The sequence below is a fragment of the Nannobrachium achirus genome (genome assembly GCF_963921795.1).
Source record: "Nannobrachium achirus genome assembly, chromosome: 16".
NCBI lineage: Eukaryota > Metazoa > Chordata > Actinopteri > Myctophiformes > Myctophidae > Nannobrachium > Nannobrachium achirus.
Genome location: NC_137823.1, coordinates 40,456,525 through 40,600,703, shown reverse-complemented (window position 1 = coordinate 40,600,703; position 144,179 = coordinate 40,456,525). Strand labels below are relative to the sequence as shown.

The 144,179-nt window shown below is 42.6% G+C and overlaps 5 protein-coding genes across 5 annotated transcripts; 1 reads left to right on the top strand and 4 right to left on the bottom strand.

Moving 5' to 3' along the window:
* Positions 1–56,608: 56,608 nt before the first annotated feature.
* Positions 56,609–77,130, bottom strand: stxbp6l (syntaxin binding protein 6 (amisyn), like; the record flags this gene model as incomplete). Its single annotated transcript, XM_080744922.1, has 6 exons — positions 56,609–56,731; positions 70,476–70,633; positions 72,424–72,522; positions 73,159–73,480; positions 74,339–74,469; positions 76,974–77,130. 6 exons carry the CDS (start codon positions 77,128–77,130, stop codon positions 56,609–56,611), a joined length of 990 nt encoding a protein of 329 aa, XP_080601048.1.
* Positions 77,131–86,491: 9,361 nt separating this feature from the next.
* ddhd1b (DDHD domain containing 1b) lies at positions 86,492–106,655 on the bottom strand (the record flags this gene model as incomplete). The annotated part of the gene is made up of 15 exons (XM_080744921.1): positions 86,492–86,676; positions 88,547–88,816; positions 91,665–91,855; positions 93,273–93,337; positions 93,781–93,930; positions 94,426–94,501; positions 94,860–95,116; positions 96,013–96,119; positions 97,038–97,147; positions 99,037–99,184; positions 100,241–100,369; positions 102,372–102,548; positions 103,738–103,933; positions 105,274–105,460; positions 106,210–106,655. The coding sequence occupies 15 exons, from the start codon at positions 106,653–106,655 to the stop codon at positions 86,492–86,494; spliced, it is 2,694 nt and encodes an 897-aa protein (XP_080601047.1).
* A 981-nt stretch (positions 106,656–107,636) lies between these two features.
* cgrrf1 (cell growth regulator with ring finger domain 1) lies at positions 107,637–113,468 on the top strand. The gene is made up of 6 exons (XM_080744190.1): positions 107,637–107,841; positions 109,254–109,390; positions 110,498–110,669; positions 111,404–111,551; positions 111,836–111,943; positions 112,609–113,468. Exons 1-6 carry the CDS (start codon positions 107,738–107,740, stop codon positions 112,945–112,947), a joined length of 1,008 nt encoding a protein of 335 aa, XP_080600316.1. The 5' UTR covers positions 107,637–107,737; the 3' UTR covers positions 112,948–113,468.
* A 624-nt stretch (positions 113,469–114,092) lies between these two features.
* On the bottom strand, positions 114,093–121,740 carry psmc6 (proteasome 26S subunit, ATPase 6; the record flags this gene model as incomplete). Its single annotated transcript, XM_080744363.1, has 14 exons — positions 114,093–114,269; positions 115,030–115,101; positions 115,724–115,804; positions 116,068–116,188; positions 116,589–116,650; positions 117,185–117,308; positions 117,992–118,053; positions 118,358–118,445; positions 118,998–119,112; positions 119,963–120,030; positions 120,175–120,227; positions 120,485–120,524; positions 120,606–120,685; positions 121,656–121,740. The coding sequence occupies 14 exons, from the start codon at positions 121,738–121,740 to the stop codon at positions 114,151–114,153; spliced, it is 1,170 nt and encodes a 389-aa protein (XP_080600489.1). The 3' UTR covers positions 114,093–114,150.
* An 8,786-nt stretch (positions 121,741–130,526) lies between these two features.
* On the bottom strand, positions 130,527–132,236 carry ptger2b (prostaglandin E receptor 2b (subtype EP2); the record flags this gene model as incomplete). The annotated part of the gene is made up of 2 exons (XM_080744920.1): positions 131,428–132,236; positions 130,527–130,790 (listed from the first exon to the last, which is right to left on the bottom strand). Exons 1-2 carry the CDS (start codon positions 132,229–132,231, stop codon positions 130,527–130,529), a joined length of 1,068 nt encoding a protein of 355 aa, XP_080601046.1. The 5' UTR covers positions 132,232–132,236.
* Positions 132,237–144,179: the final 11,943 nt, after the last annotated feature.

The window sequence follows — 144,179 nt, the reverse complement described above, 5'->3', positions numbered from 1 at the left end:
TTTAGATGTTCCCATCCCTCTCTCTCCCCGTCTCTCTCTCTGTCTGTCTGTCTGTCTGTCTCTCTCTCTCTGCCTGTCTCTCTCTCTGTCTCTGTCTCTCTCCCTCCCTCCCTCCCTCCCCCCTCTCTCTATCTCTCCGTGTGTGTCTGCTGTTCACATGTACACTGCGTTTGTTCTTGCACTACTAAGCCAAAACGATAGGCCTATTTATACTTGCAACGGTGATGTAATGACATTCCACTCAGACACTTACAGTATGCCATAGTGAAAACACACCGTCAGGTGAATTTAAATATAGAACACATTCATGCAGTAAATAACTATCATTTAGCATATATTACATTAGTGTTGTCATTGTATTGGGTTGCCTGTACTTACACCATTGTCCTTAACCCATGTGATCACTCATTCACTTTAGCTAACAAGCATGAGCAGCAAATGCTGCAAACACCTCAGTTCTTTAATGTATCTTTCTTTTCTTGATATATTCTTTTGGTTTATTTGTTTGTTTGTTCTACACAACCGAGCGCCCATTTCTTTCATTTGTGTTTTTTCTATTGTTTTTGTGTCATCAAGTGCCATATATGTACATATTCTACATAATGTATTATATTATACAATATATCTGTAAAATATTACAACCTTTATCCAGAAATGTGACTTCTAAGAAATCCCACTTTGGACTATAAAACTATCATCCTCTTTCATTTGAATAGCTGTGGCAAATGGAATGCGATCATCATGGTTTCTTTGTTAAATTGCAACACAAAAGCCCAAACCATTGTGGCAACCAGAGTTATTGATGGACTCCGATCTTAATCGCATAAATAAGGCATACATTTGAATTTCATTGGCAAAGGGGAAAAATCTTTCTGCCATTGGTGCTATTATTTCCAAGAGGAACTACTCTTTTATCTTTCAACCTGGCCTCCATATTTTAGGCATGTCATTATAGGCAAAAAATGTCCAAAAACTGTTAAAAATAGAAGACATAGCAATACAAGCTCACAATGCATCGTTGTGAGCTTGTAGATCAGCTATTTTTTGCTATTTGCCATATGACCAAGTATATACTGTAGGGCGTACATGGTGTGACTGTAAAACAACACTGACATGGGTCTGTAATAAAAATGGAAATCATATAAATGAGACACTATAAGTTGTGCGGTTAATTCTTCAAAACCCCAGCAAGTATTCTGATTGTTTCTGAGAGCACAGAACTGGGAGCAGAATGACAGTTATGCACTTTGGACCAGAACCAGAATTCTACTTCCGGATAGATTCTACACTCCTGTGGTTGAAATTATGACTGTTTCATAAACCCTGTACCGTACTTCACGTCACAAAGCAAAAACAAGCCATTCTTATTTTGATACTATATGTTTTTTTTTATTGATTGTTTGAGTATTTTATTTGACAAAAATGGAGAACAGTACAATTATAGTCAATACAATAACAAATGTAGTACAATACAAGTACAGTTAAACACCCTGCCTAAAAGGAGCATCCCAAATAAGTCCTTTTACAGTCTTTTTTACGTCGGAAGTCCTTGGTATTCAATTCCCTACTCCATAGGCCAATTTATCATATTCGTTATGGATCTTTCTCTTTTTCCACTTTTTTCAGCCCCATTTGGGCACCAGTCAGACACTGTAAACCACAGCATCATTGAGCCCCTGTCCAGCCTGCACACTGTAGTCTTCACACTAAAAGTGACCTGCTCCCAGTCAATGGTTTATTGTAAAGAATATAATAATGACTAGGAGCAAGTTACTGTACTTCTACAGTGTGGGGACTTGATCAGTTTGTCCTGCTTTATAGTGGATGTGCCTTTTCTTCACATCATCCTAAACCTTTCACACCTCTTCAGCACTGGTGGCTAGTGGTCACGTGCGTGTGTGTGTGTGTGTGTGTGTGTGTGTGTGTGTGTGTGTGTGTGTGTGTGTGTGTGTGTGTGTGTGTGTGTGTGTGTGTGTGTGTGTGTGTGTGTGTGTGTGTGCTGTGTGTGCCTGTGTGCGTGTGTGCCTGTGTATTGTATCCTATCAGGGCAGGGTTAGGTCTGTTGTAAACAGAGGTCGCCTGCAAGGGCACAGAGATTTATGTGTGTGTATACCTGCTGAGAGGATACAGTATGTCCATATGTGTGTGGTCTCTATCTATGCAAGTTTGGTCGTTTATGCTTTTATGCGTTGTTCATGGATTCCTTGAATACCGTCACTGTCGGGCGGAAACCTTGTATTTCCAAGCTTGTACGTTTTTTCGTAAAGTATAGAGCCCTGTTTCATTATAAAAGGCTACTAGTGAAAATAGCAGATCTACAAGCACACAACTTGTGTGCTTGTAGATCAGCTTGTAGATCAGTTTCACTAGTTTAAATAATTTTTTGAATGATGAAAACAAAACAAACTGTTTTGGACATACAAGGTTTCCACCCAACAATGATGTTACACATGTACACGTGCATTTCTCTCTGTGTGTGTGTGTGTGTGTGTGGGTGTGTGTGGGACATGTGACACACGGGGGACAGTGGTACGTTGGTGTGGGGTGGCCAGGAAGTGCTGCCAAGAGCATGACTCTGCAACTCCAGGTGAAAAAAAAAAAAAAAAAATCGAAGACCTAAGGCGCTGGAATATCAATCTCAAATTCAGCTGGGAGTTTACTTTCTCCCCTCAGACACATAAAGAGGCTGTGCTGGCTGCCTCTCTCTGTCTCTCTGTAACTATAAATATCATTTGTGATGCTTTTATCCAAATGGTCTACGGGTAGTGAATTCTATATACCTGTCGGTTTTTGCCACACTCTCCCCACAAGGAACACAACCCTCTATAAAGTCTGATTTATACGTGGGTTCGCTGAAAATAGGCAAGCTCACAACATGTCACAACATGAAAGATGCTACTTTCCACGCCTCTAGAGTGTGTTGCTGATACATAAATATAATTTCTTCCTGATATATATATACAGTACAGTATATTACATTTTGGTGTCAGAATGTTCAGAAGGAACAAACATTCTATGTGGCTTTGTCCAATATTCATTTCAGTGACTATGGGGCAAAAGAATCAGTCATAATCTTTGCTCATGGTACCTTCTCTATTGGATTTAGGAGACTAATGCCCTGCTTCTCGTCTCCCAAAGCCATGTGACACAGATACAGGAAGTAAATCAAACATGGTGTGTCTTGGTCATCCTCTGCATCTTTGGCTTGTAAATCTGCCATTTCCGGTGCACGACACCAACGAGAAACTAAGTATAAATCACCCTTTAATTAGCCGGCGTTGGTCCCATGTTCTCACCATTTGAACCCCATAGTTATGTGCACTAATCACACTGTACAGCCATGCCCTGCGCTGCCTTCACAAGTACGGCACGCTACCTGTCTCCTCTTGACACCAAGCTTTAATGCAATTCATCCAGCTCTCAAAACAGGAATACTAATTCCCACGCCTCGCTGAAGTGGGACCGGGGAGGGGAGCTGTTAGCGATTTAAAAAGCCACAGATGAATATGACAGGGTGAGAGAATTAACTGAGTAGAGAAACAGCTAGTAGTCTTTGCAGCTTAGGCATCGCACGGGAAGATTGGATTATAGGTTTCTAATATTTCCCTTTGTAACCTTCAGGAGAGGTTCTCTGATAACAAACCGCCGGGTCAGAGAGTGGTAACAGTAGTTTCTTCTATAAATAGCCCCCAGCCAGCGAGTCAGCCACTGACTGAACTCGTTTACACTTTAAATCTTTATCTTCCTGCAGCTTAATCGTCTGTATATGTAAAATACCAACAATGTGCAGTTCACAATGCTGTAGATTAATTCTGCCAATCTGTCAAGTACTGTTTTGTAATAAAAAAAAAAACTAATTGATGTGATGTATCTACACATGTATGTATAAGATTATCTTTGCTGTTTTTGAAAGAATATTGATTATGTTTAGATGTACAGTATAATATTATATGTTGTGTGCTGTTATCTGTTTAATCCCAAGCCTACGGCGTAGGATAATAAAAGTCTGTTATTTAGATTTATTCTGTTGTATTGTGCTCTGTCCATTCCAGACATGTCATGTCACATCACGTCTGATCACATACAGCATACATGCGCACGTGTGTGTGTGTGTGTGTGTGTGTGTGTGTGTGTGTGTGTGTGTGTGTGTGTGTGTGCGTGTGTGTGTGTGTGTGTGCTGTCAGCTACTGTTTTTACTGTTTTTGCTGCTGCTGTGAACCAAATTCACCACTTGGAAATAATAACGCTTTACCTTGCCGTACCTTACCTTATCCAGAGTATTAATTTGAAAAATAAAAATAGTCCTGTAATGGTCTGGTCTGTGTGTATTGTGTACACATACAGTCAGAGCAGACAGTGCCACTCAGAGCTCCTTCAGTTACATACATAGCCGCTCCTCATAAATATTCATTTTCCACTGGCTTATGCAGTCATCTCTTATGATCAATGGGCTGTGTTTCAAACAAGCCTTGGAGGAAAATGTCTGGATTGACTGCTTTAACTACACTATTGACCCTGTGCACTTTTCCTTAACCATGGAGTTATTTGTCAACACAAGCAATCTTTACTCACCTTTATGCCTCATGTATTATTCATTCATTAAAGGTTAGGAGGACCCACTTTAGCAAACACCATGGCATTAGCTAAGCCAGGGATCTTATTTATCATGAGTATATTGTATAAAATGAGACACCGGTAACATACATAGTGATTTCACATAGTCCAAACAGCATTTAAGTTGTCAGCTCATATAAAGGGGGAGCGGTTCTCTGTCTGGTCAACTTCTGGGGACTCAGTCCTCTTTCTGTTCACACTATAGTTCATATTCATAGTTCATTGTTAGGGTTGGCACAGGTGATCTGTCTACAGCAACCCTGACTAATATACAATGACAAAGTATGAATCAGGAGTGCTTTGCATTCTCAATGTACAGGTTAAGTTCAACACAATGCAGACCATTGACTGAATCCTATTTTTTTAAAGATATTTTTGGGCCTTTTTCCTTTTCATCTTTTTCCTTTATTGATAGATAGTAGGCTGACAAGAAACGGGGAGGGAGATGGGTGGTGACACGCAGCAACGGTTGTCAGGATCGGGACTCGAACCTGCAACGCTGCAAGTCCTGGATTACCAGCCTAGGTGCCTGGACCACCACCCTGTGGCCCAGGCCATCGACTGTCCACTTGAGAGACTAAAGGGTCAAGTGCAAAAACACCAACATTCCATAATCCATTCATTAAACCATTTGACATTTCAGTTGAGTACATGCATTTATAGATTTTCAAAGGTTGGAATCAACAGCAATGTGAAGTGAACTTTTTTCACATGAAGCTCTTGATCTTTGCTGGCATTGGTAGTCTAGAAGAGGATAGGCGAGGAGGCCTGTCAAAAGATCACAGAGTGTATGTATTAATATTTGCAGTGAAAGTGACACCCATCCTCAGTGACTACAGACCGATGTGTCTTTGAGCAAGGCACTCAACCCTGGCACCGCCGGTGGATGAATCTGCCTGCTGTGAATAGATGTAACCGAGAACATTAAGAGCATTTCTTGCAGCGGAACGGCGTCCTCAATCAACCCGAAGAAAGATTAAGAAAAGCATGTCAACGACTCTCCCTCATCCATTTCTCCTGTCACTGCACCTCTAACACCATCTAACAACAGCAGAATTGCCACATGGAAGAAAATCTGAACCGGGTTCTTCATCAAAGGATGCTTTCACTGGCCTCTTATCCGGCATCATTATGAGCCACACAGGGAAATAGAATGGCAGCATTATATGCTTCCAAACGATCAGCATCTAATTTCCTCAGGTAGACGTACATCAAAGAGAGCAGCGTTATCCCTCCTTCCAGAGTGACGGGTGTATCCTCCTGCACTGTACCTGTCCTTCCCCTTCCAGGAGGGATGAGAGAGGCTCATCCTCTGGTCTGGAGTAGATTAAGGCTTCAAAGGCCCCGTCCGGCCACGGGGAACAGGAGCAGGGCCCCTCTGATGTTGAGTGCTTCTGAGATGTGGTCACATGTAAGATATAAACAGAAGACAGGTGGGAAGAAGACACTCAACACTCAACAGCATTACAAATTCATATTTATGAGAAGGCTTTCATTTTGTGACTAAGAATAGAATCCCAGGTCAGAATAGAATAATAGGGGTTGTGCTCGGCCACGGGGTCAGGACCTGAAACTAGTACAGTACTGTACGTAGACAGGAAACAGGGAGAGAGATGGGGAGTGACATTCAGCAAACCTGCAACATGCCGTCGTTTTATATATTTTTTAATATTTAACTTTAATTGTATAATGGAAGTCAATGGGGCTCGAATCAGTCTGAAACCTTGCCAAAATGTGGAGTCATATGTCACAGATGCCATGTTTTACCCAACTGATCATGGAAACCTGGAAATATTAATTGTGCCATGCTATTTAGCTTAAAGACCTTATGTCATCCATGTTGTTTTGTTACCATGATACCTGTACCTTTTTAGCCTGTAGCATACATCACTTTCATGACCAGAGCCTGCAATGGGGGCAGTGCCCCTGTGATATTAAACATTTATGGAGTCATACTGCTGGCAGGGAACAGGAATTAAAAAGCCCCTCACCCTGCATCTATTCTGCTACACCCTCCCACTGCAGCCCATATCTCGCTGCAGACTATATACTGAACTGAAAGACATATCGTAACACAAAGCTGCACTCAAACATCTAGCCTTCTATCCACCCTTCTGATGAAAAGGGAAAATATGTTTATCTTTCTGAAGCGATGTAATAATACAGCATGGATTTATGCAATGAAAAGGGAATTATTGCAATGGCTATTATCTTTATGCCTTATAGTTCTACACCAGTGTCACACAGGGAAATCGCTTACCCACAAGCTCACGACACATTGCAGGCAGCACTATGCATTGTCAGCTTGTAGATCTGCTATTTTCAGTGCAAGACACCAGTGGGGAACCAAGTATTTTAGGCATAGACAGTGATGATAAATATCATCTGTCAAAGAAGTCAAACATCATCACCTCAGCCTGTCTGACATAACAAATACTGTCATCTGCACTCTCACAAGCCTCTGCGTCTGATGTGAACATGTCTCCACTTTTAACAACCACTTAACTCTCAGAATAAACAGCCGGCTCATCAGAATCAGACTTTTTACATGACATAAAAAGTTTTGCCAAAGCAAGAGGCAGCATTTCAGTGTTGTTAAAACTTAAAACTTCTTTTTTTAAACCCTTTTACTTTGGAATTACTGTCAGCGGGCTTCAACTTAAAGACATGATGTGTCTTAAATGGATTGCAGAACCCTCACACTGGATGAAGTGCTGTGATGGGGAATTTGAGGAATTATTGTCTCCCCTGTCCGTCTGTCCGTCCGCCTGTCCGTCCGTCCGTGCGTGCATCCGTGTGTCTGTCTGTCCGTCTGTTACTCGGCCAAACTGTGCCACATTTTTCACATGGGCCTTTTATAGTGCCACCATGAGGCTAATTTTTGTCAAACAGTACTCCTACAGATTTTGTCCAAAAATCATGCACACCGGTAGACAGTATCTCTACAGTCATATGATTGACATGGATCTGTCCGATTTTCCATATTCCATCCTGATTGTCCAAGATTGGCTTCCAAAGTTTGTAGGATTGGTCATTTTGAACAAAATGCCTCAAATCATGAACGCAGCATGCAATTTTCGTGAAATTGTGTACACACATTCCCACTAGGCACGAGGAAGAAATGACACTTCATATTTTTCAAATCAGCCTCATGGTGGCGCTACAACAGGCCGATTTGTGTATTTACCTATACCTCCACCGATCAGTGTCAAACTTTGTACAAGCACTCCCAAGGAAAAACCTTTTCCCTGCATTTTTCACACTAGCCTTTTATAGCGCCACCAGGAGGCTGACTTATGTAAAAATATTTTTGGATATTACTCCTTCAGATTTTATCCAAAATTCACACAAATCAGTACACAGTAGCTCTACAGTCATGTGATCAAGACGGATCTGTCCGATATTTCATATTCCATCCTGATTGGCTAAGATTGGCCTCCAAACATTGAACATGAACGTAGCGCACGTTTCCCGTGAAACTTTGCACGCACATTCCCACTAGGTCAAGGAACAAATGCCACCCCTTTAACATTGGCCTGTTATAGCCCCACCATCAGGTTGAATTTTGCAAAACAACAAATCATGCATTCAGTGTCTGTGAAGCGGCCGTGAAAGGCCGAAGAAGACCTGGCACCATTTTCACATTGGCCTATTATAACGCCACCAGGAGGCCAGAATAACCTTCCAGACCTGGTGGAGACCTGTGCTCGGAAGAGTCCTTTGAGACGGTCATATCTGCTGCGTCCTTTGAGACGGTCATGTCTGCTGCCTCAATTTACTTCTGCCTAAATGTCTGTGCTGCTTCAAAAGCTGTGGAAATTAGTAGCAGCAAGTAAAGTGATATCCCACCAGTGTGCAGAGTAGACTCTATTTTTCTGTGATTGGTCAAACGTGCCCGCACGCACACACCAGAGAATCGATAAATCTAAAATACAATATGATCCATAATTGGATTCAAGTCTGCCGAAATGTGTTTGTAATACATAGTGACAGAGCCATCCGTTCCCATGGGGAGTGATACAGACAATTGCTGACATTATTTGATGCATATTATGCGTGGGGCTCTCTGCCCAATGCCGCCCCCTCCAATGGTCCATCTAATCTTCTAATCTATGACATGGCAGGCATTGATGTACAGTGGAGTGGAGTGGAGATTTATCATGAAACAATGGTCATCTCTATGACAGGCAAAAGGCAGTAAGTTAGCCACTTATGCCGTATATGCTTTGTATGCCGAATAGCGAAAACTAAGGAGCCCCTAAAGTGACATGGTACAGAGATTTTTTTCATTAGAGGCCAACAAGAAAGAACACATTTTTGGCGAGCGACGCGTCGTATAACAAATAATTAATTGGGCTTGTGGCACATTGCAAGAGTCTGCAATGCCCATGTGTTACATCCAGGGTTCCCACACATTTTTACCAATTAATTTCCAAAACTTTTCCAAAACCTTTTCAGAATATTTAACCCGATTTCCAGGACTATATAACAATAATTCAGCTCAAACAAGTCGCTTACTCCTACGCGCAATGCCTAAAGACAGGTAGTGTTTGCCAGTGGTTCTCAACCTTTTCAGGCTGTGACACCCGAAATAATCATATTTTAACTGGGGACCCGGCACCCTGACGAGCACTAGTTGAGGAATTTTGTATAACACGGTTTTATTATGAAAATAACAGATCTAGATGATCGGCTATTTTCACAATTTCTGCCTCTAATATTTGACAATTTGGCCAATGTTTAATTTGTCATTTCAGAGGTATTAACAAAATCAATAACCAAAGACAATGCATAGCTATTTTTTCCAGGATGTTCCAAGATCAATTCCAGTGCTGGAAAAATATTTTTTCTAATTTCAAAATATTTCCAGGAATTTCATGACCGTAGGAGCCCTGTACATCATGTTACTGTATGTTACCTCACAGCTGAGCTCATCATAAAAACTTGTGAGTTCAGTTCTCCTCCTCTGTCCTCTCAAGGTGTTTGGGAGTTCTCAGAGGTGCCACCGCAGTTGACAGGGAGAACAGGTGTGATCTTAGCTGGCAGGGAGATGCTAATGAGTAGCAGGTCTCTGTCTGACACGTTAAATAATGTACAGAACAACAGAGAGCACTGCCTCTGTACCACCTCAAGATTAGAACAATAAGATAAAAAAAAAAGATTAAATAAATAAATATAAAATCACACCCAAGTGAACTGAGCGGTGGAGGTTGCGTGTGTGTGTGTGTGTGTGTGTGTGTGTGTGTGTGTGTGTGTGTGTGTGTGTGTGTGTGTGTGTGCGTGCGTGCGTGCGTGCGTGCGTGCGTGCGTGCGTGCGTGCGTGCGTGTGAGTGTGTGAGTGTGTGTGAGTGGCTACATAAAGATACACTTACACGCAAAAAAAGAACAAATTATTGTAATTATGTGTCACAGAGCAGCCACTTGTAGCCTAATTTCCCCCATTATATTTGTGTTCAGCAATACAAATTCATATTGAAATGTATGCCTGTAACTTCCCAGTCACAAAGAAGGTGTACATTTTTGTTTATCTGTACATGAAGATACTGTTATGGTTTAGAGGCCTGTTGAAGTCTATTAGTTGTGTGATGATTGGTGCCTGTTAGCTCATTGATTAGAGCATGGGGTGCATCTTGGGTGGATTGCTACTATACTGTGGTTGGTTGATTTAGAAATGGGAGGTTGAGTCTGCAGAGTATAAGGGAAACAACTTAGTATGATTGCCACCATTGTGGACAGTGTGACTACTATATGCCTCTCCATTTTAAGTTTTTTGTTTGTATTTTCTTTTAGAATTTTTCGTTCTTGCCTGGATAAAATTAAAAATGTTCTGCTAGCTCATCTCCTGTTACATTGTTGAATATTGTCATGGTTTTTAGTGACTTTTCCCTTCCAAACAATTCACTTTGTGACATCAGACAATACATGCATTTCCTTTCGGAAAATGTAGACTGAATGATATGACAGATTTATTATCTCACTATTTAACTATTTAATTTAAAATGTATGTTAACCACATCCCTGGCCTGGCAATCCCTATTTTGGACAGTTTTGTCAAGATTTGTCAGAATGCGTCAATGTTTAAAGTAAAATATAGCTCTAAAAACTCACGAAGTATCGCAATGTGACGAATTGTAAGCCTGTAGATTGGCTATTTTCTCTATAATATACTGATGACATCAGGAATATCCATATATGGGCATAAAAGGGACAAGGACTTACAGTTAAGAGATCTCCATATATGGGCATAAAGGGACAAGGACTGTTACAGTAGATATAGAGATGTCCATATATGGGCATAAATGAACAAGGACTGACAAACACTGAGATCTCCATATAACCTATGGGAATATAAGGGATGAGGACAATGCGTAGCATTGTGAGCTTGTAGACCTATTTTCTAAATATTGTTGTACATTAAAAACTTGAAATGGGTCGTTCTGCATAGTACTTGGGATTTGTTGATGTAAATGTTCACATAGAGTGTAATAATTGGTAAAACAAACTTTTGGCCTATTTGTGGAGATAAGCGACCAACGGTCGCTTATCTCCCGATTAGGGAGTCTTACTGGTTAATCTTAGGCTTAAGTTGAGAAAATGTTATAGGCCTAGATTAGTTTAAACAGCTTTCAAATGACAAATGTGGTATGTGAGTAAACGACAGTTGTAAGACATTTCTCATGACCACCAGTTGATCGATGCATGACAATGGTTTTGTATTTTAATCTGTTGTATTGTGTTACACTTTCTTTTTTAAAGGAAGTGAGCATTACGCTTTTTGTTTCATGTCTACAGAAAGATGTTAGGAAAGCTGAGAAGGAAGCACAGGAGGATGGCATGCGAGGAAGGTGCATGGGGTTCATTCCTCCTGGCCAACTCGGTATATGGATCCGGAGGTGGAAATATTAACCATCTTTTCCTCCTGATGATCCTGCAGAGGAATAAATCCTCCAAAGATGGATTGATCACACGCTTCACCAGCCTGCATCTAACATCAGTACATCACAACATATGCCATCATTTTAAAATCCACACGGAAAAAGGAAAAGAGAGCAGAGCAAGAAACACTTGGATGCAGGAGGTCTGACCAAACAAAATGCAAGATTGTTACATGTTGTGTACAAGTACATGAGAGTGCAATTCTTTTGTTCTGGTTCCTCAGACATTGTAGCCGCAATAATCATAATCATCATCATATAAATGATAACAAAGACATATAAAAGGTTGTGCGCAGCCTGTGTACAGTATTAACACTCAGGGTGCCTCTGAACACAGACAGGCAGACTTGGGTACAGCTGGAGAAAATGGCCTGTTGGCCTGGCCCTTGTCGCCAAGAACAAGGGCCCCGAGTCGGACCCTTCTGAGTAAGTAAGGTTTCCTCTTGATTGAGTAGTTCATCCAAGGATATCGTCACTGTCGGGCAGAAACCACGTATCGCCAAGTTTCAAATGTGTACGTTTTTTCACAAGGTAAAGCCCTGCTTCATCATACAAGGCCGTCGCACAAAGGTAGTGAAAACAGCAGATCTACAAGCACACAACGCCTCGCACCGCCGAGGCGTTGTGTGCTTGTAGATCGGCTGTTTTCACTAGTTTAGTTTTTTTTTAAATGATAAATACAAAACGAACGCTTTTGGACATACAAGGTTTCCACCCGACAATGACGATATTCAAGTCCACCCAATTCAGTGCTGCAGGAGACTGCACTGCTTTGTGGGTAGAATGGCTGTAATGCAAATTCATTTCTATCCTATTGTCCCCAGATTTCATGGAGAAGTGAACATGATTCAAGGACTCTAGTTGAATGCATCAATCTCCATTCCCAAGGTGAACAGGCGGTACATATTGACCCCCCCCCCCCCCCCCCCCCCACACACACACACACACACACTCTCAATCCAAATCCTTTTTACTTTGCGTCTGACTAATGAGTTTTATAATGACCATTGTTGAATTATGGAATCAAAGGCCATGGCTTAAAAATGTGATAAACACGGAAAGTCTTGGTTCCTTAAAGAGGTGGTGCCATAGTTTGGTTCTTTTTCTGGTTTTCATGTGTCTAGGAGGTTGACAGTGTTTCTTTATACCCCCTGATATGGTTGTTATGAGCAATTATGTATTCCTTTTGCATTTTGGATTTCTTCCTCGAGGCTGCCACCTCATGTGGGTCAAAAGTGCCGATCCAAAAACACAGATAGAGTGACATCACTCTATCTGGGGATTTTACCATCCACCCAACACTGTGGGTGTGGCTAAATTCAGCTGGGTTACCACCCACCATGACAACCAGGCATACTTAACTCTTATTGTGCCGATCCCGAACAAGTTCGGTTTTATTTCAATCCAATACAATTTTTTTTTTATTATTTTACTTACCCTGAGCTGCTTGTAGAGCCGTGGGTGGTCCTGGCTCGTCCTACGCTTTCCAGCGAGCCATTTTACATGGTCCGACGATATATTCCATTAAAAATTGTTTAAAATACATTTTTGAGCCCCCCAATGTTCACCGAATGTTCAGCGCCACCGGCGGTACGACGTCCAGTGTGCCGATCCCGAATTAATGCGGCTTTTTTAATGAAATGAATAAAATGATCCGAGGCCTACTGAAGCCCCGGCCTAAATTTTCCATCCAGTGACCGAGATCCGGCCGCCCCCGGGCCGGCCGTAAACGAGTAACGCCGCCGCGAATCGCCGCCGAATCCAATGCAAACCCACATCTTTGAAGGTCATTTTCTCTGGATTGTGTTTTTAGGGAGGCGGCGCGAGGTTTATTTACGGCGAAATCGCCGAAAAATGATCTTTTAAATGAGAAAAAGCTAATTTTGTAGCTGTATTTTGTAGCCATTTTCATCCGGGACCTTTTCATGACGTGCACGAACGTGAGCACGCGCGTCACTGCAATGTGAGTCCCCGGATGCTAATGCGCTCGCCTATGGGAGATACCCTGGCATTCTTTGGCGCCCTCTAGGGGCTGGCACTGGAAGGGTTAATGAACTGGTAGGTGCGGCCACATAAAAAACACATTTTAACTCTTTCTGTTCACTTTTTTGGAAAAAACCTTCCTCATAATATAATCATAATACCTGATAATCATGTTTTGTTTTTTGTTTTTTGTTTTTTTTGGGGGGGGGGGGGGGGTGTCATGGCAATTCATCTTTAAAAAAGTGTTCATCCTACTCATCAAATGATTTATTACTTTTAGACAAATGCATTGTTGGTGCTGTATTATGTAATGAATCATTCTTCAGGAAATGTTCATGTTTCCCCCCAAAAAGCAGCCTATTTGAGGATGCATTCATGGTTTGATGGTTTGTATTTACAACTCCACCGAACACTTAGCCTGACACTCAGCCTGAATTGACATTTCGTTTCACTTCATCATTCAGTCTGAAAGTTCTTCCCCCCAGGGCGATTGCAGGGATGGGCGTTGCCAAAAAGAGGCAGTCTTCAGCGATTGGTTCACCGACCAACACATGTTGTTATCATGGTTGTTATGTGTGGCTGACTAGTGGCTAGCCTGTTGCTTGCTAGTGCTACTTGCTAACCAAAGAAACAGTCAGAATAGGAGCACTACGAACTAGTAATCAAACACAACATAACATGCCTGCTACTGGTGTTTCATAGCGAGATCGATACGATCGCATTTTACCGCAATTTACCGCATTTTAGCGTGACGCGATGCGCGGTACGGTACGGCGGCGGCGCTGGTGTACTTGGAAACACACATGAGTTCTGGGAAACCCCCACCCACGCTGATCACAAGACGCTGATTCACGACGCTGATTCGCCGTACGGATTTTAACCGAGGCAGGCCTCTTCAATGAGAGCACTTCTAGACCCCTGAATCGCCAAAACAAAAAATTTAAAGGGGTGTGGCTAGCGATTCAGGGTCTGGAACTAGGCTACCGATCACTGTCAAACCTTGTACAAGCACTCCCAAGGAAAAACCTTTTCCCTGCATTTTTCACTCTAGCCTTTTATAGCGTCACCAGGAGGTCGACTTATGTAAAACACATTTTTGGAAATTACTCCTTCAGATTTTATCCAAAGATCACACAAATCAGTACACACTTGTAACACACTTGTTTCTAACAGAGTATATAGATATACATTGCAGTATTGATACTTTTAAGTAAAACATGTGAGTACTTTCCCACCACTGGTAAATCCCTCTGCATTTTTTGGTTCTTTAATCCATGATGCTACTGGGAGCTCTCACGGGTGTCCTGTTACTGCAGTTCTCTGTGACCTTGCAGTGCCACGGTAGCTTATCACGGTGACCTCTTCTGCACATAAACAACAGCAAGATGACTGACATTTTAATTTGAAATGCTTTATTCTAGTTTTGACTTGTCTATTAACCACTTGAACCCAAGCATGCCTATTACCCGGCCATGTAACACCATTTGGCAACCGCACTTGCTAATTAATTCTGTCCATGTTCCTTTTATGCCCATATATGGAGATCCCCGATGTCATCAATATTAAGCGCATATCTGGGAATGCCCATATATGGACATCTTGTGTCTGTCTCATGATAACCAGTGTGCTTGCCGCGACGCAAATTAACTCAGTGGACTTTTGGGGTTACAGAACAGGTTACAGAAAAGGTCCATTGAACTCAATGGACTTTGGGGTTTTGGGGTTACTCTAGATGAAATAATAAAGCTGGACAAGAACCATAGTCTGGTTTCCCTGTAGGCAACCACATTAATAATAACTGCTAGCTTGCATAACTTCTTCAGACTATGACTTAGGTCTAAGATGTACATATCATCATACTGTAGCTGGTGTGCATCGTCCAAAGAGGATCCTCTGCCATGCAGCAGAACATCCTATACATCAGTGATAACGGAGCTTTCCCCTTGAGGCACAACCTTCTTCATCACACAATGTCATCTATATATCTATAAATCTCAGAATGTGTGTGGCCGTGTGTGTGTGTGTGTGTGTGTGTGTGTGTGTGTGTGTGTGTGTGTGTGTGTGTGTGTGTGTGTGTGTGTGTGTGTGTGTGTGTGTGTGTGTCTGTGTGTGTGTGTGCGCTTTCAGTCAGTCACCTCTGCTTCTGGATTGGAACGTGATGTTTAAGCTACGAGTGACGTTTGTGTTGTAGTCGCAGTACTACGATCACAGATGACAGGCCTAGGTCTTCTGACGGTTGCTGACGTCATACACTGTTCTCAAAGTGGGGTCCAAAGGGACCCTTACACAGACTGCTCTGTAACTCTGAGAGTGCAATGAAAGTAAGAGTCCATTTGGACCCCTGTTGGGCCCCGGACCAGACTTTGAACAACAGTGTCATTCAGTAGTACACAGTAGCCTCCAGGGCAGGACTCTTAAAAGCCTGCCGCGGCCCTGGCTGTCAGTTTGGCCGTATGTGTCCCTCCAAAAATGATATGCCCTGCAGAACTAGGCCATGCAGTTTCTTCTATATTGATTCATTCCACATTTACGATGGTTAGTTTAAAGCAGGGGTCTTCAACAGGGGGTCTGGGATGCCTAGGGGGTGCTCAGAGTTACTACAAGGGGTCCTCCAAATCTTTGTGTGATTTTCTCCTTTTTTAAATTAACGATTTGAACCCTACTGTCCATGTTCTGAGAACTTTAGCCAAAAATAGCAGATCTACAAGCTCACAACGCCTCGCTCTGCGAGTAGATCGGCTATTTACTGAAACACAAATTGAAAAAATACACTGATCATTGTGCCGGCAAACGATGAAACTATAAAGGAATCTATGGATTGTGGGGGTCCCTGATTCATCTCTCTATCAACTAAGGGGTCCTTGGCCTGAAAAGACCCCTGGGTTAGTTTAAAGGTTGGACGCTCCTCATGAGCATCCATGTTACTGTATACAGTAAGTAGCCTTGAAATTTCAGCTGTCTTGTACATTGGAAATTGTATATGAATGTATTATTGGTAGTATATTTTCAGTTATGTCTCTGCTACCCCCCCCCCCCCCCCCCCCCCCCACACACACACACACACACACACACACACACCACAACACCCAACAACAAAGCACCGCAAATGATGACAGTACCGTATAAGCTCGCAAGCCTTTTTGTTTCATCGTTTTGACAGATATGTACTTAAATCATTGCTGTCGGGCAAAAACCTCTCCATGTTGTCTTTTGAAAACTAATGCCCTACTTCATAACACTGCAGTGTCACACAAAAGTAGCAAACATAGCTTATGTATAAGTTCACGACGGTAGTGATCACCTATTTTAGTAGTTCTTTTACGTTTTTGAAATATAGTGTGTGTTTTTTATGTTGAGCCAATGTATAAACAAGACATGACTAAATAACAACTACATTGGCTCCATTGCAACATAGGTTCTTTTTTTCTTTTTTAGGTTTGGATATAATGTTTGTTTGTTTTTCATCAGTAAAAAAAGCCAATATAGAGGAGTACATTATTCAGTATATCTGAAGGTAAACGTTGCATAGCAACCACCTTGGTTGTACAGAGAGCTTCACGGCATGCATGCATGCTGCCATAAGAACCGCGATAAAGCACTCCCTCTCGTGTAGTATTGCTCAAGTGTAGGCCTAAAGTGCCAATTTTCCTGTTTTGGCCATCACTCAAAGACACTTTTGGCAGCTATGTGGGGTGAAGTGAAGAGCACGGTGTCTTTTTAATTGTCCAGTGATAAAAGTTGTGTTTTGTTAGAAATAATGTGTGTCCTTGGTGAACAAATTACATGCTGCGAAATACCCACAGCTCCTCAGAAACATAATGGGTAGACAGACAGACAGACAAACAGACAGACAGACAGATACTGTACATCTGAGTATACAGGAGAGCCTATTTTTAAGGAAACTGAGAGCTTTGTTTCCGAGAGCCAGAGAACAGTGATAGAGCTTTAATCCCTATATTGGAGAGATACAGTAAGTGGATTAGTAATGACTACATCACTACACATACAGTAGTGTGTTGCTAAAATACATTATTAAACTATAATCCTTCCGTTGCATGACATATACTGTAGTACATAGTACACAGGCAGCACATGCCTCACCAACCCATAGACAGACTTATTATTGGGCAACAAAAATTGTAAATGTTATTTTGTTATACTGGGACCAATTGTTTTCCTTCCGTAATGGTAATTTGTATACCAACCTTTTCTGGATCAGTGTTCACGGGTGAGCCGTGTGCAAGGACCGCACCGCTGTAAATACATGTTATTGTCTATTCACAGCTCTTTTTTTTTTGTTTCTATATCTCACCCAGTTGACAGCCACAAGCGGGGGGATTATAGTTTTTGATTATCCGTCCATACATCCATCCATAAGACCGTCTCCCGACCTTGTGAAGGCGAACGGAACGCCTTGAGCCAATTTCATGACACTCGTCACAAACGACCACTTGGACTCAAGGATGAACTGATTAGAAGTACAGTAGATGGTAAAAAGTCAAAGGTCAAGGTCCCTCACTGTGAATTCACAAAACACTTTCAGTAAATATCTTCAAAGTTCATTCACTACATACAGTATACTATAGACACACATGTAAATGGCAAGTGGTCGGTGGAGGCAATGTGGAATTTGTAGTTGACTTCACTTTCATTCTCTCCAAAGTCATTCAAACCTTACCAAAGTTACATGAATAATTGGTTAAATTTTGGCTAAACCCACTTGTCATTGGTGTTTGAAATCCTGGCTGCTTGAATTCAATCCCTATAATCTTTTATAGACTATTTTCAACCAGACATTTTCTTTTCAAATCAAATCCACGCTTTTAAAATTGATTAAACGCAAAAACAATGTAACACAGTAGTGACATTTTCTGTGTCGGATATAGAGTGGCAATAGCCTTCTCTTCACAGCAGACATGAAATGGAAGGGTAAACACGATTAATAACAATTAAGGTTGTGTTCCACTCAGGGCAAACTGAGTCAGGGTGCTGCCATTGTGAAGGTTGGCTGACGTTATGCTAAAACCAGCTCAGTGGCCTTGTGGTTAGAGCCCTGAGATTGGGAGGTCTGGCGTCTGGGTTTCATTGCCCAGCTTGGTCATGACAAAAACTATAGAAAATGGGAACCAATAAATCATGCTCACGACATACTGTACTAGGGTCATGTCAAGGGGATGTAGGCCTACTTACTGTACATATTGTGGCTGGGGATCTTGTATATCAAGCTGCCTCAAGCTACAGAAACAGGAGGCAGGCTCCTGACCTACAGGTCACGTAGCTTCAGAATGGTTAGTTTCCAAGGCTACTTACTTACAGTATTCTAAATGGAATGGTACCTACATTAGTATGATTGATAACACAGTTTTTAGCCTGCTAACTCATGTCAATATGGCTTCCATAAAAAAGGTTTCTTTGCCCGTCACAGACCACCTTGGTGACTTTGCTGGGGCTCTTCTGACACACAGGCATAGAGGTACTTTGTGCAAACAACATCGAGAGCGAGATGGTAGCAGAGCAGGTGGAAACAAACATGCTGTCATGACAGAGGATTTCCAAACTGGGGGTTGGGGGACCCCCAAATTATGTTGGGGGTCCCAAATGATTAGCTTAAAGTAAAACATTGTTTTCTCACTCAACAGTAAACAAACCAACATACAGTATAAGAGTCGAAAGGGTATGTGCACATTTCTAAAGTTAAAATGTAATGACTCGGAGGACCTTTTTTGTCAAATATTATGTAAGAAAGAGGCAAACATTGTGAAAATATCCGAACTACAACCTCATAGATCGCCAAGATCACAATACTTATCTGTGGAACCGAGTCACACTAAATGTAACGCCTACAATTCCAAGTGCTTGTCAGGGAGGGGGGACTCCCCAGTTCAAATATGTTGGGAACCATTGCCCTTGAGTGTGGATGGCTGATTTATCCTGTGTCCATTGATTACTGTAGTCACACCCTGCTCAGACTCTAATTAGTTTGACTCAGGCCAGGTGTGAGTGTCACCCTCACCACAAACTCAAATAACATGAAAACACTTTCAAATGAATGTGACTAACAGATATTCCAGGTGTAAAAGACCTCAAAGAAAGGCTGGTGAGTTTTTGTTTCTTGAATGTCACTTATCATCACATCTCTTCATCTCTTCTTAACCTTCTTTATCCCTTTTAAAAGAAAATAATAATTAAAAAGACATAAATGTCAAATCTAGATATTGCATTAATTAGCATTTTTTGTCAGGCATTAGTTGAAAAGGTCAACTATCAAAAGACCATTCCCAGGGTTCCAATTTGCAAAAACAAAACATACTGTATGTCGTTGCACCACAAATACAAGGTCACAACGTGTCGCATCACAATGCGATCACAATGTGAACTTGAGATGGGGTATTTTTTTTGTTTTTAAGCCGTTTCACAATAGGGGGGCCACACCCAGTGGCTACGGCTATGCGGGGGTCCTTGGTATGGAAAGGTAACTCCTTGATCAAACCACTCGGGTTGGGTGTAGTTAGTTAGTTAGTGTGACTTTTAGACTTGCAGTGTAAGTGCCAGTCTTGCAGTATATGCTGAAGCCGTGGAGCTTGGTTATGGGTGGACAAGACAAATGTCCCCGGAGCAGTGACGAATATGAATGATGACAATAAGAGGACAGTTCCTTGCTTTGCAGGCTGAGCACATCTAACATAGCTCTGCCCACTGTGCACTCTGTCACTCTGGTGTCTGCTCTCCGCTCCCCTGACGCTAAATCTGTCTTTTTGGTAAATATACTGTGTGTGTGTGTGTGTGTGTGTGTGTGTGTGTGTGTGTGTGTGTGTGTGTGTGTGTGTGTGTGTGTGTGTGTGTGTGTGTGTGTGTGTGATCTGTACACACAAACGTGCACATTCTGTACACACACACACGCACGCACGCACGCACGCACACACACACACACACACACACACACACACACACACACACACACACACACACACACACACACACACACACACACACACACACACACACACACACACACACACACACACACACACACATGCCGGAGCACATGGCACTTTGTGATCAACCTGTTTTGTTAAGAAATAAAAAAATACGTTTGATTGGACTCGGCTGTTGGGAGGTCCCTGGCAAGGCGGCCCTGTGTCCTAGAGGTGTCGGGAGAGGGCTCAGGCACCTGATATTGACTTATCACCCAGGGGCCACTTGTGCTGAGATTTATAGCTGATTTCCAGGGCCCTCCCGACTATCAGGGGCCAGATGAGAATGTGCAATCAATAAGAAGATAGCGACCAAGCCTGCAGCCATGGTTGAATTTACTGTCACCTTCATAACTCCTGTCAGGCTGAGTGGGGGTTGGTGTGATATGACATCGGGCTTGTTGCTTCTCGGCTTCTTCGGGATTCCACAGAACAGCCATGATCTTAGCACCTTGAGACCTATGCTAAGTTAACCGTGCTATAATACCGTAAAGTAGGGCATTCACCAAATATTCGAATATTCAAATATCAAAGTCGCTATTCAACGTTGTTCACCGAAGTCGAATATTGGATTTTTATGGTTTTATCTTTAAAAAATATACAGTCTATAAAGCTTGGCTAGATAGAAAGTCATAAGAATGAGTTTTCAATGCCCCTAGTGGATGAATTTGTTAATGCTCTATACCAGGGCTTCTCAAACCTTTTTAGGCCGTGACCCCCAAAATAAACATATTTGAACTGGGGACCCCCACCCTGGCAAGCACTTGGAATTGTAGGTATTAATGTGACTCGGTTCCACAGATAAACATTGTGAAAATAGTCGATCTACATGCTCACAACGCCTCACGTTGCGAGGCGTTGTGAGCATGTAGATCGGCTATTTTCACAATAGCCTCTTGCTTACTTAATATTTGCTAGTTTGGCCAGTTTGGTCGAATACTTTGAGGTCGAATAATTCGAATACTAAGAATCACTATTCGTGAATGCCCTACTGTAAAGCCTGATTTATAATTTGTTTCACACCGGTATTTATATAGAAAGAGCAAGTTCCGACACTCTTTGATCTCACCATGACCATCTGGCTCATCTGGCTCATGTATTGCCCGTTCTTCATTAACACCCATTATGAGTTATATTTGGAACTGTACAGTAGTATTGGTCGCCCGGTGACGTTATTAACTCCACATTCTTCTTGTTCTTGTTGTTATCTCTGAGAACAGAAACAAATTCCAAATGAACTCTAAGTTGGTTTTAGCAGTAAAGATTATTGAATATTATATGAATGTTATTTTTATTTACAACAGAAGTTTGTGGCCATGTTGTAACTCTCTCAATAACTCTAAAAAATTAATGTTTTGCACTCTCACAAGAAACTGCGATGTCAAATCTGGAAAATGTCCCTGTGAATGAACCATTGTTAGCATGTTGTTGAAAAGATCAAATGGTACATTCACAGGGTTTGATTTTCTTAACAGACATTTAACAATTCGATGAAAACATATCAGACATTCTACATTTCCATTTCAAAAAATGTTATCCCACGATTTTTGTAACCCATTTTCCACCCAGTGTCAATTATTATCTAATGTAATCCTGGGCCCTAGCGATACGCTCTCTCTGCCAACCTGGGGAAACATTCTCGAAATCTACATTTCCAACAAGTATTTAATTCAGTTCGCCCCGGAAACAGAATTAAAACATATCTCCATATCCGGGCATAAAACCAGCAGCGTCCAAGGCAGAGGCATTTTGCCCCGCAAGGAATCAAGCCCTGTACATAAAGCAGGTGATGAAGCATTGAGGCAGACCCAATGTGTCACAATGTGACAAACTGGTTTGACCGTCAGGCATCAGTTTACCCACCTCCATATTGTTGCTGTCGGGCAGAAACCTCATATCTCCATTACTGATTACTCCATATTCAAACTTTGTGTTTTTTCCTAAATGAATGCCCTACTCGATCATACAACAGCAAAAGCGTCAAAAGTTGCAGATCCACAAGCTAGAGACGTGGCACAAAGCGACATGTTTTGAGCTTGTAGATCTGCTACTGTTGCGCTTTTGAAATTGAATCCTGAAAAGTAACAGTTTTGGACATATGAGGTTTCCACCCGAAAGAGACGATATATAAACCTGTTAATCATCTTGTTGAGGGACATATAACCCTCAACACCAACACAACACACACAGTCACGCACACACGCAGTCACGCGCACGCGCCCGCACGCACGCACGCACGCACGCACGCACGCACACTTATTAATAGCTTACTGCTTACTTGCTTATGGTTGTCCATCAAGTATGTTCTTAATGGTGGATTCGTATAGATGGCTGAAGAGTCCAGTCCTGGAATCACATTAATCTATTGCAGGTCAGGCATGTGTAGGTAGTGGTGGTACTAGCAAATATCCTTAATGTAATACAAAGATAGCCGACCCCACGCCTCACCACCAGTACAAGATGCATGGTAGACATTTCGTTGGACAGATCTTGTGAAAGGTCCTATGATCAGCTGTCACTGTTGCTCTAGATCTCGCGAGACCTGTCTGTCTGCAAAACCATTTTAGTGTCAAAATGTTTGAACATACTGTAGCCTACTGTATGTGGCTTGTGAAGATTGGGTCCAATATTTACTTCAGTGACCATTGGGCAAAGGAATTGGTCATAATCTGTGTTCATCTGTGTGCTCTCAGTGGAATTAATAGACAGCATACTTCTAGTCTCCTAAAACAGTGGTTCTCAAACTTTTCAGGCTGTGACCCCCCCAAAATAATCTTATTTAAATTGGGGCGCCCCAGCCCCCCATGCACCCTGATAAGCACTTGGAATGGGTTGGGGCATTACATTTTGTGTGACTCCGTTCCACAGATAAATATGGTGAAAATAGCCGATCTACAAGCCGACCTACAAGCTTACAACGCCTCGCAATGCAAGGAGTTGTAAGCTTGTATTATTTGACGCATTTTATAGTTTAGTTTCTTTATTCATTTAAATGCAGGTCTTCTACGTTACACAGATACAGGAAGTCAAGTAGCACTACAACTATGGGTGTGTTCCTCCTGAGTCTTTGCTGTTGTCTTCTGGCAGTCCTCTCCTCCTCCAGCCTATGAGTTCCGTCCAGGCAGCGCTGCCTCAAGGTCCTCAGGCCTGATGTTAATATATTTCTTCAGTCTTCAGCTGGTCCGTATACTTCTGCTTCTGCCGAGCGCCAGTCATGGTGTAACTGGCATTACAGCACCTGGGGCATGCAAGATCACATCATGTCCAAGCCGGAGCAGTTGGTTCTGGGATGATCGTGGCCTCGACACACATGCCCCTGCAGCTGGTCTTTGCAAGTAATCCAGTATGACACACACGCACCCATGCACACACTTCTCCCCAGTAGAAGGATGGGTTATGTTGGGGCCCACTTGATGGAAAGTTGTCACGCAATAATGACAAATGCTTTAACTTTTATGTGAAGGAACAAAGTCCAGTTCAATTTCCTTCAATTCAATTTAATTCAGTACAATTCAACTAGACTCAGCTCCTGCCAACTCAGCCCATTTCCAGCCGCTTCATATTCACCAATCTCATCACAGCAATTTGGTCTCGGCTCGTGTCCTCCTTCCGTTATAAATAACCCTGTTGATGATACTAAAAGCAGACATTGACAGGATGGATGGAGGATGGGGGACCTGTCTGATGAAGTAAGCCCAGCCGGTGGCAGTGTATGGGGGGTTGGCCGTGTGACAGGGCTGGCTGGCCGTGCATCTAGCGGTGGTGGAGAAGATTAATGCCCTGGACAGTCAGTCATCCATCACAGGGGATGGGAGAGTCTCCATGGAGATGGGCGGTGGGGGGTTATGGCTAACCCTGCAACACAGTAAAATCCTGAGTGTTCATTTAGTGTGCCTGACTTTTAATTTAAAGATGGGGTGCCATGATTTCCCCCCCCCTAAAACATGATGACTAGGAGGGGTTTTTTTCTCCAAGAAAGTGTACACAAAGTGTTAAAATTATGTTTTTACGTGGCCACACCCACCAGTTCATTAGGTATGCCTGGTTGTCAGGTGGGTGGTGACCCAGCCGAAGTTAGCCATACCCACGAGGAGGCGACACTTTGCTAGCCGAAATAGAATGGCTTGTTGTAGATTAGCCGTGAAATTTCTATTATTATATTATGATCTGAGACATAATATTATGTTTATAAACATTAGCGCACTCCCTCTCCCCCTCCCCCAGCGCCGCCGGTTTGTTTTGGTTTGAGGTCCCCCGGTCGTGAACGAAAGGTTTCGTACGAAACCATGGTTTTCTTAGTTTAGGAGAAATGCACTCCTCTTGGGTTATCGCGCCTCCTAGCGTGCGATACAGAGCTACACATATGCTCCCGAATGACACAGTCGGAGGGTATGCCAGTCAAAACGCCCCGCCCCAACCGTGGGCATAAGGCGCGAGACTGGCATGTGTACTTCCTCTTAACAACACCGTTCCTCTGCACGCAACATGCGCGCGAAGGGGCGTTTGAGGAGTGCATTTCTCCTAAACTAAGAAAACCATGGTTTCGTACGAAACCTTTCGTTTTCTGTCATTTACTCGAAATGCACTCCTCTTGGGTCACATAAACCCCCGGAAGCGCACACCCTCAAATTCCGCCCGCTCCGCCTGACAGGAGACCACACCCCCGGCGTGGCCCCTCCCCCACGGAGCCCCGAGCCCACCGGACTCGAGAGCGGAAGAAAGTAGAAAGACCCTGACAGACCGAAATCCGCCTCATGAACTAATAGGCCGACCAGGTCCGCCTCATAAAACCCTGACAGGCTGGAGCCCGCCTATTCACTAATAGGCCCACTAGCAGCCGTTTTATAAGGAAACAGGGTCTCCCCCTTTTACCGAGAGCAAAGGGACTTGGTCTCAGCTATAAAAAAGGGGAAAAAATCTTTAACTAGAGGAGGCGGCAACACCCAGGACCGAATGCGCCAATGAAGATGGAGCCACGTCCAAATGGTAAAAAACCACAAAAGTCGACGGAGTCGACCAGTTAGCCGCCGAACAGATCTCTTGGATCGAGACACCCCTGGCTAGAGCCCAGGAGGTCGACATTCCCCTAGTGTCATGAGCCCTTAGGCCCTCAGGAACCGGGACTTTAGCACAAGTGTAGGCCATCTTTATGGCCTGCACAATCCACCTTGAAAGTGAAGCTTTAGCCACCGCTTTCCGTCTAGGACCACTTTTAAAAGTGACAAACAGTTGGTTTGACGCTCTAATAGCCCTCGTCTTCTCACAGTAAATCCTCAAGGATCTTACCGGGCAAAGACAATGTAGACGCCTATCCTCCTCCGAAGAAAACGGAGGAGGATGAAAAGCCACCAACTCGGTTGGCTCATGTATAATCACACGGTTCTTTGGGACAAACGCCAAATGGGGTTTTAGCAGAACCTTCTTGCCATCCTCACAGAATCTCATGCACACCGGGTCCACCGATAACGCATGTAGATCACTGACTCTCTTGGCTGTAGACAAAGCCAACAAAAGACTAGTCTTAAAACTCAAAAGCTTTAAGCTCGCCGCCTCCAGAGGCTCAAACGGTGGACGGCACAGCCCGTCCAACACCACACCCAAATCCCACGATGGGAAAAGGGACCTAGTAACCGGTTTAAGCTGGTGCACACCCGCTAAAAACCGAGCCACCAGACGGTGTCTACCCACCGTCTTACCCTCAAAGCCCACATGGCACGCTGACAGCGCCGCCAAGTAACCTTTAATGGTAGAAAAGGCAAGACCACTTTCTAACTTTTCCTGAAGGAAATTCACAACAAGCTGGACCGGAGCCTCAAACGCCACCACCGGTGACGTACGCTCCGCACACCAGTCTTCAAAGATCCTCCACCTCTTATCATAAGCCGACCGCGTGGACGAAGCCCTAGCACTTTGAATAGTCTGAACCGCCCCTGGTGTCAGACCCAAAGCGCTCAAAGACTCCCCTTCACGGGCCAAACCTGAAGGTCTAGCTTCGCCGGGTCGGGATGGAAGATCTCCTGCCCTGCCTGCCGTAGCAGATCTCTGATTGGCGGCAGAGGCCACGGGTTGCCGTAAAGGAGGGGAGATATCTCCGACCTCCACACGCCCCACCCCGGAGCCACCAACAATAGTTTGAGGCCGAACCGCCTGACCCTCTCCAAAGTCTGGGGGATCAGTTCCAACGGAGGAAACGCGTACAGCAGTTCCCTCGGCCAGTCGTGAGCCAGAGCATCCAGCCCCAGTGGGGCTGGCCCCGTCGCAGAGAAGAAAAGTGTACACTTCGCGTTCTCTGCTGACGCGAACAAGTCGACTTGAGGCTGACCGAACCTGCTCCAAATCTGTCTCACCACTCCCGGGTGGAGGGACCAATTTGCATAAAGGGGCTCCCCCCTGGACAGCAGATCTGCTCCGCTGTTCAGAAGCCCCGGAATGTGCGACGCCTTGATCGACGCCAAACGTGGTTCCCACCACAGCGTCAGATCCCGCGCCAGCTGATTGAGAACCGGGGAGGAGAGGCCCCCCTGCTTGTTGATATAGCACATGGTCGTCGTGTTGTCCGTCCTGATCAACACGTGACACCCTTCCACAAAAGGCAAAAAATGTTTCAACGCCAGAAACACTGCCTTTAATTCCAGGAAATTGATGTGCCGCTTCTGTAGAGCGGAGTCCCAAACTCCCCTCACCGAACGGCCCTCGTGCGTTGCGCCCCAACCACTGAGGCTGGCGTCCGTTGTGATCACTTTCCGTGACACCACCACGCCCATACTGACCCCCTGGGACAGAAGAGTCACGTCCACCCACGGTCTCAGTGTGTACACACACCCTGGGGACACCTTGACCTTGCGGCGACCTTGTGTCGAGTGGATCTTGAGTGCCAACATCCACTTTTGAAAAGGCCTCATATACAGCCTGCCCAGCCTGAGTAGATGGATAGTTGAGGCCATCAGCCCTGACATAATCATGCAGCGCTTGTACGTGACCACTCTGCCCACGCGAAAAGATTTCGCGCAGGCCACGATCTTGACTAATCGCTCCTGTGAGAGTCGAGCCGTCATATTTATTGAGTCCAGCGAGATCCCCAAAAAGGTGGTCTGCTGAGCTGGTGTTAACATACTCTTTTTGAAGTTTATGTTGAACCCCAGAGAGGTTAACTGCGACATCACCACATTGGTGAGACGTGTCACCTCCTCTCTTGAACTTGCGCTTATTAACCAATCGTCCAGGTACGTCGCAAGTCGGATTCCCTGCTGTCGCAGGGGAGCTATAGCCGCTTGTGTCACTTTGACAAACACGCGGGGAGACAGAGAGAGGCCGAACGGGAGAACAGTGTATTCGTACACTTTCCCCTCGAAACCGAACCTCAGGAATTTTCTGTGTGGGGGGTAAATTCCCACATGCTGGTACGCGTCCTTCAAATCGAGGGACGTCCAATAATCGTTGATTCTGATCGAGCGCAATAGCGCTACGTTCGTCAACATTTTGAAACTGTACTTTACCAGAAAATTGTTGAGGGCTTTTAGGTCCAGAATGGGCCTCAGCCCCCCCCCTTTCTTTGGCACAACGAAATAATGAGAATAAAACCCCAGACCGAGCTGATCTGTGGAAACTTCCCTGATCGCTCCTTTCCCCAATAAAGAGTGAATCTCCTCCCTCAGAATCAAAGCGGCCTGCCCCTTTGCATGCGTGAATATCACTCTGTCTGACAAGGGAGGCTGGGTTGAGAATTGTAGCCTGTATCCCTGCCTCACGGTGCGAAGCACCCAGGGACACGGCTTGCATGCTTTCCATTGAGTTAAATGCTTTGACAAAGGATTCTGAATGGGAGCTGACGTCAGACCTAACGGAATGTGATTGATAGGAATGCACGGTATGTGCATCCCCGGACACGACTCTGACGTCACCGGTAACGCGGAAGTCAAAGGGACTCGAGACTGAGACACGTGACTCACTACTGAGCGTGACAACGTCTTGTTGTGAAGCGAGGGCCTTACGTTTAATGCCTTTATCACCGGCGACAACACTTTGTTGCACGGTGGGACAGGAGGCAGAGGAGGAGTGTAAAAAGGAACGCATTCTTGTAAACACGTCCTGTCTAAAACCCTGTTTAATACTGCTGTCGCAGCTGGGGCTGGGACAGCTAAACAAGAAAGACCTCTCTGCCACCTTCTTACCTTGGCTGGCGCTTTGGCGCCCTCTCGTGTCGGAAGGGGGGAACACTTGTTGTTCCGGCCCTTGAGTTGAGGCTGTGGAACAATTAAACCTTTTATATTGGAAATGCCCCTTAAGGGGGTTTCCTTGAAGGCTGTTTGTGTTTGTGATTGTGGTACTGGGCATGCATAATTTATATATGGATGTCCCCACTGGGGATTCTCCATTGTGTGTGCATTGTGAAAGAAGAGACCTTGTTTCGCAGACACACTCTTTACTTGGGAGAAAACATTTGGCACAGAAACAAAATTCACATTTACATTGGATTCCTCCACCCTGGGTGGCAGGATCAAAAGTGTACTGTGCTTGCGCGCTGGAGAGCCGTCCATGACCCTGTCTCCGTGCGCCGAGGGTGAGAAGGCCCTCTTTCTCAAAGTGTCATTTTCTCGACCCTCTCCCACGCCCCCTCACTGCTGCACTGTATGAAGGGCGAGCTGGTGGGCGCATCTCCTGGTGCTGGGAGCCCTGGTTGCCCTGACTTCTGTTCCTGCTCGTGCCCGAGGAGGAAGACGGAGCTCTAGGAGAACGATGGGGTTTCCCGCCCTGTCGGGGGGGTCCCTGATACCTCTCCCTATTACGGGAAGAGCGTCCTGAGTAGCCTGACTGTTCTTTCCCTTTATCAGGTTTACCCAAAACAGCATCCACCACTTCTTTTTGGGCTTTATTGGTGTCGGTGATGACACGGAGGAAGGGTAACGCTCCCTCGAAGAGACTGTTGGGGGCTGTGTCCAGGCCCCTCAGCTCCTCTCGCCTCTCGCTGGCCTTTGATTCGTCGCCTTGGAAGGGGACTTTCTGCAGCCACCTGAACCTCTCCATGCTGACAGCGACGTCCATACCTCTGCCAGCCCATTGGATGGCATGGACGTTGCTCACTATTGCCAGCTGTAGCATGGCATCCCATTCAGCATAGGCTTCAGGAGGGAGGCGGTCCTTGTTTTGGAGCAGCATCTCTGCCATGGCTCCATTCATCAGCCCCACCACGTTTAAACTTTTCACAGAGAGCCCTGCAGCTTTATAAACATTTTTTACCATGTTGGAGACCTTGTTCTCGTCCTTGTTCTTGAACTTGGGCACAGGCTCCTGAGTGAAGGGGCATTCCGTGGGTTTAAACTGGGCACAGAAGAACTGATTAGTGGCGACATCCACAGGGGGAAGGCCGCCCACGCCAAACTTGTCCTCATCCGCCAGTGAGGTTGACAGAGCCATCTTCCCGGGCTCTCTGTGTTCTTTCCATGTGGAATGGAGAGCTTCTTTGAGCCCCGGGGTAGCGGGTAGCTTCTGAGAGCGAGGGACTGGTGTCTGTACCTCTCTCTTGCCCGCAAACTTGATCTCCGTTGAGCTCGCAGGGCGAGGCTCCACTGGCATAGTGAGGCCCATCTTGGCCACCGCCAGCTCAACCACTGCCAGCAGGTCCAGTTCTTGTGGGGTGGATTCTGCTGTGGCGCCCACCTTCTCCTTATCCACCGCTGCCTTCTTGGCAGGGGCGATGGGGGGGGCTTGGGGTGAGGTGCGAGGGGTGCCGCCATGACGGGGGCTTAGCATCACAATGTCCTCACTTGTCACAATGTCCTCACTTGTCTCCTCTTGAACCAAACCGTCCTCCTCCTCCTCCTCTTCATCTTCCTCCTCTTCTCCTTCCATGGCATCTTCCTCCTCCTCGGAGGTGCCAAACTCGTCCGAGCCACGAGGCACTTTACGTGGCACGTTCTGTTGGGACGTTAAGAGAGGGGGGAAAGAGGGGGGGGCGGTGACCGTGGGAGTCATCAGGAACGGGTTGGTGGGGTGAGGAGTCCCACTGGTGGCCGCCTCGGCGGCGACCGGAGACAATGGCCCCGCCTGGAGTGGTCCCTGGAGGCTAGCCTGCAGGGCGGCGGAGGCCTGGAGAGGCCCGGTGCTGGTCAAACCAGGACCGGGCGTGAAGGAGAAGCGCGGGGTGGAGCCGAACATGCCGGGTCCACCACTGTGCGCTGTGGTAGAAATAGTGTACATCGGAGCGAAGCTACTGCGGATAGGTTCGCAAACACTAGGAGCCGCCTGGACAAACCTTGCTGCGGTGCTGGAACCAGGCCCGCTTCTTTGTCCTGGCGTGGCGGGGATCTGAGCGCCGTGTTCCGTCTGAGCTCCCCGAGCGACGTGGCTTTGTTTGGGCCTTGTAGCGTCCATGTTCATGACCACCAGCAGACGCTGGTGAAGAACGGCCGCGTCCATCGTCGCGCAGAACACGCAGCTGTTTGGGAAGTAGAAACCTTGCCAAGCGTGTTGTAGCTCCAGACAGCCCAGGCAGAAGGAATGCGGGTCCTCAGCGGCAATGAAGCGGCTGCACTCCGGATCCCCGCAGCGTCGAGGGAGGGGTGGTGAAAACAGACCCTCGCTAGACATGACGAAGGTAAGCTAAGCTAACCTAGGCTAGCCGCTTGTTATCGTTAGCAGCAAACAGCGAAGAACAAAACAGAGAAGAACAGACCAAGTTGAACGAAACCCGTGGGTGATGGTCCTACTCACCGCTAAGGCTAAAGTTGAATTCGAACTGATCTTAGACTGAGTAACTTGAAGAATTAATTATTTGTCGTAGAGTAACATGTGTAGACGTCCGTATCTCATGCGTGCAGAGGAACGGAAGAGGAAGTACACATGCCAGTCTCGCGCCTTATGCCCACGGTTGGGGCGGGGCGTTTTGACTGGCATACCCTCCGACTGTGTCATTCGGGAGCATATGTGTAGCTCTGTATCGCACGCTAGGAGGCGCGATAACCCAAGAGGAGTGCATTTCGAGTAAATGACAGAAAACTCACCATAACTATCTTGATTTCCATTGGCATAGAGTGGGGATTTTGGCCGAGTCGTCTTCCCCCCGTGGTGCTTCGCATGTGTGATCCGTGCACATCGCGGTAAACAAATGTAATCCCGTCAATATGAAGACCCTGTGACAACTTTGATCTGGTCGAAAACATCCCCGAGATGCGCTATGCTAACGCTTCCTCCTCCAATGAAAGTGAACGGAAAATTTGTTATAGAGAAGGGATAGTCACCAGAAGCACTTCCGGTTCATGTGCAGAGAAGAATGATGCAATTGGTTAGACGGGTGCTGAGACAGAGAAGGGGTAGCGATAGTTTTTTTTTTATCATTATCACTTATTTCATTTTTAATGACCTAGTACTGTAAAAGACGGCGCGGCTGAGACTCCTTGCTTAGATGTCCGGTATATTCCGGTTTTAATATTAAGGGGCTCCCCGTGGCTTGCAAAGTGTTAATAGATCTTCATCAGGACATGTATAGAATCTTCTCCTGATGAAGATTCTGCTTGTCTAGCACCTGGGCCATGGATGTGCGTGCACTGCTTTCTTCATCCATTTTTAAACTCTCATAGTTAAATGAACTCTGGGCAAACTCTCATTCCTACTCTGTCCCCGTCTGTCACCTCTCTGTCACAGCCAACCCACTCTGACGGATGGCACACTAGGGACAACATGTTTAGGCCTCGCTTGATGGAACCCCAGGCATCAATGGGGACTCAATGGCCCCTGAACCGAGGGCCACGGCACGGTATTTTCAGCCACTTCCTGCTCCAAGCAATTCCTCTGTGAAGGAATAAGTTGGATAAGTTAGGACGCCTTTGACCTTGCGATGGATTTGACCCTTACCTTACAGAATGGCTTGGATCCACGGCGCTCCTATACTTCTGCAGTTCTGTTCACTGCTCACATCGTGTACCTCATTTTCTAATCTCTCGTGACACAATTTCAATTTGCAATGAAAATGTCTCAGCAGGATCGCTGTTTAGTTGAATAGGAGGCGGAGCTCTCCGAGGGAGCATGCCCTTGAGTGGGACGCAAGCAAATTAGCATAAAGGGCCGCGGTCAAACCTGAAATCCTGTTATGCAGCAGACGTTGAAACGAGCTTTCCTTCAGATGTTTGAAAAAATATTCATTTTAAGAAATGGTTTCCCCAGCTCATTTCATAATTTACACTTCCATGCCGGAATTTCCTCCATAATGCAAAGTACTGCTGCGATTTTGCATCATAGCTAACAAAGTAACCCTAGAAATTTCTAGCCTCCAAATTTATAATAATAATAACACCCAAATGTCAAATCTGTTCTATATCAAAGCAATATTGCATTCAATATAGCATTTGTTATAAGACATTAGTTGAAGTATAACTATCAAAAGAGCACACTTTTTTTTTTACAGAATGGATTCCCACATTGCATATTTTCATACAATCGGAGGGATGTGATTACACAGGTTTTCGTTTTGATTAGCAGTTTCGCCTGACATAATGACGTGATAGCTGTAGATTGCTGTCCTCCATCTGAGACTAAAGCAACACAGCTTACTGGTCAACATAATGGTGGCAGTGATAGTGATAGAGGCAGTGATTACTGCCATCATGACCGTGACTCTGCCAGTGGGCTGACAGCTGTGGTCTATGGGAGATGGCAGGGCTCCGGGCCATTCGAGACTTAGACCCAGTGGTGGAAAATGTAGTCACATTTTTAATAAAAGTATCAATGCTGCAATGTAGATATACAGCACTCTACTGTTAAGTAAAAGTCTGGAATTCAAATGTAGGCTACTTGAGTAAAAGTACACAAGCAGTGGCATCAAAATGTACTTAGCTAGAAAAGTAAAAGTACTCATTATAAAGAATGTCCCATTTCAAGTCTTCAAATGTATAAAGCTCTTTTGGAAATATCGGATCTATAAGCTCACAATCCATGGCATTGTGAGCTTGTAGATAGGCTATTTTCAAATGGAGAAAATGTACAGTGTGCAGGGCTGAAGTGCTGCATGTATGTTTTGTTATAATAATCAAAATCGACAAAGTAACTAGAGTTTTCAAATAATTGTAGTGGAGTAAAAGTACACTATATGCCATGAAATGTAGCCTAACGGAGTAGAAGTAAAAGTACTGAAAAATGGAAAGTAAAAATGCCTCAAAATGGTACAGTAGGCTACTTGAGTAAGCGTACTTAGTTACTTTACACAACCACTGCTTAGACCCGCACAGCAACATCAATAAAGCCATCAACCACGAAGCAAACAATGACCAAGCATCATGTTATATCCGCTGGCCCCTCCGTCTTTGTCAAGGGACGGCATTGTTCTTCTCCTCTCAAGCACGCTTGGCTGCTCCCGCGTTGACATGTCCCGGGTCGTTGTGCTGACAGAGCACACTGCAGGAGGTCACTTCTTCCTTGACGTGTGGTGTCACGCAGGTGAGATATCTGTTGTGACATTCCATGGCACAATGTGCTGACACACGGAAGTGCACGCTGCCACCACCACATCACGCCGCTGTTAGGCTACCCACCCAGGACAAGTCCAACCGGGACAGGCAGCTGTGCAACCAACTGTCACACCCAGGGGCGTCACAAGGGTGGGGGGGAGTGGGACTGAGTTACTAGGGCCCAATGGTGGAGGGGCCTTAATTATTTTATTATTATTTTAACTATTGAAAAATAGCAAATATACAAGCTCACAGCGCGGCACCGAGTGCTGCGCTGCGAGCTTGTAGATCTGCTATTTTTGAAAAGTTGTGAAATGTGTGCAAATCTTTGAATATATGTTTTTTTTAAGCAAACATTTGTAACTCAAATTTTGCCTAAATATTTTGAGATGGGGGCCAAATATATATAATTTTGGGGGTCGTTGACATGAAAAAGTTTTAGCACCACTGACATTTTTCAAAAAAGTCTTTGAAATATTCAAAGACTTACACACATTTTCAAGATTTTTAAAAAATAGCAAATCTACAGGTTCGCAGCGCTGTGAGCTTGTAGATCTTCTATTTTTCAATAGTTAAAGCACAATACAATGCATAATATGCGTTCCCAGTTCCCCCTATGAAGAACATTCATGGGAGGTCCGCAGTGAATCCTTGTACCCAGGGTCCAGCATTTGGTGACACCCCTGCAGGCAGCTGTGCAACCAACTGTCACACCTGGAGCCGGTCAGACGGAGATGGAGGATCATGTCGGGCAACAGCTGATCTTGAGGCACACGTATACCTACCATACACATGCACGTGACGCAAGAGCACGTGCACACAGGCAGGCCCGCAGAGATCCATGCATGCAGCCCTCCAAGTCCAGAACCACTTGAACACTATAGGGTTTATACACCCATAACATTTTGTTTGTTGCATTGCATGGATTCAACATTTTCTCACTTTACCTGACCACTCACAAATACTTATAATCACACTATAATGAATTATAAGAGTTATTGCGACCGCATGAGTGTGCGTGCATGCGTCCATGCGTCACAGCATAACACAATTTTATTTGACTGTTTAACATTTATATATATATATATACATATTTGTTCCTTTATTGCGATTCATGTCATTATAATCACTAGTAAGACAACGACAAGAGGTCGCGCCATGTCTTGGCCGTCACAACATACAATCCCTTTTATGCCCATACATGGAGATCCCTGTCTGAATCAGCCACACCACTGTGATGTATATGGAGATCCCTGCTCTGAGTATCTGACATCACTGTTACGTCACATGTGATGTCACAGTGATGTCACAGTGATGTGTCAGGGGAACCACAGTGTCAGGCGTTATCCCTGCTCTGAGTATCTGACATCACTGTGATGTCACCTGTGATGTCACAGTGTTGTGTCAGGGGAACCACAGTGTCAGGTGTTACCCGTACAGCACGGACAAGCTGTGCCAGGTGCAATTAGTATCATTGCCTTTTTCACCTTAAGCTTCACCTTAAGTCACACCCGACGTTAAGCTGTGTGTGTGTGCGTGCGTGCGTGCGTGCGTGCGTGCGTGCGTGCGTGCGTGCGTGCTTGCGTGCGTGCTTGCGTGCGTGTGCGTTTGACAACACAGCCACCGTCTGTGGAGGAAAGTTGAGGAAAGTAATGAAATATTACCCCTCCAACTGCTCTAGATATACCTGGAATCAGTGTTGCAAGTGCAACCCCCCCATCCCCCCCACCCCAGCAGCAAGTCTCCAGGGAGATGTAGCTGTTCTATGGACAGTAATTACTCTGTTCTTCCAAACAAACAATGCTTTACACTTTTAACTACTCCTCCCCGAGCTGTAAATAAAAACGATTCCTCAGCTACAGCCTGGGCTCTATGGCGCTCGAACACTTCCAGCTGCCAAGGCGGCACAATAGAAGTGCAGACAGGATCGGTGGTGTCGTATAGCTACATCTGCACTGAGCGCGTGAATAGAGACTCACGCTCAACTGCTTACAGCTCTGCATTGACAAAAAGTGAGACGTTTTAATGATGCACTTAGTGAATCAATGGTGAGGAGATGAGTGTCTTGCCAGCTACATAACACAGAATGCCTTTCAACCATCCTGAATATTCATATTAGGATTAGGATGCATGCCATGTGCTGTCAGTTGAACTTTGGATGATTCTAAAGATGCAGAGTAACTACTGCCATCCTGTGACATCATAGAATTGCAATGTGTGTACTGTAGCCTATACAGGATCTGAAAGAGCATTTTGCAGGGAAGTAAATCATAGGAATGAAAAGGTATCACAAGACTTTACACCTAAGCCTTCTGGAGGTTGAATTAATTCACCAAAGCGTCTGTCATAGAACCGCCGGTGATTAAGCCCACTGACTTAATCAATACTAAAATCTTTACCAGCAGTGTGTGGTGTTTATGTCTGTGCACAGATTTTGTCAATGCGATCGCAAGATGGGCTTCATTTTGCCACATATTACACACTGACGATATAGATTCATCACTCTGTGTGATGGTGACTGTTTCCCACTTTAATTCTATTGCTGCTGCTGAGAAAAGTGTGTCGATACTATTTGTATCCATCTCATGAATATCACAAATCAATAATGTCATTTGCTCCACCAGTCTCTGGTTTAGAACATTATCAAAAAATGTCCAGCGGAATCTCCATTTTACAACGTTTATGATTGGTCCCCTGCCCCTCCTCTTTTCCCTCTCCACCACATCTCTTGTATTATAATAACATGCCCAGAATAGGGACACGAGGGTGCATGTGGTTAACACTATACCATCCACAGTTCATCTCGGCACGTGGATGGAGAGACCCAGAAGGAAAGACACCATTACATTACAGTATTATGTATCATATTCAAAGCAGAGTGCATGATTGTCTCTGGTCTCTTTAATCATGTCAGACCCCCGGCGGCAGCAGCATGTGTGGATATGGATTATAGGATTTGCCGTCCTCTCTCTCTCTCTCTCTCTCTCTCCCTGTCTCTCCCTCTCTCCCTGTCATTGTTTGTCAGGTGAAGTAGGCCAGTGGTTTGGGACACCGTGACCAAAGCTGAGCTTACTAGCTGACTGGATGACACGCTGATTGGCCCACTGCTTGCCTTGCTGACAGGGCGATTGGCTGGCTGACTGACTGGTTGCCTTTCCTGTCTGGCTGTGTTATTCTCTTGTTGGTTTGACTAACTGATCTGCCTGCCTCCCTGCCTGCCTGTCTGTCTGTCTGTCTGTCTGTCACCTAATGTATGCTCCATCATACTATCTATAAGCTCTATAAGCTCACTCTCCGCGGCATTGTGACATTTTATAATGCGACAAAGTATAAATTGGTCTGTCTGTCTGTCTGTCAGTCTGCTTGACTGCCTGGCCACATGGTTGTCAGAGCCCAAGGTGAACCCAGGGTAGGGACCTCAGGGACATTCTGACTCTCTTGGAGGATGGGAGCAGAACAACAACAGCAGCAAGCTTCCATGCCATCTACACCAATTAGATGCTCCCATCCCTGTGTGTGTGTGTGTGTGTGTGTGTGTGTGTGTGTGTGTGTGTGTGTGTGTGTGTGTGTGTGTGTGTGTGTGTGTGTGTGTGTGTGTGTGTGTGTGTGTGTGTGTGTGTGTGTGTGTGTGTGTGTGTGTGTGTGTGTGTGTGTGTGTGTGTGTGTCTCTCTCTCTCTCTCACACACACAAACGCACGCACGCACGCACGCACGCACGCACGCACGCGCGCACACACACACACACACACACACACACACACACATATATATACAGACAGCCTCCTCAGTGGTGTTGCTGTTAGTGAGACAATAGAGTGCTCATGGGTCCTCACATACCCAGCTCTCTGCAATTGTCTCATTGTTCCCCTCTCTCCCCTGCTTTCATCCTCCTCCCCTCCTCCCCCTGTCTATCTGTAAGTCTGTCTGTCTGTCTGTCTGTCTGTCTGTCTGTCTGTCTGTCTGTCTGTCTGTCTGTCTGTCTGTCTGTCTGTCTGTCTGTCCTCCCACTCTCTCTCCATCTATCGCTACGTCCCCCCCGCCAGTGGTGGGTGAGTTTTGATTATAGCGTGTCACCCTGTCTCATCATGTTCTGGCCGTAGACATTAGAGATGATAGGGGTCAGTCTGGCTCCAGCACGTACAGTAGCTCTGTCTTCAGCCCCTGCTGGGGTCTTGGCCGATAGATGGACATATTTACTGATGTGGCCCCGAATCACACAGCTCAGCAGTGCCCCCCGCTGCCCCTATACCGTTTTGGGAAAGGCCACATTTCTGTGTATACCGTGTGTGCGTGTGCGTGTGCGTGTGCGTGTGTGTGTGTGTGTGTGTGTGTGTGTGTGTGTGCGCGCCCGTGCGCTTATGTGTGGTCTGCTTCACTGCATGAGGCCGAGCTATTTAGGGGAGCTGCTGCAGCTTGGCCAAATTGCCGAAGAACACTGGTGTGATTCTTCATCCGAATCAGGGCAGAGGTCCATCCATACAGTATGTGCGCTCATTCACCTTTTGGTTGGCCAGATCTTGCCAGCTGGTCTGGAGGACCTAGGATCAAACATTAGTTTAAACTTCAAGACAGAAGCAAACTGGTTTAAACTCTAAAGTCTCTTGATGACCCAGTATGTAACAAACAAACAAACACACTTGTTTAGTCTGGAAAGTAGATTTAACCATTTATTGCATGAATGGAATACAGTTAATCTTGGCGTTAAAGGGCTCCGCGTTCGGAGATGTTCCCTGAATTTTGTGCATGCTTTTTGAGCATGCAAAGCAAAACCAGGGAACGCTAAGCAATACCCCCCATAGGGATGCAATACCAGAACAATAGCAATACATTGACATGTAACTTTGTCAGTAAAAATCACAGTATTTGAGCTTAATACATTGACATGTAACTTAGTCAGACAATCACAAGTATTTAAGCTTAGCCAGACTGATCTTGAAAGTGGAGGCTCGGGTGGAGGAGGAGGCAGCTAGCAGCGAATGATTCCAAAGCTTCAGAACCAAGCATAGGTAGAGAAAGCAAACTGTATTTAAAGGAGCCTTCCCTGTTTTTATGTAAAGTAAAGCCCTGCTTCATCATACAAGACTGTTGCAGAAACTATTGAAATAGCAGATCTACAAGCACACAACGCCTCGGGGTGCGAGGCGTTGTGTCCTCGTAGATCATCTATCTAACACCCAACTCTTCCATTGGGAGTGATAACTATCATTTTGCAACATCCAGAGGATCAGACTCTTCCTCACCAAGGAGTCTATTCAGCGCCTCACTCCTCAGGATTGGCTACTGCCGACTGCCTCCTGGCCTGGAAGTTGGCATTAGTCCCTCCCTCAATCGAACCTCTGATACAACTTATCCAGAATGCCTGGCGCACTCCCTAAATGCAACCCAGTCTTCCCACTTCTGGATTCCCTTCACTATAGCTTCCGGTTGCTGATCACATCTAATTGAAAACACTGATGATGATCTGCTATTTTCAAAATGTTTGATCTGCTATTTTCACATTTTGAAAATGTAACATACAGTAAGAGGTTAATTCATGAAGTATTTATTTAAAGTGTGGATCCCCGGGGCCCCTTCCAAGTCATAAGTACAATATTTTGTCTTGTGAATGTCATGAGCTTTCAAAAAGACAAATACTCAACAGTAACTCAAAAAATGTATTTACATAGGTACAGTTACTCAAGTAAAGCTACTGCGTTACTGTCCAGCCACTGGCCCTACAAGGTGACCAAGGGCATGGCACCCCCTCTGGCTGGAGGACATGATCCACCCCTACACTCCTAGTACACCCCGCACACTTTAAATCAGCAAACTCAGGACGTCTGTCCCTCCCATCTCCATGACAACCTGGCCAATGCTCCGAGCAACCTCATGTCTTCTCCCTCCTGGCTCCCAAGCTGTGGAATGACCTCCCTCCGTCAGTCAGGACTGCAGACTCACCCTTTTTTTCCGCCACAGTCTGAAAACTCACCTCTTCAGAGAAGTTCAGACTCGACCTCGCCCCAGCTAGCACTCGTTGTGTCTTTGCGTATAAATTATATACCAAAGTACAGGGACGTGCAGAGAATGTTAGAGAGGCAGGGGCTGACATTTCTAAAAGGGCCTTTGATGGAAATATCTAAATTAGCAGACCACTTGAACCCCATGAAGCATTCATATTCTAGGGGGAACAGTAGCCAAAAATAGCCGATCTACTCGCTCACAACAAGGCGTTGTGAGCTTGTAGATCAGCTATTTTTATGTCTAGACTACAGGGTTTAAGTGGTTAGTAGATGCTAGTTGTTTTTTCAGCTGCATGTGGCTTACTTTGATGACAGATGCCATGTAAATTATTTAGATAGCACTGTATGCTGTTTGCATGTTCACAGATGCCATGTGATTTAGATCAGTGGTTTTCAAACCTTTTCATGTCAAGCGCCCCCAAATTAGCTCGGGTGGCACAGTGGGGAAATAGCTGGCCACCACCATGGAGGTTGTGGGTTCAAATCCACCGTGGTGCATTTGGCTTTTGCCACTGCACGTAATCCTATATGGGCAGGTGCGTCACCTGTCAGCAGGGAGTGTTGGGTGGGAGGAATAGGGCAAAGGCTCTAAGCAGTGATAGCTGAGTGGTTAGTGTCCACACCTAGGACTCCAGAGGTCCCAGAGGTTGCAGGTACGATTCCCCACTTCCGCTCCCCTGCCCTCGCGCTCCTTGTGGGCAGCACTGGGTTCAGCTGGAAACTGAATTTCTCTCATGGGATGATGTAGGTAAATTATTCTTCTTCTTAAAGGACCAGGTCACCTCTGGGACAACCAGATCTTATTTTATTGTTGTGTGGGACACGATCAACACAATCCTGAGTTATTTTTTGTGTTCAATCTGTGTTTTTAGATATGTTAGTATTTCAGCATGCTACAACTGGTCATATGATGCATTTTGCATCATATGACCAGTTGCATGCTGAAAATCGGCTGAAATATGCATGCTGAAATCGGCTGAAATACTAAAATATCTAAAAACACAGATTGAACACAAAAAATAACTCAGGATTGTGTTGATCGTGTCCCACACAACAATAAAATAAGATCTGGTTGTCCCAGAGGTGACCTGGTCCTTTAAGAAGAAGAATAATTTACCTACATCATCCCATGAGAGAAATTCAGTTTCCAGCTGAACCCAGTGCTGCCCACAAGGAGCGCGAGGGCAGGGGAGCGGAAGCGGGGTAAAACACAGAATAAACGTGTGTGGGGAGGAATTAATTGGCATAACAACTAAATGTACTTTCTGATGAATGGCAGACCTACTGTACAAGCTTGGCTATTTTTGAATAGTTGAAAAAAAGGAGTTTAAGTTTTAAACTGTGACACATTTTTTCCAGGGACCCCCTGGAACCCCCTCAAGGACCACTGGGGGACACTTTGAGAACCAGATCATGTGTTTAAAGTCCTCTTTACAGGCCCTGCTCGGGTTATTGTTTTGTGGGGTGAGTAGTTGTTTAAGGGTGTAGGGAATTGTCAAACAAGGCCTTTTCCACAAGATCTCTATCTTCTTTGCACCACATATCAAAGGCACCTTGATAGATTGTATTTATTTTCCAAAAGGACATGCCTCTTTCTCTGGTCCCCAGTACTTGCCAAGGTTTGATTCAATTTGATTAAGCGCTGTTGAAAATTCAGCACATACATTGAGGTGAAGCCAATACTCAAGCTCAAGATACAGAAATTATTCCAGAACTGCAATTAAACTCCTGTCTGTGTGTGCATAATGGCAGGATTAAAGAAAAACCCTGTCGTTTTACGAGCCTGTCATAGTATTGCACGGGCAAACGGAACCAACCAGGTATGATCCAATGTTGAAAAGAGGCAAGCCAAGGAAATACAAGCTTGGTTGGACAGCAGAGCTCCTAATATCTCCATTGTCTCCGTCTGGCAACATGACCCACACTACTCCCACATCACCATGTATTTATTTCTCTTTTCAGATGCAATGCCAGTTATTTATTTATTGAAATATTGTTTTAATTTTTCTATTTTTCTCCCAATTTAGTCGTAATGTCAGTTGCCAGTTGCATGGGAGAGTACAGAGTCAGACAACCACGTGTCTCCTCTGATGTACATGAAGTCGCCATCCTTTTCTTTCCACCTGACAGTGAGGAGTTACACAGGGAGGGTGTACTGTACTGTAATGCATGTGGAGAAACAGAAGTGCAGTGACGGAGACCACCCTCCCCTGCCGGCTTTCTACCCACAAACAGAGATGATAGTGATTGTCGGAGGCCCCAGCCAATGGGTCAGTTGCCACCATGGAGGAATCTAACCCATTCTCCACGGTGGTGGGAAGGAACTTTACCCCCACCAAAGGCACTCTAATCTTTACATTTTTTAATGCAAATCACAGATGCAGATGCACAATGTAAATTCCTCCATAGCACTGTTACAGAATGTAAGTCAATGATTCTTAACAGTCGGACCCCTATAGGTCCCCAATCTACCGTTTTCTTGGCTGGCGTTGCCAGCCTCTATCACACACTTCGTTTTGGGAAGAGTTTTCATTTCTGGGGTTTGCCCCAAACCACGTGCCCCAAGGTTACACCCCGCCATTCCGAAACACCGCTATTCCGAACGTTGACTTCTAACCCTAACCCTACCCCTACCCCTAACCCTTACCCTAACCCTAACCCTAACCCTAACTAACCCTAACCCTACCCCTAACCCTAACCCTAAACCTAACCCTAACCCTGCTTCGGAATAGCGGTGTTTCGGAATGGCGGACTGTTGCCGTGCCCCAAGCATACAACCCTGATTGGCCAACCCTTGAAGCTGGTTGAGGAAATAGAATCTCAATGGATCGGTGCCAAACCATACTACACCACCACTACCGCCAGGGGGTGTTGTTGTGTTTGGTCTGGTTTATTAACCAGGCAAACAGTTTTCAACAGTAATTTATCTGTAGGCCTACAAAATGGACCCGTATTTGGTTCCATGTGTACTCTCAGAGTTACTGTCCTGTAAGGGTCCATTTGGTTCCTACCTATGAATAATCTCGCTGAGGATCCCCCTCAAGGACCCCTGCGTTGAGAAGCAATGATGTGATGTCAGGTCACGGCATTGACCACATCCTGCACAAGCCCCATATTTCCTCATGTATTTATCCTGCTCCGCCACAGCTATTGTCATTAGAGATGCATGTCAAGGTCATCTTAAGGGCCATGGTGGCCATGGACCAACAGATGTGACTAAAGCTTCCTCCCTACACGCACACACGCACACGCACGCACGCACACACACACACGCACACATGCACACGCACACGCACACGCACACACACACACACACACACACACACACACACACACACACACACACCAGAACAGTTACAGTAATAGGTCTGGCGTGCTTGCTCGATATGGAGTGTGTGTGTGTGTGTGTGTGTGTGTGTGTGTGTGTGTGTGTGTGCATGCTATACGTTGTCCTTACATCCCAGATACCACAGCAGGCAGGAGATTAAGACTAATGAGCGCTGGATTACAGCAAGAGATATAAATAGACCAGGAGGAAGCACAAGTGAGTGTGATATAGGATACCGTACAAGACAGACAATATCGTATGTGCGTGCATGTGTCTGTGCATGTGTGCATGCGTGCGTGCATGTGTGCATGTGTCCACAAGTGCAATTATATGCCCTACTGTACGTGTAAGGAAAAGAACACAAATAAGAGAAACAGCTAGAGATTATTGCAGATTGTTGGACATGAGACTGATTGAGGGAAAGATAAGAAAACAAAGTACTGATGTAAATATTAACGCTCCATATTCATGGGTTTCAAATGTAGTCTTACACCAGCCATGTTGGACCACGGCTTCAATTTGTCTGATTGGCATAGAACTAATGTTCTACGGCCAATCAGACAAATTGAAACACCTGTGTTGGTCCTCAACATGGCTGGTGTAGTAGGACTACGTTTGAAACCCAAGAATACTCTATGCTCAGGTTAGTCAGGCAGCGTACTTCTCCTCGCTCCCCCACACTGGCTGTAGATGGAAGCATTGTGTGGAGGGAATTCCACCACATGCCCATGGATGCTTTCAATGTTTTCTTCAGGCTATTCTGGAGGTTCTGTGAGAGGAGACAATTTCCTCATCAAAGTGATCATCTTTAGCAGGTTTCCCAAGGGTTCAAGATAATTAAGCCTAGTAACAGCACGCAATGCTGCCACTATGTTTGAACGTGGCAGATTGTTTTGTGTGGTAGTGCTAGTATGAACGCTGGTTTCAGGTTAGCTACTCATTCAACAGTGCAAGTCGTTCAATCAGCTCCCACTTCCTGCTGATGTAATGTACAGTAAGTGACACAAAGATAGCCAACGTTTCTGTAGACATTGGACCGATGACTACAAAAACGTTGGGTATCTTTGACCGTTTGTCCCAAACTTGTTCTGCACATTTTGATAGTCGGCGTGACACTGGTGTTGGATCAGGCAGAAGCTTCAAGGCGTCTAACCTGCCAGCCCCTGGCTCCGATGTCAGCCAAGTCTTGCCTTGCTTACAATGGTGCTTATACCTTTTATCTATGCTTACTATGGCACTTACCTGTTTTCTACGGTGCGTACTATGGTGCTTACCTGTTTTTTATATTGTCTTACCATAGAAAACAGGTAAAAAAAACACTGTAACCACCATAGAAAACAGGTAAGCATAGAAGGGGGAAAAAGTAGATCCTTAGGATCTACTAAGGATTTGGCTGTGTAGTGTGGGAGGTAGTAGAAACATGAGAAACATGATTTCCCTTACAGCAACTGCAAGGATAAGCTGTATGAGCACATTGTGTTTATTTGGCTTCGAAGTGTGATACAGAGATGGCTGCACCTGCCAGCTCCTCACACTTCCAGAGCAGATGCATGGTTTGCAGGCTAATGAAGCCTTGGGAATGACCTCCCGCCCATATGGCCTTGTCTGAATGTCCCATTTCTCAACAGCCTATCTATCTCTATACCGTGTCCTGTCCCTGAACCGCCACTCCGCACGCACACACGCACACACATGCACACGTGCACGCACATTACAGGGGCGTCAATTGGGTATGGCAGGGGTATGCAGCTGCCATACGGGTCCAGGGGGGGAAATCCATGAATGTCTCTTTGTCTATCTGTGCTGGTTATTATGTTGTTAAATTACAGTAAAATAACTACAAATGCAAAATGTAACAACATGGTCACTTTAACAAGGTATTATAATTATATTCTTTACACTTGTATTCTCCCCATCTTGACAAAATTGTATATTCCCAGCCAGGCTCCGCAGGTCAGCTGCACGGGTGCAATGCATTATTGTTAATTGTGTCACGTTTACTAAAATGACAAGTTTAGTTGCACTTGAACAACTGTTCCAGGCTGCCATATCCAGCCCAAGAAACCATAGAAACCCGGGTAAAATAACTAACAAAACAAGATTTTTTTCACGCATGAGGACTCTTTGCCATACTATAGCTTTTGCTGAATTGACACCACTGGCACATTAACAAGAGCTTGTGACTAAATAACTACATTGGATCTACTGGATCCAACACAGGTTCTTTTCGTCTTTTCCTGTATAAGTATTTGGACCTACAATATGATTATACAAGGTTTCCACCCGACAGCTACAATATATATATGGATCTACAAAACACATGTGAAAAACAAACACACATCAATGACACAAACCAGCTACTGTTAGATGAAGGATGTTCTCCGCAAAGCAGCTTAACGCGTTCGCCTCAACTATCACACCTGGAAGTAAACGCTGTGACTAGATTAGAGAGAGGGTCAAAAATGTAATAAAAAAGACATCGGAGGAGATATAAATATAGATCAACAACACAAAGATGTATGTGATGACGGAGAGGGAAATCAGGACATTTCTTACGCACCCGAGGAAAAAGTGTGTGTGTGTGTGTGTGTGTGTGTGCGTGCGTGCGCGTGCGTGCGTGTGTGTGTGCATGCGTGCGTGCGCGCACGTGTGTGTGTGTGTGTGTGTGTGTGTGCGTGCGTGCATGCTTGTGCTTGTATTACTATACTCAACGTAATGCCAAATTCTCCCACAAGCGAGGACAATTTTAATTGACTAATTAGGAAAAAATTCAGGTTGAGGTTAATGTTAAACCCTAACCCCAGGTGAATAGGGTAAAAAAAATAACTAATAGCTATCACAATGAAACTTCTCCAGTTGATTACATTAAGACTAAGACTTTTTGTATTACAAGTTTTCTGAAATTATATGTTTAGATTAGGCATATGTGCTAATAATGCCTAATTTGCATACTTTTCAGGTACATAAATCTGAAGATTGGATAAAGCCAGGTTCAAAACGATTGTTTCATTTTCTTGACATATTAGACCATAAAACAGAAAATAGTGTCAACAGTCATAAAAAAAAGAAAATATTTTCGCCATGTTTTTTGTGCTAAAATGTGATGTAAATCAGGCTATGATGAATGATATATCAAAAATCCCCTTTGTCAAAATCTTCAGGATATAGATACGAATGAAACTGGATGGTTTGTTGTAGGTGGGTGCAACTGAAGTGGAGATTTTGAGAAAACAGCCTTTAAAGATCAGACACATGCACCCCCATCCTATAGAAACCAATTGTAACTTCAAACTCCCTTTTAATCATGTTAGATTCATCAAAAACACCTGTCCTCGGTTCTGGTAACTCATACTGCCCCCCTAATACGTGAGGGGGCCATGTTTCTTTGATTCATCTTTTATTTATTTTTTATTGTCTATATATATCTTTTATTTATAAAAAATGCATGAACAAATGGTGTTAACTCGGGACCTCCACGCATGAAATGAACATCTATAGACTATGTGTATTTTGAATGTTTATTTTGCATTAGCTTGAAAGAAAACATGTTTAGGAAGCAAAATAGCACAAAATCTCAAGATTTAAAAAAATTATTTTTTTCAAGTTTTCACCTGGGGTGTCTCACCTACTCATTCGTAGTTTACGGCCGTAAAGCCCGTTAATTTCTCTATGTCTTTCACTGCCGGCTTCTCCGAGTCCTACCTGTTAACGTGGGGCGCTCGTCCAGTTCCCATCGGACACTGCTCGTGTGTTCGCGTATTCCATCAGCTTCTCAAATCCGTTGAAACTTTTTCAATTGATCAATAAGTTCTCCATCTGTAAGCCGCGGAGTGTAGACAGTAAGCTGGGCCAAAATAGAGGACGGACTTCCGCTTCCGGTTCAGGGACTCCAATGTTAAAGTGGTCCGCTCAATAATGTGTCCGTGTAGAAACCGATCACGGAGCATTAGTTCCGGCCTATTTTAGTTGCGATTCGATAAAAAAATGTTTTTTAATTAATTTTTATTACATTTACGGGCTCTACGGGCATGGCAGAGAAGGGGTACAAAGGGGTATTTTGATGGCAGAGTTTGTGTTAAGCATTTAGAGGTCAGGTTTAGGGGTCGGGGTTCGAGTTATATGCCTGATTTATAGAGGGGCACTGTCACAACACCTCTGATTTTGTAGTGTGTTTTCAACTTCAGGTCAAAAACTACAGCAGCCTGGTAAAAACATGTTAGGCTGCATCACACCGAACGTATAGTACATGGTGATGTAAGCAACACAGCTTCAGCTAATCAAATGAATAACGGGTGTGTTAAATTGAGTCAATTCTGTGTATCGTGCTTGGGCATTCCCTTGGCTCTGGACAGGCCTATGAACGCACACACGCACGCACGCACGCACGCACACACACACACACACACACACACACACACACACACACACACACACACACACACACACACACACACACACACACACACACACAACGTGAATATAAGTGAAAGCCAATCATAGCCGAATGTGACAGACAATCTAATCTACTAAAGTGAAATAATGTACCTCTGGTCTTCTCTAGCCGCCTCAAAGTCTTCGGTGTCACTCTCCATGGATATGTCCCCTGAGCTGCTGCTGGCCTCATCCTGCACAAGAGCTTTGAATGCTGCAACCATGTTGCTTCTGTTGTCAGTTATGACTGTCAGAATTTTGTGTTGTGGTATTCCCTATTCCTCTAAACATTTGTCAACACTCTTCTGTATACACTCTGCAGTGTGTGGGTGGCTGATTTGTTCAAGTTTCAACAAAACGTGCTGTGCATCCTCTCCTGAGTGCAAAAATAGCAAGCACTAATTGCTAAAAAGGATGCCATGAGTCCTTTTTTAGACCAAAATATCAAGCCCGATTGTAATTTTTTGTGCCGTGTCGAGTGTGGCTTTGATTTTTTGTTTTCCATCAATGTACATTTTCTCCATCAAGTTGTTAATTTTTGTCCTTTTGGGTGTGGTCAGCTTTTTATCAAAGGTCTCCAACATATGATCCTCAACTGTTGAGGCAGGTATAGACTGGTCCGTCCTATCCAAGTAGCCAATGCATTTTCTTTTATAAGTTGTTCATTTGAATCCAATTTGTACTTGGATCCTCCTGCGCGGAAGGCTGCTTCGATGGATGACTGTTGTGCCCAACTGGACTTTGAACCGCCAGCCTTTGGTGTTATGGTCTCTGGGATCTGGATAAGAGGGGGAGAAAACTAAAAGGGGTAAATTACTGACTGAGATGGGTATACAGTAGACCTCCTTCCTGTCAGGCGAGTTCCTTATTCCTCTGCTGCGTCCTTATATACTCCTCTGTTGTATTTTTAAAAAGTTTAAAGGTCTACATATTTTTCCAATGCATATCCAGGCCTTTTTGACGGTGATAAGATTAAAATGTTTAATATGGTATAGATATCATTCTCAGTGTTAAAAGTCAATGCACGAGACGAGAATCTGCCCCACTCCAGGGACAGAAAGATTGACCAGCGAAATGTCAAAGTGTCCAGGACACGGGATAATGAAAAGCCAAAACATTCTACATCCTTGGCTTCTGAGTCCACGAGACTCAGTCACAACAACATCCCATCCATGTTATGTTTAATTGTCCAATCAGAATGTGACTAATGTATTCTGTAAACTCCATATATCTGTGAATCATTATGCTTTGTACTGAGAGAGAGCTTACGATGGGTGAAAATGCTCTATACTGTACTTGTACAGTACTTTGAACTCTGACTAAACTTCAACACAAAAACGCATATTCCCTGGTGTGGACATTCATCATTTCTTGTGTGGAGTACTTTATCATTTTGGGGGAAACTGTTTATCCATATGGAATATGATCCAAATTTCCATCAATGGTCCATTCGATTGCCGGATTAGCTCCGAGGAGATATGGGTCTCCTCCGCTGCTAGAACCAGTTAACAACCAGCCGAGGAATATCACTGAAATGACTCTCTCCCACACGCTCGATGCCGGATCAGCTCAGAGGAGATATTGGGGACTCAACTCGGACAGCTGGACAGTTTTTCTTTTTAAACTCATCCTCCTCATGCTGCTGGAACCATGCAGGAGTTTCTGCCCCAGCCGGACACAGACAGTCTCTCTCTGGCCTCATCTCTCCGCACAGAGATTTTGAGAGGGCAACATGCTTCATCCCCTGGTCCAAATTCAACAGAACCCAGGTCATACGTTTATACCTGCTGTCTTAAGAGGCTAGCTAGCTCTTAACACAGCTGCGTTTTTATTGTTTAATGTTTAATGTTTTGTAGTCTATTGTTTTTGTCGCTTTTTGTTACATGTTTTGAGGACATAGCAGCCGTTTGGCCACGGAGATTGCTTGTCTAAGGTTGGGTTTGTATCAGTACGAGACTTCAATATAGATTTCATTTTATGCTCTAGAACGGCTGTTTCAAGAAGTTCTGAGAAGAAATCTTTTTATTTGGGGCCAGAACATATTTTGTTCTGAAGGAATGTCTCTTCGGCCAGTACGATAACCCAATACGGCTGATTAGAGCCACTTAATCACATAAGAAATAGCGTGGTTATTTTAATTGGTAGATTTCCTTTATGTTCCAGAACAGAACGTTCTGACGGAAATCTTCATGCTTTACGCTTACACGTCTTCGTTTTCGTCTCAGTCTTATCTTATTTTATTTATTTATTTTATTTCCGTCTCAGGCGACTCTGAGATGTTGAATACAGGAGCTTTTTATCTCAGCGCTCCCAAGAACATTTTTAAGAAACATGACCATTCAAGCTAAAAAAGCCCCCTGCTCCGAGAAGCAGTGTTTTTATCGTGTAAATCCTGGACACACACGGATGAGATGTTACAATCTAAACCCAGAACTTGGACCTCACATCACTCTGGAAGATCATCGGGAACTCCCATTTACCAGCAATACCTAAAACTTTTCCTGGAACATATGTGCGGAGCTGTGGAGAAATCGGACATTATTTGCCACTGGATGTTCGAACCTCATCAGGAAGGAACAGAGGACGCAAGCCCCCCCCCCCCCCCAGTTGAACCTGGCTGGCACTGCCTTGCACTCACAACGCGATGGGACGCGTTGTGAGCTTGTAGATCTGCTGCGTGACTTTCATGGATTACAATGTCCCGAAAAGAACAAACACTCTTTTGACCCTGGGGACGCCCGAGATAATGGTACTATATATTTTGTTTACTTTTGACTAAGTACGACTTCTGAGAGAAGAAAAAAATAAAAGAAATCAAGTTCTGACTGACAAACCCTTTTATTAGTGTTAAATGTATGATATATATTGTCTGTCTAATCCTCTCTAATCCCATTTTCCTCCCGTGGTTACATTTTGGCCTGTCTATTATGAAAGAAGGAAAAGAAAAAAACCTCACCAAGGTGAAGTGAGCGGAGCAACATGATTCATGTGTTCTGTGCTTATCTCGCTTATGCTGCTGGCTCGCTCGCGCTCACGCTTGCCCGCGCTCGCTTGCCCGATGCTTACATTTTGGCTTATGGTTTATTATTGTTTTATTTTGAAAAAAACTATGAGGGGATCTTATTTTGAGAAGCCACAAGTCGCTTCTCAGCATTTTGACTCTGAGCTGCTTACGCTGCTTATAGGCTGGCACGGCCTATGGGTTATTTTCACTATGAGGGGATTGCTGGAATGGCTCGATAATCTGTTTTTATCTCATTTTCCTGATTTTATTTTGAGAGGCCACAACAAGTAGGTTCTCTGCATTTTTGGAGCTGTGTGAAGCACAGGCTCCCTATACGTGGCCGTGTGGGTCTGTGTGTCTGTCTGTCTGTGTGTGTGTGTGTCTGTATGTAGCCTGAACTTCCTAAACTTCGGCACGCTACTAGTCCCACAGTTTTGCCACCACACACTCGCGCCATATGTCAAATCGACCGGCTTACTCGGGAATCGTGGGCTAGTAACTTGCTAAGAGAAAGGTTCAATAGTTTAATTGATATTAATTTATTAGTGAATTAATTTTCCCCATTGACTTATAATGGGAATCGCAAAAACTCACATTCAATTATTTGTCTCTCGCAAACCATAGGGGCTAGAGTTTCAAGACTTGGAGAGGAGGTTCATAATGATTTCAAGGATTAAATAAAAAATAATTGTGTCATTTGGCCGCATGGTGGCGCCATAACACCCCACTTTACGTTTTGGCCTGTAACTCTTGAACCGTAGGTCGGAAAATTAAAAATATTTTTTCCCTGGATTCCTTGGGTCATGACGCATCTCCCCATATAGGCCACGCCCATTTGCGCCATGATAGATTTTCCGCCATCTTGAATTTTCTCCAAAACACACTTTTTGCTCCTTTTCCTACATATTTTCTTCAAATGTCACAAAAATCGGTACACATGATCCACACACACACACACACACACACACACACACACACACACACACACACACACACACACACACACACACACACACCACACACAGCTCCACTTCACACGGGTGTGATTTTTATTCTGTGTGTGACCTCGCTCTCTCTCGAAAAAGGGGTCTCACTTCCTTTTGTTTTGTTTGTGTTCTAACTCACTTGCCTGGTTTGCAAAACTAGGAATTATTTACACATATGACTGTCTCTCTCTCTCTCTCTAAAAAGGGATCTCATTCACTCTTGGTATGACTACACTCGTACTGATAACAACCAACGCTTGGGTTTATTTGAATGTTTATATATGATGCCCCTAACGTCTTAATAATTTTTTTTCTCCCTAATGTATTAATTCTTTTTCACCAATGTGGTAGGGATTATTTTTACTTTATTTATTTCATTTTAGGGGACAGGACGGACTCGACCTGGATAGACAGGTATCGTGGAAGGAACTCCACTAACTCGCTAACCAACTTGACTGACACTCAACTTGACGGACTGACGGTTTTATTTCAATTTTATTTTAGCCAGTTTAATTTCATGACTGTTTATTTTATTATAACCCATTTTCTCCTGTCCTACTGTTTTGTCGTGAAAACCGTTCCTCTTGCAGAGAACGTGTAAACAACTGACTTGCTTTCATTCCTTTCTAAAACAACTGATAGTCTGCTAGAAGACAGGCCTTCAAGGTCAGAGGGTCTGTGTGTGTGAGATTTATTATTTAGTAATCCTGTTCTTTTAAACCACATCTTATGGACATGAACCAAAAACATTTACTTTTACCATTCTTAACACATAAACTGCAGTATGGGTTAAGGATGGAAGAGGCCTAGCCCTGCTTTACTCAACCTTTAATTTCTCATGTTGGTTTATTTTTGGTAATACTTTATCCTCTTTACTTGAGTAAAAGCAGGCTGAGACGGTTCCAAAAACAATTTAGATGGCTGGGCTCCATTCAAACCTTCCCAGTCAAATTCCACAATTATTACAACCCTACTGGGCTTATACGGGATTACACATTAAAAAAAGAATAATAATAATAATAATGACATTATGATTATGTTATGTGTTTCTATTTAATTTTTCTTATTTTTATTTCTTTAAAGTTTCATTCATTTTCTGGTTAGAGAGGCTTTAAACAGGCCTCGCTAACTATTGTATGGTACACTTCCCCCCTCACAGGCCTGGAAGCTCACTCTAACTCTGACAGTGAGCAGAGTCATTGTCCTTTACTGTACCTCGGTACCCTACTGTACCTCGGTACCATCTGTTTCTCATTTAACCATATTTTAACAAATTATCCTCCAAACAAAACAATTTTTTTCACACCCAATATTTTTGGCTGTGGCAAACGGGAGGGAATGTGTTTGGAGAATTTCATTTTCTGAATTCATATTTTATTTTCTGAATTCATATTTCATTTTCTGATTTCATATTTACATATTTCATTTTGTTTTCATCTCATTTTATTTCAGAATATATATATATTTCACTTTGCTTAACCATGTTTAAATCTGTTTACCCCTAACAGAACAAACTTAATACAATTTGACACAAATGGTGTCCCTTGGTGATGTATATCTAAAACAAATCAAACATGTCTATACCTAAATACACACAATGGTCTTAACTTCCATGTAATTCTGATGTTTATTTTATTTTTCAGACTTATCTATTTGATAGACGGTCCATATCTCTTCCCATGATCTGTGAGGAAGGATCATTTTTCGTGAGTACGAGGATTCAAGTCACCTGAGTTCCTATATCATTTTTGTTAATATTTACAGTTGTCTTGTCCCAAAATGCAACTCTCTTCTTTTGATAAGATCTCATAGCCTCGTCCTGGAAATGTTAAATACTGTCATATTAAGTGTATAAAACCTTACTGAAATGATGAGGACAGAGGTCCTATACCTTACTGTTGTGGAGTAAAAAAAGGTCCACCCTGGCTGGGACATATCGCGAAGGTCATAGGTCAAGCAAGGGAATGGACCATGACGCTCCACCACACTAATCAAATTTTCAAAATTCTACATTCGTCAATCTCAGATGATGACTTCACCAAATAAATAAAAAAAAACAAAAAAATATATATATATATATATATATATATATATATATATATATTCTCTTTCATTAAATGCACTCTCTGTAGTGAACCCCACCATCAACCCAGGTGAGGCTGTGAAGAAACTTTGGAAAGATTCTAAATTTAGTGATAAAGTTTGTCATGGTGCGACAGGACAATGTTTGTTATTGATGGATCAAAGGTTTCCTTTTTCTATCAATATATTTTAAGGAACGTGTGATTGTCTCCTCACTCTCATAAAAATATTCTAACTCATGTTATCTAAAATTAAACAGGCCCCAAATTAAACAGGCCTTATTTGAGAAAATATCCTTGGTTTAATCTCAGACTGCCCTTTGACGCACTCCCCCTAATGATTCCAAATTATACAGTCCTTTATCTTTCATTATCAAAATATTTTTACCTTTGGTTGTATTCTGATTTAAATACCTTTAAAAGACTTAAATACCTTTGGAAATATACAGTTCTTTTGACTCTCCTCTTTAAAAAACTTAAATCTATCGAAATGTTTTGACTTAAATTGTTCAATTATTATGTTCTGTTTCAAATACCTTTAAAAAGTTTAACCCATGTTTTCTTCCCTTGTTGTTTTATTATCCTTTGACCCTTTAACACTTCAAATGCTATCTCACGGGGGATTGATAAGATTAAAATGTTTAATATGGTATAGATATCATTCTCAGTGTTAAAAGTCAATGCCATGATGTTTTGATCTGATAACTAATGCACGAGACGAGAATCTGCCCCACTCCAGGGACAGAAAGATTGACCAGCGAAATGTCAAAGTGTCCAGGACACGGGATAATGAAAAGCCAAAACATTCTACATCCTTGGCTTCTGAGTCCACGAGACTCAGTCACAACAACATCCCATCCATGTTATGTTTAATTGTCCAATCAGAATGTGACTAATGTATTCTGTAAACTCCATATATCTGTGAATCATTATGCTTTGTACTGAGAGAGAGCTTACGATGGGTGAAAATGCTCTATACTGTACTTGTACAGTACTTTGAACTCTGACTAAACTTCAACACAAAAACGCATATTCCCTGGTGTGGACATTCATCATTTCTTGTGTGGAGTACTTTATCATTTTGGGGGAAACTGTTTATCCATATGGAATATGATTTTAAATTCCATCAGACGGATTGGAAGATATTTCGAAGCTCTGGGTCCAAAACGGAATTAACATTTAATGTGTAAAAATCCGCTGTAATTACATTAAAGTTAATGGGCCCATTAGAGGCGGCTGTGATACTAGGCGGAGGTCGAGGTGGAGACAGCGTTTGGAGGGGCGGAGTTGCGATTTGTCTATTAACGTATAGGCCTACATTTAATAGTAAATTGTCAATGACCACACGGCCCAGTTCCCCCAAGGGCCTGTGAGAGCCAAGGACCCCTGGCAACGGCCCCACCGGCCCAATGGTTAATCCAGCCTGAGACCACTTTATTCTAGCCTTGAAACAAAAAGTACATCCCACTGAGCAATAGACGGATATTAGACGTCTAGTTTTTTTCTAGACGCAATTTCAACCGTCTAGTTTATGTCTATATTTAGACCGAAATTAGACTTTGCCTTTTTTCCCCACAATTCAATAACTATTTATCAAAAAAACTACAGTAAGCTGCATAACTGATCTCCTAGTATTGGACTATAATAATATGCGCTGGTCAATTTAAAGTATAGTTTAGACTTAGCTGTGATTTAGACGTCTAAATCAATACCGCGTATCAACGTCTATATCTAGACAAAATTTAGACGATTAAACTTAATCCATATTTCAATAAATATATAATTAAAAAAATAACTGCACGTTGCAGAATGATCTCCAAATATTGCTTTACAATTATTTTAACAGTCATTCGTCAATATAAGGTATCCGTCTAGATGTACACGTCTATTATACCGCTTTTCAACGTCTATGTTTAGACCATTATATAAGTCATTTGTTTTCAATCGGTGGTACGTGGACCACTAGTGGTCCGCAGAGGTATAGCAGGTGGTCCGGCTATGCATTCATTAAACAAAAGGTACTTTAACTTTTTTAACTTTCCTTATATTTTAATTTTGAACTCTACTTTCTTTTTTGTATGTGAATATGAAGAAAGATCTTTGGGGGTAATAATAATAATAATAATAATAATAAAAAAAACAAAAACAAATTATAGAATGATATAGGCTTATGCGCCTATCAATACAATTAGTTTCCTCAACAATGCGTACTACCCTAAAATTAACACAGGTGGTGTGAGTCTCATTGATTAAACAAAATAATTGTAATTGATAGGCTTATGCTGCGCCTATCAATACATTTAGTTTCCTCAACATGAGCACAGGTGGGCAACATCACCTTCTAATAGGGCCAGAAAGACAATACTAACATGTCTGCATTGATGGCTCAGTGGATTGTGCTTGGTACTTGTAAGCCAGAAATCGTTAGTCCGAACCCCGCTGACAACCTTGATTTTCACTATTTTCAACGGCCCGTTATGGATCAATATTGATCCATTTACCGTTTACAGTATATTTTTAGACCTCATTTAGACGTTTAATCCACATCTATAATTATACCACGTTAGAATTATTTTAAATAACCTTTTTATTTGTTCTTTTAAGAAAAATAAATGAAGCTGGAAACAGCTCTTGTCTATAAAGTGCTCCTCGTGTGCCTATTAAATATTTATTGATTAAATAAAATCATTTTAATAGCTATTCATCAATACAGCTAAAGTGGGTACTCGGGACCAGCCTGGTTCCCCCGGGGGGTCCCTGGAATGCCTGGCCGGGCCCCGGCGCTCGGTTGTCGGCTAGGGACCACTGGAAGGCCCCCCTGGAGGAGCGGCGGCCTAGTTGTGCGCCGGCAGCCGGCCAGAGTGCGTGGAGCCCCCGGCCGGGTCCGGGGCGGCGAGCCGGACGCGTGGGCGCCTGGTTCGAATCCGCACGGCAGTGGAGCTGCGGTCGGAGAAAGCCTGGAGCTCGGAGCGTGTTCAACCGCTACACTTAGGCTCATTTTCCCACGTTTAGAATTTTTTACATTTTCTCCTGGGGCCCGCGAACGGCGTGGCGGGGCACCGGCGCTCCATGGGCTGCCAGGGACCCCCAGAGAACCCCCCCTGAGAAGCGGACCCCTACTCGGCCGGGCCACGCCGCGTGGAGTGGAGCATTGGCTTGTAGATCGGCTACTTTTGGCTATTTTTCCATATTTTTTTCCAGGGGGTCCCCGGAACTCCGGGGGTCCCCGGGGGCCCCGGCGGTGGCCCTGCCCCCGGGGACCCCCTGGGTGCCAGCCCCGTTCCTCCCGGTCACACGGGGGCCGAGTTACGGCCTTTTTAGCTGGCTGCAGTGGCGGGGGTCGACCACTAGGTGACGCTCTACGAGCGGCATGCTCTGGGGCGCAGAGGCCAACGCGTGGGTACCACCCCCGGCTCTCCCGGCTGCTCCTAGCCCGAGTTATGCCATTTTATGCGTGCTGCAGTGGCGGGGTTCTACCAATAGGCGGCGCTCTACACGCGGCCGGCTAAGGGGCGCCGAGGCGGACGTGTGGGTACCGGCCCCGGCTCTCCCGGCCGCTCCTAGCCCGAGTTTTGCCATTTTTTTGCTATTTGGCGGTGCCGCCAGGGGGTCCCTGGGGGTCCCCGGGGGTCCGGGGGGTCCGGGGGCCCCCAGCCACTCTGCGGCCCCAGGCCGAGGCCCCAAAGTCGGACAGGAGCGGAGCGGCAGCCCGCCTGGTTCTCCATAGCCATATCCCCAGGTCCACGGTCATATCGCCAGGGGTCCCTGGAGGTGGTCCCCGACCGGGGGTCCCTGGAGGTGGTCCCCAAGCGGGGGTCCCCGGAATCTGCGGTCCGAGGCCGAGGCCCTGGAGTCGGATTCGAGTCGAGCAGCGAAGGCCTCTCAAATCCTACTCATGTTGTCAATGATGTCATATTCAAATAGGACGAAACACCCATTTTAACTAACAGGTTCCAGTGGAGCAGAGGATGAGTACAGGACTAAAGCACCAGGGGTAGTAAGTTCAAATCCCACTCACAATGTCAATGATAATGTCACAATCTGATATGGTCAAATACCCATGGAGCAGAGCATCAGAACAGAACTAAAGTACCCGAGGTTGTGAGACAATCAGTTTTTCACTACTTTTGATGGCCGTTAAGGTCAGTTTTTCACTACTTTTGATGGCCGTTAAGGTCTAAATATAGACGTCTGACCCAGGTATAAACTTAGACGTCTATTAGACGTCTATTAGACGTCTAGTCTAAATATAGTCGTCTAATAAATTTCCATTTGTAGACCATTTTTAAACCATTTCTAGACGCGTCGTCTAGGTGACATAATAACGTCTAATAGACGTCTAATAGACCTAAAAATGCTCGGTGGGATTTTAAATAAGAGACGTGTCAAGAGAGCCTGAGAGGTGGAATAGTGGTCTTATGATTAGTTCTTTGCCTCAGAGGTGCCATGTTCAAACCCCAGTCTTACCATAGTTCAATGATGCACTACTTTAGAATTTTCTATGCAAACATATACGAGAGACAGCCGCTGACGCCCCCGTCCACGTCCATGGACGCGTCCACGGCCACGTCCATGGGTAACTCACAATGTCTTTATCACTGCATTGGGCACTCATGTGTTCTGGGTTATGGTAGCTCTGTTGGAAAAGATCTTGACTCATCACCAGGAGGTCATGGAATCAATTCCCAGCACCAACATCTCTGCATCTGAGCAATGGACACTGATGGTTTGATTAACTCTCCTTTAAAAGTCCATTGTCATTGACAATGCATTAGGCGCTTAAAGTTAAATATTTCAAAAACTAAAAATTATTCCAAAGTAAGAATCTCAAGAATACATGTCCACAGTAAGGTGGAATTTTTGCATTGTGAATCAAGTTGTTCGGTTAAAGTATGTAGGAACCACGAGGTGCCAACGTTTTCAGATTTAAGTTTTAAAAGTTAAATATCTCCCAAACTACAAAACATTTCAAAGTAAAATCACACATTAAAATTGAACCTTACTGTGGACGTGCATGCCTTGAGACTTTTACTTTGAAATAATGTGTAGTTTTTGAAATATTGAACTTTAAGCACCCAATGCATTGTCAATGGAAAAAGTACAAACTTTGGCAAGCTACTAGAGCTACAAACGTACACCTATAAACACCGTTCACACTTTATCGGGTTGAGCTTACTGTGGAAATGTTTGCCTGAAAATGAATATTTGAAATGTTTTATGGTTTTAGAGATATAAGCTTTACAAAATCCGTAAAATTAACATGGGGCTCAATGGCAGAATTGTGCGCCTAAAAAAATCACGTTCACCGAGAAACTCCATTCATACTTTTTATAATTCACCTAACTGTGGACACACATACTTGAACGTTTTACTTTGAAATGTTTTGGAGTTTTGGAGATATTTAATTTTTAAATCTTATATCTGAAAACTTTGGCACCTCGCTGTTTCTACATACTTTAACCGAGAAACTTGATTCACAATTCAACAATTCCACCTTACTGTGGACATGCATGCTTGAGATTTTTACTTTGAAATAATGTGTAGTTTTTGAAATATTTAACTTTAAGCGCCTAATGCATTGTCAATGACAATGGACATTAGGAAAAAATAAAACCATCTGTGTCAGATACGGTGGTGCCACTGTTGGGATTTGATCCCACCTTTTGGTGACAAGTCAAGAGCTCTTCCAACCAAGCCACCCCAATCACACATGGTTAGTGTGCCCAGTTCATTTTCAAAGACATTTTGAGTCACTCATGCATATCTTTACAATGAATGAACATTCCAAAGTAATCCATCATCAAACTACAGGTAGACTGCGGTTTGAATAATGGAACCTCTCTGCTGAAAGTCACATCATATTTGCATGAGTTTTTTTTTCCTCCGGGTGTTTCGCCTTGATGGGACTCACTTTCCTCCGGGTGTTTCGCCTTTATGGGACTCACTTTTCTCCGGGTGTTTCGCCTTGATGGGACTCACTTTTCTCTGGGTGTTTCGTCTTGAATGGACTCACTTTTCTCCAGGTGTTTCGTCTTGATGGGACTCACTTTTCTCCGGGTGTTTCGCCTTGATGGGACTCACTTTTTTCCAGGTGTTCCGCCTTGATTTTGGGACTCACTTTTTGGGGATTTTATTGTATTTTGGGACTCACTTTTTCTCCGGGTGTTTTGCCTTGATGGGACTCACTTTTTTCTGGGTGTTTCGTCTTGATGGGACTCACCTTTTTCCAGGTGTTTCGCCTTGATTTTGGGACTTACTTTTTGGGGGATTTTTTGGTATTTTGGGACTCACTTTTTTCCAGGTGTTCCGCCTTGATTTTGGGACTCACTTTTTGGGGATTTTATTGTATTTTGGGACTCACTTTTTCTCCGGGTGTTTTGCCTTGATGGGACTCACCTTTTTCCAGGTGTTTCGCCTTGATTTTGGGACTTACTTTTTGGGGGATTTTTTGGTATTTTGGGACTCACTTTTCTCCGGGTGTTTCGTCTTGATGGGACTCACTTTTCTCCGGGTGTTTCGTCTTGATGGGACTCACTTTTCTCCGGGTGTTTCGCCTTGATGGGACTCACTTTTTTCCAGGTGTTCCGCCTTGATTTTGGGACTCACTTTTTGGGGATTTTATTGTATTTTGGGACTCACTTTTTCTCCGGGTGTTTTGCCTTGATGGGACTCACCTTTTTCCAGGTGTTTCGCCTTGATTTTGGGACTTACTTTTTGGGGGATTTTTTGGTATTTTGGGACTCACTTTTCTCCGGGTGTTTCGTCTTGATGGGACTCACTTTTCTCCGGGTGTTTCGTCTTGATGGGACTCACTTTTCTCCGGGTGTTTCGCCTTGATGGGACTCACTTTTTTCCAGGTGTTCCGCCTTGATTTTGGGACTCACTTTTTGGGGATTTTATTGTATTTTGGGACTCACTTTTTCTCTGGGTGTTTTGCCTTGATGGGACTCACCTTTTTCCAGGTGTTTCGCCTTGATTTTGGGACTTACTTTTTGGGGGATTTTTTGGTATTTTGGGACTCACTTTTCTCCGGGTGTTTCGTCTTGATGGGACTCACTTTTCTCCGGGTGTTTCGTCTTGATGGGACTCACTTTTCTCCGGGTGTTTCGTCTTGATGAGACTCACTTTTTTCTCCAGGTGTTTCGTCTTGATGGGACTCACTTTTCTCCGGGTGTTTCGTCTTGATGGGACTCACCTTTTTCCAGGTGTTTCGCCTTGATTTTGGGACTCACTTTTTGCGGGATTTTGGGACTCACTTTTCTCCGGGTGTTTAGCTTGATGGGACTCACTTTTTTCCAGGTGTTTCGCCTTGATGGGACTCACTTTTCTCTGGGTGTTTCGTCTTGATTTTGGGACTCACTTTTTGGGGGATTTGGGCCTCACTTTTCTCCGGGTGTTTAGCTTGATGGGACTCACTTTTTTCCAGGTGTTTCGCCTTGATTTTGTGCACGGACTTCCCCCCAAAACTTCTTAACAGAAATATAATATTTCCCTGTGTTCTGTTACATTTTTTGACATGATACTTTTATCAGGCTTGCTTTAGCGTGGGTACAATTTCAGCCTTAAAATGACAAATGGTGTACAGATTTGATGCAAATTAAGACCCCGCCTCGACCATGTCCAGATTTGAACAAACCTATTAAAGGTAAAGGTATTCTACTTCACAGACCTTACTAGTCTGCTGCGCCAGCACAGCGAGGTCATCTCACAATGCTTTCTGAACTGGTTTTGAAGTTATTCTGCTGGAAATCAGTCTTTAAAGTAAGATCTTCAGTGGGGCTTGAACCCACAGCCTCTGTATCATTGGCTCAGTTTCCTAACTCATTAAGCTACTTGCTGCTTGAAATATAATTGTCTTTTTTATTATTAGACGAACAACAAACAAATTGTGGGAATTTCTCCTGGAGGTGTCAAACTCCCAAAATTCTCCAGGACACTGGAAATTACATCTACTATGTTAATTTTCTTTCTGGGGGAGGACCCCCAGACCCCCCCTTAAAGGGCCATTGCATGCTGTCATACACAGATATTCATTTAAGTCATGACTGCATTATTATTAAAGATGGGTCTTACATTGCTTAAGTCATCAAAACAATTTCTGTGCGCCTACTTTTTACAGTCATGACCCCTCCACCCTCCCCAAGAAATCTCCTGTTTTCTGACGGGCTGAAGTTGGCAGGTATGGACTCTTCTTTTCCGACCACCAACACCCCCCACGGTTGGCGCTGGCGCCATGGTCCATCAACTGACCGGTAGTGTGTTCAACTTCTGACTGTGAGTGAGTTGTTTGACTGTGTTTACTGTTTAGTGTTTATCTGATTCTGTGTGAGGGTGTGTGTGGGCGGGTGGCGGTGTGTGCAACACTGCATCGTGCGTGCAAGGAGATGGGCATAACTAACAAGGACAGGAGGATATCTTATTTGACTGACAAATTGCACGCACAGTTGGCAGAAAATGGTCATGCATTTTGAAACTCTGACTTCGTCCACACACTAACATTTCCGTCTAGTTTTGTCTAGTCAACGAAAACAAACATTCGTCTCGTCATATTTTAGTCATCAGAGACTTATTTTTAGCTTGTTAACGTCACGTCTTCGCTGTGAAAAAAAGGGGCGTCGACAAAATGATATTTGTCATCGTTTGGTCAACAAAAACAACACTGGTGCCCATACCCTATGTGGGGTTGGCAAAAGGGCATATTGTGTGGAGTTTGCATGCTCTCCCTGTGTCCCCTCACAAAGATCCTGGTCTCTAGTATACTGTCTCCCCCAGCCAGCCCGATGGAGGGGAAAGGAACTGATTGGAATAATGTGTTCCTTCCTTCCAAGTCCATACAAATTATATAAAAACAAAACAATAGGTTGTTTTAGTCTTTTAAACCATATTCTGGGCATTACATACTAAGTCAAAATAGGTGAACTTTCAGCAAAAACATCCGACAAACAAGCTCACGATGTTGCGCATGCAAGTAACACTTGTAGATTGGCTAAGAGACCAATTGGACCCAATAGACCTCTGGTCAACGATGTATCATAGGCTTTTATGGGTTAATTAGTCACCCAGCCGACTGTATATGAAACTACATTTCCAAACAAGGATGATGTAATGCATAATGCAATGGTTGTCTTGACAGAATGTTTTGTGAATAGAGAAGAATGACATGTGCCATGACCCAGATAAGGAATACATGTTCTCGTACAAACAGGTTTAAATACACACATCACTGATCAACACACACACACACACACACACACACACACACACACACGCACGCGCACGCACACGCACACACACACACACACACACACACACACACACACACACACCCCTGTCCTGTCCCACTTTCCTATCCCCTATGTGTGTGTCTGTACTTGTTATGTGTTTGTTTGTTTGTATACATACGTGTGTGCATTTGTGTGTGTGTGTGTGTGTGTGTGTGTGTCCTTAATCCCACATCACAGTGGCCCTCTGCCATCGGCCCCCCTGTGTTTCGTTGTACAGAACGAATTCCCATTTTCAAAAGTCATTTTTATATGGGCTAGTCACATATTTATGTGTTCAGTGCACCAGTGAATACGGTATATGTTCCTTTGTGTGTGTCAGCCTCGAATGAGCTGTTTTTGATGGGGATGTTATTGTAACAGAACGATTTACAAATATGAGTGGAGAGTTATGTAACTGTAACTCAATCTGTGTGTGTGTGTGTGTGTGTGTGTGTGTGTGTGTGTGTGTGTGTGTGTGTGTGTGTGTGTGTGTGTGTGTGTGTGTGTGTGTGTGTGTGCAGATTTGTGTGTAAAGGAATCTCTAAATGTGTACCAAGATTCATTAAATTTGCATGGGCTTGACATAGTTGATATCATGTTTGAATTCTATTCTTTCTATTCAATATAATATGCATAGACCTACAGAAATGGATCACTATCACGCGATCACAAACTCCTACCTGGCTGGTGTAGATTCCATATTTATTTTTATTTTATTGCTGAGTGAGGTCAGCAGACAAAGTGACGTGAATGAGAGGAAAAAAACATGGGTGAAATCTGCCAATCTCAACAGGAAACAACGGTATACTTCTTATGGTATATGGTTTCCTATGAAAAATATATTGTCGTTGTCGGGTGGAAACCTCGTAACTCCAAGTTTCAAATTTGTATGTTTTCTTTTCGCAAAGTAAAGCCCTGCTTCAACATACAAGGCCGTCGCACAAAAGTAGTGAAAACAGCCGATCTACAAGCACGGGGGTAACAGTTCCAACTGAGACATCCAGATTTCCTTATCCCGAGCAACTTCTTCCACTCCCTCAGGGAGTATATCAAGGCGTTCCCAAGCCAGGTTGAAGATGTAATCCTTCCACCTGGTCTTTGGTCTGCCACGGGGTCTCCTCCCCGTGGGACGTGCATCGAGGACCTTCCTAGGAAGGCGCTCGGGGGGCATCCGTATTAGATGCCCGAACCACCTAAGCTCAGCTGACTCCTTTCCAAGTGTAGGAACAGCGGTTCTACTCCAAGTCTCTCTCGGGTGACTGAACTTATCACCCTATGTCTAAGGGAGATACCAGCCACCCGTCTGAGGAAACCCATTTCGTCCGCTTGCACCCGCGACCTTATACTTTCGGTCATGACCCACACTTCATGACAATAGGTGAGAGTAGGAACGAAGATTGCTCGGTAGACAGAGAGCTTTGCCTTCCGGCTCAACTATTTTTTCTTCACAACAGTGCGATTTAGCGACTGCAAAACTGCTCCTGCTGCTCCGATTCTCCGGCTGATCTCCTTCTCCGTTTTTTCCTTTCCCTCATTCGTGAACAAGACCCATTACTTATATTTGTAACTGAAGCCGAGTATCGGCCATTGGGGACATGTCATTTTTGCTTACTTCTACTCTAAAAGTGATTATTCCACCATTCTATATTTAATTCACACTGAGTACAGTTTTTTTCTATGGTAGGGAAGCGTTAACATTCTTTCACGGTGCTGCATGCATGATTTGAGGCATTTTGTTCCAAAAATGTGTTTTGCAAAAGACTGATGCGGAGAGACAAAACAAATCGCGGAACGGAGCGAACAGGCTGGCACACAGGCTAACCTGCTGGTGGCTAACAGGCCAATGTGAAAAGGGTGGCATTTGTTCCTTGACCAAGTGGGAATGTTTGTGCAAGAATTTCTCTGAAATCACAAACTGCGTTCATGATTTGAGGCATTTTGTTCAAAATGGACCAATCCTGCAAACTTTGGAAGCCAATGTTAACAATGTAATTCAGGGGTGCCGTGGATGAAAAACGTATGCACAGGGGTGACCTGAGACAAAAAAGTTTGAGAAAACAGTGCTCTATTCTATTCTATGTTGTGGCGTGCAGGGGGGCGGCCAAAAGGTTGGGGAGTTGCACAAACTCAACAAGCTGGTGAAAAAGGCCAGCGCTGTTGTTGGTGTGGAGGTGGTGACAGAGAGGAGAGGATGAAGGACACATTCAAGTATATTCTGGTCAACCCCTCCCATCCCCTTTATGATGAGCTGTGGTGGTGCCTGGTGCGGCACCACCTTCAGCCAGAGGCTTAATATCGTCCGCACAGACCGCTATAGGCTGTCCTCCTTTGTGCAATGAACGAGATCCCCCAAATCATAGACTGTTCGACCCCCTGCCCCATGTGTGGAGTGGACTGATTAACAAAAACATACAAACCAATGTATCAGTTAAACTTCATTCATATGGCACCTTTCATACATCAGGTGCACGTCAATGCTTTCTTTCTTTTAACAGGAAAGAAAAAGCTTAGTCAGATCTGGTTTAACATTAAGGCACAGGTCAGGTGTCCAAGGTGAGACACGGTAATGTAAACATTTAAGAATAAATAAAATGTGTGTGTGTGTGTGTGTGTGGGGGGGGGGGGGGGGGTGCACATTGTTGTATGGCAGTGATACTAAAAATCAGTATACTAGAAAATTCCGGCCCGTTGCACTGAAAACAGTGTCAGTTATTAAGCTTGACAATATAAGTCGCCAATGAATGACAGAAGTATTATTAATGTTGACCTTTTATCAACTAACCCTTGCCATTTTTGTAATGTGGCCCACAGGTTCAGAGGTTTGAGTATCCCTGTTTTATGGTATAGTACTGTATTTATATCCCGTTTTATTTTATTTTCTAGTGTACTTCTTACTCTTATTCTGTGCTGCTGTGACACCCTGAATCCCCCTGGGAGTGTAATCCTATCCTATCATATTCTATTTTGGGCAGTAATGCAAAATAACTATTGACTTGGCCTGCTTTGACAAAAGTAAAATTGGATGCAGTGTCTTAGCCTACAGCACGATTGAATCTATGAGAAACTGGACATATAAGACCTTTTGTACATCAATATTACTTACAGAATAACATTGTGCAACAATGTTGTGCCATATGGTTAATCCATAGATTAATACTCTGGAAATAGGCCAGTGTCAAATACAATGCTACCATAAAAATGATAATGTTCAACCCCAAAACAAAAGTGATTATGTGAATATTCAGTGGTCTGCTGTCAGATGGCCTTTATACAACATGCTTATTAATTGAAACCGGGATAGCATCAGTGTCATTTCAGATTTTAGCATTGGCTATTCAAAAATAACAGATATATCAAGCTTGTACATCTGCTATTTTGGAACATTTTTGAACAATTTAGAATTACGAAAATGTTTTAGAAGGCATTTGTAGAATCAGAATCAGCCTTAATGGGTTAATGGATTGGTGCTGGCTAATGATGTCACTTCCATCTCGGAGCATTTAGCATGCATTCATGACGAGCCCTGGCCACCAGTGAGGTGCAGAGAATGTTAGAGAGGCAGGGGCTGACATTTCTAAAAGGGCCTTTTGGTGAAAATATCGAAAATAGCAGACCTCCAAGCTCACAACATGTTGCGCTGCAACGCGTTGTGAGCTTGGAGGTCGGCCATTTTTGGTGCTTTATACCACACTGAATTAAGCATAATCAAGTCAATACTGGAGATATTGCATGGATTTCTACACATAGAGGGCAATTCTTTCAACATAAGATGCTGCATTCAAGTTCAGGAGAGTTTACTTTGGACGAAACAATTCTCTTGAATGCCGCCATTCAGGTATGGCATGGAAAGAGGGCATTTGCATTTCTTTCACCATAGTAAAAACTGCATTCATGGTCTGGAGAGGGCACATTTTACAGACGGATTAAAAAGGCAGGTGCTCAAGCTCCCTTTGATGTCTATGTATGTGTGCACGTGCCTACTGGCCACGATGATGAACGATGACCCCTGGCCAGGCCGGGGTGTGACCTATGGCTTGCCACAGCAGGTAGCATATTGCCATTTTCTCAGAACCTAATTTGGGCACTGCTCAGGAGGAGGTAGCCTACTAACCCTCTGGTTCTGGGTTAACCTTCGTAGTTGAAAAAGATTTATAGACCCAAAGAGTCAACTCAAAACTCAGGTGTCTAGCACCTAGCAGTGACACCATTTTGGAAAAGTAAGGGAAGTTCGCACCCTGTAACTCATAGATTTTCTACTTTGAGTTGCATTACAATGTAAGAACTTCCTTTGCTTCTCCAGTGTATTTACGTATGATTCAGCACCAGAACTTTTTTTTTGTTGGGATGTGCATGCTTCCCTTGGACTCTATTTCTAGTGTCGTGATTTACCCATCCCTTCTGCAGGAGGAAGTATAAGCGGGATCAATACAGGGGATTGACGCAGAGTCACAACGAGTTCCGCGGTCAGAGTCACAATGTCATGACCGAACCTTCCTGCTGATACGTGTATACTTTAGCCGTCAAGAAATACAGCGCCTTTGTCGATAAAGGCGCACTCAGGACATTAGATAGATAGATAGATAGCGTGACCGTGAATGTTAAAAGGTATTGATTGGCCACAATGCGGTGTTGATGAGAGGACATGGTACGCGGATCATCTGAACACAGCGGCTACCTGAGATGGCTAGGATGCCCTTACTATAGGTTTTAATAGATTAAGTTTAACCACTTGACCGGGGTCTCCCAGGGGTCTATTATACTTGGCCCCCTTCTTTCCCTTTACACCAAATCAATCTACAAGCTTTATGAGGAGTTGTGACTCATTGTGAGCTCGACAATCTGCTATTTTCAAGAAATAGTCACCAATATAAGCTAAAGGTCCGCCTATTATAACATGCCTAGAATAGGGACACTACAGGGTTAAAGTGGTTAAAGAAAGATTTTTCATTGAATTGATTTTTACCATTTTAACTATTTCACAACAATATGCAATTAACTAAAGCCTGCATATCAGAGACTTTGACATAATTATAGTATCAAAAGATTTGATAAATCAACAAAGGTATGCCAGCAATAATGATTTACATTTAAATAGCTCTGACACAGCATTTTGAGATGCAAGCTTGTCATAAAATTAAATTAAAAACCCTCTGGTTTGATGTCTGGAGAAGCAATGCAGTGGTATTTATCAGTTATAGTCATGATATTAGCACTGGTTGAAAAGGGTATCTGAAACATTATATTTGTGTTGAGTTTGAAACCCAATGTAAATTGAGTCAACATGGCTTATGGTAACTTATTTTGCAGTTTGTATGCCATCTGGTGGTGAGAAAACGTAGAAAAGAGAAAGCCACATCCAGGACAACAAAAACACTAATAGATCACATCCTCTTTTATTTGGGTCAAAGAGATCAGTGCTAGCAAATTAATCTTTCTCCCATCAAATTCAGAGACACACATTTACATAATGTAACATGTTAGGCTACATGAAATCCTGAACAGCACTTACAATTAATTAGTAACCAAGGCACCAAGACTCAATCTCTTTTCTTCTTTTTGTTGTTTGTTGTATTTTAGTCAAAAACTGTCCAAGGCCACTTCTCAACCCATTTGTTCAAATCCAGGGACTAAACAGAACCACTTAATGTTTTAATATGGGATTAAGGCTTCATTTCTACCTCCTAAAACTCTACCCTGACTCTTGATCCCAAACCCTCTTCGGAGGTTCACGTCCTCTGCTCACAATGGAGCTTCTCTTATTGTAGATGTAAACGTGGTTCCACAAACATACAGTACTTGAACTAACTGATCCACCTTCACTCATCTCTCTACAACACAGACCCACTTTCGGAAAGAAGGACTTTCACATCCATAAAAAGACAACACTTACAGACAAAAGACAAATCAACAAGAACACTTACAGTCTAGATGAAAGACAAATCAACAGTTTGTTACAGTGAAGGCGCTATCGGCACAAACATAGAACGACTATTTAGACGGGACAACATTTACGACAATATACGTAACGTGACCTACTTCAATATTGTAGACACTTTACAGCTTGCCACTTTACACACATACAAGTACACTATACACATAGAACAAGAACCGACGGCAAGTGCGGATGACAACTAAATGACATCATATAAAGCATTTATAGTGAGTAACAAAAACCCAACTAAAAACTAAAATAAGATTCATCACTCATCCTGATGAGTGCATGCCGTCGTTTCTCTGCTCAAGGCACATTAAGGTTAGACACTGCCACACAAAGAACTTTTCCACAATGAAGTAGGTCATTAAGAGACCACAGGTGCTTGATAAAAAACTTTAAAATATCTCTCATACAATTAAGATAATATATACAGAACATGGTAGTGCAGAATACCCACACTGGGTAGCTTTTACAACATAAATTCCAAAAGTGTGAATGCCTTTTTTTAGGGATAAAAGAAACCCCTCATCCATAAGGACAAATGTTTAGCATTTTAAATTAATTGAGGATATGAGAAGCCTGATTATTCAAGTGCAGCAAAATGTTCCAGCACAAGGAACTAAAGTTTCCTGCGAGGCATATAACTAGACCTCCATATTCAAAGTAAAAGCTCAAACTAGTACAGTTACAGTGGGAGCACTGGGGCACAGTTTTGCTATCCAGTTGCATCACTCCATCATGGCTTGAGTCAAAGCATCCTCATAGGTGTCATGTGGTTTAGCCTGGAGGTGAAAGGTCCCTGGTTTAACCCTGGATTTCCATCCTCTCCACTGCAGTCAATTACAGTTATGCATTTTGCTTACTTACAGTCAACAAACGTGGTGTGAGTTGGTGCTTCCTGAGTCTTCTCCTCAGAAAACAGAAGCCCGTCACAGAACAGTTAGCCACATGTGCCAAGCCACAGACTCCCTAAAGTCAGCATTAGTGTGGGTGTTATAAGAATGGTTCCACAGGTCCTCCAAGGCGACTTTACTTTGAATATTTTAGGGTTATCTAGAAGGAGAAAAGGGAACAATGTAATTAAACACTTAACGCAAACCAACAATAACGAACAATACATTGCATTGCTTTTGAACTGTGTTTAATTCTGTACACAATTAAGTGCAAATCCTAAATGAAGAGCTGTCTGGTTGGTTCTTTCGGTAAGACTGACATTATGGCTATTAGCGTACATTGAAGGAGACTAAATTAGCTGCATTTCGTATGGGCATGGTGAAAGACAAGCACAGGTGGAATGGGACAACACAAATGACTTTTATGAGATATTTAGATTAACATGCTGTAGAACAGCACACAAATCAACAGGTGTTTTTGCCGTCATTAAGACAAAAGCCCTCAGAACACTGAAGGAAACTACAAAATGTGTAACATGGCATCATTACTCCGACCACTCAGACTCATAAAGTGTAAAGTTGTAATAATTTATTACAGACAAAACGTCACCTTGTGAGCAGAGTCAGCAACCTTCTGGGCTGTGTGCATCATCTTAACAGTCTTTTGCTCAGCAGTCTTCAGTTTCTCGCCACTCTCACCCAGAGCCTTGTTGGCCTTTCGGACTACACTACCCAGAGTTCCCCCTGGGGGGCGCTGCCCAGCCTGACCTGTAAACACAGAAAGATAGGAGGCTTTAGTGAAGGGTAGGTTTTCAGCAGAGATGATAATCATTTTGAGTAAATTGATAGTCTGAATTAGTTTGCTACTGTATATCAGTCTCAATTTTTATATGCAAACTATAATATGTCTACTTTGACCTGAACGAGTTGTTATACATTTGAAAACCTGTGAAATGGGACCTTCTGCATTATGAGTACTTTTTACTTGTGGTACTTATATTTTGATGTCAATACTTTTGTGATTTTACTCAAGTAAAAAAAGTATGTCTACAATACTACTTGATACTTTTAACTTAAGCGGTTAGGGCCACCACTGGCCCTAAACCCTGCATCCTTTCACCATGTATCCCATTCCCTCCGGTCGGCTGAGGCTAAGGGCAGCGCGACGTGCTCAGCTGCTGTTGATTTGTGACTCTCTGCCCCGCAGCAGCCTGGCACCTCTCCCACCCATTACAATATCAGCCCCCTGTCAGGGGGTTCAATGGTGTCACTGCCCTGGGCTTCCTAAAAGGCTGGCCATTGTTGACCCGGCTAAACACAAAGTGTCCTCTCATTTGGGCAGTCACATCATAGAGGAGCCATTCTCTGTTGAGGCAGCGAGGTGAAGCCCAGAGCAGAGGACAATGGACAGAAAAACAGTTAAGTGGAAGAGAGGAAAGGCTATATAGGGCAGACTGAAGCATCATGTCACTAAAAGGATGGATGCTGGCAGTGACCTAAAGGTTTAGGCTTGCTGATACCCAGTACCCACATGGCAGAAGTACACTTGAAATGCATGGCCATTACAATTAACAACCAGCAGCAGTGCCTTAAGCCTTAAGACACTGTTGCCTTAAGACTAAAGCAACGGTCACACATCTGCATCCACTTTCCATATTATGTTGCAGTGCTGTGGGCAGTGTCGTTCATGATTGCCAGTTTTCCGGTTTGTAGTTAATTTGACCTACGTTGGAGTGTTGGCTCACTGAAAGAAAACTACAAGTGAAATGGCTGCCAAGTGGGGCCAACGCACAGCGCCTCTGTCCTATTGGTTGGCTCCAAGTCAAGGTTCACCAATGTTAAACTCCCATGCTTCACACGCATCTGATTTCACACGCTTCAACGCTGTAAATGTTCGGGTTGTAAATGTTCATTTTTAGTTGGAGTTGTTAATGAAGGACGTGGGTTAAGGATCGGGGATATTTTATATCAATCTGATCGCTTGGACTGAAAGATAGTTTTAATTCCTCCATCTTCCTTTCCTGTTGCCTCCACCCTGGCAGGTGGTAGTCAGGACCTCCTTCGAGTAGAACAGCTACTGTATGTGATGCAGGCACACAACAATGTATAAATCAAGCCTAAGAAACTTAAGAGATAGACATGGGACTCGTTGTTTGTTAAAAAAAAAAAAAAGAAGAAATCCCAATATCACAGAAAAATAAGCTCCACCATCCATCAGCAACTATCATGAAGATGCCCTTGATTAAATGTGTCTACAGTACATGAATATCCCCATGTTTCTGATGGATGATGATAGATAAATAAAATACATAATTATTATGTCCACCCTGTAGCCTGCAGGGCTCCTCCCGGGTGCCAGCTGGGACAAGAACCATAAAAGGTTCATAGATTAATAATCCTGTTCACTCCAGGATTCTAAACTTGATTTATTTATTTTTATGTTTCTAAAGTTTAAAGACTCTAGAGTCTAGACCCTCTCTCCACATACACGCTCGCGCACACAGTGGCTCATCTGAAGGGAATTAAAAGTAAAAAAATAAATCTTTGAGTCATCTTACCTTTAGCAGGTGAACGACCTCTGGGCCTAACCATCATCTTCTTCATCCGGTTGAAGAAGGCCTTGCAGCGATAGAGGAGCAGGTTCATGGTACAGGCCTCTAGTAGAAGAATCACGACAAAGAGACAAATATCGCATCAAGCCAGCAGGATCAGCTGTCCCTCGCTGGCCTGTTGCTAAAATCAATGGCAAGGTCGTTAGGTGAGATGTCTGTGGGCCAGGTCTGAGAGTAAGTGGAGGCAAGATGAGACAACATGGAGTTCAAATACAGCCCACGACTTGTGTTGCGTTTCACTTCCTCTCTCTGCTGTCTGCTTTTTCAGCATGGCATCAACTTACAGAGACTTAAAAGTTGCTTCAGATAAGGTAGGTAATCATAAAGACACAAATGTCATTGTGAGCTTTTTGTGTTTTTGTCAAATTTACATTATTGTTGTGTTTTAATGCATTATGAGCACAGATTATTTGAAAAGGCTATTTGAACATAGTCCCTGGTGAACAGATGGATTTACAAGCAAAATGTCTTAAGTGCATTAGCCGTCTCGCCAACTTTGAGTCAAGTATTCAGGTAGATTTGGTAACATTTTAAATGACTTTAGAGAAAAAGTAAAAAGCCTAAAAACAAAGCCATTCGTGGAAACATGGTCCATGTACAATATATGTCTGAATCTAAAAAACAAGGGAAAAAAACAAGATAATAACAGGTATTATCTTGACTAAAATCCCCAGACAGTACCTGCTGTGAGTTTGGACTGACAGTTAACGAACTCGGTCTGTCTGGGGGGGGAGTAGCTCTTCCGTCTTGCCTGCAGGCTCTGTGATTTGGGCTTGGCTCTTGGTGATGTCTGTTCTTTACTTGGGCCAGCTTTGGCTAGCTGCTCGTCGAGGCTAGGACTCCTTCTAGCCCTCTTGTCTGGCACCTTGGAGCCCAGACTGCCCTCCCAGTACGTCTGACAGGCATGGTACAGGATCTGGACAAAGATACATTTCTCAGCCGAGGAGCACGCCACCCACTCGTCGGTGGCATTGTCAAAGATCAGGTCGAACTCTGCAGAATCCTGGAAGACAAGACAGAAGAGGCTGGGTCAATACCGTGGTCGGGGGATGTGGGGGGGTTAAGAGTAAGGATGCAAGATATATTCCCATTAACAACCACACAAAGGCATACAGTATATGTTTTAGCTGATGCTCATGTGAAACAACAGTATCAGGTACAACAGTAGGACAAGCTTAAATGTGCTGACAAAGAAGCAACCAATAGTAAATAATACAAAGTCGCAACCACCCGGACAGTGGATGTAACAGATACTCCTATGTCCATTCAAACAAGTCAGATATTGACAACATAGACAGTGGAGTACTCTGTAAAGAAATAAGAGATAGAAAATAAGAAATACTATAAAATGAAATAAGACCCAGTAGACCTTTCCTTCCCAGTCAGTCGGACAAGTGTTCCAGTGTTAATTTCGTCAACTAATAAACTATGACGAAAAATGTTGGTCGACTTGTTTCACTGACGAAAACTAGATAAAACTAAAATAAAACTAAGCTATAATGACAAAAACTAACTCTTAATATATTGACATATTGATATAAAAACTAGACAGACTAGTGGAGAAGAGATACAGCTAAAAGACAAGTCGTTTTATGTTTGGTTGTGTTCTGAAAATGAAAATCGCAGATAAGCTCACAACGCGTCACGCTTTGAGGTTTTCAGCATGCAACCAAGTGTAAAATCAGCCATTACAAAATACGTTTTGGTCGACAAATTCAACTGCAGATTTAGTAGACAAAAATATTATATTTAGTCGACTAAAACTAGACCGAAACAAAAGCTTTTCAGATGACTATGACTACAGTATGACTAAACTAAATCAAAATGTGCAGTCAAAATGAACACAGGAGTGTTTCCTGACCTTGTTGGGGTTCACGCCGTTGACCTGCTTGAGCTGGTCCACCGTCCACTGGGACCTCCTGGTGAAGGAGGAGGAGCCACCAAACCGCTTGACCTTTGTAATGAGGAGCTGAGGAGGTTTCTTATTGGTCACTGGGGAGAAGGGAGGATATACACAAGGTCAGACCTCACCAAGTTTGGGATCAAGGTTTTTCAATCAATGCAGGGTCCCTTGGTATCAAGGGGAAATATGTCACAGTTACATTCCTGGAATGTTAACAACACACTCAACATCCTGGGAGGGTTGACTCAACTTGACTGAGTGCCTATTTTTCAACAAGGCAATTTAACAGTTTTAAACGTGTGTTTACACATCGGAGCTGTCAAATACATCTCCCATTGTTAGTGACCAGTAAGACTCCCTAATCGGGAGATAAGCGACCGTAGGTCACATGTACACACAAAGAGGGCTGTAACTGCCATTGGTTCCTAGTTGTGTGGGCAATGTGTAGACATACTGTGTACCGATGTGCGTGATTTTAGGGCAAAATCTGTAGGAGCAGTGTCCAAAAATGTGTTTTGCAAGAATCGGCCTCATGGTGGCGCTAGAAGAGGGCCATGTGAGAAATGAGGGGTGGGGTCTCCGCGTTGCCTTGGCGGACGAATAGGTACCGGCCCCGGCTCTCCCGGACGCTCCTAGCCCGAGTTACAGCATTTTATGTGAGCTGCAGTGGAGGGGGTCCTCCACTGGGGGCGCCACCACTTTGGCATCCGTTCTGGAGCACCAGGAGTCGGTGGTCCCCGGGAATTCCCCGTGAGCAGCCATGTTGGAGTGGTCATTTGGTCATTTTTGCACATTTGGTCTTTTTTTACATCTGGGGGTCCCCCAGGGACCTGGGGGTCCCTGGAGCTCCGGGGGTCCTTGGAGGTTGTAGTTTGGCAGCCAAGGAGCGTGTGTGCAAAATTTGGCATGGATCGGGGCAACGGTTGCGGAGATATGAGCAGGGCAATAGTGTGACGTGTGAGGTGTGACAGACAGACGGACAGACTGACTGACTGACGGACTGACACTTTGTGCAGGGTTTGATAGTAAATGCGACATACGGTCGCAATGAGTACCAAAGCAAAGATGTCTTTGTTGGGTAAAAAACCTAGAAAATCTTTGGTGTTTTGTGTTTCTCTTTCTCCCTCTCTCTGTCTCACTTTCTCTTTGTACCTGTCGGGACAATGTAGGGTCTCTGCTCTAAAGGTGTCTTGACACTTTTAGAGTTGTGATTTGGCACCAAAATAAATTTGAATTGAAATGAAAATGTAATCTGAAATTAACTCTGGGATTTAAATGTACAGTATATTCGACTGGGTGAGGATGACACAACGTTCGAACCAACCAACTTCCCAAAACCAGACGCCACTCATCTATGGCCGCCCTAAAAGGTTCAACAGAATGAGATAGGTACAATGCTTTAGGTCAGTGGTTCTAAAACCTGGGGTCGGGACCCCAAATTATTTTGTGGGGTCCTCAGATGATAAGCTTAATGTCATTTTTTTCCCCTCACTCAACGGTAAACAAACCAACACACAGAAGAATACGTACATACAGGGTATCTGCACATTTATAAAGTGACAATTTAAGGACTTTCAAGACCGTTTTAATACCAAACTGGCCAAACTGTCAAATATTAAGTAAGCAAGAGGCAAACATTGTGAAAATAGCCGATCTACATGCTCACAACGCCTGGCACTGCGAGGCGTTGTGAGCATGTAGTTCGGCTATTTTCACATTATTTATCTGTGAAACCGAGTCACATTAAATGTAATACCTACAATTCCACGTGCTTGTCAGGGTGGGGGTCCCCAGTTCATATATGTTTATTATGGGGGTCACGGCCTAAAAAGGTTTGAGAACCCCTGCTTTAGGTTCAATGACAGGGTCAGAGCGACTGGTCCTGTAGCTCTTCCCAATCCACACTGCCTGCCCTGTGTTCTGCCCAAACAAGGCATCCTGTGATGAATTACTTAACAATGCTTCTGTTCACAACAACAGCAACACAATCCATTCAGCCCACAGAGAGCGACAGGACTGAAATTTACTAAATTAAACACATTTCTGAAAATGGCAAAACGACCTAAAAAAAAAAGCTACAGCAGCAGCAGACATGGAATTTGAACTGTAGTCGGTATTCCTGGTTTGAAACCACTTAAGCCCCATTTCAAAAGTGGCAAAAATAGACGATCTACGAGCTCATGACTTGTGAGCTTACGATAGATACGATTGTGAGCTTGTAGATCAGTTGGGCATGCAAATCCCATTAAAACCGGGGAAAGCATAGTGTCATTTTAGACGTTACCGTTGGCTATTAAAGAAAATAGCAGATCTACAAGCTCACAGCGCGTCACAAAGATATTTGAAGAAAAGAAAAGTGTGAGAACTACTAGATTTAGGAGGTCTTAATGGGTTAAATGCACAACAGGTGAATGTGTACAGTAGGTACTAGGCCTATACAGTATGTGGGGAATGGTGCTCTGCAAACCTTCCTTGAGTGGACATTGTATATAGCAGTGGTTCTCAACCACTGCTATATACCCCCCCTGGGTGTCCCGACCCACAGGTTGAGAACCACTGGTAGCCTATATAGGAACAGGTTGAAAAGTGTCACCTGAAAGACATAAGAATGTTGCATAATCCCCTTTGCCGCCGCCGGTGGGCAGGAAGGACATTCTCTTCTTCTTTCTCCTCCGCACCTCCACTGCGACCAGCATGCGCTCATCGCGAGGGATGAACACCTCTTTGTTGATGGCAGACTGAATGTTCATTGTAGTCCAAAAGACCCTGAAACAGGTGAATGGTCAACAGGAGAACTGACGTCTAGGAGTCATTCTGATGATGCACTGCATAATGTCCATATAGGTTAATGTTCAGTGGTGGAAAAAGTACAAGTACTCAAATGTTTTAAAGTAAAAGTATCAATACTGCATTGTAGAAATACTCTGTTACATACAATTCAAAATGTAGGCTACTTGAGTAAAAGTACAAACGTATTGGCTTCAAAATATTTTTAAAGTAACAAAAGGAAAAATACTCATTATGCAGAATGAATCCGTTTCACGGGTTCAATATAAAATGGATAATTTTTTGTTGTTGAAAATAGCAGATCTACAAGCTCACAACGTGTTGTGATGTGATGCGTTGTGTAGATCTGCAAGAGTCAATTTACTCTCAGGCTAAAGTTGACAGATCTGATTCAATTCTTTACTTTACTGCTAATCAAGTATTCAATCGATCGATCAATCGATCAATCAATCAATCAATCAATCAATCAATCAAAACATTATTCCCTGGCAATAACCAGGCTGTGTGTTAAAAATAGAATAAAAATGGCTATCAGATGATTCAGATGTCCTAGTAGCCTAATGCCCACCCTTCCTGTATTAATCAGAATTAATGCCCTATATCACAGGTGAGGATAGGCTTGCACCTGTGCACGTACAGGCGAAGATATAATTTTCTATTAGGCTAGTTAGGTTTCAACATCAAAGTTCCATACCAATATTCATAACAATTCAGTTGAGTAGCCTCAGAACAATTAAAGTTGGCTTTAATTAGCCTTCCTTACCACTTACAGGCAGCAGCCGTTCGCAACTGGTAAAAACCTAGCCCAACCCTACCCTCCCCTGCCCCTTCCTTGTATATACTTACTGTTTGTTTAGACTTACTGTTTTCTTTTTTTTCCTTTTCTTTACATATCTACTGCATAGTACTGTGTTCTATTTGTCTGTCATTCAATGTTATATGAGATACTTTAATGGTTTCCTGTTGAAATAAGCTTAGTCTTTTCATGGATCTCCTTTTAGTAGACCTTGTACCAGTGAACTGTACCGTCATGAAACTGTACATTTTCCTATGCAAAACTTCTAATAAAGCCTTCAATCAATCAATCAATCAATCCTACCTGCTTTTGTCTTCTTCTTCCACCAAAAAACGACACGGACCTGTGTAGCCTAACTGAACTAGTGAGCTCTGTAAAATTAAATCAAGCTAAAGCGCGCAAGCTGTTAGTAAATGGTTTAAGTGATGGTTGTATGGAAGGATCTCCTGGCACGGTGCGTGCCTTGCGGTGAAGGCGCTGATATATTCACCAGCCGTCCCTTTTGAACTACTTGACGGTCACGTGGTGAGAAGCACCGTGATAGGATCTCATTCATACGGTGGGTGACAGCAAAGAAAAATGCCACTGTCATCCATCTCACCGAGGGACAAGATCTCTAATTCGGTGAAAGCCCAGGCTATGATACGACAACTGTAAATCAGCCGGACGAAAAGCGCGTGTGAGTTTTTTGATGAATATATAAAAAGACATTAAAATAACTGTTTGTCTAGGGTAAATTATCATAATGGACACAAATGCTTCCAGTATAGGCTAAATATCTAGTTATTTAGATGTCTCCCCAATCCATGCTTAGCCTAAATGTTTAAAGTAGGACTTATCTTTTATTGTTTTTTCTTTCTTAATAAAGTTGGTATGTCCTCGTGTAAATCAACTTTTGGGTAAAACTACATATTAGGCCTATTATTATTCATATTATTATTACACGTAGGTAGGCCTATTAGCCTATCCTACTCTCATGTCTCATATTACATTGAGTAGCGAGGCCACTTAAACGCTATGTTGTTATATTCCTGTAATAAATGTGTGTTCAAATGTTAATCAATACAGAGTGCAGACTGAAGTGCAGAGACTTGTTTTAATGGAAAAACCAAAGGTTTACCAAGGTAAAGCACCACATCCTCCAGCAGGTGGCAGACAGGGAGCGAGAACATGACAGCTTAAAACACAGTGAGTCCTTTTGTGTAAGGCAGGCTTGGGATCAGTTAACAGTAATACACTTTCAATTCAAAACAGGGATCCTTCAGGCCATTATAAATAAGGGATAAAGACATTTCTAAATAAAGACTTGATCATAAAAAGCAATTTGAAGATTTGTAAAAAAAAAAAAAAAAAAAAAAAGAGATATCCAACATTTTAAATAAATAAATAAATAAATATTCATGGCAACAGCACAAATGTATATTATAAAGTATATAGTAAAGTATACTAAATTACAGTAAGTTTTTGTCTTGGATTATGCAATGGCAACCTCTTTACAAGAGCTTAATGTTTTAACCACCTAACCCTTTTTACAAAAGAACTCCTGAATAACTACAGTTATGCACTGTGGCAACTGAGTATAGGTGGAAGTCTACTGACTACACATGTAGAGTGCACATTCTGAACACAGATTTAACTGTGTAACCCAATTGTCTAAAAAGCAGTGAGAGAGGGACTTGAAGTACAAAAGGGCTGACAACTTCTATCATTTCACACTTCTATCATTTCGCAAGCACCGATTCTCAACGTTTTGAATGTCAATTAAGGTCGGACCCCCAGTTTGATATGCATTAGACTACAGACCCCCATTTGATAGCACGTAACCCCCCAAGGACCCCTGGAGGTCCCTGGACCGCACGTTGAGAAAAGGTGCCTGACCTATAGCATAAGATAAGACCTCATAAGAAAAACAAGAAAACTAAGAGAACACATCTATGTCACTTCAATATGGCACATGTATTCTAAGCAGTTTCACATGAAAGAGGTATCATTTGTTTATATATGCCAGTGTTCCTCAACCAACGCACATAGAATCACACTATGATGGAATCACTATCAAAGAACTATTAGCCTATAACAAAGAAACATTGTTTGGTTTAATATACTGGATCCTGACTTCACGATCAACTGTAAAAACGCAGTCCTCTGTAACAATCCGGTTGACAAACACGGCTAAACAACACGCAACGATAGTGATGCTGGGCCTGGACCTGTTGAAAGAGAGAGTTACAAGGACACGATTTTAACTCTGTGATCACATGGTTTGTGTATCATCATCATCCCATTATAGTAATTTATTGGAACTACAGTGGGAACAAATGGTAGCCCAAATGCCGATGGCATTGTTACTTCCACATTCTTCTTGTTCTTGTTATCTTTGAAACACTGAAACAAATTCCAAATCAGCCTTACTGTAAGTTGCTGGTTTAGGCAATAAATGATTCAATATTATATGAATATTCTTCACTTACAACAGGAGTCTACTGGAGTGTTTTGCCTCTCTCTCTCTCTCTCTCTCTCAATAGCTCAGGCCCCAATAAGACCTAAATACAATTGACCCTAATCACATGGTGTCCATTTTTCATTCCAACATGGTGCCATGACACTATGGCCTCCATGTTAATATGAACATCCTAAGGCTTGATTAAAATACTGTATACAACTACTAATTAAAGTAATTATACAGTAAATCAGGCATGAGGATGGCCATGAGACCTAGGAGAGGCACTCAAACACAACATGGCAAATCTAACAGCAGAGCAAAAGATATTAGGACAAATAATTATAAATAAATATTTAGAAAGAAATCCATTTCTTGTATACATGATTAATGGTATTTTTTCTTCTGGTTTGTGGTATCACTCAATGTGAAGGTAAGGAGTTTGTGTTTAGGTAAATCTCATCTCATAGACTGCATGGGAGTTTGAAATGCCACTCAGCATGCTTCATTAAAATCAAAGCAAAAAGCCCAAGTCTATGTACATATATGCAAATATCCACATCATGCTTCAGTTGAACCATAATCATTCAGTGACCTAACTTTCATTTCTCAAAGAAGACCATTGGGTGGGACTTTCTAAAGTTCGACACGTAATTGTGAAAATGTGTATAAAATATTCTCAAATTGGTTTCTTGCTCTGATGAGAGATTATATAACAGTGGCATTTGGATCTTTCATGCTTCTAGGATATATTAATATTGTGTCAAATACAAATAACTCCCAGCATTCATTTAACCCTGCATGGATTTTCAATTACTTTCACATGATTGTCTAACTCCACCCGTCTGGGCTTTGCAAGTAAATAGGCAAATACAAACGGTAACAAGTGTCTTACAAATCATTGCTGTTGGGCATAAACCTTGTATCTCCATATTTAATGGAGAAACAAGGTTTATGTTTTGTTCATAAATTAATGCCCTATTTCATACCTCGTTGTATGTCGGCGAAGATAGCTGATCTACACAATACTGAGCTGAGTTTTTGTTACAAAACTTTTGTACATACAAGGTTTCCGCCCAAAACACAGGTCAGCTCTGACGGATATCTGATCATTTGGCTTATTTGTGAAAAAAAGTGCAGTAAAATATAAAACTGGTTTTGAAATGAAATGGCTAGTTGTGAGAAAAGAAATCATAATTATAAAATAAATAGTAACAATAATTTTGTATTTGAGGTATACCTGTCGGTTGCATGAAAATGTATTTCCGCTGTGCAAAATATTTTTTGCACATTTCTATTATTTCAGAGCAAACTAAACATTCCAAAGTGTTGTATTGTAATGTGTGAGTTGTATTTTCTTCTTTCTTTTATTTTATATACATATAGTATATACATATATTTTTGTATGGGTCTCGTGGTTGGGTGGATGTGTATGGTTATTAGCCTGGCGTTGCGCATACTAATTCCTCACTGCGCATCGGATAATAGTCTGGACTCAGCAGAATTTTCATTTCCAAGGGGTGGGTTAAAGAAATGGCTCTGGACACGATTGGTTAGACCAGACCAATGCTGGGCCCTGATTGGTCCCCCAAATTTTGGGGGAGAGGAAATGGATTCCTCTCAATTGAGCCAGACCCATATTTGCCAAGGGCACATTTTTTTGCCCAGGCGGATTGGTCTGGTTCCAGGCTATATGGTTAGAGCATCAAGACCAACCTTGTCACTTGGCAACAGGCAGACATTTGGCCACTAGGTTTGCAGTGATGGAAAGTAACTAAGTATATTTACTCAAGTACTGTAGGTCTACTTTGAGGTATTTTTTTACTTTACTGTAGTATTCGCATTTTCAGTACTTTTACTTCTACCCAATTACATCTCAGAGGCAAATATTATACTTTTACTCCACCACAATTATTAGATAACTTTAGTTACTAGTTTTTCGTAATTTGTAGATTTGGATTATCATTACAAAACATACATTAACCACTTTAGCTCTATATACATTTTGGCCATTTGAAAAAAGATTTAAAATATTTTTGTACATTTTATACATTTGAAAACTTGTGAAATGGGACATTCAGGATAATGAGTACTTTCTACTTTTGGTACTTTGATGCCAAAATTGAAACCTTTACTTGTGACTACTTTTTCCACCACGGCAGGGACAATGCAGTGGTTTGTTTTCCATAATTCATAAAACAGCCTTATGGTGAACATAAACAAACATAATCTCGTAAGGCTCCCTTTGATTCTCTTATGTACACTAGTTTGAGAATTCAATAGCTTTGCAATTAGTGCGTAATTGAAGTCCTTATCAAGTTACAAGGTCAATACTTGTAACTGAATGCTCTAGTATTTTAGAGATATAGGCTATTGAATCCATCATGATATGATTTGTTTGTTTCAAAATGTTTAAGGTCTTAAGATGGTGGTGTTGGTTAGATCAGTGGTACCCAAACCGTTTAGCTCAAAACACAAAAGACAAATTTAACGTTTGACCTACAAGCTCACAACGCGTCGCTCCATGCTACAGAATGAGCTTGTAGATATGCTATTTTCACTACTTCTTAAACATGTTTTTTTCTCATTTTGGAATTTATGTATTTTATTTATTATTTATTCATGAAATAACTTGGAAAAGTATTTTGTATTCATGAAATATTAAATAATAATGAAGAACAAAATGTGGAAAATAAGGTATTCATTCACTCGCTACACTGGGTTAGATGAATTACTTCTCATGCTTCCAAACAAACGGCGGTAACTAATTTTCTAAATTTTTCTTCTGTCAGAAGTTTGGATTTCATTTCAACAAAATTGTACAATACCATATCATATGCAAGGTTCTGCATACGGCTTAATTTATACTCCGCAATACGACGGAGTCGCACACAAGAAATAGGCAATCTACAAGCTCACATGCATCACGATGCGATGCAGTGAGAGCGCTGTCATTAAAGGGATCGTGGGGACCTGTCATGGTCTTTTTGCAGAGTGGATACCATGTCATAATATGGTAAATAATAATTTATAAAGCAAAGTTACAAAGTGCTTTACACAAATTTAAGAAACAACCCCCCCCCCCCCCCCCCATAAATAAATAAATAAACAAAATAAAAAAATTAAATAAAAACATAACGTATAAAATATAAAGTGCAGTGAGAAATAAAACAATACGAGAATCAAACTACATTTTCGAAATGTAAAATTATGGAAGGCCTTTCAATAAAGGTACGTATGTTTTAAGTGATTGAAACAAAGACACTGAATTATCAAGCTCCTCGGTGAGGGTCGAAGGAGCCCTGACAGCAGCAGTGAGAGATGTTGTGACTAATCTATGTATAAAGTTGCCAAGTTAAGTGTATAAGGAAAAGGGGACTGGACCTAAAATTGTGGGTCACTCCACAAGCTGTGGGGGGGAGGGCAAAGTCAGCAATTGATACAAAAAAAACAGTACAGGTACATGTAAACCACAGTGGTCCCAGGTAAAGGCCTGCCCATACTTTCTCAGAAACCGATCTTTTCGTCGGAAAGGTCCGGTTCGACAACAAAATGACGTCACTCGAGACTTCTGAAAAGCATTACACCGAATTAAGAGTTCGGAAATCTGCACGTCGGAAGGTCTCAACTCTCCGAAGAAAAGTTCGGTTTTGGAGAGACTATGGACAGGCCTTAAGCCAACCCACTGCTGTAGTCTGTTGATGAGAGACATGATGCCATGTGTCAGAGAGTGAAAACGGAAGGAAGGATCATAATGGTATCATCCAATCATACCTTTTTTTCCCCCAAGCATGGTTAATGTGATTCTGGACTGATCCCTCTGTACAATGGTGTCACACTGACCATTTAGTGGGTTTTACTTTCAATCTACAGGGCCTGGGTGCATTGGCAAAACGCAATGATTATAGGCAATGAATATAACATTAATATTTAAAAAAGGTTATGTTTAAAACCTTGAATGTTTTCATTGCGATACCGATAAACAGAAACTTAAAGTACGCAACGATAGTGCCATTGCTCTGACCTGAAACACTTGATGATTTTATGATTGATTGATCATAAAAATGAAAATGCACGAAGCACATCCAACTGACCGCTTAACAGATGGGTGAGCTTAAGTGGTCAGATGGGTGGGTCACGAACACTTTCAACTAGATTTTCAGGTGGGCCCCTCGCCACAAAAGTTGGAGACCACTGTCCTAATCTTTTGCAGTGACTCCACCAACATCATCGCTTGTCTCTCTCAACGGTTGTTAAGCATCAGAGTTCATTTTGACAGCAAATATTTATTTTGTTTTAGTCTTTTGAATACAATTCTATTTAGTCTTAGTCATATTTTACTCATCTGAAATATATTTGTTTTAGTATAGTTGAAACATTATATAATAGTCAACTAAATCTACAGTTGATAAAGTCAACTAAAATGTATTTTGGCAGGCTGTGATGGCGTTGTAATGCCTGATTTACATTTAGATGCATGCTGAAAATAGCAGATCTACAAGGTCACAACGTGTCGCGACACATTGTGGGCTTGTAAATCAGCTATTTCAGATCCTGCACACAACCAAGCATAAAACACCTTGTCTTACTGGATCTCTTCCCCACTAGTCCCTCCCTTACATTTTAGTCTAGTTTTTATTTGTTTGATGAAATTGTCAATATATTTTGTCTTAGTTTTAGTCATCATAGCATAGTTTTTGTTTAGATTCGTCAGTGAAAAAGGGTAGTTGACGAACACTTTTGGCCATAGTTTTAGTCGACGTAATGAACACTGGTAGGCATCCCATGCCGAGTCTTGGCTGGCAACAGATGAGACTGGTACACAGTCGCAGGTCAGGTGAGCGGTTGATGACAAATGGATTTTGGACAAGAAAAGTAAAGAAATTAAGAACACTCCAAGTCCCCAAAATAGCCAATATACAAGCTCACAACGCGTGGCGATGCAATGTAGATCGCGTATTTTTGAAAGGATCTTTGAAAAGGTTTGAAAGTTTTCACCTAGAATGACGTGCCTAAAATAGGGACGCCAGGGTGGTTAACATTAGTAAAACTATAGGAACAGGGAACAGGCTTTGATCATGTGGAGACTGGAGAACTTTACCACTGTGTGGGGCTGAAGGGATCCCAGATCCACAGCATGCCTCCTCAGTCCAGTTCAATAGTCAGGCAAGGTGAGGGATTACGCGCACATGTGCGTGTGTGTGTGTGTGTGTGTGTGTGTGTGTGTGCGGAGCGTGCGTGTGTGTGTGTGTGTGTGTGTGTGTGTGTGTGTGTGTGTGTGTGTGTGTGTGTGTGTGTGTGTGTGTGTGTGTGTGCGTGCGTGCGTGCGTGCGTGCGTGCGTGCGTGCGTGCGTGCGTGCGTGCGTGCGTGCGTGTGTGTGTGTGTGTGTGCATGTATGTGAGGAGTGGACATGGCAGCATGCATATGTAGCCAGTCTGGAGATTAATTCACTTTCAAATTAGTCAATTCAGGAAGTACATTATTGGGCTTGGGTATCCAATCAATAATACAATGTTTGAGGGTTCAGTCAGTTATCATGTGCACTACATGATGTTACATTACAGGTCTTACAAAATAAGAGGATGCATTTTAGATTCTCTTCTCTTGTTCTAATACGCTAAATATGGGTAAATACGCTTTTCCATCAATTTAAGCGTAAAACATCTTGATCCTGAAACACCAAACATAATCATGTAAGAATTGAATCAAGTGAAAGCAATTCAATGTCAGTCCTGGTCTGTCTGTTTGCGTGTGTGTGTGTGTGTGTGTGTGTGTGTGTGTGTGTGTGTGTGTGTGTGTGTGTGTGTGTGTGTTATGCGTGCATCTGTGTGTGTGTGTGTGTGTGTGTGTGTGTGTGTGTGTGTGTGTGTGTGTGTGTGTGTGTTATGCGTGCATCTGTGCGTGTGTGTGTGTGTGTGTGTGTGTGTGTGTGTGTGTGTGTGTGTGTGTGTGTGTGTGTGTTATGCGTGCATCTGTGTGTGCGTGGGTGTGTGTGTGTGTGTGTGTGTGTGTGTGTGTGTGTGTGCGTGTGTGTGTGTGTGTGTGTGTGTGTGTGTGTGTGTGTGTGTGTGTGTGTGTGTGTGTGTGTTATAATGACTCGGGGTGGTCCTCCGTGTGCTCGGGGGTGTCGTGCTGTCTGTACATGAAGGTGAGCAGGAATAGCGCCACGTCGTGAGAGCACCAATAGGCCGTGTGCGAGGTCACAGCTGACCAATAGCGGCTCTCCACCATGCCCTCTCGCAGCTCAAAGTCGATGCGTCTCTCCAACTCCACTGGAACAACAAACACATTAGAAACTGTGATAACTGTGCAGTGATTTCATCCGTTGCACAATAGAGTGCTCTTCTGAAGAAGCATTTAGGATTTAGGATTAGGAGTTTTGCTTTGTTCCGTAAAGATGATCATCACAAATGAACACAAAAAGCTGGGGCCTTGTGTAACCGATCTAGACACACGATTGGTCCAGCGTGGGTCACATGACAGTTCAACATGGCCGCAAGCAGACAGAGGGATTTGTGTTGTAAACATGCATATGTTTTGGATTGAAAAGTCTTGAGAAAGGTTTTGAGAAAATGAAGGATTCTTTTTGGGCATATAATGGATTCTCTATAGCCGGGCTTCACTTCACATGCATGCCCAACGTGCATTGTAATCGAATCGCAGACTTTTACCGATTCACACGGAAACGGGCGACGTACTGTAAGTAATTAATGTAAAATCATTAATTATGATAAAATTAAACAACTCGAGCAACTCGGGCAGTGGCAAGAGAAGACACTGGCTCTAGCTCGGGCAACTCGAGGGGTGGCAATAAATGTGTTAAGGGCAGGGTCACACCAAACTATGGCTGCTGGCTGATAAACTCGGATAAAAAAAAAAACACGGTAGCTTGCAGCTCATTCTGTCCCAATAACCAGTGATGCACCTGTCAATCACTTTCAGGACCCTCCTCCCGTATGCTGCACGGCCTTGTCTTGACGTTGCCAGGCAACCACTGACACACCTCAGCATCTGTCACTCACTTTCAAGCCCCTCACTCCCCTGTAGCCTGTAGACTATACAATCGCTGTCTGTAGCCCGGTTATATTACGAATTTATCAAACTTTATTAGGTGACCGCGGCTATTCTTTCTTTTTAGTGTCTATAATGAACAGGCGGAGGGTACTTGCCCTTGCTTTATTGGAAGGGGAGATGCAACAGCAGTTCATGAGACTCACCAGAATAGGAAAGAACAAGTGGATTACTGGGGACTGGTAGAGCTTCGCTTCGATGACAAACGGTTCAGATTATATTTTAGAGCGACTCAGAACCAGTTTGACAAGATCCTACCAATTGTTGGACCCAGTGCTTTTTTAGTAAATTATTAGGTGCCAGAGCTCATTGACCTGGGAAAAGCAGCATCTGTGTCGAGAATTTATCTGCTTCAATTAGACAAGGCATATAGAATAGAACGCATACACGCAAGGTCTGCAGAGCAGGCGGAAAGATCCACCCTCATAGGTACAGTATAATAAAAGTGTGGTGAGATCGTGCCCTGAGCATGTGCTAAACCCATACCTTATTTCAGGCATGTGCGTGCATGCGTGCGTGCGTGCGTGTGCGTGCGTGCGTGTGCGCGCACGCGTGTGTGTTTGGCACACCCAGTCTGTGAGTGACATGTTCATAAAGGCACACTCTTATGTGGAAATTGCTTTTTGGCATAGGCCTAATAGAAAATGAGTGAATCGGCCCCCAGCTTAAAATGCTTACATTTTGCGTTGTTTGAAGAAGGAGAAATATTTAATTTTACCATTTTATACTTTGGACAATGTTAAAGTCAATTTATTTTTGTTATGGATTGTGCAGACCAACTATTTCAAATGTAATCTCTTGTTCTGTATTCGTCCAAAGCACACTGAGACAAATTCCTACTCAAACTGGTTGATACTAAACAATAATAAATGATTAAAAAAGCAAAGCGAGCACTCAAAAAATGTGGAGGAGAGTAAGTAAAGTGTATTCTATAAAACAACCTGGCTGTTTTATAGAATAAATTATTATTATACTATAAACTATTATTATTCGATTAATTGAAAAGGTAATCGATAGAATAATCGCTGAGGAAATAACGGAGAGTTGCAGCCAAACGATGACCGGACTTACCTGTAACGTGGTCCAAGATGGTGGAGACAGACGCAGACATGAAGGGCTCTTCCAACTCCACCTCCCTCTCCTCCTCATGCTGTGGCTCCCTCTCCTCCTCGTCCCCTTGCGCCGCGCCTCCCTCCTCCCCGTCCCCCCCTCTCTCCAACTCAGAGGCTCCGAGCTCGGAATCCAGCGACTCCTCCTCTACCCCGGCCACCTGCCCGCTGGTGGAGCGCGAGAAACGGGAGAAGAACATTCCGCCGATGCCCTTCCCGATACTCGCAGCGCCTGGAACAGAGCAGTGGTGTGACGTAAAACACAGCAATGGTGTGACGGTACATTTACTCAAGTACTGTACTTTAGTACAGCTTTGAGGTGGTTTTACTTTACTTGAATGTTTCTGTTTCTTTTTTACAATTATTTGACAGCTGTACTGTAACTAGTTACTTTGCAGACGTCTTAACAAATAGCAAAATGGCCACATTTGAAGGGCACGCCCTTTTTTCATCAAATAATTCTTCTTACGGAATGATTGTTAGTTAGACTGATGTGTCACCACCAAAAATACTATAGTTTAAAAGTTAAAGTTAAAAAGACTAGGGATGGAGCTTGTTAATTCTTATTGATAATGAGAACCTTATCGTTCCTATTGAGCGTTTTCTAATATTTTTGGAAAGATGTGAGACGACAAATTCTGGACATAACTATGAAGATGACAATTGACAAAAGTAACAAATATTACCATTAAATATCATTAAAACAATCATTCATTGGTGTGCAATAAGTGTTAAATGGCTTTATATTATGAATAGTACTGTAATAATTTCTTGGTCGCCTCTTGTGTTGATTCTTTAAACATGAGCCGCTATGCTCGATAACAAGCTTGATAAGCCCAAAACTTATTGATACCGGGTATTCAATAAACGTGTTATCGAGTTTGTAGAGTACCCTTGTTTCGAGCTCCATCCCTAGTTCTGACTTCACAATGATGACTCGACCAGCCAGATTAATAGTTTAACTCCTGCTTCTTAACTGTGCCGTATTAAGAAGATCTGATGTTTCAGCGCAACCTCTCCCTTTAGGATGAGGTCACTTCTCGCTCTTAGGGCGTCTTACTGGTATGTATATCGTTTTTGGTTAACTGCCTGAAATAATCTCTGTAACACAGTTTTAAGGGATTTTCAAATATATCAAATATTTTAGGAAATACCCCACTAAATGAATTTTTATTTGTTTTAAAGGCATTTGCTATCAAGTGGATACATGAAATTACATATATTGTCACAAAACACACAAGAAATCTTGTGAAGATTATCTTGCGGAACCAAACATGTAAGTATCAAGAATGTTTATTTGCCACAGAGCTTATTTTAACAATAATCAAACATCCAATGCAAAATCCCATTCGCTTCAATAGAATCAGGAAGATGCTGACATCCTGCTTCCTACTACAGAAATACATCATCCCTGAAGCACCCTATTAGTTACACCAACATTGCTCTTTTGTAGAACTTTTATAATTATAGGTTAAGTATCTCTAAAGATTGCTAGTTGAATTTGGCCAAAGGGGATGTAGACCTGACCCGCAAGCAGACAATGGTTTGTGCTTCTTTGTTCACAAACTGCAGAAATAGTACAATTGTTAGCTACAGATTGGATTCTTATTCTGTTTTTATCTGTAGTTTTTATTTATGCATTTGGTGTTATCTCTACAAAGGGTGTTCATTGTGTTCCTGTGGTGTCCCACACCGTGTGGGACACCTTCACTTCAGTGGGCACTGGCAGAAATACCACAGTCCATCACTGCATTAAAACACCAGCATCCCACAACAAATAGACTGTCATCCTTCTAAAGTGCTGTTCAGAGCACTTTCTTTTATTTCTTGTTCAACATCCAATGCACAGAGGAAACCTCATGTGCCCTGCACTGTCAGTCTAGAGACAGGGGCTAATTTGCTCTCTATTGATTTGTTTGGCCTGTGCAGGGCTGTCCACTGCTTGCCTTGCTACTTTATCAGCTCCGCAAGCAACTTCTTTCTCACAGCCCCTTAAACAAAACTTGAACCCTTAATGGTGTCCCTATATTCTACGACAAACATCCACGGAAAATAGCTACAATCTACAAGCTCACGACCAACTCAGTGGCCTTGTGTTTAGAGTGTTTGCCCTGAGATTGGTAGCAATTCCCCGGCAGGGTCATACTAAAGATGATAAAAGTGGGACACGATGACTCCGTGCTTGGCACACAACATCAAGGGTTGGACGCTAGTCCATCCATGCGCATACTAGCATCATGTCCAGGTGGTGCACTGGCTTGCATATCATGACTGGGGGATGTACATGTACATCAAGCTGCCTACTACAGAAACAGTTGATAGTCTTCTGCCAAGGCTTTTTACTTACAAGCTCACAACATGTTGTGTTGCAACGTGTAGAGCGGCTGTTTTCATTGACGATATGGAGTATAGGTATAAAAGGAGTGACTCCTGGGGGATTGTCTTCTCTAGCAGTAAAACCCCAGTTAGTGATGATAATATATTCCTAATGTATAACGATAAAGCAAATACGGTAAGTAAGTCCTAGGGGCTTATTGTCAGTAACAGCGGAGAGTGCAGGAATTTATCCCCGAAAAGATGCGCTCGACTGCTGGATTGCTGAGGTGGGGAGTGCTGCACCCAAGTGGCGGTGCCCATGATCAAACTCATGACCTTGTGGTCCCAAGGCAAGAGCCCTACTGACTGAGCTACCCAAACTCACACACATAGATAATCACTCTCACTCTATACCATACGGTAGTGGTGGGCAAAACCACTCATTTCAGTGATCGAATCATTTCATTCACGTTCATGGCAATGATCCGTTCAAATGATTTGTTCGCTTTCACCGTTCAGTAGCGCGATCGTCCCGTGAAAAACTCTATCACTCATGAACGACTACCATACAGTAACGCTGAGGACCCCCTAGGTGTCCCGGACCCCCTGTTGAAGACCCCTGCTTTACGCATTTGCTTCTTGTCTACATCGATACATCATGGATCCCTAAAGTATCCATCCATCCATCCATAACATCCATCGTGTGCCTGTCCATCCAGCCATGCATCCATCCATAGACCCATACCCATCCACCATGTCCTCACCCATGATGCTGGCCTTGCCATAGCTGGCGATGGACTCTCCGTAGTGCCTGCGGGCCTGCAGAGGGGAGGTGCAGGGGGGGCTGGGGAGGTTGTCGATAGAGTCCACCGCGGGTGCACTCTGACTCTCCTTGAGAGGGTTCAGCAGCGTGGGGCGGATCTGGTCGTACAGCGTGCGATCGGTGGTGTTGTACCTGGGGGATCAAAACCGTGACATGAATGGTAAAGCGGTTTCATTTCTAAATAAAAGAGATTAGTCACAGATGGTCTATTTCTTTCGGCAAAGAGATTTTCTTTAGATGTAAAAAAATCACACTCGTGTGAACTGAGCGGTGGTTCCCCCCCCCCCCCCCCTTCCCCCCTGTGTGTGTGTGTGTGTGTGTGTGTGTGTGTGTGTGTGTGTGTGTGTGTGTGCGTGCGTGTGTGTGTGCCTGGTCTGGCCTGGCCTGAACAACAGCGCCCCTCCCTTAACATGTGTGGTCAGAAAAGGTTACTGCAGGCTACAGACAGACAGACAGACAGACAGACAGACAGACACGCAGACAGACAGACCCACACACACGGCCACGTATAGGAGCGTTGTGACCACCGCTCAAAAAGGAGGGGGTCAAGGTTAGACCTCTGGGGGACCCTGGTCAACGATGTACATAGGGTTAAAGTGGTGAAGTTGCAGGCAGGACAATCAAAAATAGTTGAAAAGAAACTCATCATATCGGAAGAGAAACAGGAGACAGAGACAGAGAGAAGGCGTGAAATAGAAAAGAACAGCATGATCAGGAGGACAAAGTATTCGGATAACTAGAGGGGGTGGACCAGACAAAGAGTAGAAAAGGTGGGAAGGTTTTCTTTTAAACAATGAACATGCTGCAACCATCTATGGCTGACTCATAGGTCACGTCTCCCCAGTGATTATTTTGTCAGCCGTGCCCACACATTTTCCCAGCCTAAGATGGCTCAGGGTAGAAGACAAGGTTAAACAACTATAAATGGGGCCGGCTTTCAAAATAGTCAATGCAACTCTGCCCTCAATCCCCTCAATACCCGCATATCTGACTAAACACCTCCAAAACATTAGACGACCACAGCACAAACAACGATCTGGTAACACAAACCCACAAGACAAATATGGGTAAATTCTCCTGCCACCCAAGTGTGGAATTCCTTGACCCCTGGCCTCCTTCAAAACTTCCCTGAAATTTCACCTTGCAGGAGGCCAGAGGTGGAGGTAGCTATCACTTCTTCCATAAACAGGCGAGAAGTGATCACCTCCCCCTTATCTCCACCTTTTTCCCCCTACTCAATAAATATATAATGTTTTTATACTTGCGATGACATTGAATGTTTTTGTCGCTATTTTACATGTCGTTGAATTGAATACTAACGACCTCCATCGGAAACAAGACCTCAAGGGCTTTTTTGGGGTGTTCCTTTTAGGCAGGGTCTGACTGTACTTGTGCTGTACTAAAAAAAATGTTTTGACTGTACTTGTACTGTTCTTAATTTTTGTCTAATAAAATATTCAATCAATCAATCAATCAATCAATCAATCAATCAATCAAACAAACAAACAATCAAACAAACATACACATGCAGTATAAAGCCAGTTCTCACCAGTGGATTTGGACAGGGGATATATTACTGTAGTGCTTCAAGATGAGGGGCTCCAGTCTGTACGCCTGAACATAAAGAATAGAAACATGGGTCGATAAAATAAAAATAATTATTACAAATAATTATTTGTGCGAATCAGGGTTGAACCACATGCCTCTGTGGTTTTGTACGTGATTCAGATCTGATTTCTAAAGAGGCGCCTCCGTCGGACAATGAAGCCTCACTCGCCAAAAATAGTACATCTAATAGATCTGCTATTTTTGTAGAGTGTAAATGAAGCATTACTCGCACCTTCAGTCATTATTACATCATTACCACAGCAACCAATGCCAGAGAGGTCGATGATGTCTGAGTACAGAAATTCGACATAATCACTTAAACGCAAATAACAGTGTGGACTGTCAGTCGTAGAAGATTTGAGAGACAAATCAGATTTGCCTGCATGCAGTCTGAACAAAGCGTTAAATCCGGTGACCACATTGTAGTCTATTCAGTCAGTGTGGCTCACCACAGGGTCCGTAGGGTGGAAAATGTTAAAGAGACGCTGGCAGATAGACTTGGGAAGGATGTGGTCCTGAACGCCATTGTTTCCAGGACGGACCCCTCGCAGTGCCAGGAACACCGCCAGAGGGGATCCCATGCAGAAGAAGTTCTCCACCTGGCACAGAGGAAGAGATTTGTTCCAAAGATGAGATCATTCCAAGTAAGGATGTCTGTTAGTAAACCACTTCAACCCTATATGGTTGACCAGGGCTCTATGATAGTGTATTTTCTGTTTTCTGTTATTGTGGGAAAAGCTTTCTCTTAAAATAGCCGATCAACAAGCGCACGCATTTCTGCCTTCTGGTAAATTGTGCCATATTTAAATTGGGCATTATATATATCTAATGTCTTCCTTGTAACTGGAAATGTTGAGCGCTTGCACATAAAATATTTTCACCCACTTGTTTGTTTTACACCTGTAATCTTGTGATGTGACAATGAAGTTGTCATTCTGATTCTGGTCTGATTCTGAGTCTCAGCAAACACAGCCCACAGCCCATCTAGAGTGGCTAGGAAATGTCCACCAGTTTAATGCTGGTGAGTGACTGGTAATTTTGCCTAGCATAAAGTGGTGTCCATTGAAAATAAAAATAAAAAAGCCTTAAGTTACCTTGAATTTCAGTGCTGGCCCGGTGGCACATGAAGGGGAATGTAAACCTTCGAATTGCTCCTCTAAGTCCCTCAACCTGTAATAGAGGTAACAGATTATTCTGACATCAGTGCATCTCCATAATATAATGTGTGTATTTGGATTACGTTGTTGCGTCTGATATCAGTGCATGTTGATCTCCATATACCGGTATGTGCATTTGACAGGGGCTATCATATGTTGATTTGATGCCATACTGTATGTGCATTTCACCCACACATTAGGGCAATTAAATATAGGATAATGAAATGACCAAAATGGATTGAAAGAGGTAAAACTGGCACAATAATTTTGTGAATCATGAATTGATTTTGAATTAGACATTCTACCCAGAAGTACCGGTTTGTTTACAAACATGAAACCATTCTGATCTGGTCTATTGATCACCACAGTACTTGAGTCTGGTCTGTCTCAGCTCCTCCTGTACATAGCGCTCTTCTGTGCTGGGCCAGCGCGCCTCGCTCGCCTCCGGGGTGGGGACGTCCAGGTGATGGAAGCGGACGGGGTCCCAGCCCGTCATGATGTCAAAGGTGATGACGCAGCCCAGCGAGTGGGACACGATGGACACCTTACCGTTCTCCTCAAACTCGGGGTTCCGTTTGCAGAACAGCGAGTAGAGACGGTTCAGCTCCTGGGTCAGACCCCTGGTGATCTATTATACACACACGCATGCACACAAGCACACACGCAACTTGGCTTACAGGACCATACAAGCATCAATAAATGTCATTTTGTGTATTCAACCATATACATATATAATAATATTATATACAGTATGCAACCATTATCTCCAAATTGCACCTGGTTATATCAATCTAGACCGCTGCAATTTCTAGCAACTATTTGTGCAGGTGTGGACTGGGCTTAAAAGTCTCTTCAAGAAGATTTTCATACTATATAGAAATGTATGGAATTAAATGGCTTCTTCGAAAGTTAAACAAATCACACAGTATGAATCGGAAAATGTCTGGTACTAATATCAACCATAACGGGTGAATCAGTAAATAAACATGGCAGGTCCTTCAATGATAGTTTGGGATACAGAAAACATCACCACTCACTCGCAAACACACACATACACAGACACACATGCTAAAATGCCTCATTTAGACCACAGACCTGTATTAATAAACCTAATAGTTTTTCACCAGGGATGGGGCGGAGGGTCTTTAATAATACCAAAAGCCACAGCTACAGGCATAATGACAAGTGGAGGGATGTTGCAGTGGTAGCCAAACCCGGCACACTCACACACTAATGCAAATCTAATTCCAGTAAAAGCACCTTGGATGTTAGTTTAAAAGAATCTGTCCTGATATGCACATTTAAGTCTGCTAATAGCTGTATCTGCCAAGATATCCATCCATCCATTAGTGCATTAGTCTGTCCTGTCTTATGTATAGTATGTGTGTATGTATTGTACTGTATGTATGTATATATGTGTGTGTGTGTATGTGTGTACATATATTATGTGTCGATTGAGAGATTTACACATAATGATGTGCTGAGCCAGGATAGGGTGAGATGAGTGCAGTTAGACGGTCTTACCTCGTCTCTGTACAGAGGACTGGAGTAGTACATGATGTCCATGGCACTGCTGTTCAGCATGTCTCTGAGACCCCGCACTTTGTCTGGGGTGATGGAGTCCACCGTGTCTGCAAGTGTAACAAACACACGCACACACACGTTTGCATTTGTGAGCTTGTTTGAGTACAAATCAGGCATTAACTCCAACCCCAACCGCTAAACCTAACCTCTAAATGCCTAATCCTATCCTAACCATAACTCCAACCTTGTGTCCATTAGTTAATTTCCAATTCTGATGTAGGAGGAGTCGGACAGTGGAGGATATGTTCATCCAAAGGACAGATTCCCCTCAGTAGGCTAATCAATAAAGCTCTGATAAAAATGATCGGCTGAGTCCAGCATGGCAGCATCATCATCTCAAGGTTCAAGATTGTTGTCTTTTGTACAGGTACATAAAAGTAAAACGTATTTTTGTTAGGCTTCCTTCAGACAATGCAGTGGTATATATATATACAGTAACAGCAAAACAACAAAAACAACACATCTAAAGATAAAAATATAAGTAATAATAAGTAATCTTTCATTCTTTTGTTTTATCTTGGCAAAGGTGAGTGAGCAAACTGAGCAATTGCTCAGTAGAAAGGGCTTATATAATATCCATTACAAGTTGTTTTAGCCTTTGCTTGTGAGGTTGAATTGTATGAATTAACTTCTTAGTCCCAGTGACTGTCAGGCAAAAATTTGCTACAGCTGCGGATACAAACAAATGACGGCTGTACACACTGCTTGCTGAATTTCACGTCGGTTTTTGCTTACAGAATATATTGTACACCGGATTTAGGCACTTTAGACGTTATTTACGGACAGATTAATGAATCGGGCCCAATGTATATGTCTCAAATCAAATTATGCCTGTGCTAATGACATTTGGCCCTCACCCTCAAGTATATACGCACGCACACACACACACACACACACACACACACACACACACACACACACACACACACACACACACACACACACACACACACACACAAGAATACCTCCATCAAGAGCCAACTTGGACCTCCACTCCACAGGGAGGAACTCCACATGTTCTGTGGTCCGATCAGCAAAGTGCTTCTCCTCCATCTTCCTGGCAGCATCTCTCATCCTGGACAAAGACAACAACATATTTTTCAGATGCTATGGGTACCTGTACATAGCATCAAGTGATTTCAGATGAGTTAATCTAAGTTAATTATACCTTTCAGTCCGGGAAACCGTTTGTGTGTAGTTGTTACTATGTACAGTAGTACCTTAGTGTAAAGTGTTTAAATAAATATTTGAGGTTTTTCAGAAAATTCTGGTCAGGATTTAGAAGGCGTTTTTTGGAATCGGCCTCAGGTCTAAATGGGTTGTGGATGTGTCATGATTACCAGCACTCATATAACATGCTATCGGGCAGAAAACTCATATCTCCATGTTTCAATCTTTTATGTTTTTTTTTTTTATCCCTGTAAATTAATACGTACTTTGTCATACAAGAGTGTCGCACAAAAGTAGTGAAAATAGCTCTGTGAGCTTGTAGATCGTCTATTTAAAAAAATGTAATTTAAAGACATATTTTTAAAAAGGAATGGTTTTGGACATACAAGTTTGCACCGGACAGTGGCGATAAATGTCCTTCAAGTAATTTTATGTCGTTGGCACAGGGCTGTATACAAAGCAATGTGTTACAGAACGTGTTGTTACTTGTGCCAACATAATAAAAGTGCCGTAAGGACATTTCAGCAAATGCCCTCTAATTTAAGACGAGAAACTTTTTGTAAGTAAGTAGTTTTGTGGGCTGTTTTTATCCCCATATGTTATAGCTACAGTGGAGAGAGAGTAGTGACTGACATGCATCAAGGGGTCCAGTGAGCCGGGAATCGAACTAGGGACTCGCTGTCAGGCATAAGAGCCCATGTGGTATCATGTGCACCACTGTGGGCACCACTCGGGTGCCCCAAGAAGATAAATATTGTATTGAGTGATCTCAGCAACGCAGTGTCACACCCATTGCGTCAACTCAAACGCAATGGGTGACAAGTCAAGGTGGGACAGATGTTTGGCATGACAGGACGTGATGATTTATGATTCCCTGCCAATCTGTATTCAACTCAAACACCACTTAGTCTGCGGGAGCAGACTGCACACCACTCTGCATGGGGGCTCTGCACGGTGCTCAGACAGCCCACCCGCCTCGTTTTAAATGTTTTTAGCAGCCTCGTCAACTTAACACATTGGACGGTGATATTAAATGCATTGAACTTACCGGCGCACATGCGAGTGCGTTCGCCGTGCATGACGGCCGCACATGTGATGTTTAGCGTGGTGTTTAATCCAAACTGCGACCGACTCTGACAAAGCCAGGAGTCAATAACATGGTTCCTGTTTACATGCAATGTCTATGGGGCTTTGAAACAGTGACAAGAATGGAGCACTGAGCAACCGATCTGAATGAGGAAATGCTCACGGGCGGATCGGCCACTAAGCTTGATGGGAAATGTAGTGTTTTAGCTTGAAGTGTTTTTGCTCACCTGGCGCCAAAACATTTCAGTAAAATGGAGCTGCTCAGTGGCAGTGACTCAGCATGTTTTTAAATATTTTTATTTTTCCAAAAATGATAAATTCAACATACAAAAGGCAGAACCAGGGCGAGACAAGGCAGATAGAGCCTGCTGGTTGGTCAGTCATGGACCAACTAGAAGGCTGAGGTCTGAGGAGAAGTTTGAGTAGTTGCAATTGTTTTACTCTGGATGGCGCTGTTCCCTAGCTTATAGGTCACCAATTACTTCCGGGGTATCCAGCAGGTCACCTAGACACGATGATGTCACCAGACCAAAATCAGCATTTCTGTTTTGTATTTATTTTATTTTTTGAAAAAAGAATGAAAAAACCTTATAGTGGCGAGTGGTGGAAAGAGCACTGTTCGCTAGCTTATGGATCATCAATTCTTTCCCCCCGACCCACAGGTTGAGAACCACTGATATAGACAGTAGTGGAAATGAATTAACTCACATGCTGGTGTTCCTGATAATACGGCCCTGGTCCATTTTCTGACCGATGCCGTGGACCACAAACACGATGTGTGTGGTTTCAGGCGGGGTGTCCTCAGGGGCGGCCTCCTCCACATAGCCTCGATGCAGACGGGTTCGGCTGCTAGAAGCTGAGTACAAGAGTATACAACAAGGGACCAGATCAGTGATCATTATACAGAAATAAAGTCTTGTAGTCACACGTACTTCTTTAATACTACATTTAAAAGGTGTCAGGTTGTGCCAAAATAAAGACTTACCTGTACAATTGCTTTTCTTTAATTTTGAGTTACCAAAAAAAATGTTTACCCCCTTTTCCTCCCCAATTTAGTTGTTATGCCAAATAGTTCCTCCCCACACACATTCCTGTGTTGTCACTGGGGTTGTATCCGACTGACTCACCTGCCAGTGAGGAGCCCCCAACGGGGGGGCCTTCGTCCTACTCCTCCCGCCCAACACTCCCTGCTGACGGGTGCCGCCCCAGCCTGTAGGAGTACGTGCAATGACCATTATCACCCTCCCCGCCCCGTCCAATTGAGTTCGCATTGGCGCCCGACAAAGCCGGATGCACCGCGGTGGATTCGATCACACAACCTCTGTGGTGGTGAGCAGGGACTTTACCACTGCAGCACCGGAGCGCCCTAACCTGCACAATTTCTCACTAAGTTTATTCATTTACAGTAGGGGCAATATGACAATGTCAACGTAATTTTCTTGCTCTTAAATGAATGCAGTACCATGTGAGAAGGTGTGCTGGTTCTCGCACTCGTAGGATCAGCAGTGATAAACAAACCACTGCAGGTCTTGCATTATATCCGATGTAATTGTACAAATCCATGTACAAACCACAACACTCTACATGTGTTTCACATGCGTGCTTTGTTTTCGTTATTTTATTTGTTATATTATTCGGGTGGAAACCTTGTATGTCCCAAACTGTTCGTTTTGCATTTATCTTTTTAAGAATTATTTAAAATAGTGAAAATAGATGATCTACAAGCACACAGCACCTTGCACCGCGAGGCGTTGTGTGCTTGTAAATCTGCTATTTTCACGAGTTTTGTGCGACAGTCTTGTATGATGAAGCAGGGCTTTACTTCACAAAAATTTGAAACTTTTTCTGCTTGATGATGTGACAACTGACAAACAAACTTGAAGTTGGCGTCGTCGCTCATGTCCATCCATACCTTTGGAGAAGCCCAGTTTCTGTGAGACGGTCCGTGCGATCTTGGAGGTGGTGGCGTCGCTGTAGAGGTAGACCTCGTCCACACTGTGCCAGTCCACGTGACTCCGGCTCAGCTTCAGAAAGTGAATGGCTGCGAGAGAGAGAGTTTTAATTAACACGTGGTCATGTAAATCATCCAGAATACTTAACGTGAGTAATATCTCTGGTGGATTTAGAGGCACAGTTCTTTGTGTGTGTGTGTGTGTGTGTGTGTGTGTGTGTGTGTGTGTGTGTGTGTGTGTGTGTGTGTGTGTGTGTGTGTGTGTGTGTGTGTGTGTGTGTGTGGTGTGTGCGTGCGTGCGTGCGTGCGTGCGTGCGTGCGTGCGTGCGTGCGTGCGTGTGTGGTGTGTGTGTGTGTGCGCGCGTGTGCACTGATTCTCGACGTGGGATCCGGGGACCACCAGGAGACCAAACGAACCTTTGCTACATATAAGACTTAAATTAACATGATTTTACAGTGTAGATTAGGGTCCCAGTCTAAACAATGGTATAAAAATGGGGGGTCTGTGGCCTAATAATGCATATTGAACCAGGGGTCATTGACATATACAAGGTTGGATCACTTATAGGATCGCGTATAGCAAATATTGTATGTGTGCTACTGTCCATGTACTGTACGTGCATGTGCCTCAGTGTGTGTGTGTGTGTGTGTGTGTGTGTGTGTGTGTGTGTGTGTGTGTGTGTGTGTGTGTGTGTGTGTGTGTGTGTGTGTGTGTGTGTGAATGCCATTTGTGTGCGCGCGAGTGTGTGTGTGTGTGTGTGTGTGTGAGCCTTTCACTCCAGTGCATGTCATTGAGCTGTCTACAGGGGACGGCATTCCATGCATGTCCTCTCAGGTGCTTCCAAACATCCTATTGGTTCTGCTGTAGTCAGCCAAAAACAGGGTCACCTGACTTTGTTTTTTTTTTGTCTTGCGGTTTTGAATAGACGAGGTCCTAATTCTGTCACGCTGTAGAACTCCCTCCCTCTCTCCTCTCTCTCTTTAAAACCACCGTCCCTCTTGCTCTCCAGCTCCTTTTATGTCCCTGCTGGCTTTCCTTTTACCTCCCTTGCACTCTCGCTGCCTCCCCTCCATGTCCCTCCAGATATATGTCTTCATCATTTGTTATAGTTATCGCTAACTTGACCCTTCTTTTTCTCTCTCCCTCGTTGCAGTCTGCTTATCGTTTTCTCATTTGTCTCCCCCTATCTGTTTCTTGCTGTCCTATAAACACATTATTCTCTGTCTGTTCTCTCGCTCACACGCACATGCACACACACGCACACGCACGCACGCACGCACGCACGCACGCAAGAAACACACACACACAAAAAAACTCATGTTTGTACTATTACACTTGTACTACACATTTTAGGAGGATGATTTATGGATGCCAATTTTTTTTATGTTTACAATTTGCAACCATAACCCGGAAGCCAAAAATAGCCGATCTACAAGCTCACAACGACAAGCTATTTCCAGTGCTCGGCACCAGTGCACAACGGAGTATACAGGCATAGCTCCAACCTAACCTAAACATATTTTAACCTCTAAAAATCTAATCCTAACCCTAATCCCAACCTGAATCTTTTCCCATTTGTATTGTAATCCTAACTCCCTTTAGGCTTACATTCACCCCCCCCCCCCCCCCCCCCCCCCCCCCCTGTACAGGAGGGGGGAGGTCTATTGCACAGCTGAGTATGCGTCAGGCATAGCTCCGACCTAACCTAAACATACTGTAACCTCTAAATGTATAATCCCAACCCTAATCCCAACCTGAATCTTTTCCCATTTGTAAGCCTATAACTCTAAAAGTAAATTTAACCATAAAACCATTTAACCAAAATTTGTATGGTAGATTTAACCATAAAAATCTCTTGGTGGAATGGTCAGAATGTCTATGTCTCTAATTACCATACTACTATATTTGTGGGGACATTTAGCCTTCCCAATGACAGTAATCAAGTACACACACACACACACACACACACACACACACACACACACACACGCGCGCGCGCACGCACGCACGCACGCACGCACGCAAATACGAACACACACACACACACACACACACACACACACACACACACACACAGTGTGAGATCCGCACCGTCCTTGCTGTCCACGTTGGTAGGGACCACCTCCGTCTCGTAGGTGTCCCTCATCTGTTGCCCGCGGAAACGGGCCAGGTGCTCGATTTCAATGAGGTCACTCTCGTCCTCCTCCAGGGGCAGCCAGGTTCCATCTATGAACCACTGGCCCCTCATCACAGGGATACGGTCTTGTTCTGGGATGTGGGAGTAGGGCTGTCACAATTATTACATAATCGTCTAATTGCGATTATTTGACATAATCGCGATTATGTTTCATAATCGTCATAATCGTTTCCATGTTGAAACATTTTCATATATGTTTTTTAGTAGAAAAATTGTTAGTAAAAAAATTGTGGAAATAGCAGATCTACAAGCTCACAATGCGACGCGTTGTGAGCTTGTAGATCGGCTATTTCCACTATCAATGTTCTTTTTTAAGTATAAAGTTGTCAAATATGTCAGTAATTTCTTTGTATATTTAGGTTATGTGTCATATCTAACATGTGCAACTTCAAAGCCTAAAAGCCAAACAGAAATGTATTTGTCAACAACAAAAACACAATTAACCCATTCAGGCCGGGAACACATTTTGCTGTTTGGGAGGGGCTTACAGTACATGTACACTGTACAGTATGTAGCAACATATTTGTTTTGTAGGCTAATTTCTGATTTAGCCCTATTCTATTAGGTTAGGCCTAAATGGGTTCGTTAATCGCAGTTATTTGAGTGAAATTGAATCGTCATGTAAAATGTCATAATCGTGACAGCCCTATGTGGGAGAGTGCAAAACAAGGCTGTTCATCTCCTCCCTGTTGACACCTTGAATGTCTTATAACTTCTGTTCATTTGAACACTCATAAAATCTTTATGAGTCTGTATAAAAAAGGAAAAAAAAGAAAAGGAAAACAACACCTGGAAAGGTGATTAATTCTGCCTGTGTATTTAAATAATACTGTTGTAAATTGGGGAATATAATACATGTTATTAATGCTGCATACTGCATATACATAACATGAGCTGTTCAATAAGCTAGTAGTGGTAGTAGTAGCAGTGATAGTTTTAGTAGTAGTACTAGTAGTAGTACTACTACTAGTGGTAGTAGCAGTAATAGTTGCCGTGGTAGTAGTGTACTGTAGTAGTAGTAGTAGTAGTAGTAGTAGTAGTAGTAGTAGTAGTAGTAGTAGTACTAGTGGTAGTAGCAGTAGTAGTTGCAGTGGTAGTAATATTGTACTGTAGTAGTTGTAGTAGTAGTAGTATTAGTAGTAGTAGTAGTGTTGCAGTAGTAGAAGTACAGTAGAAGTAGAAGTAGTAGTATAGCAGCAGCAGCATATTATTAGTAGTATTTTTAATCAATTAACCAAATATAAGAGTAAGGCTGCTCACGGTTCCAGTACACAGGGTAGCATTCCTTCGCTTGGATGTCCACTTCATATAGACCTCCTCGTACACACACAGCCTCCACGTTGTTGATGCTGCTGCTGCCTGCATCCAGCTCCCAGTCAGAGGACGCAGAGGAGCCGCGGTGCATCCGCCCCGCCGCGGGCTCACAGGGAACGGCCGCCACGGTCACACTCTCCGCCTGGATCTCCCCGCAGGAGCCAAACATGTCATCGCCCTCGTCGCTGGGAAGTCGAAGAGGAGGAGGACCTCGCCGCCTCACCTAGGGGTGCAACGGTTTGTTTATCGATAACTTTATAAACTAATCGCGAAATAATTGATCCCTGGTCAGTGAAAAATAAATCTAAAAATGTCAAGATTATTGAGGCCTATATTGTCTATTTTCAATATCTCTGTACAGTGCAGAAAAGTAGCCTGCACATTTTATAGGTTACTTTCTTGCACTGTGCAGAAATATTATTCGCCTCAGGGCGACATGCGACCCGCATGAAGGGCGAGGTTGCGGCAATTCTTGGCCATGGCCAGTGATGTATATCGGACCAGTTACCCATATATAGAGACCCCTGGTACCCATATAATATGGAGATCCATGTACTGTATATGGTACATCCCTTTTGTGCCCATACATGGAGATCCCTGTCTGAACCAGTCACACAGATGTGGACTGTCTTCCTCCATTTATGGGCATCCCCATATGAAGTCCTGTTAGATATGGGTTTAATGTTGATGACATCAGGGATCTCCATATATGGGCTTGAAAGTGATTTTGTTAGAGTGGTTCCCATGAAATCACAACATAAAGTACAATCCCTTTCATGCCCATACATGGAGATACCTATCTGAACCAGCCACACAGATATGGGCCATGTCTTGGCCAGCTGGCCAGTGATGTATATCGAAGACATCAGGGATCTTCATATATGGGCATAAAATGGATTCTGGGGAATACCCATATATGGACTTTTACATAGGTGATGTCACGAACCACAGAGTCAGGCGTGACCTACACTGCCCTACAAAGGCAGAGTGCAGTAACTACGTACAAGAATTTCACTAAAAAGTGTTACAGCTGATCAGCCAAATGAGATAAAGGCATACAAGTGATATTACACTGATTGTATACCTGTTCTTGAGCTAATTGTTCATCCCCCAATATCATGAAGACTAATTTGACCTTAGGGCGACACAAATAAGTCGGTCTGTCCGAAAACGTAGTTACTGCACTCTGCCTTTGTAGATACGCGGACAGGATATGCCGGTTTTCATAGTAAACTTGCGACCTGTGGTCGCAACTATTCCTCAATAGGTAGTTTTTCCAGATTAGTCGAATAATCGAGAAGGACGTCATTTGTTTTAAAAGTAGCACATAAAATAACGCTTGAGGGGTTCACTTGATAGCTTGTAAAAAACAAACAAAAAAATCCTTCTCGATTATTCGACTAATCGGGGAAAAGAAAGTATCTAATAGAATAATTGCTAAGAACATCATGGACACAGTCCCTAGTAGGCTACCTCCCGTACCGTGTCTGGGTTCTGCTCGCAGAAGCGCAGGTAGACCATCTCGATCTTCAGCGAGTCGTGTCCGATGAAGGGCTTCCACGTCCGCTTGTCCTCCTTGTAGAACCAGCGTAGCTCCTCGGGCCCCAGCTCTGTCACCACCTCGCCACGGTGCCGCGAGCCACTGGAGCGGCTCCGCTTCTTGGAAGAGCTGTCGCGATCAGGACACTTTACTTGGTGATTAATCGTCAAAGAGATAATTGCGATTAACGATTTATTTGTGTTTTTTGGCACTGAACATTGGAACATTATAGCCTATAATTACATTTCTGTTTGGCTTTCTTTTAGGCAACATTTAAAAAAAATGCAATATGATAAATAACTTAAAGCTGCACTAACTAACTTTTCTCTTCTATCCCAGATTTGAACCCGGTTTCCAGCTAGCCTGCCTGCTTGCTCAGGGGATAAACTGAATTTTGACCATCAGGTCAAAATTCCTGTCAGATCCTGTGTCTAGATGAGACATGACCTTTGACACAATCTGAATGTTTCAAATGCAACCACCCCAATTGTAAAGGTTATTGGCCTATACTCTACCATACAGATTGGATACATTTTCATCGTTGTATTCATTAAAGAAAAGTTACATAGTGCTACTTTATTATAGTGCTACTTTGTTTATTTAAAATAAACAGAAATACATTTATACTTTTAAAAGAATATAGTGGAAATACCCAATCTTCAAGATCACAACACATCCTCATGTCATTGGAACTTGTAGATCTGATAGACCTCAATTGTTGTTGAAAATGTTTGAAAAAAGGCTATGATGAACACTTTTAAACGTGGACAACGATTGTGATGATGACGATTATCATGCAAAGAATAATAATCGCAATTTAAATGTCAAGGAATTGCGATTCATTCAGGCAATGATGTAATAATTGTGACAGGCCCTACTTCTTGCTGGACGTGACGTTCCCGTCACTCTCCGTGTAGTCGTTGGGGTCGAGGGGGACGTCCAGATAGGATGCCCCCCCTCCTCCCGGATCATCGGCGGCGTGATGGTGGTGATGATGATGTAGATGATGAGAGTGATGGAGGAGGTGGTGGTGATGGTGGTGGTGATGGTGGTAAGCCGAGTAATCCTCCTCCCCCAGGCCGAGGATCATGCCGTCCTCCGGGGCGAACCGGGGGTCCCCGAGCAGCGGCAGGTGTCTGTCGATGATCCCCGGCAGCGGCTGCATCGTCGCCGCCACCGGCTCACCCTGGACGATCATGTCCCCCATCGGGTCCTCGTAGCAGGAGGACATGTCGTTGGCCATGTCCCAGTCACTACTGCTGACGGAGTTGTTCTCGGAGCTCTGTTGACGGATGAACAGCGGGTTATCCTTTAGATTGCTCATCTTTCCTCTTCGATGTTCTCTCAATCGTTGTTGTATAAAAAGAAAGCCTTGTAGTTCAATAGGCCTACATAGAAAAAAACAGTCAGTAATGTGTCCCTTCTTCTCCTCCCATCATCACCAGGGCTACCATGATGAAGGCTAGCCTACATAAACGGGGAGGTTTATTATAAGCACTTTCCCTGCCTCAGCAGCATCTGGCTCTGGCACCATCTGTGCGCCGAATAACGCACGATGCTCAAACATCCAAATAGCCCATTATAACCTCAATGCGATTAAACGTTCCATTTGTCCCTTTGATGACGGCGTTCTATCTGATTATTATTAATAATAATATCCTACAAAACCCCTAAACACGCACAAAAACACTGCATTTACTAGAGCGCTCAATGGATGATAGAAAAGCTACGTGCTCCTCCCAAATGCGTGTAAAAATAGGGCATAGCGGTGGGCGTGGTTTACTGGTGCCACTAAAAGAAATCTCCCATTCATTTCCCCCATCGGCTTTTATAAAACACATTGATATAAATTATTTTAAGCTTGAGATCAAGCAATCCAGGATCCTGGTGAAGTGAATCATGACCATGAAACCCTTGATTCTGTGAAATACAATAAAAAATAATATTTAATTAAATGATATAGGCTACTACATTTAACAATTAGGCCTACACTTTGTTTTTAGAGGTTTTTAAATGTTTTCTTTTCACAGAATTTTTAGCCTTAAAATAATGTATATAAATATGTTTGTAAAAGTCATTGAAGGAAATGAATGGGAGATTATTTTAGTGGCACCAGTAAACCACGCCCACCGCTATGCCCTTATTTGTACAAGAGCGATTTTGTGCTGGGGAAAGTAGCCGATCTACAAGCTCACAACGCGTCGCGTCCGCTACGCGTTGTGAGCTTGTAGATCGGCTACTTTCCCCAGCACACAAATCGGCCACCGTCCGAGTGCGGATTACGGAAGTGTGTGGTGGTGTTGTCGTCGTTCATGATGATGTCAGTCGATGGATGCCGTTGTTTATGTTTATCCTCGGATTTTATGATAGAAATTGGCTTTATCCTGGGGTTAAAAACCATATGAGATGGTCGCCGTGTTTCTAGTGACGCTGTACGAGTACTCCCCGTTGTTCTACATCAGCGTCGTGTCGTTATGTTTCGTTGTCACCGCCGCGATGGTCCTCGGCTGGTGAGCAAATGTTTTTGATCTACTACTACTACTACAACAACAACAACAGTAGTGATGTGTTTTATAAAAAATGTGTCAATTAAATACACTTTAACGTTTTGGGATCAGCATTAGCTGTATTACATTGCCTAAGAAAGTGTCAAAATATATATTTAAAAAAATGAAATTGGGGAATCATACAGTTGGAGGGGGGGGGGGGTACAGCATTGTGTAAACAGCTAATTTGTGTCGTTACAGGGTCAAATGGCAGCATTTCCTTTTTATCAACACGAATTGGATAGTAGGCCTTTTAAAAAAAGCCTGTTTATAGCCTACTGTATGTGCAGTAGGTCTAGATGTCACTCAATGGTTTGTAGTCCTTATTGTGGTTGTACAGAATTCCTTTCTCTAGCTTATTAGTTTGTGTTTGTCATGTCACCCACACGACACAACACACTGCTGCATCGGTATCGCTTGCCAAAAACAGATGTAGATCTCAGTTCTTTTTTTCTCCCTTTTTTTGGCAAGCGACACCGCCGTACTACGGAGTATAAATTAGGCTTTTAATCTGTGTGGGTGACAGGGCTATAATTATTGTCCGCATCATGCCAACGAATTACTGGTGTTGACTTGGCGTGAATTCAGTGTGTGGCTGTGCACTTTAAGTTTATACATATTTTCTTTCTCGTGATAGTCAATTAATGTAGGCAATAGTTTAAGTCTCTTCTTGGCAAGTGCATCATGGCTTTGGCATTTCTGCCAGCAAGCCCATAAAAAAAGAAAGACTGGGTCTAATGACGTGGCTTCCCTGTGAATCTCTGGCTTCATTGATGACACCCTAACCCTAAGGGACTTACTTGGGGACATACAGTACAAACTGGCCTCCAAGTGTAGCTCCAGACTGGCCATATAACAAAAATCACACCTAGTGTGAACTGTGGAGTGAGCGGTGCTATTTATGAGTTCATTTCATTAAGCTTCCCATGAAGCTTGGCCAATATGACACTGGGCATAAAACAAACTTTGGGCGCTTTGTGCAAACCTTGTGTGAAGCTAGGCCAATGTAAAAAAAAGATTGTTTTCTTTTGTGGACAAAGCCATATGTTGGAGCATATCTCCTTCCAGGAGCACCCCTCAAAAATGAGTGCATCTCTCCACTCCGACAGGTCTCCTTTCCGACATGTCTCCATTCCGACACTAACCCTATCTCTAACCCTAACCCTAAACCTTAGGCCCATGGGAGTGTCGCCACTCCGACAATAAGAAGTCAATTTTGGAGTGGCGACATGTCGGAATGGAGAGAGCCTCCCCTCAAAAATAACAGTTGTCTTTGAACAAGAAAGTATTGACTCTGCCGTTGTAGTGTTTGTGAGATTAGCCAGGCAGGATTTCCTGTTTTTTTTTTCCACATTGCTTCATACTGTACCCTATAGGTTTGGGTTTGATGTACCAGTGATCCTACGGAGTTCTGATGAGTCAGAATCAGTGTTACCAGTTCCCGAGAAGAGGATGGTTCAGGTGACCAACCCCTTTGCCCTGGAGGTGGGCTCTGGGCTGGCCTCCGTTACTGGTAAGAACACATTCACTCATCAATGAGACTTTGGTACCCATGGTTTCAAAGAGGGTTTTGCCTTCAAATGGGCTAAAATGTCTTTGACAAAAATAGACTATTTTATGTCGTTGACAAAAATAGCAGATTAGCCGATCAGATCTACAAGCACGTTGTATTGTGATGTGTTGTGACTCGTGAGCTTGTAGTCCTGCTATTTTGGTCAAATTCTCCCCCAGGGAACAAGTCACGTTGTGTAATGTTTTCACTTTCAGTTGTCAGTTTTACTTTCCTCTTAATTAATATTCCACCCCACAAAATGACAGCAAAAGCTACTATAAAATCGGTATATAAACTCCAACACAACTCTCAGTATAATCCAAGTGTCCTGTATCCAATCTGTGTCCTCATTACTTCAAAAACACCCATTTTCCCTAAACTTTACTATTTTAAAGTTGAAACACTTCTGGTGTAATCTGTCTCATGCATGAACGCGAGGTTCGACACGAACTGAGTTCTCGTGCACAAACAAGGACGCTTCCGAGCGTTTGAACACAGACTGTTTATCCCCGAAGTGTTAAATAGTAAAGTAGAGCAAAATGCTGTGTTTTTGTAAGTAATGAGGACACACAGAGACACGATAGAACACTTGGATTATACTGTGAGAGCTGTTAGTTTATGAACAGATTTTCTATGTTTTTCTGTTAATCCTGGACCCATATTTTATTCAAATTCACCAAGTATTTTCTCCATTCATTGTAAAGTTGAAACACAAACAAAAATGGTAGTTTTCAAGGCTTCACAGGGTATGTCATTGATAGGAAGAAGTCATTTTAGGGGTGAAGTATTTCTTTCGTCATATGATTAAGTAGAGGGGTTAATAATAAGTCGTTAATATCTAATATCTACTGGCCACTTTCTAGATTTCTTCTACAATAGATCAGGATTTCCCAGTGTATAGTAAGTTGCCAGGCAGTGCCAGCTAATCTGAGTTCCCAGAAGTTCTTTTTTCCCCACCACTAGGGAGAAGCTCCCAGCTTACTAGCCAAAACTAGAAATAAACAAACATGTGGCTTTGGTTCCACTGCTCACCACATCTAACAAATAATGCATCTCCATTCCTTCTAGAGGGTGTGTCTCTGAGGCCTTGCTGCCTGGAACCATGTGTGTTGACCTGTTTCTGGGGTTGTGGGGTCCATGCCCTCCAGGGCGCTCTCCAGGCACACCAATATGGCCACAGACTCAGCACCCCACAGCACTTCCAGCACACTCTCCAGTACCAGTACGGCCACAGCTTCCAGTATCCTTTATGACACTGTTTCCCTAGGGACCCATCTGTGGGTCACGGACCAATTTTAATGGGTCACGAGTCACGACTCAAGTTAAAAAAGAAATCCCCTCCCGAAAACTCCCTTTTTCCTTTTCTTTTAAATGTTATACATTTTCATACAAAGAAAAAAACACATCTAAGAAATTCCATAAGTTCAAAATAATTATAATTAAGAAGTAGCTCACAAGGTGTCTCTTCGTGCCACGCTGTGAGCTTGTAGACCGGCTATTTTCACTGGTTTTTGGGTCCTGGGCAAATGTCTACTCTTTTGGGTCTTGAGCTTAAAAGTTTGGGAATCACTGCTTTATGACACATTACAGAGAGTAGAGTAGTGATACTCAAACCTTTTGATGTCAAAGATTCGAACCCCCAAAAGTCTGAGAGTGTACCAATAGAACAAAATGGTCCATTTGGTTTTATTATAGACCTTTAAGGGTCCATTTAGAACCCCCTGGAACCCTGAGGGTCCCTGGATCCCAATTTGACAACCACTGGAGTATTTGGAATAGATACAGTACGCTTTGAGACACAAACACACACATACAGGTATTTGAATTATTCAATTATCTATAATGTGTTATTTATGTCTTTGTAATCAACACAAGTAGGATTGTCATTTATGTATATATCTGGGAATCTGTGTTATCCAATAAACCCATGTCACAGTCTGTGTTGAATGTTAAATCCCTTCACCAACCACTCAGAATTGGCAGTGGAGATGAAGAAGAGGTGCACATGGTCATACCAGCTGATCAGGGAATCACAGACTTTGGTCCATTGCCAAGAGATCGCTACCCTCTAGTGGCGGTGTTGACTCTGGCAGAGCAAGAAGCCAGGGAGGCATACAACATTGTGAGTCCCAGAAATGAGCGCGATACTACCTACCTACCACTGCACCTTTACTTTAACCACTTGGCTAGTGGCCCTATTTTAGGCTTGTCATTGCAGGCGACATTTTCAAAAAATGGTCCCTTCTCCATTGGATATTTGTCTTTGGTCATACTCTGGGGGAGTATGACCTTCACATGGTGGGCAAAATACCCACCATGTGAATATGATTTGTGAAAGCCCGTTTGTGACTCTTGTACAGTTTTTATTGCTATATTCATGCTTCTGATGCTTCCTTTCCTGTCCAGGTGGCCAGTGTGACAGTCGTCCATGTACCTGATGACAAATATAGCCTTTCTGCACGGATCCTGTTTCAATACCTTCTCACCTCACAGGGGAACATGTATGAGCTAAAGGTATGGCATGTGGGGGGTGTAACCTGGTCAGGTTTATGCAGTTTCCTGGAATATTCCTTCATTTTCTGAAACCTTTGCTTTGGTCAGTCAAGTCAAACGTCACTTGCAATACACATTTCATACAACTCAATGTGCTTCACCGGAAAAACACAACAAATAGATATGAAAATTGTTCCTTGGGGTTAAAGTAGGCTATTGATATATTAAAATATATAATACAGTAACATTATATATAAAAAAGAAAAAACGCTTCTTGATTAATCAATTCATCGATAAGAGTAAAGGTCTTTGCACACGGCCGAATATCGGAGGAAATTTCGGACCACTTAAATAAAAAAATCAACCTCACTTTATGTCAATCACTTTTGCACACTGCCATCCGTTTCGTATTCATTTTCGGACCAGGGTTGATCTTTTCAGATTCTCGCAACTGTCACCACTGGGTCCCTTGCTCTCTCACTCTCTCCTCGGCCAGAAAAAGGTTTTTGCAGATTTCGGATTTCCAAAATGCAAGAAAAAACGCAGCAGTGTGCAACCAGCTTAATTGCCAAGAAAGTACCGGTAATAGATAGTTTCTGCCCTAATGCTGCCAAACTAGTGGACGAATGGATTCTTACTGGCTTCAATAACAAAACAATGACACCAGCGTCTCTCATTCCCCACAGCCTCTGTTCATGTCGGCAGAGGACGGTGAGTCATCCGGCCCACCAGACTCTGACCAAAGCACAGAGCACCCCGATCAACAGCAGAGCGTCACGGAGCCCAGTGAGGCCCTGGACCAACCCCAACCAGAGGACCATGACCAAGATGACCGCTGTGAGCGACAAGTCAAGGACTGCGTTGTTTGCCAGAACGCGCCTGTGAACCGTGTGCTGCTGCCGTGCAGACATGCGTGCGTGTGTGACAGCTGTGTGTCACGTTTCCAGCACTGTCCCATATGCAGAGCCTTCGTGCTGGAGTCCTTTGCTCTGTTACACGGTCCAGTTTTACTAGAAGAGGAATGAGCCCCATGCTGTATTTAACAAGTTGATATTATTTATTAACACTGGATTATTAGTTCATTAGACCAAATAACAGAATATTCTTATGTATATACAATATTGTTGTATGTCATGTACATATTTATTCCATGGAGTTAAGTGTAATTTTATTTTCAGAATATGTAGCCGAATAGTGGATTAGTGTTCATTACAGACTCCCTTTGAATGAAGGTTTTTAATAACCAAGTAGAATTCTGAAGGAAAAGGTAAGAATTCTAAATGGAACTTTGTAATGTGTATGCAATGCACAAGTGATGTGTACATCCGTACTTGTCGCTTAAAAATGCTTTTTGATTGCATTTCTCAACACGTGTCAATCACTTTGCACTCTGAATGTAGTCACAGTATTTCAAGAGATGATGCAATCTCGCTCATGGTAGGACCTATTTTAAGCAATTCAAGTGAGCGAAGTAATAAAGGTCTTTGATCATAAATGCAACAATGGTTACCAGTGATAGTGATTCTTATCACACATTGGAAGTCACACGTTTTTTTTCCCTCTAAATGCCTGTGAATAAATGATTTTCTGAAGTGATTTGATTTTGTCCATTCTAACCCATCTATGATAAATGTTACACATTTCCAAGGTGATTAATGGTTGCCATATCTATGTCTACTGACAAAATAAGACAATGGTGTTATAACGTAGGGCTTAATTTTTATTATATTTTGTACAAATGTAATGATGAATGCAAGTAAATACCCTTTTCATCTCAGATACATAGCAGGAAAGTCAGACAAGAGACTTGGAGCATGAAGTAAATATTATGTAGTATGTGAATGTACTACTTGAGGTCACTTGTTGGCAACTGTAAAGAAAAGGTACTATAATGTCGCTTTCCACAAACATACAAAATAAGTAAGAAATTGTTTACTTTTTTTTTCTGGCCCTGGGATAAGGGACAGATACAACAGCAAAACTCATACCCCACCTTGAAAACTTGCAACTTAACCACCTAAACTTCAGTCCCCCTGGGGTATCCTTGGCCCCCTCCTCTCCCTCCCCCCCCCGATATACCAAATCTCTTCACTGACAATAGACGAGCTACAAGCTCACAGCAGTCATATTATGATGCGGTGTGAGCTTGTAGATCTACTATTTTCGCCGAATGTTCGCCCCAGAATAGGGACACTAGGGTTCATGTGGTAAAAGAAAAACAGAAGCATTTATACAGGCTTGTAGTCCAACTTGGACTCCAGTTTCTTGGAATCTGCCACCTTGCGCACAGCTTTCATAAAGTCCTCCTGAGTGACGTACTCACGGTCCGCACGGATGGCAAACAAACCTATAGACAAACACAAAGTCAACATAAATTGACATTTGAGTAGAGGTCAACAGTAATTGAAGATGTTTTTGTTTTGTTTTAAGATTAGCATTTTGCCTCCATTGATAAATGTACAGTTGTCTGACAGGAAACGGGGAGAGAGATGCGCAGCAAAGGTTGTCGGGATCGGGAGTCGAACCCGCGACACGCTGTCAGGCTAGATTAGTGGCCCAGGCCAAAAAATAATAATTAAATAAGACAATTTCGGGGACATGGATGACTGGGATGGGGAAATGCAGTATCGGCATGGTCAGAGTAAATATTCTGTATTTATACATGTCACACGCAGAATGAAATAGAAGTAAGAGTACCATATTCTTTTTTTATTTTATTTAGAGAGGATCTAGGCCATTTGGTTAATTAAAACTACAGATAAGGCAGCAATTAACAAAGGCTGCAATTTATTTCGTTGATAATGATGAATAAAAGCAGTGTGTTCATATCTGCATATGTTTATTACACCATCTCGGGCAAAAGTCATTTTGCTGCTGCACTGAGTGCAATAAAAACAATTTAGTTTATTTCGTTTTTATTTATTTATTAAACTTTGTTTTTTTATTTTTTTTATATATAGTAAACAGGTCAACTTGGGCAGCAGAATTACAGAAAAAAAAATTACAATGCAAGATTAGTTTATTTATTGAAGAAATTATCTCTTGGATTCGATAAGCTGATTTAATAATGGATTCAGATTTGTTTTGAAGAACAATCCCAACCCTACCTGCTTCTGTGCACACATTCCTTAGATCGGCTCCATTGAATCCATCCGACAGCTTCACAATGGCTTCATAATCTGGTGAGACAGTAATAATGAACAATGTGTGTGTTTAAAGTAGACCAGGGCTGCCCAAAAGGTAGATTGTGATCTACCAGTAGATCACAAAGGCTGTGCAGGTAGACCACATGACATAAAATATATGTAATTCGAGTATTAAAAGTCCTCTTTTTGGCATCTGTCACTTAAGGTGACTTGAATGATTGACATCAAGAAGGGCCCGTCAGCTCCCTTCACTGCTTCTAAAGTAGTCAAACCCCCAATGCAATGTTTTGTTTTCAAGAGTCAGTAACATTACAAAGAACACACTTCCATACAGAATGGGATGAAGACTTTTCCCCCTACTATTTCCCATTCCAAGTATGTTTGTCTTAATGTAATGCCAGTGCCGCTGTTCCAAGCCCCCTCAGATAAGTTAGATGACGTTTTTTGGGGGATGGGTGGATCATGTTGAGCTCGTCATTTAAAAAGTAGCTCTGAAGTCAAAAAAGTGTGGGCACTCATGAAGTAGACTAATGGAAAACGGTTTGGCCCCCTGAGTTTAGTTGCTGATGAACTAATAAATAATATTGAGAGGTACGTTAAGTTACAACAACGTCTCATTGTAGAAAGAGATGAGTCATGCAGCGTTCTAACAAACCTATTTCTCCATGTTTGGTAATTGGACTCGAGTGGATCTTCATAATGTCTAGACGAGCCTGCTCATTGGGCAGCTCGATATCTGTACAAACAGAAGAGACAAACGTTATTTTTGTCCATCTTATTGAAAACACAGTGGCACAATGAGTGTTCATGAAAATATCACACCTAAAAGCAGAAAAGAAAGAAATGCAAGAAAACGACAAGCAACAAGTGCAGTAAAATCAGATAGGCATAGCATGGTGTAGCATGAACCAGACCCATGAACATATTTCAGCATGGACACGATTATGCAAAATAATTGCGATCAGGCTATTATGACCTAGCGAGAAGCGGTGAGCTTACGTATTTTGCGGTCCAGCCTGCCAGGACGCAGCAGAGCAGGATCCAAGGTGTCAGGTCTGTTAGTGGCCATGATCATCTTTACTCTATGCAGGGTGTCAAAACCGTCCATCTGGTTCAGCAGCTGAGGATCACACAGGATTCACACCAGTCAAGTTAAATGTGGAATACATGTTTATGGTTAGGGCTGCAAGATTGCTACATATCGCCACTGTCGGGCAGAAACCATTTTTCATCTTTCAAAAACAGATATGTTGCAACATACTGTACATGTACTGTAAGCCCCTCCCATACACTAAAATGTGTTCCCGGCCTGAATCGGTTAAACCTCTGTATGCCAGTGTCGTGCTAAAGGAGCAAAAATAAAATACGCTTGTAGATTCTTTTCTATTTTTGGAAGTGTTTTGACAATAAAATGACATGGAATTCCACGTTCAAAGTGGTTACTGGTGACTAAAAGCTGTTCTCCCTCAAGCTGTCTTCTAAATCTTAACAGTAAATGGAAGTGAGACTACATTTAGTACCTCCATAAGAGTCCTCTGAATCTCTCTGTCTGCTGAAGTTCCCTCTGAGAAACGACGGCCACCTGAACGACATGAAGGAACAAACACGTTAATAATGATCACCCATTAATTTGATGATCACACATTCATTTGAACTTCAAGGGATGAAGTTTTACCAATTTTAGCAGAACTGAACACTGACTGCAACCATACAATAAACTTGAATTCCACAAGCAAAAAGCTGTGAGATCAATCTAGGACAGAGCCAGTGTGACCTGAGAATACTAGAATACTATAGATCTCATAAAAAAAATGTTAAATGATACTGGAAAATGAAATAATTCCAGTGGGGGAAAAAAAAAAGAAAATATTGAGGGGGAAAACTGAAGGATTGATTTCACTTCACACAGACGAAGAGAGCAAAGAGTGATGGTGATCATTCACTGAACATTGTAAAAACAAAATCGAGTGGCAAAGTGAGTGGCAATGTGAGTTTAACATTATTTAACCTTGTTTAACGGAGAATCTATTACTAATTTCTACTGGTGACACGAATGAAGAAAATGTGCTTTCTAAAACATTCCGACCTCAATGCAATCTGAAGTGAACTAACTCACCAATGGCATCGATCTCATCCATGAAGATGATGCAGGGCTGGTGGTCTCTGGCGTAGTTGAACATCTCTCTGATCAACCGAGCACTCTCACCAATGTACTTATCCACAATGGAGCTGGACACCACCTGCAACACACAGACAACCAATGATTCTCAAACCCCCAGTTTGATACGCATTAGGCCACAAACCCCTACTTGATACCGTTTTCTACCTCTGCGACTCTATCTATACTGTTATGACCAAACTCAGAGTGTACAAATGGAAAACTGACCCCTCGGGGTCCCCGGCCTTTAGCCAATGAGGGAGCAGCGTTCTCGGTGACGTCACCATCAACAAGTGCGACCTGATATGAATAACAAGGCGTAATTTGCCCACCCACATACTGTACATACTGTACCGACAGCACTCATCATCACCCTACAGTACTTGCGCGCTCTGCTGGTCGCACTTTTCTTCTGAAAGTGACCATGAGTGCACAAGATGCAAGTTGGCACCTCGACAGAGTGCAGTCTAGTTTCTGTCTGCAGTCAGTGTGGATATCTAATGACAAATGTTTAGGTCCAAACACAGTGGTTCTCATCTAGGGCATTTCAGGTCATTTCAATATATTATTTATACAATCTAAAATTCAGGCATTTAGCAGGCGCTCTTATCCAGAGCGATTTACAAAGTGCAAGAGTAAACAACATCACGAACCCTAATCAACAAAATGACAGGGTGGTAAATGGTCATGTAAGTCGAGCGCAAACAAATTTGTCAAAGTAACAAGGATTATACTAATATATGTAAATATGCTGATGCTATTCACCTTTAGGAAATTGCAGTCCAGTTGACTGGCCACAGCTCTGGCTAGAAGAGTCTTCCCAGTGCCTATGTAAAGAATAGTTTGATAACGTAAGAGATCATAGAGAAAGGACACAGACGAGATAATAGATACAGCACACTATAACAACTGTAGAGAACTATATCTAATTAGCTTATGACTTATATAATTTAGTGGACATATCTACAAAAATACTGTACCTTTCAATTATCATCTGTGCATATTGTAGTTTCAAACGGTACTATTTTACCTTTGCTGTGATACTCTAAACCCACTCACTGGAGAGAATGAAACCCATAATGCAGGCAGTACTATTACTATTCTTATTTCAGCTGGCATGCATCATCTCACCTGGAGGTCCGTAGAGCAGACAGCCCTTTGGAGGGATGATTCCCACTCTCAGGAACAGCTCAGGGTTGGTTAGCGGCAGTTCAATCACCTAACATGGAAATGAGGACTGTTGTTCACAATGTTTGGCTGGACAAGTTCTTAGATATACAACATAACCCAATATCCAGTTGTCTAATGGCTCAGAGCCAATCTCTAAACCAGGGGTCTTCAACAGGGGGTCCTGGACCCCTAGGGGTCCTCAGACTTGCTAAATATTTGTGTCATAGGAACTTTCTTTTTCCGAGGGGAACATAGGCTGAAAATAGTAGATCTACAACATCTCTTTGTGTGCTTGTAGATCAGCTATTTTCGGCAAAGAAGTTTGGTATAGCGGAGGAAAAGGAGAAGTGCAAATACAAGTTTATTGAGGGTTTAAGTGGTTAACTGTCTGAAAATACATATTAACACAAATCCAAACGCTACACATTGACAGTGCAATTCTATGGAGCCATCTATGAAATCTATGAAAATGTTAAATCTAAAACACCATTTTATTATGTAGTGTGTGTGGGGGGGGGGGCGTCCCTGCTTCATCTTTGTCTCGGCTACGGCCTTGGCCTGAAAAATACCCCTCTCTAAACTCATCTACTTGATGACATACCTCTCTGAGCTCACGGATCTGTTCGGACAAGCCTCCGATCTCTGAATACGAGACGCTGCCAGGGTCCTCATGAGACATGTTGTAGACCAGGGGGTCGACCTCTCTGGGCAGGTACCTGGGAAAGATGAGGGAACATCATTTTATGAACACAGCAATCACAAATTCTTACATGATGAAGAGTTCCGTGCAATCATGTTGCTTACGACGAGACAAGACCGGACACATCTGGCCTTCAACCTGGCGTCCCTGTTTGACCAATGTCATTACAAGCAAAACAGCAGATCTACAGTACAAGCTAAAAACGATATGACAGATGACACGTTGTGATCATTTAGATCAGACAGCTATTTTTGCTATTCATCGTACAACAAAGTATAGAGAATTTAAATGGTTAATGTCATCTTATCATTACAGAATGCTATCATCAACCACTTTTACATAATGTTAGACAACAATGGAAAGGGTCAGGGAACGGCGAAGCCCACAAGATATTTATTCCAGTATAATATTTTATGACATTCATCTATAGAAGACAGAGCAGAAGTTGGGTAGGAATGTTCACATGAAGCTAGATAGCATTTTTAGATTTTAGAAAAGTATTGTTTTTTCTAGATTGGTATTCCTATGCATTTGTTATATTGTTGTTGATGTACTGACATATTATCTTGCTTATTATACTGATGTATTAACTGCTTATTGTAAGTAGCTTTGGATTAAAAGCATCTACTAAATGCCTAAATTGTAAATTGTCAATTGTAAACCACCAGTGAAATGCACATCAAGTCTAGTACAGAATAGCAGAGTACCACATCCTAAAGCAATCAAATGAGAAACTACAATATTCTCGCACATCACTCTGTGGCTCAAACAACAAGCAATGACAATTCAAAGCTATTTTACAGGCTCCCAATGGGCAAGAGTTAGGAGAAACAGGTCATATTATTGTTGCCATAAATGCCACTTACCTCATTATAGTGAGTGTAGTCATATCCAGTGCCACTCTGGTGCCTGGCTTGAGCTGTGACTTATCCAGCTGTGAAGAAAAGGATATGAATCAGATACAGCATCATTGAAAATGTACAAATCAGGTACATCAACACTTTGCATACACAGTTTTCTCAAGTCCTAAAAAAGGTCTCTTCTTTTTAGAACTAGCACCTTCCATTAATCTACGCACCTGTCTGCGACATCCAACCACATACCGAGGTCCATTTGTAGCCTTGACAATGACTGTAAAAAGAGAACCATCGATTAAACAACATCAATTTATTTACCTTCAGTTTCAATCTGCAGTAAAGAGTACAATATTAAGTTAAGTTGAGTGAGCTTGGATATCCGCTATTTTTGAATATCCAAGGCTAAAATCTAATATTACACAGATGCTTTCCCGCTTCAATAGGAAAAGGTTGCTTGCATTTTATATATTTATATATATATATATATATATATATATATATATATATATATATATATATGAATAGACTTACATTTCTCCTCAGTCAGTTGTTTGAGCACTTCTCCGACAATCTACAAGACAAAGAGGACAATGTCAGAGGCGGTACTCTGTGATCAAATGATTCTTTTCACTCTTCATATAGTGAAGCTTACCTGTCCAACACTTTGTAGAGCTTTCAGGTCATTCTCTGACTTCTCATACTGCTTGGTCTGTTCTCTGAGCTGCTCTCGCACTGTAAACACAATTTTAACATCGACACTGTTTACGTCTGTTTATTTCATTTGACATGGACGTCACACGATCGCAATGCACAGACCAGATGCAATGATTGAGTGCTAGCACAAGTGCAACAACAATCAAAAACAGGGAATGAAACATCACTGTACATTTTGGTTTGAGTGTTTTCCATCTTCTGTATGTACTTGATGTTACTGTATGTAAATGACTGTGTTGTGTTTTGTTGTTGTCGTCTCGGCTACATTGAAAATTCCAAGCATAAATAAAGGTCATGATGATGACTATAATCAGACCCAATACATGACACTGCAAGTGACGCTAAAGCTTTAATTTATACTTGAATTGAATTATCATTTTAAGGATCAAATAAACTTTAAACAAAAACATTCCAACAACCAATAATTCAACAAAACATACCAACATTGCCCAAAAGATTTACAGAAACATGTTAAGAGTAGGTAGATTAGAGGCAATAGTTATTTATTTATACCTCTTTTAATACTAATGAACAATTTTATACGACAATGCCTCTTGGCAAAAAGAACATTGACAGCCTCTACTAATGATGATTAGGCCACTGGTCCTCGAAGTGGGGTACCGGTACTACCGGGGACCCCCAGGGCTACTTGAGGGGGTTCCAAATAGACCATACAGGTCTGTATCTCTGAGAGCGTGTACACATGGAACTAATAGGTCCATTTGTATCCTCTCACTCCTCGGAAAACCACTGTATTTAGGCTTAAGATTGTCACGCACTTCTCATCGTTAGCATTAAGCTAGCAGCCGGTTCGGTTCAAGTCCATTCATTTTCTATGGAGATGCCCACTGCATGACAAAGCACTAGCTAGCTACCCGGCATGGCTAGCTGCTAAAGCACTGTCAGCACGTCCTCTGAACACATAAAGACAGTTTCAATGTGTACTTTCTTATCGGAACACATGAAGTCTAAATTGTTGGTTTCTTACGTTCTTTTAACCGCCCGTCAATCTCTTTATGTTCAAGTAATTTCTTCCTGTAGTCTTGAAGACCCTTCTCCCTGCCGTCCGCCATGACGCCGCTATGAATGACGGGACACTGGAGACGTCACACGTGTTTTGCTCGAAGTCTCCGCCCACACTGCTGTTTACACTTTGAAGTTGACAGCAGGGTTGACTGCATGGTTGACAGTCCTGTCAGAAGATATTATATTAACCTAAATCATAGCTGTAATTAATGTAATAATGTTTATGGTCATGTTACTGTCTATCCTTTTCAGACAGCACACTGAATTGTTGACTTTTTATTATTTGTATAATGTTTTTCTATTATTTATATCAACATTATTATTATTAGCCTATAAAGCCTATTATTATTATTTTATTAAATTATTACCACCACCACCACCACTACTTCTAGCTCTAACTGAAAGATTGAAGCTAGATTTACCACCACAAATCACACTTTTGTCAGTCCGAGCTCCATGCTAAAGTTATTTCCTATGAAAATTAGGCTATACACTATATGGTAAAATCTTTCTACTATAATAGACAGGTCAGCTCCTGGTGTTGTTTAAGCATGTCATTGATAGACTCTCACACCACTGCTTCTACAGATTCCTCCTTTCACACATACATCGCTGCATTTCCCCCCTACATTCCTAGCTGCTTTCCCTGAACGTATCGGACTTGCACGATGTACAATTAAACAAAACAATAATTTAATGCTATGACGCGAATTACATCATAGTACTTCCATTATAAACCTTCCGGCCGAAACACAGACTTACAAATAGTTCCACGCTGCAGTGTACTTACGAGTGTAGTAGGCCTACTGTGTCCCCTGGTGGCAGGAACAGTGTAGTGCAGACATTACGACACACACACACACACACACACACACACACAAAATACATGAAGAAACAGTGCTTTTGGTGGGCAACATGGCTTGGAGCAGTTGTGCGTGTGTGCATGTGAGCACGCGAAGCGTGCGATTTCTAGATATGAGCGGCCGCGTCAGCGGCCGCGCTTTTCTAGTAGTATGAATGCATACATCAGCAGTAGGCCTATATATTGCATATGATGATTGGACACAACCGTAATTCCAAAATGTCCAATGTAACAAAACCGTAAGTCCAATGTAACAAAACCTGTCATAATGTTTTGGAAATAATGTCTTGCTGTAACCATTTAAACCACTCAGCCAGAAGTGAAGCAAATCTGTCATTGCTACAATAAATTAATTACATCATAGTACGTCCATTATAAACCTTCCGGCCGAAACACAGACTTACAAATAGTTCCACACTGCAGTGTACTTACGAGTGTAGTAGGCCTACTGTGTCCCCTGGTGGCAGGAACAGTGTAGTGCAGACATTACGACACACACACACACACACAAAATACATGAAGAAACAGTGCTTTTGGTGGGCAACATGGCTTGGAGCAGTTGTGCGTGTGTGCATGTGAGCACGCGAAGCGTGCGATTTCTAGATATTAGCGGCCGCGCTTTTCTAGTAGTATGAATGCATACGCACATCAGCAGTAGGCCTATATATTGCATATGATGATTGGACACAACCGTAATTCCAAAATGTCCAATGTAACAAAACCGTAAGTCCAATGTAACAAAACCTGTCATAATGTTTTGGAAATAATGTCTTGCTGTAACCATTTAAACCACTCAGCCAGAAGTGAAGCAAATCTGTCATTGCTACAATAAATTAATATTGTGCAAGAATCCAATGGGCTGACCATGTCCCTTGCTACAGTATGTCCTCATTATTGAGATATGCCAGGATGCTATAAATAAATATAGCCTAAAAAAAATTAACTGGGTCATGAGATTGTCTGACAGGGTCATGAACAAAGAGCAACTGACATTAATGGGGGATTCATTGTGTATTATTTCCTGTGGTGGCTCCATGGTCAATGTGCCTTAAGTTAAACCTAGGAAATTACAAACAAGGGAGCATTGAGCGCATAGGCCTGTGTATTTTTCTCTCACCTATACATTTGTTTGTTTTGCTTTGTCTTGTTGTAAAGTACAGAGACCTTGGGTACTGAGAAAACAAGCTATATAAATCTGACATATTATTATTATCATCATCATCGTCATCATCATCATAATTATTATTATTATAACTCCAGTCACTTTAAATAATTTACTGGCAACAAATGATAATACTTTTTTAAACTTAAACTTAAAATATGAAACATGGTGACATGTTTCATAAGATTCTAAATTGCATGTATTTACATTTACATTGTCAATTAAAAAAATATTTGTTGATCCATTGAGTACTTTTCACCTGTATGAAGAAGTCCAAGGCTCAATCCTCAGGTCTCTGCTATTATATTCAGCCCCTCTATAGATGCTATGGTTGGGCTATACTTTATGCTATACTGTAGGCTAATTGTATTTTTCAGATCTCTGCACTGGCTTACAGTCAGTGAGTCACAGAATAGATTTTAAAGTGTTGCTTCTCGTCTTTAAATCACTCAATGGCTTAGAGCCAAAACACATCTCATGGCCTGTTTTTACAGCTTTAACCCACAAAGTAAGACTTGTTTTTACATCTTTAACCCCAAGAAGTCTCAGATCATCTGGGACTGGTCTAACTGTTCCCAGAGGTCAAACAAAACATGGTGACATTAACTGGCTTTTATTCACATTCCAACCAACCTAAATACTGATTATTGGATCAACATGTAATGTTTCTTTGGAATTTTCATATTTCATTATTGTATTCAATGTATTCATCTTAACGCCTTTAAATCCCCTTTTATGCTTTATGCACTTTACTTTATGTCCCTTGTGACTTTGTAATAAATAGCCTATGGTGTACTGTAGCAACACATATACACCTGCCTTGCCTTTTCTTTCCCACCTTTTGCACACAGCACAGTCAATCAACTATAAAGAACCAAGTGACAGCATGGACATGATATGCTCTCATTTGGAAAGCTCTAGATAAAATAGGCCTACTTACTACTACTACTACTACTAGTACTACAGAAGAAGTCCCAGAAAAATCCCAGAAGGTGAACCACGGATGAACCACGGTCTCACACTGCCACCTATAGTGAACAAACTGTTAATCTTTTGGCTTGAAACCAAGACAAATCAATAGAAATACAGTGTTCAAAAAGGGTGAAAAAAAGAAATGGCAATATCTCTCAAAACACAGTGAAACTGTAGCAGCTATAGGAAATAATTAAAGTGTGATCACATTAGTGCAGCTATAATAGCTAATGTGATCGCAGGGCATCACACTAGCACAAGTGAGTATTGGTCAAGGTTAACCACCAATCCAAATTAAAATGAGCAAAAATAGCCAATCTACAAGCTAGGCTCACATGTCACAATGTCACATTGTGATTGACATGCACAAATTAGGGTCACCAGAAACTGGTTAAAAGGTGAAACAGAGAAGTGGGACTACACTTCTCTGGGCTACTTCCTCATGAATTTAATTCAAAGTCTACTTACAGTTGCCTAACTCTCACAGTTCCTATATTAACATCTTGGTAAGAAGCACAATTGTGTTATGGTGAGAAACATGAATATATGAAACTAAACAACCCACAAAGCATTTCCTCCCATTCTCTCTCTGCCAGAGTAATTTCACTCCGTTGATGAATAGGTACAATGTTTCTGGTGAAAATACATCAGGGATGAGGAATGTGGAGGGAAGGTCAGTCAGTAATTTGAATGACAGACTTGGGTTTCAACATGTGTGTGTTATTGTTCCATTATAAATGTCATGGATCGAACAAAGTGGTGAAAGGAAACTTCAATCTCAACCTTGTTTATCTTACCACCCACCCCACCACTGTTCAGCCATGTCCCAGGAACTGGGAAAATGAGTTAAAACAAACAGCACCCGTCATCCATAACAACACTTTGGATGTTCTCCTCGCAAGTATAAGTAATGGGCTGCCAGGAAGACCATCTGTGTCACATCACATAAACACTTGAATCAGTTGATACTCCAGTAAGCTGCTGGAGGGTTGGCTAAGACCTTGTTTTCATCAAACCTCCAGCGCTCTGAGCCTGGGAACAGAGCTGTAGTAGGATGTTGCCTCTTCACCCAGACAAGATAGCAAGAGGACTGACGTCCTGATGATGCAAAGCGTCTTGCACTGGATGTTAGGCAACCCTTGCTCCCGCAGAAGCCACTTTCAACCTGGTGTCCCCTATTTTGGTAATGTCATTATTGGCAAACATTCAAAAATAACAACTAAATTTGAAAAATAGAAGAAGTACGTCATTTTCCGGAATTTCTGCTATTCGTCGTACTTATTTATATAGGGCTGAAGTGGAATTATGTAAAAGTCTCAATTTACCTGCACTGTACACACAATAACTAATTCATTTTCATTGTGAAAATGTAATAACAGAAAGAGTAACATTGCTGGTTACTAATAAATAGAGTGATAACAGTAATTGCTCTGTCTCTTATCAAACTTTTCAGCAAGGCTTTTTTTTTCTCTTCTTCTTTCTCTACAGTAGTTGAAAGTTGAGTAAGAGGTCCTCATTATTCTCTTTATTCTCTCTCTGGTGACACATGGTAAAGCTGAAGTAAAACTCCAGGGAAGTTAGGTCTGTCCAGTGGTGTATCTAAGTAACAAATTTACTCGAGTACTGTATTTAAGTCAAATGTTGAGGTATGTTTTACTTTACTTGAATATTTACAATGTTCAATACTTTTTCTTCTAATCCACTACACCTCAGAGGAAAATATACTTAAGTTTTTATTCCACTGCAATAAGTTATTTTGTAGATTTTGATTATTATTTCAAAACATACATACATTAACCACTTCAGCCCTATATTAGTCCAGTCGTTATATGAAAAAACCTAAAACAAATTGCAATAGTAGCAAACTCAACTGATTCTGTATCCTCATTATGTCCTTAGTGAGGGAAAAAAAGTCCCAAGGAATCCCATCAGGGGAAAGTTTTGAAAACGACCTACCTACCTTCAATTACTATACACTACACTATAAAGGAAAAAATGACTCCAAAAAATCTCCTTTAAGTGGGATGTGAGGGGTCAAACTAGGGGTTTTTAATTATTCTGAATCCATTGCAAGCATTTGTTTTGCATGGAAAACCTTCCTTGGGCTAAAAACGGACCCCAAAAGACTGTGAAAATCACTAAACCATTGTTTTGAGGGGCCATTTCTTGCCCAAGGAATGTTTTTCGTGCAAAACAAATGCTTGCAATGGATTCAGAATAATTAAAAACCCCTAGTTTGACCCCTCACATCCCACTTAAAGCAGATTTTTTGGGAGTAATTTTTTTTCCTAGTGTAGTGTATAGTAAGTGAAGGTAGGTAGGTCGTTTTCAAAACTTTCCCCTGATGGGATTCCTTGGGACTTTTTTTCCCTCACTAAGGACATATTGAGGATACAAAATCAGTTGAGTTTGCTACTATTGCAATTTGTTTTAGGTTTAGCCTAATTTTGGCCTAAAATTACTGGACTATATACGGCTATTTGAAAATAGCCCAGAAAATAGCTCAGCATTGTGATCTTGTAGATCTGCTATTTTCAAAAGATTTTTATACATTTTGAACTTGTGAAATTGGAAATTCTGCACAATGAGTACCTTTACTTTGGTACTTTAAGAATATTTAATGCCTATACCGGTAGGAATTTCACAGATGTTCTCATTTAGAGCTAGTTACAAGTCGCAGCCATAGAAAATCTGAACATCATGTACACCAGGGATATAATAGCAAAAGTAGTTGATCTGCAAGCTCACTAAATGTCACAACATGAGTCTTTCGTGACACGTTGTGAGCTTGTACTGTAGATCAGTTAATTTCAACACAGACATTTGGTGTAGTGGGAAAATAGGAGGGACCCAAGCAGACCCCTGTCAACGAAGTATACTGTAGTGTTAACATGCTCTCGCCAAGCAGTTTTGGAGTCTCATATTTACAAAAATAGAGGCGTTGCTATCTGATGCTCCCAGGCAAAGGATTTGAGACTAAAGTAAACCAGAAATATCTGGCAGTAGGGTCTACATTGTCAAATCCTCAGAGTTCAGGAGTTTAGAAACTGACCCAAATAGGAGGTGCTCCATTTGCAATATAAGTAGACAAAACAGGCCTTTCATTGACTGTTTTGTAACCTAATAGAACATGCTAAAATGCCAGTGCAATCACACCAATTCTCTGGCATGTGCTTCCAGTCCGACCTCTCACCTCTGTAAACATTACTGTATGCTTTTCTTCTTCTTCTTCTTTCAAGCCAGTATGTAGTGGTATAAAGCAACTAAGTACATTTACTCAAGCACTTTTGAGGATTTTTTTACTTTACAGGCGTTTTCCCATTTCCAACACTTTTACTTCTACTCCATTACATTACATATCAGAGGCAAATATTATACTTTTTACTCCACTGCAATTATTTGAAAACTTTATAGTTACTAGTTACTTTGTAGATTTCGATTATTATTACAAAACCATTACCATTAACTACTTCAACCCTACATATATTTCTGCCATTTTTCAAAGATCTCTCGATCTTTTTTACATTTGAAAACTTGCAAAATGGGACAGACATTTATACTTTTACTCAAGGAAACTGATCACCAGTCTTTTACTTGTAGCAGAGTTTTTTCTACATTGCAGTATTGATACTTTTGCTTAGTATGAGTACTTCTTCCACCACCGCCAGTATGCCACCTGAGGATTCAGCTGCAAGTGAAAGGCCATAGGAAGTGGCACTAGTCCTACTATCCCATATAATGGGTGCATTGTGAACAAACGTCTGTTACATCCTGTTGTTGGATTGAATGCACGAACAAGGGTGAATCGGTTTAAGCTAAATATATACTCAAGAATTACCAACAAAGGTCATATTACTTGAAAACAATGATTACTGTATACTGTATAGGCCAATATGCATATGCATTTTCTTGGGCGATGCCAATGCCAATACCGATATTATGGAGTATAAAAACTAAACAAAGAAATTGCAAATATTTTTAGTTTTGCAATGGGAGGCAGGATATTTTACAGTTTAACAATACACTTTATTGTTCAAAATGATATCAGTGCATTGAAACGTATATAAATATACTTATAAATTACTATAAATAAAATCAAAACACACACAAAGAAAAACTAAAATGATCCCAAGCATTTCTTTCTGCATTATGTTCTGTAAAAAAAGTGCATATCAATCTAGACGTATTCTGTACACGAGAATGATATTCTGCAATCTGCATCTGTGTTAAGCTTGTGTGATAGGCCAACCGATATATCAGTCAAGCTCTAACAAATGTATACTACATCTTACACACATTTTACACGCTTATACTTCAGATGTTAAGTCAATCTTCTTGATGCATTTCTGGGATCCTGAATTAATGCAATGTCATGTATATCCTCCTTAAGTTGGAAAGCCATGCTAGCCTAGGTGATGTACTGTGTTATGCAATTAGTCACTTGACTAAAATTGGCCAATGACCAACTAACCTCTTAGTTAGTGGCCTTTTTCACTATTCTGATTGACTAAATTAAGCTAATCTACTTTGTGGCATGATGTGTCACTTACTTTCCGAAAATAGATAATGTACAAGCTTAGCTTCTTGATCTGCTATGTGAGCGACACCGCAGTATGACGGCATATAAATTAAGGAAGCATCATTTAATGTTCTGGGACATAGCATTTCACACTCAAGAGCTTGAAGTAAACGGGGTGCAAACAGGAAAACTTCATAAACACAGCATGTCGTCTGCATAAACCACATTTACAATGCATCTTCCAGAGTGATATATACATTGAGTAAGTGTAAACAGAAAAATCTATCAACAGCAAGGAGCGCTGCCTCAACTACAAGCTTGTAAATGTTTACACACATTTTGCTGATCAAGGAAGTCACTGCACATAACAGTCACACATAGAGGTAAAGATAGTCCTTCTGTTAATGTTTTATTCTATCAGTGCTCACTTCCTGTGAGGTTTAACCATGAACCCCAGCATCCCTATTATGGGGTGAACAAACTGAACATTCGGCTATGCGGATCGGCTATTTCTGCGAGGTGTAGAGGGCAATACTAGCAGACCTAGTATAGAGCCCTGGGAAACGCCAGTCAACTAAAGTATATTATAGGGTTTAAGTGGTTAACACCTGCAGTGAAATACTTCTGATATTGTCTTAGCTAAAGGTAAACCGGGAATTCTGTTTCAGTGGTGAGCGAACCGAAGACCGACAGCAAGTCAAACCACAGACTAAGCTACACTGCCACCCCTGCAGTACACCTGTGCAACAGTCTTTTCTAGTCCATTATTAATTTGACTGCACTGTTCTTCAACAACTTTTCTAAAACACGTTGCTTTACAGGGTAAAAAACAACCAACAACAGAAATTATGGAGGTGTTAAACACAGAGTAAAAGAAAAAAAAGATAGCACCATAAATAAAACAGTATAAATTAAATAAGCATCTCATCAAACAGGTCTAATGGAGCAAAATTCCAACGAATGTGGCTTGAACATGGACACCTTGAGAGTATCTCCTTCACTTACACACTGTGAAGATTCACCCATGTGACCATGAGTCCATGATCATCAGTGATTCTCAACCTTTTTCATTTCAAGGACCCTCAGCTTGACTTGTGTTATGCCATGATGGACCCCCATGGTCTCTGGGACCCCAATCTACACTGTAAAATCCTCAACTTTACTTGAACTCTGAGAGGATACAAATGGAACCAAACTGACCATTTGTACCCTCTCAGAGTTACAGACGGGTAATGTCCACTTGGACTCCAGGTGGTCCCTGGACCCGACCTTTAGAAACACTGTTCTACACCACTTGCTGCGATATGGCCGGAATGTGTCATCCCCTGTCCCCTGCCTGATTTAGGAGAGGCACGGGTGGGCCCCTAGGGGCCAGTGTTGGCTGAACAGTGAGAGCCATCCCTGGGGTAAGCTTGGACTTGTGTGGCCTGGGCAGCTTCCTCCAGATGAACCTTTGAACAGAAGGCCTGAGGATGATGAAAACCCAGGGGTTGATGATGGAGTTCAAGGACAGCAGGCGGAGGGCGGGCAGATCGCCTTTGTGTTGATCTTCCATCTTGTCAAGGTTTATGTAGACTCTGAGCTATATGGGGTTGGTTCAATAAGCATGGAGACAGACAGACAAGAGTCAGACACAGTAAGACTGGACTTGAAATATAAACCAAATGGCATATATCTATAGGTTATAATACACACATGCACACTATGACCAATTGAGACCTATAGAAATGTAAAATGTTCTGAACTTGTCTAAAAGTATTTATTTATTATAATGAATATAATTCCAAACTCTAATTTTTGTTTTTCTTTGTGTGTTTTAATTGTATTTATAGTGATGTATAAGTATGATTTATATCTATTTCAATGCACTGATATCATTTTGAACAATAAAGTCTATTGTATCCTGCCTCCCATTGCATTACTAAAAATATTTGCCAATATACTGTATATATCTTTTTTTTTTTTATTATTATTATTATTATTATTTTTACTCATATTACAGTTTGGAAAATGATTATCTCATCTCTAATTGTTTGACCCACATTTGACTAGGACTGTATGAAATTTCCATTCCAGGCAACTTATACAAATGTGTTGCCAACTTGCCAGGCCTTTAAAAAGCTCTAGTAGACAGCTTAAAGTCAGATTTGCACTTTTAGTTAGCATATGAGAAGGAACGCGCAGGTGAAATGAAATCTCAAACTAAACAACGCTCTTACCACTATGGGAGATGAGCAGAGGATGAAAACCACCGTAATGAAACTCATCAGCAAAAGATGCTCCACTTCCTCCGACAGGGACCTGCGGCGGACCCCCGGCTGCTGTGGACCTCTGTTGCGCTGCGCGTTGTGCCTCCGGTGCATCTTCACCAAGCAGTAGATGACCGACACGTTGCATCCCACGGTGCCCGAGATCATGACGAGCGTGAAGGACGCGTAGAGCCCGGTGTACACTTTGGCCGCGCGATCCGACAGCGGGTGCATGTTGAGGAAACACCACGTCCCGGGGCAGTATTGCACGTAGGACCCGTACCCCGCGAAGGGGCTCACACAGAACAAGAAGCAGGCGGCGTAAATAAGTGACAGAGCGACGTGGCCACAGTGCTTGTTGAAGTGCCTCTCGTAAAAGTAGGGAGCGCCTATGGAGACGCAGCGCTCTATCGCCATTGCGCACAGAACGGACAGCGTGGAGAGGCTGAAGAAGGTCATGCAGAAGCCGAAGTATTTGCACACCTCGCCGCCAGAGCTCATCGACACAAGCGTCCTGTTCCAGGCGTAAGAAGCCAGCACTACCGGGCTGACCGAGACCGTCCCCAGCAGATCCGTCACGACCAGCGCCGTCAGCAGGATCTGGAACAGGGACGAGCCTCTCCTCCGGCGCCGCAGGTCCAGCAGGAGCAGAGCTATGATGTTGCCCGCGGCCCCGGCGGAGAACATGACCGCTGACATCACGGGGCCGCCGCCAGCCTCGAGACTGGGACTCTCGCTGCATTTGTTGGGACCTGAAGAATTATTTAGTGCCATGTAGATATTGGAAATAAATATAAACCCCGCATGGGCTCCGGAACGCTCTAAACCGTGGCCTGAGTGCGTAAATGTTTCATGATTAACAACCACACTGCTGAATGATAAGTAGCCGAGTGTCACGCCCCCATACACGCCGAGTTTGGCTTCCGTGGGAGACCACATTTGTACATGACATGATCAAGCATGAGTCACCAAGTGATCGGGAAGCTCTCTCGTGCGTACAGTATTTGCGCACCAAGACGCGCCTCGCACTAGGCCTACTCCACCACGACCACGAGACATTTGTGGGAACTGGGAAGTATTAGGCTAATATCAACGCACAAAAAAAAAAAAAAAAAAAAAAAACTAGGCTACTAATAATAGATGACATGAGACATGAGTTCAATCTCAATTCATCAGTTCAAGAGCATTATTATCATGAAACACATTAACACAAGCATGCATATTTTGAGCAAGGTAATATGACATCTATTTAGTGACTAATCCTGTGATAGGCCTAGGCCTAGGCTAGCTGATGTGGTATTTAAAACTAAACATGTAAGACATGTTTAATTGTCCTTTTTGTCAAAAGCAGAGGTTTTTCCAAACAGAAAACTCCTGCAAGGAGGATACAATCTGAGACAGACAGTCCAGTGACTGAAAGAAATTCAGTACATTGTACAGTGTGCAATATTGTTTAAATTGTAGTGCAATTGAAATTGTAACTGAACTGAATATTTTTTGACTAACTGTGTGCTTTCTTTGAGATATTAAAGCACTTTAAATGCTCTTTTTTTCTCAGGAGGTATTGTTACTTTTTTGTCTTGACTTTTTCATACCTTCTGTACTTGTACTTTTAAGTGGCTTATGCTCAAGAATTCCAATGTACTTGAGAGAAAATGGAAAATAAATCTCTTGAGTGCAAGTCAGTGAATCCACTCTGAACCAAGGCTGAACTAGGATGAAAAATAGGCCCTGCATTGTTGGCACAGATCAGCCTATCACAATCAGTTGCACACCACCAACCAGTACAACAACCCCTTAAAATGCGTTTTTATATTCCACAAAACACTGCAAAGCCGAGTAGTAATCAGTGGTGGAAAGTACTCAAGTACTGTACTTAAATGCAATTTCGAGGTATTTTTCAGTACTTTCCTACACCAAATCTCAGAGACAAATATTATACTTTTACTCCACTACAATTATTAAACATTTAGTTACTAGTTACTTTGTAGATTTTGATTATAACTATAAAATACTAAAAGGGACTGGTTGTCCTAGATTAGGACCCACTGCAGTGGTGTCCGGTAAGAACTTATAACCGAGATGTCGAATGCTTATGAATAATCAATGGATCTGATGATCCCTATAACTCAGTGTAGATATCTGGGTTCTAAGGCCAGATTCTTACGGAAGGCTATTGATTGATTTATTATTTGTAAACAACAACACCTTAATAATAATAATAATAAACCTTTATTTATATAGCACCTTTTTAAAACAAAGTTTACAAAGTGCTTTACATGAGACACAGAACAAAACAGCAAATGGACGCAGAACAAAGACATACAAAGGTTAAAATGTTAAAAGAACAATGCAAAAAACAATACAAAGTGAATACCTAATTACACAATGGTAAAAGGAACAAAATGGTATAGAACCTTGCAAATAACATTGAGATAAGGGGTTAAGGGTTAAAAGCAAGTCTGTAGAAATAAGTTTTGAGAAGGGATTTAAAACGGGGGACAGACTCTGCGAGGCGGATCTCTAGGGGCAGGGCATTCCACAGGGTAGGGGCTCTAAAAGAAAAGGCCATACGTCCTTTGGAATTAACGTTCCCAGACGGAAAGTCCAGGAGTGCTTTGTTTGCCGATCTCAAGGTACGGGGAGGCACATAATTGGTCACCAGGTCGGCTATATAGGCGGGGGCAAGGCCCATCCTGGCCTTGCATGTAATGAGTAAGATTTTAAAATTTATTCTAAAATCAATTGGGAGCCAGTGGAGGGATGCTAAGATTGGTGTAATATGATCATATTTTCTAGTGTTAGTTAGTAGACGGGCTGCGGCATTCTGAACCATTTGGAGGCTGTGGATGGATTTTTTGGAGAGACAGGTATACAGGGAGTTGCAGTAGTCGAGGCGTGAGAAAACAAAGGCATGGACTACTTTGGACAGGTCAGGGGGTGTCAGGAATGATTTGATTTTTGAGATATTTCTGATGTGATAAAATGAAGATTGGATGACTTTTTTAACGTGCTGCTGTAGGTTGAGGTCTGGATCGAAGGTTACACCTAAATTTTTTACTGTGGATTTAAGGTTTGGAAGTAGTGGACCAAGATTTATTTCAATATGGGCTCTAGCGAGTGGGGGGCCAAAAACTAAGACCTCAGATTTATCCTCATTAAGCTGAAGGAAATTGTTGTGCATCCAGATTTTGATGGCGGAGATACAGCTATGGAGGGTGGCTACACTGTCGTTATTGTCGGGAGTTATAGGAAGGTAAAGCTGAGTATCGTCAGCGTAACAATGAAATTTTATATTAAAGCTGCGGATTAATGCCCCTAATGGGAGCATGTATAATGAAAAAAGGATAGGGCCGAGAATCGAGCCCTGGGGGACCCCACAATGTAAGGGGGCTGGGGATGATATTGCATCACCTATGGCAACAGAGAAACATCTGCCACTTAGGTATGAACGGAACCATTGCAGGGCCACACCGGAGATACCCACGACCGTCTCGAGTCGGCTGATAAGGACTGCGTGGTCAATGGTGTCAAATGCGGCCGTTAAATCTAGCAGGACCAGAATGGAACAGCTGCCCAAGCCGGTGGAGAGCAGAAGGTCGTTGGACACCTTCAAGAGGGCAGTTTCCGTACTGTGCATGGGACGGAAACCTGACTGAAATTTTTCGAAAATGGTATTTGTTGAAAGGTGGGTTGTTAACTGTGTAAAGACAATCTTTTCGAGGACCTTAGATAAAAACGGGAGTTTTGAGATGGGTCTATAATTCTTCATAACTGAGGGATCGAGGTTTGGTTTTTTGAGGAGGGGGGTGACTATAGCTGCTTTAAAAAGGGGCGGAACAGACCCGGAGACTAGGGAAGTGTTGATTAGAGATAGGATATGGAGACCAACAGAGGGCAGGATCTCCTTCAGAAATTGAGTGGGTAGAATATCTAGTTTACAGGAGGTGGATTTCATGTGAGAGATAGTTTTAAGAAGTGATTCTAAAGATATTGTTGCAAAGGAGGAGAAGGAACTGATGGGGGGACCATGGGAGTTGGGGGAAATTACAGGAGTAAGTGTGGGCCGGAAGTTGGCCATTTGTGATCTAATAGAGTCAATCTTATCAGTGAAAAAACTTAAAAATGCCTCACAATGCTCAGCAGAAGCAGGCACATCTAGGTTTTGGGGGGCACCAACCACACGCTCAATAGTTTTGAACAAAGTTCTGGGATTTAGGTGGTTGTCGGAAATCAAGGTAGAAAAGTACTTGGCTCTTGCATCTTTTACGGCGCTGTTATAATTACGCATGAGGTCTTTAAGTAGTTCATGAAAAACATGTAATTTGGAGGATTTCCATTTCCTTTCGGTTTTCCTTAATTCTCTTTTAAGAGCTCTGGTATGGTCAGTAAGCCAAGGTGAGGCTTTGATGGACAGTTTTGTCCGAGTTTTTAAAGGGGCCACAAGATCTAAAATTACCTGGCAGGTCTCATTAAAGTAGGTAATCTGATCATTAATAGAATGGTGGGGAGCTGGGGAGATTGCGGTGGAGTTAAAAATAGTGATGAATTTACTTGCAGTTAAGGGATTCAGAATACGTGAGCAAATGGTGATGGGTGTTTTCTTAGGAGGAGAGGCAATCAATATACTAAAAACAACACTTTTGTGATCAGAAAGAGAAAAATCTAGAGTTTTTAATTCAGAAATATTAACACCATAGGACAAGACTAGGTCGAGTATATGACCTTTTTCATGGGTTGGCCCTGAGGGATGAAGCACAAAATCAAATGAGTCAATAATGTTCCGGAAATCCTTGGCTAATGGATTCATAGGACAACAGACATGGACGTTGAAGTCCCCAAGAAGAGTTATAGCACTGTATTTTGCCATAGCTATGGATAATAGTTCAGAGAATTCAGAAATAAAGGAACCGTTATATTTTGGGGGACGATATACTGCTATAAACAGAGTGGGCTGTTTATTAATAGTGAATGCCAGGTATTCAAAAGATGGGAAATCACCAAAGGGGATAGGAGAACAAATATAGTCAAGGTTAAAAATTACGGCTAAACCACCCCCAGTGCGGCCCGAGAGCCTGGGTTTCTGTATATAAGAATAAGTGGGGGGGGAGGCTGCATTGAGGAGGGTAAAATCGTCTACTTTCAGCCATGTCTCAGTAAGGACAAGGATATCGAAATTATTTGAAGTAATAAAATCATTACAGAGATTAGATTTACAATTGAGTGCTCTGATATTTAAGAGCGCCATTTTTATATGTTTGCCAGATGAAATAGGGGCAGAAGGAATCATGCTATGTTGAAGTGGGATTGAAATTAGGTTTGGGGCTGTAACAGAACGAGTTATATGTTTGAAATAGTGTCTAACAGAGATTATAGTGGGAATATGCTGGGTGGTAGTTGTTATGAGACCATCAGGCCGCCAGGGGGAGGTTTCATGAGTAAAACTGGTTGTTTGCTGTGAACCGGAATGGGTTAGAGGGTTACCGGAAGTGATTGGATCAGTATTGTAAACAACGTGAAAGTGATTGGAACAAGCTGGGATAAACAGTCAATCGCGTGATTGTAACTGGGGAGCCACAGCGCGACGTAGATTATGTGAAAGCATTTGTGTACCATGTTTACTGGGGTGCAGGCCGTCGGGCATATAAAAAGAGGGACGGGACCAAAATAATAAAAAGTTTGCAATGTAGCTGATATTTTGGGAGTGCGTGTGGCATATGGACTGAAGCCAGTAATGGAGCGACAGTAAACGACTAAAGCGTACGTTACCATGGGGCATGGTGGGCAGAGGACCACTGATATATACGGTCTTCCCACAGCTACTTAGGAGACCAAGGAGGCATTTAAAGCTCGCCCTTGCAATTTCAGAAAACCGATCGTTGGCTCCAGAGTGAATAATAAGCTTTGAAACGGACAACGGCAGCGCGGCGAGGATCCCAGGGACTTTTTCTAACAGAAAAGCCGTCGTTGCTCCAGGGAAACAATGCACTATAGCGCCAGGAAAGCGGACATGTTTTATGATGCTGTCCCCGATGATAGCCACAGAGGGACCACTGCGGGACAATGGACTAGACACAGTAAGGGGGGATTCGGATGGACTGCTGCTGATCTGTATTGGGGGGGTTTTCTTTGGCTGTGGCTTGATGGGACCTGAACGGCGTTGGACAGCCGCTTTTAGGATTTTGCGGCGGTCAGACCTCTGGACAGAGGGAGTCAGTTTCGACTTGCCGGCGGCGGCGCACGTCGGGGGGGTAACATGGACCATGGCTGACGACAAACCGTTCTGTGGTGGACCCTGAATACTGAGCGGAGGGAAATTTAAATTGTCCAAAACAAGGAATCTATTGCTTGTAGTGAGTGGAGAGGGCTGGGGTGGAGTGGATAGATGACCAAATCGTCGGGTTTTTCGATTTTGTCTGCTGCGGGAACTGTCGATCCAGGGGAGTGGAGTGGAACTGGACGCGGGTCCTAGCTTGGGCCGGGCACCCTCTAAGTCCCAGCGGACAGAGTCATCCAGCCCTGGGGGATGAGCCGGCGGCTCGTTCACCGCCGCCGGGCCGATCGCGGCGGGCTTGGCCGCGGCGGGGGCAGCTGGAGGCACCCACTCTTCCACGGCGGGGACAGTCAGGTCCAGGTCCCTCCTTCTGGCAGGGACATACGAGGCCGGGCTCGTCGCTACGGCGGGGACGGTCACATCCAGATCACCGGCCGTAGGAGGGCCAGCTACGCGGGGATCAGTGGATATTTCGGCGTCGGGTGACCTTCTTATTCCCATATGAGATACAATAATCCATCACACAGAAATAAGACAGGAGAGTGATCAGAGTGAGAATGGAATATTTACTATGGAGAGAGAGTATTCAAGACAGGTATACAGTACATAAATAATGGTTCGTGCTCTCTCTGACAAATGATGTTTTGACATGAGTATAAGTATGGTCATTTGGTCAGTCAGTGGATGACGTTTAAACAGTTCATAGGATATGTTTCTTGTCCACAAATCACAAGACGAAGAGTCCGCGTACAGTAGGTTACTGGAGGAAGATGTCCTTGCTGGTGTCTGGATGACACAAGCTGAGCAAAACAATTCTCATTGTTTTCGGAACAGGCTCCAGGCAGTTGATAAGGTCTGATTTCTACCAGACGGAGACCTTGTGTAGTACTGTACATTACATGAGTATAACGGGACACAGTCACTGTGTCTTTAGGGTCAAGTGGTCAACAATATGTATTGATAAAAAGATGATATGAACCATAACAAAATACCTATCAATATCCACCGGCTGGTTAATATTGATCTTTTTATCAAATAGATCAACCAAAGAAAACAAAATAGGCAGTGGGATGAAAGATGGTTAGGGTTAGGGTTAAGACATTTCTTCAATAGCAAAAGGAACTGTATTATCGTTAGGGTTAGGGTTGACATGAAAAGCATGACATTAATGACAAAATGTTATCATGTTTACACATAAATGAAATAACCCCTTGTAATTGGATTGATAAGTCACAAGATTAGTTGATCAGTCTTCCCCTGTAACCTGTTCAAAAGAAAACAAGGACAGAATAAAAATAAAAAGGGGTCCATAAGTCCATAAGTCCTCGATATGATGAGGGCTAGAGACAGAGCAAAGTCCAGGGATCGAGTTGAGGTCGGAGATGGGCTGAGACGGGTCGGAGATGGGTTGTAGATGGGCCGGAGAGTGGACGTGGGGTCTTTTAGGTGGGTTTCAGACAGCTCCTACGGACAGAAGCTTGCGGCAGTTCACTAATATCGATACAATGGATTCTTCAGTCATAATTATAACGGCTTAATTCTTCGACAGTGCGATTTCAGAATACTCACAGGCCCGGGAGGCTGCAATAGCCCCCCGCTGTGATGATGGCGCGTTCGCACTGCCCTCTGGCCTCTGGTGGTTCCTTGGCTCCGCCTGGCGTCCATCGGGCCTAGAGGATGACAGTGCTTGGCGGCAGGTCACTTGTATTTCAACAATTTACAATCATAATTTCTCCACCTAAATGTTTTTCTTCACAGTGCATTTCCGTTACCCACCGACAACCAGAGCATAGTTCTGGTCCTGCGGTTGATTGGCTCGTGCACTGGTGGCCCATCGTCTGTTGGTGGTGCCCCTTTTCACTCTCCGCCCTCTGTATTTTTGTCTCCGCTGTGGTGTTGTCATGGTTAGCCCTTATAGGTGTTGAGTAGCTGTAAGCCATTCTGATAGTCTGTTTGTGTTGGGCAGAAGGATTAATGCACAAACATACTCAAAACATAAAAAGTTTTAAAATCAAAAGTTTCAAAATCAAAATTAAACGTTAAACAATGAAAATCAAAGCATAAGCATACAGTAAAATTCAAAGCATATTCCAAACAATCAAGCACACTCCCCCCTCTTGGCACAAGGTGTGGCATTAATGATGTTGTTGATGTTTGGGGCTAAATGGTTAAAATAATAAAAATAAAAATACATTTTCGGACCACAGATTTATAATCTGTTCACAGTTCTTCAATTATTCAAAACTTTCAAAAAAACAAAACAAATTAAAAATGACTTCAGTGTCAAATGTTTCTTAGTAGGCCTACCAGTAAGACACCCAAAGAGGACCTCGGAACAGGAAGTTCCACACAAGGATTGTGGGTAATCGAGTCTTTTTTTAAATGTTTCATAACAGTACCAGAATGGAACATCAACAAAATACTTTAGACAGTAAACAATCAGAATGTTGATGAAATCCGTAGAAAGGAAGACAAAACATCTAACACTTTCTCACACATAACCGCCATGGCCATGGCCGAGCCTCTTCTGTGACATAGGCACTGTATAAACAGGGCTCCTTTGACATCAGAACACAGACAGAAGGTTCAAATAAAAATAAAAGATAATAATAATAACAAAATAAATAAAATATAATTAAATGGACACCAGCCCCTAGGGAAGCGAAACAAAAAGAACGGCTCCACCGGAAATGGTGCCCCTTTCTCAACAAGACAGGAGGACAGAGAAAAACGGCCAAAATCAAATGTAAATAAAACATGAAATCAAGCCAAGGTCAAGTCCGTCAAGTCCAATAAAAATAAATAAATAAACCTGTCAAAAAAATAATAAAAATAAATAAATATAATTTAAGATGTGTTATTAGGAGCAACAGAAACATGATCAAATAAAATGTTGGTTGCCCATATTCCTAGATTGGGTGGAATGGGTTGAGAGAGAAATATGTGCATACAGTATGTAACCAGCCACCCGAAGTTTATAACGACCCCCACAGTTTCTCAAAATAAAATAATAATAAAATAACACATAGGCCGTGCCAGCCTATAAGCAGTGTAAGCAGCTCACGCGAGCAGCAGGCATTGAGCAAGCAAGCAGCATAAGCCAAGCAGTATTGTACACAGAAGTAGCACCGCTCACTTCATACATACTGCAAACCAAGGTTGTAACCAGGGGAGAAAAATAGGATTAAAACACACGTACATACAGTACATGTATCCATGTAGACAAAATCTCATACATTTACACACGTGGGTCAGTCAGTTCAGAGGACATCATTTAGAAGGGGGCTTCTTTAGTTCCAGTGGTCATGTACTTATTTAAAATGTTCTTGGGAGAACTCACAGACTGAGTTAAAAACTCCTGAGACGGAATTTAAAAATAAGAATAAGACAAAAACGAAGACATGTAAGCGTAACATGATCAAATAACCATAACTTCTCTCAGTAATCTGGTTAAATAAGATAGCTGAAAACCAGCTGTGTCGGTCTTATGCACTGGCCAAAACTTCCTACAGAACCAGGAAACACAATGCTGGTCTGGCGGTGAAATCCTGACTTGACTTAATTCACAACAGAACGAGTAAGAACAACTTCTGTTGGAGTGCAATTCAGGAGACTTGACTAACTTCAGGATGAATGCAAATCTTAATAAAATGAAGTTTTGTGCTGCCAACGTAAGACCCACAGTTCCGGACCAACGGCTGTGAGGTCTTCAAAAAGCGACGAAACAATAGACTAAAAACAACATTAAACAATAAAACTGCAGCTGTGTTAAGAGCTAGCTAGACTCTCAAGACAGCAGGTACAAATCTTTAAGTACTGGACACCTCTGTGATTTACAGCGCAAAAAGGCATGAATAGCCTACAACAAAAACTGAGAAATAGATTAGAAAGTTAAGGTGTAGAAAACCACCTCGGAACTTCAAAGACTTAAAAAGAATAACACGACAGATTTAATGACCGTTTTTTTAACAGGGCCACAGATAAAAAGTCATTTATAAGGCAAACCGGAACGCCGAAACAACGGAATTTGGAACACATTATTTAGGACGCAGGGGCCTCATGGACAAGGTTAAATCATGGAAACAGCAGATCAACTTAAACACTTTTTTTTTTTCTGAGCCTTTGACTTCCTGGGCCATATTAACCTAGCGTGTGTGAGTTGTATTACCTAGGTGGTGTCCCGCTTGGCTCTGCTGTCGGCTTGCCCCTTTCCCAATTTGAGTGACCATGGTGGGGAGAAAAGAGTCCTGGGGGTTCCACCGACAGCAGATTCAATCGGGTCCACTCCTTGAGAAAGTGGAGAAGGGGTCATTTTAGTTCTGTCTTAACTTAACTTGTCCAGATACATTATAAACATTTGAATATTATTAGAGGCATTCAAGCCAATTATTTGACCAGAACAGAAATGGTCAAAATACGGTCTAAGAAATAACATATTGCTTCTGACTCCCCCACTCTGCTTCGCGAGGGCAAGCGGGGGAGTGAGAGGCGTAGAGTAAACGGAGCGAATTCGGTACCAAAACAGACAGATAACAAAATAATACTGGACAATTATTGATAAAAATAACCACGCTATTTCTTATGTGATTAAGTAGCTGGAAACAGCTATTATTAATAAAATAACCACGCGATTTGTTATGTGATTAAGTGGCTGGGTTATTGCACTGGCCAAGAGATCTCCCTTCAGAACAATTGCTTTTGTCCTGGCTAAACTTAACAAAATCTTGTAAAGATTTCCTTCAAAATCTTGTAAATATTTCCTTCAGGACAGAAATAACTTCTGTCCTGGCTCAACTTAACGAAATCTTGTAAAGATTTCCTTCAGGACAGAAATAACTTCTGTCCTGGCTCAACTTAACGAAATATTGCAAAGATTTCCTTCAGGACAGAAATAACTTCTGTCCTGGCTAAACTGAAGTCTCGTGCTTAATAACACCAACTAATAATATGGACAAGCATGAATCTGTGACCAACAGCTATGTCCTCAGAACAGGAAACCGCAGTCCCTGTTCTGTTACTCAAACGTGCAACAAAAAGCAACAAAAAGGTACCGAGAGGAAAGAAAAAAATAATAATAATAAAGTTTGAAAATCACAGAAATAACGACCGATAAAATGACCCAATAAAGTTTGAAAATCACAGAAATAACGACCGATAAAATGACCATCTACTGTTATCAGATAAGGGTTAATTTACGACGCGTGTCAAACCAGAATATAATTAGGAGTTATCTGACTCCTCCGACGGGGAGAACAATAATTCATCATTAATTCAAAATTCAAAGACACGACACATAATGTTACAGGGGCCAACCGTAAACTATAAAGGATTAATAAAAAGTAATTACAAATGTTATAATTTTAAAAGAATGTTATGAATGGTGTCTCTGGTCCTACTGTATTTCCCCTATGTTGGGCTGGCAGGGACAATAGCCTATGATAGGATGTGTCCGAGCAATTTATGTGTTTAAACAAGTGAAGGTAAAATAGACTGAGCGATACTAAAACATTATTTAGCCTTGTCCGACTCCCTGAAATATCAAAAATCAAAACAATAATTCAAACTGAGAAGCGAGTCATCGCGCAGATAACTGAAGAAAACAGTATACTTATCTTAAAATATTATTCCGGTCACCGATGGTGCATAAAGATCCGTCCTCGGACCGTGGAGCATGCAATCAGAAAACCATGTGTCCAGCGGTCCAGTGGCGGATGTCCAAGCAGGGAATGTTATCAAATAAATTGTACTGTTGTCAAAATAATAACCTTGTCTGAAAACACAGTAAACTTCCAAACTCACAGCTGGTTCTTTGATACGTATTGTAACACCGACCCACCGGGGGAGAGAAAGTGCACCCACGGTCACTTGTCCATCCATCGGTCGGTCAAGATTACATCTGTATGCGGCGACGTAGGACCATTTGATTGATTTATTATTTGTAAACAACAACACCTTCTTATTCCCATATGAGATACAATAATCCATCACACAGAAATAAGACAGGAGAGTGATCAGAGTGAGAATGGAATATTTACTATGGAGAGAGAGTATTCAAGACAGGTATACAGTACATAAATAATGGTTCGTGCTCTCTCTGACAAATGATGTTTTGACATGAGTATAAGTATGGTCATTTGGTCAGTCAGTGGATGACGTTTAAACAGTTCATAGGATATGTTTCTTGTCCACAAATCACAAGACGAAGAGTCCGCGTACAGTAGGTTACTGGAGGAAGATGTCCTTGCTGGTGTCTGGATGACACAAGCTGAGCAAAACAATTCTCATTGTTTTCGGAACAGGATCCAGGCAGTTGATAAGGTCTGATTTCTACCAGACGGAGACCTTGTGTAGTACTGTACATTACATGAGTATAACGGGACACAGTCACTGTGTCTTTAGGGTCAAGTGGTCAACAATATGTATTGATAAAAAGATGATATGAACCATA

Excerpts from the sequence above, each read along its gene's own strand:
- cgrrf1 (XM_080744190.1), top strand. The coding sequence starts at position 107,738 with ATGGTCGCCGTGTTTCTAGTGACGCTGTACGAGTACTCCCCGTTGTTC. Across the intron at positions 107,842-109,253 it reads GCCGCGATGGTCCTCGGCTG|GTTTGGGTTTGATGTACCAG; the intron begins GTGAGCAAATGT and ends TGTACCCTATAG. Across the intron at positions 111,552-111,835 it reads CCAGGGAGGCATACAACATT|GTGGCCAGTGTGACAGTCGT; the intron begins GTGAGTCCCAGA and ends TTTCCTGTCCAG.